Genomic DNA, 144,179 nt, shown 5'->3' with positions numbered 1-144,179 from the left:
TGGTAACTCTCTTTTCAACTTTTTGAGGAACCTCCATACTGTTTTCCAGAGTGGTCGCACCAGCTTGCATTCCCACCAACAGTGTAGAAGGGTTCCCCTTTCTCCGCATCCCTGCCAACATCCATCATTTCCTGACTTGTTAATTTTAACCATTCTGACTGGTGTGAGGTGGTATCTCATTGAGGTTTTGATTTGGATTTCCCTGATGCTGAGCGATATTGAGCACTTTGTCATCTCTCTGTTGGCCATTTGGATGTCTTCTTTGGAAAAACTGTCTGTTCATGTCTTCTGCCCATTTCTTGATTGGATCATTTGTTCTTAGGGTTTTGAGTTTGTTAAGTTCTTTATCGATTTTGGATACTAGCCCTTTATCTGATATGTCATTTGCAAATATCTTCTGCCATTCTGTCGGTTGTCTTTTGGACTTGTTGACTGTTCCTTTTGCTGTGCAAAAGCTTTTTATCTTGATGAAGTCCCAATAGTTCATTTTTGCCCTTGCTTCCCTTGCCTTGGATGATGTTTCTAGGAAGAATTTGCTGCAGCTGAGGTCGAAGAGGTTGCTGTCTGTGTTCTCCTTTAGGATTCTGATGGACTCCTATCTCACATCTAGGTCTTTCAACCATTTGGAGTCTATCTTTGTGTGTGGTGTAAGGAAATGGTCCCGTTTCATTCTTCTGCATGTGGCTGTCCAATTTTCCCCACACCATTTGTTGAAGAGACTCTCTCTTTTCCATTGGACATTCTTTCCTGCTTTGTTGAAGATTAGTTGCCCATAGAGTTGAGGGTCCATTTCTGGGCTCTCTATTCTGTTCCATTGATCTATGTGTCTGTTTTTGTGTGAGTACCATAGTGTCTTGATGATGACAGCTTTGTAATAGAGCTGGAAGTCCAGAATTGTGATGCTGCCAGCTTTGCTTTTCTTTTTCAACATTCCTCTGGCTATTCGGGGTCTTTTCTGATTCCATACAAATTTTAGGATTAGCTGTTCCATTTCTTTGAAAAAAGTGGTTGGTATTTTGATGGGGATTGCATTGAATGTGTAGATTGCTTGAGGTAGCATTGACATCTTCCACCATAATTGTCCTTCCAATCCATGAGCATGGAACATTTTTCCATTTCTTTGTGTCTTCCTCAATTTCTTTCATGAGTATTTTATAGTTTTCTGAGTACCGATTCTTTGCCTCTTAGGTTAGATTTATTCCTAGGTATCTTATGGTTTTGGGTGCCATTGTAAATGGGATCGACTCCTTAATTTCTCTCTCTTCTGTCTTGTTGTTGGTGTATAGGAATGCCACTGATTTCTGTGCATTGATTTTATATCCTGCCACTTTACTGAATTCCTGTATGAGTTCTAGCAGTTTTGGGGTGGAATCTTTTGGGTTTTCCACATACAGTATCATATCATCTGCAAAGAGTGAGAGTTTGACTTCCTCTTTGCCGATTTGGATGCCTTTGATTTCTTTTTGTTGTCTGATTGCTGTGGCTAAGACTTCTAATACTATGTGGAATAGCAGTGGTGAGAGTGGACATCCCTGCCGCATTCCTGACCTCAGGGGGAAAGCTCTCAGTTTTTCCCCATTGAGAATGATATTCGCTGTAGGTTTTTCATAGATGGCTTTTATGATATTGAGATATATACCCTCTATCCCTATACTCTGAAGAGTTTTGATCAAGAAAGGAGGCTGTACTTTGTCAAATGCTTTTTCTGCATCTATTGAGAGGATCATATGATTCTTGTTCATTCTTTTGTTAATGTATTGTATCACGTTGATTGATTTGCGGATGTTGAACCAACCTTGTAACCCAGGGATAACTCCCGCTTGCTCGTGGTGAATAATCCTTTTAATGTACTGTTGGATCCTATTGGCTAGTATTTTGGTGAGAATTTTTGCATCCATGTTCATCAAGGATATTGGTCTGTAATTCTCCTTTTTGATGGGGTCTTTGTCTGGTTTGGGGATCAAGGTAATGGTGGCCTCATAAAACGAGTTTGGAAGTTTTGCTTCCATTTCTATTTTTTGGAACAGTTTCAGAAGAATAGGTATTAATTCTTCTTGAAATGTCTGATAGAATTCCCCTGGGAAGCCGTCTGGCCCTGGGCTTTTGTTTGTTGGGAGATTTTTGATGACTGCTTCAATTTACTTACCAGTTATAGGTCTGTTCAGGTTTTCTATTTCTTCCTGGTTCCATTTTGGTAGTTGATACATCTCTAGGAATGCATCCATTTCTGCCAGATTATCTAATTTGCTGGCATAGAGTTGCTCATAATATGTTCTTATAATTGTTTGTATTTCTTTGGTGCTGGTTGTGATCTCTCTTCTTTCATTCATGATTTTGTTGATTTGGGTCATTTTTCTTTTCTTTTTGATCAGTCTGGCCAGGGGTTTATCAATCTTGTTAATTCTTTCAAAGAACCAGCTCCTAGTTTCATTGATCTGTTCTACTGTTCTTTTGGTTTCTATTTCATTGATTTCTGCTCTGATCTTTATGATTTCTCTTCTCCTGCTGGGTTTAGGCTTTATTTGCTGTTTTTTCTCTAGCTCCTTTAGGTGTAGGGTTAGGTTGTGTATTAGAGACCTTTCTTGTTTCTTGAGAAAGGCTTGTATTGCTCTATACTTTCCTCTCAGGACTGCCTTTGCTGTATCCCAAAGAGTTTGAACAGTTGTGCTTTCATTTTCATTGGTTTCCATGAATTTTTTAAATTCTTCTTTAATTTCCTGGTTGACCCATTCATTCTTTAGTAGGATGCTCTTTAGCCTCCATGTATTTGAGTTCTTTCCGACTTTCCTCTTGTGATTGAGTTCTAGTTTCAAAGCATTGTGGTCTGAAAATATGCAGGGAATAATCCCAATCTTTTAGTACTGGTTGAGACCTGATTTGTGACCGAGGATGTGATCTATTCTGGAGAATGTTCCATGGGCACTAGAGAAGAATGTGTATTCCGTTGCTTTGGGATGGAATGTTCTGAATATGTCTGTGAAGTCCATTTGGTCCAGTGTGTCATTTAAAGTCTTTATTTCCTTGTTGATCTTTTGCTTAGATGATCTGTCCATTTCAGTCAGGGGGGTGTTAAAGTCCCCCACTATTATTGTTTTGTTGTCAATGTGTTTCTTTGCTTTTGTTATTAATTGCCTTATATAATTGGCTGCTCCCATGTTCGGGGCATAGATATTTACAATTGTTAGATCTTCTTGTTGCATAAACCCTTCAGGTATGGTATAGTGTCCTTCCTCATCTCTTATTACAGTCTTTGGCTTAAAATCTAATTTGTCTGATATAAGGATTGCCACCCCAGCTTTCTTTTGGTGTCCATTAGCATGGTAAATGGTTTTCCACCCCCTCACTTTCAATCTGGGGGTGTCTTTGGGTCTAAAATGAGTCTCTTGCAGACAGCATATTGTTGGGTCTTGTTTTTTAATCCAATCTGATAGCCTGTGTCTTTTGATTGGGGCATTGAGCCCATTTACATTCAGGGTAACTATTGAAAGATAGGAATTTAGTGCCATTGTATTGCCTGTAAGGGGACTGTTACTGTATATTGTCTGTGTTCCTTTCTGGTCTATGCTGCTTTTAGGCTCTCTCTTTGCTTAGAGGACCCCTTTCCATATTTCTTGGAGGGCTGGTTTTGTGGTTGCAAATTCCTTTAGTTTTTGTTTGTCCTGGAAGCTTTTTATCTCTCCCCCTATTTTCAATGACAGCCTGCCTGGATATAGTATTCTTGGCTACATATTTTTCTCGTTTAGTGCTCTGAATATAATGCCAGTCCTTTCTGGCCTGCCAGGTCTCTGTGGACAGGTCTGTTGCCAATCTAATGTTTCTACCATTGTACGTTACATATCACTTCTCCCAAGCTGCTTTCAGAATTTTCTTTTTGTCTCTGAGACTCATAAGTTTTACTATTAGATGTCGGGGTGTTGACCTATTTTTATTGATTTTGAGAGGGGTTCTCTGTGCCTCCTGGATTTTGATGCCTGTTTCCTTCCCCAAATTAGGGAAGTTGTCTGCTATAATTTGCTCCAATATACCTTCTGCCCCTCTCTCTCTTTCTTCTTCTTCTGGGATCCCAATTATTCTAATGTTGTTTCATCTTATGGTATCACTTATCTCTCAAGTTCTGCCCTCGTGATCCAGTAGTTGTTTATCTCTCTTTTTCTCATCTTTATTTTCCATCATTTGGTCTTCTGTATCACTGATTCTCTCTTCTGCCTCATTTATCCTAGCAGTTAGTGCCCCCATTTTTGATTGCACCTCATTAATAGCCTTTTTGATTTCGAGTTGGTTAGATTTTAGTTCTTTTATTTCTCCAGAAAGCGTTTCTCTAATAACTTCCATGCTTTTTTCAAGCTCAGCCTGTATCTTTAAAATCATCATTCTGAACTCTAGGTCCAACATCGTGCTAATGTCCTGATGAGTAGGTCCCTGGCAGTCGGTATTATCTCTTGTTCTTTTTGTTGAGGTGATTTTTTTCCACCTTGTCATTTTGTCCAGAGGAGAATAGATGAATGAGAGAACAAAATGCTAGTAGGGTAACAATGTCCCCAGAAAATATACTCTAAACAAATCAGAAAAGACCTGAAAGCGGGGGAGAAGAAAGGGAAAGAAAGAAAAAAGAAAAAGAAAAAGAAAAAAAGAAACAGATAAAAACAAACAAAAACAGAACAAAACAAAAAAAAACAGAATAGGATCAAATATGATCAGGCTGGTGCATAGATCAGTGCCACACACTAGATTGTGGGTGTATTTTGGTCTGTTAGAAGAAAGTGCCTCCCAAAATTTTAAAGAAAGAAAAACTTATATATGTACAAAAATAAGGGTTGACATGATGAAGGGATGGAATATGAATGTAAAGATGAAAATTATAAAAAATTTTATAAAAGGAATTGATAAAATAAGAAGTTGTTTGAAAAAAGAAAGAAGAGGATTAAAAAAAAGAAAAAAGAAAAAGGGAGAGAATGTGATCAGGCAGGAGACTAGAACAAAGCCATACACTAGAGATTTAGAGTATATTTTGATCTGTGAGAAGAAACTGTATCTCAAAATTTTTTTAAAAAATTTTTTTTTTTTTTAGATTTTATTTATTTATTTGACAGAGAGAGAGAGACAGCAAGAGGGGGAACACAAGCCGAGGGAGAAGCAGGCTTCCCGCAGAGCAGGGAGCCTGATGCGGGACTCGATCCCGGGACTCCAGGATCATGACCTGAGCCGAAGGCAGTCGCTTAACCAACTGAGCCACCCAGGCGCCCTGTATCTCAAAATTTTAAAGAGAGAACAACGTGTATATATATATGTTAAAAATAAGGTAACTACTATGAAGTGATAGACTATGACTCTAAAAATGAAAAATAAAAATGTTTTTTAAAAAAGGAATTGATAAGATGTTGGTTGAATAAGAGAAAAAGAAAAATTAAAAAAAAAAAGACAGTTAAAAAAATTAACTTTGAAAGACTAAAGAGTCATGGTAAAAAAGCCATGAATTCTATGTACAGTACTCCCCTAGCTCTGGAGTTCTGCTGTTCTCATTGATCGGTAAACTTGGTCTTGGCTGGCTGTTCTTGTTGATCTTCTCGGGGAGGGGTCTGTTGCCGTGGTTCCCAAATGTCTTTGCCGGAGGCGAAATTGCCCCGCCCTTGCTGGGCCTGGCTAAGCAATCTGCTCGGGTTTGCTCTTGGGACCTTTTGTTCCCTGCAAGCTTTCCGTACAGCTCTGGAGGATGAGAGTGAAAATGGCGGCCTCCCAATCTCTGCCCAGGAGGAGCCGAGAACTCGGGGCCCCGCTCCTCAGTGTGCCCCCAGAGAAAAGCAGTCAATCACTCCCGTCTCCCCGGTCTCTGGCCACACTCTGTGCTCACCTGGCCTGTGACCGAGCGTTTCTATCTCTGGCACCCGACCCCGTGTGGAGTCTCCAAACCCAGCAGATCCCTGCAGTGCACTCCCGTGCCACTCCCCCCGGGGGAGGAAGGGGAGTCTCCCTGGATCTGCCGCTTGTTGGGTCCCTGCTGGAGGAGCAGTGGCCTGAGTGTGCCACGGATCATTGTTTATGGCAACCCCGAGCTGAGAGCCCGCGCCTTGGCTCCGTCTCTGTAGCCGGCTTCCCCGCTCTGATACGCAGGAGCTCTGCCGCACTCAGGCACCCCAGTCTTTCTGTGACCCAGAGGGTCCTGAGAGCACACTGTCCCACGAGGGTTCCACCCCCTGATTAGCCACTGGAGCGACGTCCCTCAGCGGAGCCAACTTCTAAAAGTTCCGATTTTGTGCTCTGGGGCTCTATCACTTGCCAGAAGTTGCTGACGGAGGCCCCCTCCCCTGCCATCTATCCTCTCGAATATCACCTCGGATTCACTTCTCCACACATCCTACCTTCCAGAAAGTGGTCGCTTTTCTGTTCAGAGAGTTGCTGCTGTTCTTTTCTTCGATCTCCTGTTGAGTTCGTAAGTGTTCAGAATGGTCTGATCCTTATCCAGCTGAATTCCTGAGACCAGATGAAATCCAGATCTCCTACTCCTCCACCATCTTGCTCCGCCCCCTCCTACTGTTATGTTCTTAATGGCTGCATTGTTTTCCATATGATGGTCATTCCATAATTTAATCATGCCCTTATTGATGGACTGTTTTGCTGTTTGGATACTACAGATAATGTTGCCATGTACATCCTTGTTGCAATGTGACCATGTGTTAGTATTTCTGAAGGATAGATTACTGGAAGCAGAATTTTTAAGTCAAACAGTATGTCCCTTTTGAAATCTGAGCATTTCTCCTATTTTAATTGCCTTCAAAATGGTTTCACCAAATGATAATCCTATCAGTAGTTGTACATAGCATGTAGAAAACAATATAACTCACTCTCTCCACCAAGTCCATGGGGCTGCTCCATGTTCCAGAAGCCATACTGCTGCTCTAGATTCTCTGGAGATCCTAGGTTGAAGACTGCTATGGCAGGTTGCCACCACCATGAGAACTGACCTTGTAAGTCTCTACTTCCGTAGACACTGTCACGTGTGCTACTCATCTGCAGGGAAGGGCTCACAGAGGAGAACTAGACAGCTGGCTGGTAGAACCACTAAGAACTCATTTCTCTGAGATACTAAATGTCCAACTCTCAGGCCCTACATTTGGACAAGATTGTCCAGGAAAGACAGACATTACCAAGAAAAACATAAGCAGATTCTATAGAGATTGAATGCTGAGGGTCTTGTAACAACAGGTCATGTCTGAATGATCATTATTCCACAACTGTTGAAATTTGTTTATCTTGAAACTTGAAATTGTTTATCTCTGTGCTGCAGAAAAACTCAAAGGAATCCTTCCATATGAGCTTTCATCAGTCGAAAACAAAGGACCACTGAGGGGAACCGTAATGGATCACTTTGGACGCTGTGGAGTTAGGGTCTACCTCCTTGCTCCTTAAATTGTGGTCCACAGGCCAGCAGCATCGATCTCACCAGAGAGTGTGCTAGAAATACAGAATCCTAGACCCACTGAATCGGAATCGCATATTAATAAGATCTCTGGGCAATTCATATGTATGCACATTAATGTCTGAGAAGCACAGCTGGATTCTTGACTTGGACTCTGAAACATACTAGCCATGTGAACTTGACTGAGTTACTTAATCTCTCTGTACTTCAGTTGCATAATCTAGAAGATAGGTAGGTTACAAGAAAACAGTGAGGCAGTGCATGCAAAGAGCTTTGTACAGAGTCTGACAAATAGTAAGCACTCAAAGGGTAACCACATATTATTTTTCCTAATTTTCATCCAGGTTCCACCGTGCAAAAGGGGCTATAATCATTTCCAGGGGTCCCATCTTGCCTGGCTACTGGAGAAACAGTTCAGTTCATAATGATTAAAACTGTTAATAAAAAGAAAAATCCTTTGAGTTCAAGCTCAGGTGTTCTCTGGAGTCATGCTTTCTGAGAACACTCTTCGGGGCATGATCAAGCATCTTGTTTAAATAAATGTGTTTTGCACAGATAGGAGGGACGGGGCTTTGATGCAGCCGCCTATCGGTACCAAGGTTCATCATCCCTCTTGTCCTGGCATTTCCTAATGAAACGAAGTCCCTGATCAATGCCAGGTCCTACTTCTTGAGGCAGAGATTTTAAGGCTCTATCATTCCTGTGACCCAGAAAGAAATGGCATTTAACTGGGCCACAGAGGAATTTAGTGACAGGTGACGAGACCTTGGTGTGGGGGAAGGCTAACGGTGGGCATGCTTGTTCTAAATGGTACAAAATTGACTCTGAGAAGAATGAGATTAAAATGACCAAAAGGGCAGCAACTTCAGGGACAAAACTGAAAGGCCGTAATAATATTTACTGTGTAAATAATTCACCTAGAACAGGAAAAGGCTCAGGCTCTGAGCACAAAGGGACTTTTTCACATCCCATAATATAATTAATTAAGAATTCAGGATACAAGGTAATTAGAGGAACCGTAACCTGGAGGCATGCTGCTGAATTATTCTGATCATTTTTAACAACGAGAAAATTTAATTTTCCCATCATGTGGCATAGATTTTAAATTTGGGTAATGTGAAGAGGAGTGTTCATACCGTGCAGTCAGCAAATTAAACTATTTCTTTTGATTTTGATTTTCCAGCAAAAATCAGGATCACATGATTGAATCTAAATCATGGAAATGATTGTCAGAGCTGGAAGATATTTGAGAGAAGAATGTACAAATTCCAGTTGAGTCTTGCATCTTAACACTAAGCTGCCCATGTTGCTCCTTTTGTAATTAGTGTGTGTGTGTGTGTGTGTGTGTGTGTGTGTGTGTGTGAATCTATTGCATTATTTGATGTTATGTTCTGGGGCAAGGGGGATGAATATATTATTCCTATACATAACGGAGGTGATGTCAAGCTACCAACAAATTACATTCACTTTCTTTGACAGGAAGAGACTGTCAACACTTTTTAGTCACCAATTAGTACTCATAGAGTTAAAAGTGAAGAGCTGAATTTACTTTTTGATGAACCCAGCCTTCATAGAAGATGTGCTGCAATCTACTGCTCTTGAATTATCCATTTTTCACAGTATTTCAGGCATTGCTTATTTAAATATTTCCAAGTGCACTTGTGATGCTTTTTATTAATGCATCAATTATTCAGTGTGCATTTTCAGCTATTACAGTGATTTCCCAAATATCTATTGCCTCATTTTGTACCATAAAATCCCTACTTCAACTGTGTTATCAAGATTTCCAAAAGCCTCACCCAAAGCCTAGTTTTGGTTTCAGAGAGACTGGGTTTGACTCCCCCTCTTGTGGGTTGAATTGTGTTCCCTAAAAAGATATGTTAAGGTCCTAGCCTTGGGGTGCCTGGGTGGCTCAGTCAGTTCAGTGTCCAACTCTTGATTTCGACTCAGGTCATGATCATCGTCCTGGGCTCAAACCCTGCATCAGGCTCTGCACTCAGTGGGGAGTCTGCTTGAGATTCTCTCTCTCCATCTTCCTCTGCCCTTCCCTGCCTGCTCGCTGCCCCCTCTCTAATAGATAAATAAATCTAAACAAAAAAAAAGTCCTAGCCTTGGGAACCTATGAAAGTGACCTTATTTGGAAATAGGGTCATTACAGATATAAGCAAGTTAAAACAAAGTGACGCTGGATTAGGGTGGCCCCTAATCCAAAGTAACTATTGTCCTTATAAGAGGAAGAAGAACACACACACACACACACACACACACACACACACACACGAGGGAGAATGCCATATGAAGGTAGAGACAGATTGAAGGGGTGGGTCTCAGGCCAAGGAACCCCAGGGATTGTTGTAATTATTAGAAACTAGGAGAGAGGGTCAGAACAGATCTTCCCTCAGAAACTCCAGGAGAAACCAACCCTGCTGACACTTGGATTTTGAAAACTGGCTTTAACAAACCGAATCTACTTTACAGAGCTGGGTTGCTGTTGTGCGAGACGCCTCCAACAGGTGCAGATAGTCTAAGTGTTGCTGTGTGCTGCTTCTAGCGTCAGTTCAAGGAGGCCTAGACGTAAGAAGCCCAGTAGAGATAAACAGCCCTGTCCTTCTCTGAAAAAAAGGCTTCATCCATTTTTCCATTTTGACTGACACTTTTTTGACTCACAAGCAACAAAAACAGTACTGAATAAGCTCTAAATAAGAGGGGATAATACTAAATAAGAGGAGACGTCACCATCCTTCTACCACCCTAGTGATTTCTGTTTTTATTTTCCATTTATTTTATTTTCCATTATTACTTTACAGGAATACAGTCATTCATTTGCATAATTTTTCACAGCTGTAATCACAGTATTGACATCATTTTTATATTCTAATCTTATTCTTTCACTCTGTGTATTTAGGTATTTTTCTTGCTTTTATAAGTCATCATATTTAAGTTGGAATGATTTGCTTTCTTTATATTTGAGGGCCATGGATGCGTTCAAGGCAGATGGAGCTTCTTCTAAGCTTGGAGAGCTGATGGGGGAGAAGATGGGAATACTTCACCTGCTGAGGCTGGCATCAAGGAAGACCCCTTCGCCCAGGACATCCCCAGATGGTGGGCCTGTCCACCAGGAGGGGAGGTCTTGTGTTAGAGAATGAAAGGCCTTGAAAGACTTAGAGGCCAGGGCCCGGTCCTTGCTGGTCACAAGGAATGGGTGCTTTCCAAAACGTCACGCCTTGTTCTCCAGAGGCAATCGCTGTCCTATGAGGACTTTCTTGAAGCTGCTTTTGCTGAGAAAGCACAGCACACTCTTAGGTTTTCGGTTTACTGGGGGTGGCAGAAGGAAGTTATGGAGCTCCAAAACACCCCCTAAGTCACCCCTTGGTGTGCCCACCAATCACCTGTGTAGCTTCAGGGGCTGTCTGGAGGAACCACCCCTTTCCTGGGAGTGTCACTAGACCACAAACCCACAGGTTCCTTCTATTAGTCAGGGTTATCCAGAGAAACAGAACCAACAGAATGTGTATATATATATATATATATATATATATATATATATATAGAGAGAGAGAGAGAGAGAGAGAGAGATTTATTTTAAGGAATTGGCTCACGTGGCTGTGGAGGTTTAGTGGATCCAAAGTCTTATGAGGTGGGGGTAGGATAGGCCAGGAGTCTGGAGACTCAGGGAAGAGTTTCTGTTCAAGTCCAAATGCAGTGTGCTGGCAGAATTCCTTCTTGCTCTGGGGAGATCAGTCTTTGTTCTATTAAGGCCTTCAACTGGTTAGATGAGACCCACCCATATTATGGCGGGCAATCTGTTTTACTCCAAGTCCACTGATTTAAATGTTAACCTCATCCAAAAACACCTTCAGAACATAATATTTGAGGAACACGTGGCTGTCTTAGTTGGTAGAGCATGCAACTCTTGATCTCCAGGTTGTGAGTTTGAGCCCCACAGTGGGTGTAGAGATTACTTAAAAATAAAATTTTTTTAAAAAGAAAATAATATTTAACTAAAATAATGTTTGACCAAATATATTTTTATTTTAATGGTAAAAGTAATCTATACATGTTTCAAATCAGAAGACAAAGAAGAAAGCTAAAATCTTTCCTATCCCCAACATACTTCCCAGATATATATTAATATATAATAATAATCCCAAATATAATAATTTGATGCATATCCTTCCAGCCTTTTTCCTATAATGAAATGTAAATGTGTGAAATTTGTAATACACTCTTCTGAAACTTGCCTTTTCCATTTCATGGGAGTCCGTGGTCATCTTCCCATAATCAGCACATTCTTTTAGCAGGTGCATACTATCTTGCTGTATGGAAGCACCCTAATTTACTTAGTAGTCCTCTTATTGATGGATATTTTGCATTATTTGCAGTTTGGGACCGTCACAAACAACAATGCAGTGTATATTGTTGAGCATATCTTAGCAATCCTGTGCAAGCATATTGTACAATAAAGATCTAATAGTGAAAACATTATATCAAAGGATATACCCATTTGAGATATTGCTGGATATTGTCAAATTAATAGATGTTTAAGAAGTGCTCGTTGAGTTGATTTGAAAAGACTCAGTTCTAAAGCAAAGACCAGCAGAGAAGGAAAGGAAAGAGAAAAGGAAGGAGAAAGAAAGAAGAGAGATTAAGAAAGATGGTAGACAATGTTTTGATACCAATTGCATTTGGCTGAGCTGGTGCTGTAGACAATACATTGTATCCATGAGGTAAGCTATGAGAAGACAGGGTTGTTTCATCCTTGATACAACCCAGCTGAGCCTGATAAAAAGAAGATGCCAGATAGATAAATATTTGTTGGATAATGGTACAAAGAAAACCAAGACCCACTGAGTTTAAGGCAAATAAGATATGAAAAGTATATTGCACGTCTTAGGCACTCAGTACATGGTACCTGCTTTTGTAATAGCAGATACTAAATTATGCTGTCACTAAGTATTGGAATAGTGAGTAAACCCAAGTTTGCTGCCTGCGGAGCAAGTGACCTCCCATTGCTTTGTATGGGGTGTCCTTGGCTGACAGACATCATCCGGAAAAAATGGGATTCAGCCTCTGTGCTTGGATTGAAATTCACACAAGGACAGCGTCAAGTACCTGAGAACAGCACATTTTGGAGCAAGCCAGGCAAGGGATCCCAAAAGACTTGAGGGTGGCCTCGGGCTCCATTTTTGTCACCGAGGTTCTGGTTGCTAGCTTTATGTGGCACAGAGGGAAGAACACAAATGTTTTCTTCTGTACAATTTCCTCTTACAATGAACACACCAGTTTTCATCATGGTATTAAAGGAAAGTGGCACAAACGCTGTGTAGGTTCTGCCACCCACCCTGTAGCTGTGGCAATTACACCATTTTGGATAATTGTCTTGTAATTGCTGCTGTGATTTAAAATCTAATGCTATCCTCCAATTGTTCTCATGTCTTTTCATGAATAATGCAATCGTCCCGGGAGCCCTCTGCCGGTTTTTCATTTAGACTGGCCCTGTGTTTGAGTTATGCACCATTGTCTTACATACCATTTTCTCACAAAGCTAATGTGGCAGAGACAATACAGGGAATGATTAGGACTTGGCTTAATGACGGGAAATGGGAATGTGCATAAGGGATGAAGTTTTTCCTCTGAAAATATTTCCAAGCCCCAGGTGGCCTATAGGTAAACAGGAGGAAGGCAGATTTTTCTGGGAGGGTCTGAGTCTACCGCTTTCTCTGAATGACGGACATGCTTGCTCTGTCTGGTGGGGTAAGGTATTTCTTTTCAGAACAGAAGGCAAGCAGATTTTTCTGGGGGGTGACTTCTCTCAGTTGCATTGTGTTGTCATCATCAAATGCAAACAGCTCTGTAAACATGAGCTGGTGCCTCTCCCTACAAGGCCAAAATACCAATTGTTTAAATGAATGGGCAATGACAGCTTGGATTTCTGTTTCTGGAATCTGGGCCTCGGTTTAATAGAACCAGAAGAAATCGATTCTGTGTTCAGACAAACGACAATAGGGTCGTTTTAGAATTTCAGTTTAGCTTCTACCCAGGGACCGGACCATCTCAATCTGGTGGAGTCTCGATCATTTATTTCCATGTCAGTGACATAATGCCTTCACTGCTAGGCCCTCTGAACTCTAGTGAAAGTGGCAGAGTACCCTGGCCACCTAGCAGCAAATGGCAGTATCAGGTCACATCTACCCACTGACAGGTTTTGCATTAGGGCCCAACTTAAGTTTCTGAGTCAGCTCAAAGCCTACATTTCTCATTTAGAAGAAAGGCATTCACACATGCCCATTATGGCCCCCCACTGCCCTCATCACATCAAGGCCTGCCATCTTGGCATTCCCCATCTACACGCCCTCCATACTGTCCTCCTGTCTCCTGCTCCCATCTGGGCCTTTGCCCATGCTTTTCTTTAGAGCTTTGTAGTTCCAAGAAGCGTTTTTGACCCCTCAAGCTCTGTTGTTGCCCCCTTGCATTCTTCCATAGCCTCCTGAGTTAGCCATATCACAGATTTCTCACATGATATTACAGTGTTCTGTCTACTTATCTTCCTTGCTAGACCATGAGATCTGGGTGAGCTGGACTAACTGTTTCATCCAGTTCAACCACGTCTGTCATCAGTGAACATCTGGTAAAAGACAAGAGGAATAAATGAATAGGTGACTCCCTGCCCTCCCGGCCTTAGTAGGTGAGGTAAGCAAGGATTCTGCAGGATCCAGAGTGACCAGCTACAGCCCAGCCTGCTGAGTGGCCGGGCCCAGTGAGCTCCCTGTGTCAGCCCAGAAGCAGCCTCCCTCAAGCACCCACAGACCTCCTAGGAAGTAGGACGGGAGCTGCAGAGCCTCCCCTAATGGGCCTGGGGAGATGGGCTTTCAGACTCCCAGACGGGAAGAGTCTGACAGAGGAACAGACTGAAATCTGGGAGCCAGGGTGCCTCCCGGTGTGTCTAAGACCTTGGGTCAGCTCTGCAGCGGGGGCTGCCGGGAACAGAGACAGGTGTGAGGTGCAGCCGGCTTCCACCTGAGAGGGTGATCTAGGGACAGCGAGGAAACTTCCCCAGCACAGACCTCCCCCTAGAGGGAAAGCTGCTACCAGCAAAGCGAGTCAGGATTTCCCCGGAAGCGGGTGGGGATGCTGAATCTGGCAGCATCATCGCCCAGGAGAGAGTGGGCCCAAGGACTTCACGGCGTGTTCTGATGTGATCTGTGGTCTGTAGGAGAGTTTTAGTCTACACAACGGAATGGGTTGTTTAATATCTGAAGTCCCCTAATTGGGACGATGCCCTCTAAAGGTGGTTATTTAACGTCCGGAAGAGTACTCAGAGGCCCCCACAGGGGCGGAGGTGGTGTGGGTGGGGGGTGGGATGGCCGTCACCAGGAGCCTCGGGCCGGCCTCAACCCTATTTATCTCCAGTTAGCACCAGAGAGTCTGTAGTAAGGGATTTTAGTAAAGATTTTTCGGTGAAATGAGTCGAGCTGACGCCTCATAACATATATGAGCTACTACCTAAGCACTTTCCTGGTTGAACAGGGGAGCCCAGAAGTGTTTACCCTTTGAAGTGGCAGCCAGGGCCTCATGAATCCATCGTACATGGAGTCATTTTCAGGGGATCCTGTCTCCCCCTGGAAGCCTTGCCCACCACCAGACGCTATCATCTTCCTGTGTGCAAGCTGCTTGTCGGAGATTGCAAGAGCAGAGTGCTAAGAATCCACACCGCACAGGGGTCATGCCTGCTCTAGGCCTGCCAACGGAAGTGTGTGGGGGAGAATTCTGCCTGAGGCTTGCCTCACTGTACCCACCTGTCTCAGGGTTGGGCGCGGGGAGACCTAACAAGGGGACGCCTGCCACACCTGCCAACAAAGAACCTCGTCGTTGTGCCTCAGATCCCTTGGCACCATTGTGTTAAGGACTAAAGGAGGGGGCCTAGACCAGCAGGAATACTTCTCAGGTCAAATGCCACAGCTCTTACATACTGATCTGAACTGCGACAGCCAGGCTTAGGTGCAAAACCTCAGCTAATTCTGGCAGCTCTTGGCGGTGCCGCACAGAAATGTTCTCGGAGTTTCTAATGAGACGAGATTCCCTCTCCTACCAGCCACATTTCCTCCCAACCCGGTGAGGAATTACTGAGTAGAGAACACAACACTTGGGAGGGTTAATTATGAGATTTTTAGTTTTCTTTCCAAATTGAATTTTTCAAGGCATTCTTAAGAAACTAGCTTCAGAACCATGATTATTCTTGAGAATGAAGAGTAAATTGGCACTCACAGTCATTCACTGATTTCGACAAACATGTTGATGCTCATTCAATCACTCTTCAACGAATATTTATTGAGTACTTATCAGGGACCCAGACACTGCAAAGTTACAACCTCAGTTCCCTGATCACTTTAAGCAAAGTGGTGGTTGCGATTTATAGAATTCTTAAGAGTTCTGAGGACAATAGGGACTAGTCATTTTGCAAGGTCGCAGGAGGGGGTGGGGAATGACACGCAGGCAGATCTGCATTCTCTCCCCACCACAGCTTCGGAAGATGCCTGCCTCCCCAAGCCAGGCAGGGTGGCCTTTGATGACACTGACAGGCTTGAGGTGCTCCAGAGCTTGGTCCAGGTCCCGTGCTGACAACAGCTAGAACTTGACAGCTTCCCCAGCCTTGCAGACAAGCGAGTTTCTTGATGCCCAATGTGGTGACAGCTCTGATATGCCATCTTGCCATTATTTCTAGGTTTGTGCAGGGTCTGGGGTTTCCCTGGATATTCACACTTGAAAGGAAGCCAACTCAACAGGCATGGACAGGCCATATTATTGATCAGGGAGAAGAGGCCACTGCACCCCTAGTCTAAATCTTGGACATCAAAGTCTCAGGAAAGAGCAGGAAGCGATATTCCCAACCTGGCTTCAGAAAGGACTGAATGGGAAGAAGTAAAACTTTCACTGTTTGCAGATGACACGATATATAGAAAACCCTCAAGACTCCACCAAACTACTGGAACTGATCAATGAATTCAGTAAGGTCACAGGATACAAAATCAGTACATAGAAATCCATTGCATTTCTATACACTAATAATGAAGCAGTATAAAAAGAAATCAGCAATTCCATTTATAACTGCAACAAAAATAAAATACTTCGGAATAAACTTAACCAAGGAGGTAAAACACCTGTACTCCAAGAACTATAAAACATTAATGAAAGAAATTGGATGACACAAACAAATGGAAAGATATTCCATGCTCATGGATTAGAAGAGCAAATGCTGTTAAAATGTCCATACTACCCAAAGCCATCTACAGATTTAATGCAATCCCCAGCATCTTTCACAGAACTAGAACAAAGAAGAACAAAGAATCCTAAAATTTGTATGGAACAAAAGACCTTGAACAGCCAAAGCAATCTTGAAAAAGAACACTGGAGGTATCACAATCCCAGATTTCAAGATACACTACAAAAAAACCAGTCTGGTACTGACACAAAAAGACACATAGAACAGAGCAGAACAGAAAGCCCAGAAATAAACCCATGCTTCTGTGGTCAATTAATCTATGACAAAACAGGCAAGAATATGCAAGAGGAAAAAGAGAGTCTCCTCAACAAATGGTGTTGGGAAAACTGGACAGCAATGGGCAGAAGAATAAAATTGAACCACTTTCTTACACCGTACACAAAAATAAACTCAAAATGGGTTAAAGACCTAAATGTGAGACCTAAAACCATAGAGGAGAGCATCCGCAGTACTTCTCTGACATTGACGGTAGCAACTTCTTTCTAGATATGTCTCCTGAGGCAAGGGAAACAAATGTAAAAATAAGCTATTGAGACTCAAAATAAGCTTCTGCACAACAAAGGAAACAATCAACAAAACTAAAAGACAACCTACAGAATGGGAGAAGATATTTGCAAATGACATATCTGATAAAGAGTTAATATCCAAAATATGTAAAGAGCTTATATAACTCAACACCAAAAAACAAATAATGCAATTAAAAAATGGGCAGAAGACATGAACAGACATTTTTTCAAAGACAACCGGATGGCCAACAGACACATGAAAAGATGCTCAACATCACTCATCAGGGAAATGCAAATCAAAGCCACAATGAGATCACCTCACATCTGACAGAATGGCTAAAATAAAAAACTCAAGAAACAACTGTGGGTCAGGATGGAAGTAGGAACCCTCGTGCACTGTTGGTGGGAATGCAAATTGGTGCAGCCCCTATGGAAAAACAGGATGGACATTTCTCAAAAAAATAAAAAAATAGAACTACCATATGATCCAGTAATTCCAGTACTGGATATTTACCCAAAGAAGATACCTGCACCCCTATGTTTATTGCAGCATTATTTACAATAACCAAACTATGGAAGCAGCCCAGTGTCCATCAATTGATGAATGGATAAAGATGTGGCATATATACATATACACAATGGAATATTATTCAGCCATAAAAAATAATGAAATCTTGCCACATGCAACAACATGGATGGATCTAGAGTTTAATGCTAAGTGAAGTAAGTCCATCAGAGAAGGTAAACACCATATGATTTCACTCATATATGGAATTCAAGAAACAAAACAAACCAAGAGACAAACCAAGAAACAGATTCTAAACTACAGAGAACAAACTATTGGTTACCAGAAGGGAAGGGGGTGAGGGATGGGGGAAATAGCTGAAGGGGATTAATAGTAATTTACTGTGATGACCACTGAGTAATATATACAAGTGTTGAATCACACCGTACACCTAAAATATAGCACGGTATATTAACTATACTGGAATTAAAATAAGACTCCACAGTACTCTCAGGCCTTGACACATTTTAAGTGTAAGACTAATGGTTTTTCCAATAGAGAATTGATTGCAGTCACGCAGTTGACTACTTCCCTCCAGCAGGCAAGGTCCATATACTTGTCCTAGCTCCTCCCAGTAGATGCTTATGGGCAAGGGATTCTGCTTCCATGTAAGGACTCCCCTGATTACTTGAGCCTCTCCCTTCTCTCCACAATAGCATCTTGAAATCCACCCCCACCTCTCACAGAAGCTCTACCATTCCAACTCCTCAGGCCCCAAACCCAGATATCAGCTTTGACTTCTACATCCCTCACATACAGTCTTTAGAAATGCCATGTTTGTAAAGATTTTTGGAACTTCTACAAAATATTCAGAACTTCTCACCACTTAACTACCCCCCTGGTCCAAGTCACCACCTTGCTTGGATTGTTGGAATAGCCTCTACTGCGTTGTGTCTTTCATGGTCTCCTCCCCACCTCTACCATTCTTTTGGCTCACTTTATGCATTTATCACTTGATGTTTGCCTGTATCTCTAACAAAGTTAAGTCCATGGGGTGAGAAGAGCATCCAACATGTGGTTAAGTGCTGGTATGTGATAAATGGACAAGGAACACATCACCAGCAGACCTTGGGGACCTAACTCCCAGTGTATGTTGAATGAGCATATAATTTAGCTTAGGGTCCATGAAGTGTTTTCCTGTTCCACGTAAAAGTTAGGGAACAAAGGCCACAGTTCTATCTGTTCACTCCTCACCCTCCAGGCATATTATTAATCAGACCTAGACTACCATGTTGGGCAACAGCTTGAGCCCAAGCTTCCGAGTGAGCTGCTTGGAGTTACCACCCCACTCTTGGCTGAGTGATCTTGACCTGTACTGTCCTATCAGGGCCTGGGTAATAGAGCACCTAGCAGCACAAGCCACACAGTCATGTTGGGGGATGAACCCACTGGCACTACTGAGATCCTGTCCTACGCCATTGTAGGTGTACTTATCACGTGCCAGAACAGTTCAGCTTCCCCAGAGGAAGGACAGGCCAGAAGTGACTAAAGTTTGAGGGAAATGAGAAAGGATGGGATAGAGCCATGGCTGAGAATGAGGTAGGAGACCCTGAATCATCTTCACAGCCCGGAGCATAGACGCTTTGAAGCCAATGGGCCTTAAATTATAGTTCATTAGCATACCTAGAGGTTCCCTGTTCACCTCTTTGGAAGAAATAAGTAACCAGGACAGTGACGTTAGTTTATTAATCTTATTCAGTAAATACATAAAGTTTTGTTTTTCTAGTGGAAGACTGCTGTAGAAACTGCATGCTTACTTCTTGCTGGCCTTTACTGCTGACTTGGTGACCTTGCCAGCCGTAGGTGACTTCTTATCCACCACCTTAATAACTCCCACGGCCACTGTTTGTCTCATGTCCTGCACGGCAAAGCCGCCTGGAAGAGGGAGAAAGGAGGTTTCTGGCAAGTGGTACAGAAGGAAATGTTCCTTAGCCTGTGCCTCGCCCAAAGGAGCTAATGCTTTCTTCCCGTGACTCAGGAGCCACCCCTGGCTTACCTAGAGATGGGTACTCCGAGGTTTCTACACACCTGGCCTTGCCGGGGACCATCTGCACAAAGGCTGTGTCATCGGACTTCAGGGCCTTGGGGTTGTCCTCTAGCTTCTTGCCTGAGCGCCGGTCCATCTTTTCCCTCAGCTCAGTGAACTTGCAGGCGATGTGAGCTGTGTGGCAGTCCAGTACGGGGCTATAGCCAGCGTGGATCTGCCCAGGGCGATTTAAGACAATCACCTGTGCTAGAAAGCTGGCAGCCTCCATGGGGGAGGGGTCGTTCTTGCTGTCTCCCATCACGAATCCACAGCGAATGTCCTTTATGGACACGTTCTTCACATTGAAGCCCACGTTGTCACCGGGTAGGGCCTCATGATGCATCTCCACAGATTTGACCTCTGTGGTAAAGGCAGAGGTGACCACCATCCTAGGCTTCAGGAAGCCCCTCTCCACACCGCCCACAGGCATGGTGCCAATGCCTGTCGGAGAGAAGTCAGAGTTGTTCCCCCACACCCCCCCCCCAGCCTCCAGAACTGACTTCTCAGAAGGTCCCTTGGTTCTGCATTTAAGGACAAAGGGCCACCTACAGAACCGGTATGAAGCACCGAATGGATCGGGATCTATCTAATAAACGACCTATTGCATAAGTTGGAAATGCTGGGTGCTTTTGCACTTTGAATCCTAGCTCAGAAGCTGTGGATTCCAAGTCAGGATTCGAACCCTGGCCGTCACACACCAGAGCTCCTTCCTAACTTTTCCTCATTCCGGAGTGAACAGTCTCCCCTCCCTTCCCCCCACCCCCAGCCCTGTCACCTCCAATCCTGTACACATTCTGCACAGGGAGCCTCGGGGGCTTGTTGACTGGGCGAGTTGACAGGAGGATGGCGTCCAGACCTTCCAGCAGAATCACCACGGTGGCGTTTCCCTCCTTGCCCTCCACCTTCCAGCCCATGAACCAGGGCATCTGTGGGGATGCAGAGCACAGGTGATTCTGGGGCACGGTTCATGGCATGCCCCGTCCAGGACCCACGGCACCCGCCCACCCAGCCCGCACTCATTGCTGCTGGGCTCCAGCATGTTGTTGCTATGCCAGACTGAGATGGGCACAAACGCCACGTAGGCCGGCTTGTAGCCGATCTTGATGTAGGCGCTCACTTCCTTGGTGATCTCCTGGAAGCGCGTGACGCTGTAGGTGGGCTCGGTGGAGTCCATCTTGTTGACCACCACGATGAGCTGCTTCACGCCCAGCGTGTGGGCCAGCAGCAGGTGCTCGCGGGTCTGCCCGTTCTTGGAGATGCCGGCTTGGAACTCGCCCACGCTGCCCGCCACCAGGAGCATGGCGCAGTTGGCCTACGGGCCGGACGAGCAGCTGGGGCACAGGGCCTCAGACAGGCCCTCCAGCCGGCCAGCACTTGAGGCAGGCCCAGATCCCCTGGTAAAGCTGAGGAGCCCGCCCCAGAAACTTACAAAGACTGCCCATGGGGACTCACGGAGGCCCCACCGCCCAGCCCCACAGGTCCTGCCTCCCAGTGAAACTCTCCTCTAGTCCCACAAATGAGCTTCTAGTCCTTCCTGGAGCCCAGGGAGGCCCCTGGGGGCAGACTGCTTTACCTGGGACGTGCCAGTGATCATGTTCTTGATGAAGTCCCTGTGGCCTGGGGCATCGATGATATAGTATTCGCCAGTCTCAAACTTCTACAGGGAGATGTCGATGGTGATGCCACGCTCTCTCTCTGACTTCAGCTTGTCAAGCACCCAGGCATATTTGAAGGAGCCCTTGCCCACCCGGGGGGGGGGTTAAGGGGTAGAGTGCACAGATGGCAAGTAGACAAATTACAGCCAACTTCAGCGGACTTTGACCTGCAGCGTGCACCTTGCTTTCTGCACTCTGCAACTAGACCTACCCCGAAACGGGCCGGACCCCAACCCCTGCCACTCCCAGCCACAGTGGGTGCCTTACCTCAACTGCCTCCTTCTTGAACTTCAATGGTTCTCTTATTGGTACCCCCACACTTGTAGATGAGGTGCCCGGTGGTGGTAGAATTGCTGGAGTCCACATGGCCGATGACAACAATAGTGATATGGGTCTTCTCTTTGCCCATGGCTGAAGCTTCTCAAGTCACTGCTGGACAGACAGTGGGAGTGGGTGAGGCCAAAGCATTCCAAGCCTGCCTCCTTCCTTTATTTCCCTCCAACACTGCTTGGGTAGAGCACCCCTTTCCACCTCAGTGCCTAGCCCAGAGTCCAGGACATGGCAGGCATAAGCTGACAAGTAACACTGACGCACCTAGGCTCACACACTGGGACTGGTGGGTATTCTGCAAAATGGGGAAAGGGAAGATTTTGATGTGGATATGCTCACTGTCTAAGACCTGGTGGATGTTTCCAAGCAATCCTAGGATTGTTCATCCTTCCTCCTATGTGGGCCTTCCCCAGAACACCAAGTCTCAACCAATCTCTACCCTTCCAATCCCCCCTCCCTCTGGCTCACTTCTAGTGCAAGAGACCCTGACGCTCTGTAGTTTGCAGCCAGTGCCCTTAAAGCCTCACCTTAAAGAAAAAGAGGCAAACTTGATCCAAGGACCAGTGAGAACAACAGCAGCTATTAAGACAGAGAACGTCTTGCCTCTTGCTTTTATAAAGCTAGCTCTGGACCCTCCTTCTGGTTCCCACCAAATCTGGAACCAGAGCTAACTGGTTAGAAAATGCCACTCCTTAACCCCAGGCCCAATTTGGGAGACTTCTATCTTGATTGATCTATCTTGATTGATTGGGTGTTTGGATGAAGAGAGGGTGTGTGAGGCTCACTAACACTTTTTTAAGTAGACTTGCTGGATGTGTGGAGTGGGAGGAGGGAGGGACTGGATATGAGAAAAAAGAAAATATAGAATACATATGCATAGTACCAGACTTTGTGCTGGTGCTCCCTCAAGACTAAGGTGCAGAGTGGTCATGGCCATTCATTCATTCATTCAGCATTTATTGAGGAGTGTATAGCACCCAACACTATGCAGGAGGATGAGGACCCCCAAATTAGGAAACAGTCATGGCCTCTCTTTTGAGAAGTTCTCAGGCCCCTGGAGAGATGGCAATCCCTTCTGGGTCTCCTCCAAGTCAGCAGTCCAGAATCACTTAAAGAGAGAGCTGCTTGGATTGAGTTGAGACTGGCTGTGGCTATTTGGAGGCTTCTCTGCGGCCAAGTATGCCCTCATCCTTCCCCTGGGAAGTCCTTGGCAGAGATCAGTCACACACAGTAAATGCTCACTCCTTTCCGCACCCCCTTGCCTCAGCTCCTGCTTGGGTCCAGGAGGACAGGAGGGCTATGGGGAGTCTGGACTTCCAGGGTTCCTGGTCCCACTGAGGCCCACCTCCCTGAGTACTGCCCACTTCTCATTTTTTAAGTCACCATTTTCCACCTTGGCTCCTAAAGAACCAAGCAACTAGAATGTCAGAGAAGCAAGGTCCCTAGGAAACATCGAAATCTTCCCTTTCCCCATTTTGCAGAAGCATCTAAGGTCTAAAGTGATAAAATTCTTCTTCAAAGATTCAGTAACCCCTTGTTCAGCACTCTCAGTATATTTTCCTCATCCATTCACCTTCTAGAAGAAAAGAAGCAGAGCTATAGAGCCCATTTATCCATTCCACTAACATCTAGGAGTAACCACTGCTTGGCTTTGCCCCGGGAGCTATAGATGCAAACGGGATACCGCCCCTGTCTTTGAGTGTTTGAGGGGCTCACACTCTGGTAAGGGAGACAGACCACAAGAAGCTCTTTCGATGTAAGGATACAGGACTAGGAGTGCCGTCAGTAGGGCTGGCTGGTTTAGGAGAGTCCAGGCATGTGGGGAGGTGAGGACTGCTTCATAGAGGAGAGACTTTATCAGGTTTCAGACAGTGAGCGAGTCGGCCCACGGCAGCGGAGTGGGGGTGGGGAGTAGTAGGGAGGATGACTCCCAAGCAGAGGAATCCACTGAACACAGGCCTATACTCCATTTGCCCAGAGGGCAGGGAATGGATTGGAGAAAATGGTAACTAAAGAGATAAAGAGGGAAAGATCATTATGCAGTAACTCCTCAGCATTTAATTTTCCTAAACTGTAAATCTAATTATGTAATCCCCCTGCTTGAATCTCTTGATTACTCTTTATTGCCCTCAGGGGGAAAATTACCCGTTCATTACATGAGACTGAGACTGGAGGCAGGGGACCCCTTAGGAGGCTAATGCAGGAGTCCTGGAGGGAGGTGGTGGGGCCCTAGCCACGCCAAGCAGTGGATGTGCATTTGATGCAAGTTGAAAGGGGATCAGAAGGGAGGGAGGGAGTCCAGGAGTGCTCCTGGGAGCACTTGCCATCAGGATGGGGAGCACAACTTGGTCAGTGTCTTTTCCCTCCTCCCAGAGTTAGGCTCACACCCTCGAAGCAGCTCCTGGAGGACTGTGCTGTGAGCTCTAGGGAGTCGGAGTCTAGACCCCTTCCTGACGCGGCAGCCCGTGCACAGTTGCGACAGAAGTGATCCCTCCCTACATGAAATTCCCCAGCTTTAACGGGAAACCATAATGACATCTCATTTCAGCCTCCTTGCAGTAGCACAGAGGCAAATTCAGCATATAAGGTAAGTCCACTTCAGAGTCAGGCCTGAGTCTAAATCCTGCCTCCCCGACTCATATGAGCTATGTGAACTAGCTTTTCTGAGCTTCAGTTTCCTTATCTTTAAAGTGGGGAACATACCTACCTCCTGCTTCTTGAGAGAATTACGTGAGATCATCTTGCAGAGTGCCTGGCGCACGGCAAGTGATAAATGATGGGTACCTACTAGCGTCCTGTCTTCCTCTTCCTCTCTTGGGTGGCCAGACTCCTCTGCCTGAGAGGGGAAGCACTCCTATATAGACAAAATGATTTGCCCAAAGTCACAGAATACATTAATGAAGAAACAGGATGATACCTCTCAGTCTCTGGGCTTCCAGGCTTCTGAGCCAGATTGTCTCCTCATTAAGAATTATTGTTACCCTTCTTCCATTTGAACCACTTACATAGTATCTCTGTGGTGTTGGCTGACTCAGAACTGGAGGAATAATTAGAATTAAGAGGTCTTCTGACTGAAATAAGCTGAAGGGTAAGTGTTCCTGATAGAATGACTTTTCCTGCCTCGTGTAATTGGCCATTGCTAGGGGAAATATCCCCCTTATTTACAAATTTGAAGGGACCCGGCAATTCATTATCAGTTTATTGGAAATAGTATTTACAATTCATAAGCACAAAGTCATCAGAGTTTCTGGAATGGGATGGTTACGAATTAGAAATGAATCTATAGTGACCATCATGCAGCCTTCCGATGGGATGAAATAAAATCACTTAGATTGACAAGCGCAATGCAGTGAGGAGGTGCAGATAAATGAAGTTCTATGGTCAAGATGTGCTTGCTGGGCAACTGTGTAAACACAGAGAGAGGTGACTTTGGGGAACACCATGCCGAAAGGGTTAATTCCTAAAGGACTAGAAGATGTCTCCAATTTTGGCATGTGAAGTAAATACTTTATCAAGTAATTTATCTATCTAGATAACTATTAAACAAATCCCCTTGGTCTCTATAGCTAGTGAGCAGATTATAGCTATCAGATTGCCCTACTTTGGGTGCCTGGGTGGTTCAGTCGGTTGAGCGTCTGCCTTCGGCTCTGGTCATGATCCCGGAGTCCTGGGATCAATTCCCATGTCAGGCTTTCTGCTCAATGTGGAGCCTGCTTCTCCCTCTCCCTCTGCCTAATGCTCCCCTTGCTTGTGCTCTCTCTCTCTCTCTCTCTGTGTCAAATAAATAAATAAAATCTTAAAAACAAAAACAAAAAAGATTCCTCTACTTTGTCCAAATTTCTAGACACAGAATGCATTGCAGATGCAGACCAAGTCTGTGCATGGCGCCAGTATATTGACAAACAAATGAAATGAACCAGAGTTAGCAGTGGGGAGCTTTAAAGATAAAAAGTTTAACACCTAATACCGACAAGTCAGAAGAACCACCAGCCGTTTGGTTTTGGTGGGCCATGGAATTAGATCTAATTTGAACAAAATGGATTCACTTCATCATAGATCTATCGTCTGTGTCCCTGGTAGGTATAAAGCCATTCTCTTTGGGGGAAGTTTTGGTGAGATTATGGGTGTCTTCTATGAGGGGTTAGACTGAGGCAGATATGGGGAAGGCTCCTTTTCTGATTCCTTCTACTGACCGGGCTCCTGGTATTCTAATTTATAAAATGGAATTTTCCCAACTTCACAATAGTTTTGATTTAGTTCAGCCGAGTTTTCAAGTGTGTGAACAGGTAGATAAAGCCAACTTGTTCCCAGGGTCTGATCATCTGAACAAAGAGATATCTAGTTTTTAGACCTGCAAAAATAGGAAATCAAATCCTAAGTAGGAAGGAGTTACTTCTTTGCAATGAATATTTATAAAACGCCTTTTCTGTGGTGGCCTTGAAATAGGAGATGGACCTTGATTATCTGCTTCCACTGAGTCAACAGGCTCGGTCCCCACCATACCCGGGAGCTGAAGTCAAAGCCCTAGAGGAAACAAAGCACTCAATGTTGTAGTGACTCTTAATTTGGTGATCTTTCTGCTCAAATAACTCTTGCTCAGGTCTGGAACAAAGGAAGAGGGTCTTTCCTTTATGTCCCAGAGCTTGACAGCTTCAGGGGAACATGGCAATGTGAGAAGTTCTAGCCAAGCCCGAATAAAGTAGAAAGCTTTTCCTGTGAACTATCCAAGCATCATTCATTAAACAAAAATTTCTTGAGCACCTTGCACTCTTGAACCCCCACCCCAGTGCTGTGGATGGGTATTTTTGCCGAACCTTCCTTTTACAGATGGTTCAGAGAAGTAAAACAAATTGTCCAAACCACGTAACTAGTATGTAGATGGGAGTGTGGGGGTGTGGGGGTATGACCTTTAAACCACCATGTGCTCCCTTTTAACAACACCATTCTTACCCCAGCTGGGGCACACTGCCTCTTTAGAAGTCCCCTAGGCATTATTCTAGTACAGCACCTCCATCTTAGATGTGGAAACTGAGGTTCAGGGCAAGGGTAATTCAATCTGATTTGAGACCATAAACATTTATGTGCCAGGCACCGAGCAAGGAGGATCCATGCTTCTAGAAAATCCCCGGCCAGCGAAGGTGATGCCCTCGCACCCCTACTCCGTATGCTCTTGCAGTACAGAGGTCTGTCCGCAGGAAGGGGTAGCACAAGCCTTCAGGGAACCCTGCCTAGTCACTTAACCACAGGTGCCTCAACTGAGCCAGCATCCATCCAACCAAGGAAGCCCCTGGTAATACTTACATGATTATTTTCCTCCTCTGGTGCTCTAGAGTTAACATCTCTTTCTGCCAAGACTGCAGTTAATTTTAGGGCTCCCAATCTCTATTCACATTGGATCACAGGCCAGGTAGGAGTATAAATCCAAAAGTGAGTGGATTTTGAACTTCAGCCCAGAGGCAGGGCAGGGCCCAGGATAAAACTGTCAAGGCTGCCCCTCCTCCAGCCCAGAGAAGCATCTGTCAGGGGACGAACTGGAGCCAAGGAGAGGCTCCTTTCCTTTGCGTTTCAAGCGGAGAGAGAAGGAAGTAGGATGAGGTGAGGATGGTAGTAGGTGGCGGTAAGAAGAGGATGCTAAGGACACAGTTAAAGTTAAATGTCCCAGGGCTTTTCCTTTTGAAAACGGCAAGTGTCTGGAAGTCGGGAGAGGGAAGTCAGCATAGAATTGCCCATTCATTCATTCATTCATTCATCCATTTAGCAATGGGAAAGTACATATTTCCAGTTCTACCTTTTCTCACTGTAAAGCATATGATATGGGGAAAATCAGTTTGTAGATATCCCATATTTTTCTGCACCCTTCCCTCCTTTGATTCTAGAAATTTCAGTTCAGTTTCTGCCTTTCATGTATCCCTGGGTGACTTTCCATACACCACCGATACTCTGAATCACAGGCTCTTCACCTGTAGAACAGGACTGATAACCATTCCTGCCCCGTCCCTCTACCAGTCCTTAGGAGAATCAGATAAGGAGTCGGAAGTGAATCCATGGGCTCCATGAGGGACCCACAGAGCAACTATAATCAAAGGGAGTAGACTGAGAGCTTTGAAATGAACTCTGCTGTGCTGGCAAGAATGGACATTACACCCAGAGCACTGGAGGAGAAAAGTGACTATGTAAGTCGGACCAGGGACTTCCTTTATTTGATGGATGCTCAGGGATCATGACAGACTTAGCCATGGCTGTTTCCAAGACGCCATTCACAGTGATTTGCACAAAGTCCATTCATGAAAGACCAATGAAGTGCTCAGAATGTCTATTCAGTGTCCATACATTGGTTAATATTTAAAGCACCTAGATATATATATATATATCTGAACTTGTTGCTGTTAGCCCATGAACACATGCATGTTTCATGAATACTTCGGTTTGCTTTTGAGATAACTTTTATTTGGTCTATTGAGAGAGAGTAAGATACAAGAAAAAAATTGTAAGGCGAAACACGGTTCACCTTCCTCTGGGATGCTTTTTAAAGGCAAGTACACTGCTCACGCTCACCTCTCCCCCACACACGTACGGACCCTAATCCAGATGTCCCTGCTCCAGGGTTGACAATACATCGGGTGAACAATTTAAAATATTATCCAGAGAAATGTCAGTTTCCACTGCGCAGTGTTTGATGATTTAACTGTTATTTAGCATTTATGGATAACACACATACTTGCAAATTGTTTTACAATCATTTTATAGTTGTTCTGTGAGAGATAATGAAAGCAAAACAAGTTTAAATGAAGCTACTCCAAGGGACAGAGTTGTTGTGCCAATAATGTGCTATATAAATGCAAATTATCAGGATTTGTAGCATAGTGAAAACTGCTTATATCATTTTTCATGGGACCAGCATGTAAATGCTAGAATAGTTCCCTGATTTATAGATCACTTGTCTCCCCAAAAGATAAGCATACCTAGCCTTGTACTGTTTAACAGACCTTCCCAACTCCCAGGGATGAGTAAATCCATTCATTCACTAATCCCTTCAATCAGATCCTGCAACAATGCCTAACTCATGAAAGGTCCTCAATGTTTAACAACCAAATGAATGAATGATGTGGCATTTTAACAAGGCCCATAAATGTTTTGTAGCTTTTATCCAGAGAATGAGGGTAGGGAGGCAGTCATGAAGTAGGAAAGTTCAAGGTCACAACATCTGATGAAGCACTGAAGAAGTCAGAAGACTTGGCAAGGGCTAAGGTTAGGAAGATGAGTTGAGGCTACCATCAGCGCATGGCGAAAAATCTATTTTTCTAACCCTCAGAAAGTGAAACTGGAAGAGAAGAAAGGATGAGAAAATTCACTAGTAATTGGTGAGGTTAATGTTCTGGAGAAGCAACCCCAACTGAGCAATAATCTGTACATCTTAAGTGCCTGAGAAGCCAATAAAAATGTAATCTTGAGAGAATCGTGTCCTCATTAGCATGGAGAGGGCAGCAGGCTCATCAGCTATGTGAAGAGAGCAAACCACTCTTTAGTTCTGCAGGAATCTGGTTTTATAGAGAGAAAACTCATCTTGGAGTTCACCACCTACATTTGGTTGGGGAGCCCATTTTTAGAAGCACACTATTAACCACTCATGGAACCAATGTGCTGAGGAATGTGTTTTGGAAAATACTGGTTTAGAGCATAGAAAAATAGGAAAGAAGAGTGGTCCCACAGTGGTCATATTTCTCATAAGAAACAAATCACTCCCTGCCCATGCTTGCTCTCTCTCTCTCTCTCAAACAAATAAATAAAATCTTACAAAAAAAGAAAGAAAGAAAGAAAAGAAACAAATCAGGCTCCTGTTTATCTTTGGCACTTAATCGCAAGAGATGTCCCCAGGGGGCACCTGGGTGGCTCAGTCATTAAGCGTCTGCCTTCCGCTCAGGTCATGGTCCCAGGGTCCTGGGATGGAGCCCCACATCAGGCTCCCTGCTCGGCGGGAAGCCTGCTTCTCCCTCTCCCACTCCCCCTGCTTGTGTTCCCTCTCTCGCTGTGTCTCTCTCTGTCAAATAAATAAATAAATAAAATCTTTAAAAAAGAGAGATGTCCCCAGACCTTGAATCCCTAGATTTCTGACCACCTATAGCCTATCATTTCTTCTACAGAACATAGTAAGAATACAACTGGAACATTCAAATGACCTCTTTAGTCCTCGGTGATTCTTTCAACAGGATTAAGTCTTTTTATTAAAACTATTGCTGGGGTGCCTGGGTAGCTCAGTGGGTTAAGCCTCTGCCTTCAGCTCAGGTTGTGATCCCAGGGTCCTGGGATTGAGCCTCGCATCAGGCTCCCTGTTCAGCGGGGAGCCTGCTTCTCCCTCTGCCTCTCTCTCTCTCTCTGTCTCTTATGAATATATAAATAAAATCTTTAAAAAAAAAAGCTATTACTGTCATTTTTTCACACCATTAAAACACATTGGGCTGTTGGACTGATGGGGATTATGGCTGGACCGACCTGTGAGTACCACACATCGCTTGGCCTCCTGGAGTTTGGACTGGGAATATAAAAGACTTAATAATTCCCACAGATTGTGATGAGGATTGAACAAAGCAAGAGCCCGACTGTAAACTGCAAAGATCATCACTATAGTCGCCACCCCCAAAGACTTGGCTACCTGCAAAATAGCAAGAGTCACTAAGAGTATGTGTTGACCTTCTGACACAGTTTCAAGCACTTTCCATGTATTGCTTTGTTTCATCCTCACTATAGCCCTATGAGCTGGGTACAGTTATAATAGCCCCATTTCACAGCTGAAGCAACTGAGATACAGAAGTCCCATTGGAATACCAGTATCCTGGTACAGTGCAAGGGCATCTCCTTATCTGGTAGAGGTGGAATTTCCTCTTGGTCTAGAAGAGAACATTGGATATTTTTAATCATAATGGATGGGCCAAGACTCTAAGCAAAAGGAGCTTTAAAATACCCTCTGAGCTTGAAATGAATGTCATCAAGTCAACTTTGGGAACTTTCTCAATAGTCCTCTGCCCTCTATGCTTTTATCAATTTGTGGTACAGAACTGACAAAATTATTCTTTTCTCTTTTCTTTTTTTTTTTAAGATTTTATTTATTTATTTGTCAGAGAGAGAGCACAAGCAGGGGGAGTAGCAGGAGGAGGGAGAAGCAGGCTCCCCACTGAGCAGGGAGCCCAACACGGGACTCGATCCCAGGACCCTGAGATCATGACCTGAGCCAAAGGCAGATGCCTAACTGACTGAGCCACCCAGGCGCCCTGACAAAATGATTTCAATTTCAAGGTCATAACAAAAGAAGGAGAAAATGCCTTGGCAATAAGTGGGAGAAAAAAGGAAGTTTTAAATGAATATGGAAAAATAAAGCAATATTTAAAAAACATAAAGGAAAAGGATGAGGGGGCTTAGCTAGTACTTTACAATGATGGTGGGTAAAGGGTGAGATGCACTTGTGGCTTCCAGATTGCAGGGCAGAATTGTTAGAAGTTAGGAGGCGTCAGTCTGCCTGGGTCAAAACCTCACTCTACTACTTCCTAGCGAAATGACTTTGAACCGGAACCTCATAAGCCTTGGTTGGTACCAGAAAGTTGAAACAATACTGTTATCTACCCCCTTACGTTTACTCTGATGCTTTCATGGAAGAATCCGTAGAATGGTGTCTAGCATATATTAAACTCTCAATAAATGATAGTTTTATTATGCCTCCCTTCTCAACAAATCTGAGAACAAGTCTAGAAAGGTAAGGTGACTGTGCCAAGGAGTAGATCTGTTTCAGTTATGGAAATAGCCACTAGGAGTAGAAACTCAGAGTGCTCGCTGGGGCAGGACAAATGTGACTTCTGAATGACATGAGAGAACGTAGGCAATTTCTTTATGGACTGGAAGTTACTCTTCTGAGAACTTTGTGCTGTTTGCATTTTAGAAGAACTGATGCCAAAGCCTGGATGTTGTTACCTGCTTGGAAGTCACTGGGGATATCCCAAGTTTGCAGTCTGGCTTATTTCTACCACTAGGGTTTGGTTTGGAACCCATCTGTGGAAGCCTGGAAGGGGAGAGTGTCATCCTTTTCAGTTAAGCCAGTTTCCAACCATTTTTGTTTGGTTTGGTTTTAGTGAATATGTTATTTTTCTTTAAAGATCTTATTTATTTATTTGTCTCTCTTATGAGAGAGAGAGAGAGCACAAGCAGGGGGAGCGGCAGGCAGAGGGAGAAGCAGACTCCCCCCTGAGCAGGGAGCCCGATGCGGGGCTCGATCCCAGGACTCTGGGATCATGACCTGAGCCTAAGGCAGACGCTCAACCGACTGAGCCACCCAGGTGCCCCTTAGCAAATGTGTTAAACATTTACCCTGTGTTGGGAACTTTCTCATGACATCATTTCACCCAATCGTCATTACTAGTAAATGGCAATTGTGTTGAGGGGTTAAATGTTTTATCTCATTTTCATATCAACCGTGTGAAATAAGGGTTTGTAAATTTGGAAGTGGAAGATCAGGATGAGAGTGCCAGAGGAAAGGAGAACTGACATTGGCTGAGGATTCAAAAGGTGTTTCCCATTTTTTGCTATTCTGAAATATACTGCAGAGAATAACACTGAAATAAAAAACATTCTGTCATGCAAAAATATTGATCTAAATTGTTGATTAACATTGGCACTGCCTGAAACTAGCCTGTATTCCTCCAGTGGCTTCTGAATGTCCCCTGGGGAGGGTGTATATCATTCTGATACTGAGCCTGACCTCCAAGGCATGGAGCTAAGTGAATGTGGAGGTAAAGCAGGGGAAACAGGCGAGATGAATTTCAAGTGTCTGGCTGAGCAACTGGGTGGGTGGTGCATGGCTAGTGGGGCAAGCCATATCGAGTTTTAAGTGATGGTGAGAAACCAGGTCGAGACAAGGAGAGGGAACTGAGAGACAATGCCTGGGTTGGACCTGTTGGCAGGTAGAAGGCAGTGGAGCCATAGGAGGAGATGGGGGTCCCCTCAGTGATGTCTCACTACAGGGCTCTCTCCTCAGGGAGAAGAGACTAGAATTGGCTGAGCCCTGGAAAATTCCACAATGCCCTGTTGGACTCCATGACTTCTTATCCTTTAACCTCCATCATCCTGGTCCAAGCCACCATCATCTCTGCTCCCCACAAGGCAGTCAGAGTGATCCTTTTAGAACACGTGAGATCAGGGGCACCTGGGTGGCTCAGTCGTTAAGCGTCTGCCTTCGGCTCCCAGGGTCCTGGGATCGAGTCCCACATCGGGCTTCCTGCTCCTCGGGGAGCCTGCTTCTCCCTCTCCCACTCCCCCTGCTTATGTTCCCTCTCTTGCTGTGTCTCTCTCTGTCAAATAAATAAATAAAATCTTAAAAAAAAAAGAAGAAGAACACGTGAGATCATGCCTCTCCTTGGCTCAAACCCCCCCAACAGTCCTGAGCTCACTCAGAGGGAAAGCCGAAGTCCTTGTGGTGGACCACAGGGTCCGTCCTCCCTCCACCCCATTGCCACTCTCACCCGATACTTAACTGCTCACCCTTGTATTCGGCATCAGAGCATTTGCACTGGATGGTCCTTCTGTCTGAAATGCTCTGCTCTCAGATATCGCATGGCTTGCCTCCTCAGATCCATGTCACCTTCTCCGTGAAGCAACTCTAGCTCACATCGTGCGCTCTCCATGTAACTTCCTACTAGACTGTAAGCTCTGTGAGGGCAGAGATTTTTATCTTTTTATTTAGTACTGTGGTTTCCCAGCACCGAAAAGAGTCCCTGGCACATACTTGGTCTTCAGTACAATTTGTTGAATGAAAAAAAATGAAGGAAAAAAATTAAAACTTCAAAGGAAGCTGAGATGTATCAGGCATTTAAGAACAATGATGCCCAGGACAAGACATTTCAAAAGTGAGTGAGTGATCTGCTTCCAGCGAAGCTGAAATAAAGTGAAGACTGAAATGTGATCTTTACATTCCTACATGACCTCAATTTCCTGATCAACATTTTATAACTCTGTTGGGCCTGTGCAGGTATCAGAACAATGATGTGGGCTCTTTATAACATCTCAAGATAACTGAGATATCTGTTTACTTCCAGAGAGAAATTCCATTAGACACAGGGCTTTTGTCTTTTTCCCAACCTCTCTAGGAAACAACAATGCATTATTTTATGAACTGGAAAAAATCAGCCTGAGAATCTTTGCTGTTTACATTTGGGAAGAGTGTGTGGGCATTGGCCTCCATGGGTGGTCCCAGGAATTCGAGGCTTCCAGTGGAGGATACATTGCAGTGAGGTGCACAGCCCCTATTCCCAAGAGACGCTGCTGGAGCACAGTGAAAAAATGACCAGGTCTGGAGTTACAATCTGGGTCCAAATCCTAGATCTGCCACTTGGGAAAGAGAAGTCATGCTGATGGAGGGGACCTTTTCTGAGCCTCTGCTTCCCTAACTAAGGAGGACAATAGTATGGCAAGTCAACTACACACAGATACTTAATGGGATCCTTAATATTCTATGAGTCAGTCACTACTGGGAGCATATCTTATATTAAGTCATCTTATCTTCACAACCCTCTGAGAGGGTTCTATTTTCATCCTTCTTTGACAGTTGAAGAAACTGAGGCACAAAGATATTAAATAACTTGCCCAAGTTCACCCAGCTAGTAAGAGCTGAGCCAGTCTGCCAAACTATGGGGAGAGCCCAAATGTCTATTGACTGATGAATGGATAAAGAAGAGGTGATACATACACACACACACACACACACATGCACACACAATGGAATATTACTCAGTCATCAAAAAGAATGAAATCTTGCCATTTGCAATGACATGGATGGAGCTAGACTGTATTATGCTAAGCAAAATAAGTCAGAGAAAGACAAATACCATATGATCTCACTCATATGTGGAATTTAGGAAACAAAACAGATGAACATATGAGAAGGAAAAAAAATAGAGAGGCTGGGGTAAGCATAAGAGACTCAATGAAAGAGAACAAACTAAGGGTTGCTGGAGGGAGGTGGGTGGGGGATGGGCTAGATGGGTGGTGGGTATTAAGGAGGGTACTTGTTAGCGGGTGCCTGGGTGGCTCAGTTGCTTAAGCATCCAACCCTTGATTTCAGTTCAGGTCATGATCTCAGGGTTGTGAGATCCAGCCCCATGTCAGGCTCTGCTGGGTGTGAAACCTGCTTAAGATTTTCTCTCTCCCTCTCCCTCTGCCCCTCCCCTCACTCACATGCTTGCTCTCTCTCTCTCTCTCTCTCAAATAAATAAATAAATCTTTAAAAAATAAAAGGAGGGCACTTGTTAGGATGAGCACTATGTAAATGATGAATCACTAAATTCTACTCCTAAAACCAATATTATACTATATGTTAACTAACTAGGACTTAAATAAAAATCTGAAAAGAAAAAAAAAAGAGCTGAGTCTCTGAATACAGAACTGGTATGCTCACCCACCCACCGCAGCAGCCTCCAGCCACCAGGGAGATTTACCACATATTGTGGACTGCCCGCCTTATAATCATTATACTTAATTATCCCAATGACCTGCAACATCATTATCACATCTCTCTTTTGCATGAGCCTGCGGATGCTCTCGAAAGTTCAGTCACTTGCATAAGAGCGCAGAGCTGCTCTGTGGCCGAGCTGGGTGGACGCTGAGGTTTATGGCTTCCAAAGCTTGCTCTCTCTTCCTTCCACACCAAAGTGCCCTGTCAAAATAAGGTAGCACAAGGACATGCTTGACAACTTGCAAAACTCTCTACGACAATGACAAGGGTGTTAGCTTTCTCAGAAGTTCTGGCCCTCTTCAGAGCTCGCAGGGTACCATTGCCTTACTGGTCGGAAAACAGTTTCAGAGCAGTGAGTTCATTTGCCAAGGTCACACCGGAAGCAGGAGAGCTGGGATTGGAAGCAGTGAGTCCTGCCCCATGGTGGTGACCATGGTCTCCGTGTCCCTTACACGGGGGACACGTAGGTTCAGGGTACTGGCTAAGGTGCTCTGCATAAAAATGGTGTATCCTTCTACAGTGTTGATTTTATTCAGAGATTTGGGTAATATATCATGTTTATGTTAAACATAGTGATATTAGCACACTGGAATGCAGCATTCACGTAAGTGTTTCTAATAAAACATGAAAACTTCAACAAAACAACTTTGTCTTTGCTACTGCAGCTTAGGACCATCCCCAGGCCCCCAGGGACATAGATTAGCCCTCTCAGCCCAGAGGGGTACTTAGGAAGCTTGAGAAGCTCCTCTGTCCTGCACCAGGATCCGAGGGACAAAATGCAGAGACAGCAAGGGCATTTGTATCTTCCGGTCGTTTTTGTACTGGTGGAGGTGCTGATTGCTTAGATGTGAATACGCTCGGGACCTGAGGTGAGATGCAGAGGTGTCTTATCACTGTATGTTGTGTGTTGTTTTTGCTCCCCGTAGACACTGCTTTGTATAGAGTGTAAGCGGTGACTCCTGGCTTTGGTGAGAGCTTCTTCGTTCCCGCCTCGCAGACCTCACCGCATGTATTTCCCTTCTGTACCACCGGGGGTCACAAGTACCCACAATAATGCTCCATCTCTTTTCAAGAAAGCGGAGACGTTACCTTTTGGCTGGAGCAAGGTCCTTCTGCCTCCTTGTTAGTGGAAGGGGTAAGGGCCCTGCCAGGTCTGGTGGGTGGGGAGGGGGGTGGGGGGGGAGGGGAAGTAGCAAAGAGGCAGAGCTTGAAGCCACAGGGCTGGAGCTTGGGAAACAAAACAGATGAACATGTGAGAAGGAAAAAACGAAAGAGAGAGGGGGAGGCAAACCATAAGAGACTTTGTTCCTCCCTGGGAAACTGCCACCTACCACCTGATGATCACTTGGGAATATTGAAAAAGCACCTGTAGGCCAGTGGAAAGAACTGCACGGAGGACGTTAACCCCATCTCTTTCCCCTGCAGGCTAAATAGCCTCCCTATGTGCTGCTAATGGGCAGCCAGGGTTAAGAACTGGCTTAGGAGGAAGTCATATTTTAGAGGCAAATAGACTTAAAAACATGGAGTAAGAAAGGGTTTAGGAAATCCATGTCTATGGCCAAAGTGTAAGTGACTGAACTGTGGGAAACCTTTATTTTATTGGACCTTCCTCCTTCCCTAGGTTGGGACCTCAGTGTTCTGGGGCTTTGTATGCCCAGTGCCCGGTGTAGCGCCTGGACCCTGGTAGACCCACGGAGAGTGCTAGAAAGAAGTAGGGAGGGAATGGAGGAGGGACAGGAGACAGAAAAGAAGGAAAGTATGTGTAGTAAGACAGTGTTTGTGGAAGATGGCCCCCAGTGAGTTCCATCTTCTACTGTCCATGACTTTGTGTAACTCCCCCACCTTGAGGGTGGGCTAGTCCACACTTTTTCCTCTATGGAAAAAGGGGAGCCTAGGTGGCTCAGTCACTTAAGCCTCCAACTCTTGATTTCAGCTCAGGTCATGATCTCAGGGTTATGAGATCAAGCCCCATGTCGGGCTCCAAGCTCAACATCGAGTCTGCTTGAGATTCTCTCTCTCCCTCTGCCCTTTCCCCCCCCAAAATAAATAAATAAACCTTTAAAAAAATGAATATGGAAAAGTGATGGGGAGTCACTTCCAAGATTAGGTACCAAAAGGCTGTCATGTCTGTCTTGAGTACCGTTTCTTGTTCTCTGACTCTTGCTTTGAGGGAAGCAAGGTGCCAGGTTGTGGTCTGCTCCACAGGGAGGACCCAGCAGCAAGTCTCTGGCCACAGCTGAAGAACTGAGTCTGTTAACAAGCGGGCACGTGAGCTTGGAAGCAGGTCTTCCCACGCCTTCCCACACCTTGCCAGGACCGCAGCCTCAGCCAGCATCTCTGCCGCAGCCTTCTGAGAAACCCCAAGTCGGAGACACCCAGCTTACAACGCTGGACTCCTGCCCCACAGAAACGGTGACATAATCAATGTTTGTTATTGTAAGATGTTGATTTTATGATAAAATCGTTAGGCGGCAACAGGTAGCTAACAGAGGTGTGTGTACCTAAAAAATGAGGTGTGACTGTAACATATTCCTAGAGAAGTAGAAATATAGACAATGCAGAAGCCTGGAAGGATTTGAGAGAAATTATAGATTGCCTTGAGCAGGCTTTTTGTAGAAATCTGGGCTTCGAGGTCGCTGCTCTTAATTACTGTACTTTCCATGCCTCTCAGGAAATGCAGAGATTCTGCACATATGTGAGAATCTTTATGCAAATATTTGTGTTCGTCTTCAACAACTCTGGAGAAGTTAATTGCTTCTTATGTTTTTAAACACATGCATGCTATCATTGTAATTATCTGACAGATACATAAGCTCCTTTTATGTGCCATGCACCATGCCAGGCACTGGCAAGATGTAGGTGAATAAAATCATTTTGCTCTTGAGAACATAGTCTAGTCAAGTGTTTCTGTTTTCGTTTTTGTTTTAAAACAGGGCCCCAGGTTGAGAAGTCCTTGCATCTGAGGGCTACATGGATTCCTTGCACTGATAGCAATGATCATTCCAGAGGCTCTGTGCCCTTTAAGATGTGATAGATTTGAGTCAAGTGCACACACAGAAGCTATTTTCTTAGTAACCATTTTCTCCTTTTAAGAGCCGTAACATAAGGTCAGCATGATCAGCTCCCAGCGATGTGTCAAAGGTGTCTTGTTGGGACAGATTCACTGAAAAGTGTCTGATGGGCTTCTGTGGACCCCATTTGACTCAAGGTCACTTTACTATCCGTGCAAACCCTGCAAGAAAGAGAATCAGGCTGAGAGCCAGAAGTAGGGGGCTAAATCTTGTCTTTGCCTTTGACTGAGTGATGTTGGGCTAATCACTTAGATTTTTTTGTACCTCAGAGAATCAATAATAATGGAGAAACATGCCAACAGAGTTCTTGTGAATATGACGACAATATAGGTGGAAATGCCTTGACAAATGTTTTGTTCCTCACATATGTGTTGATAATCTTGCAATATAATGGAGATCAAATTATAATTTCCCTTCTTTTTTTCCTGGCAACAATTTCCTGTGTTCCAATAACTTTCCCACAAGTATTTCAGAGAAAAGCACAATTAGCCCCCAAAATGTTTTAGATTTAGCATTAACCTTATAAAATTTATAAAAGTAAATGAAATGCCTCTTGCCCGTTTTCCCTTGGAGGACCCAACCAGGGACATCTTCACTTCCTTCACGTGCCACTTTCCTTTCCTCTTTTCCCACCTTCTTTCTGTCTGTCCTCCCTTTCTTCCCCTGAAAAAGAGGGGGGCTAAGATCCATTTGGCCAAGTAAGATAGATAGTTTTTAAGGTTAGCAAGGCAAAAGAGAAAAAGACACTTTCATACTCTGGTGTTGGAACTACAAATTGGTATAGTCTTTTAAGAGGACCACGTGGTTACATTTCAAAATTTTAAAAATATGTCATTTGACCCCATAAAGTCCACTTCCAGGAATTATTTCTACAAGAATTACAAGCATAAATGTGTATTTTATATAGATGGAGATGATCATTATGATGCTGTTTAAAATACGAAAAATCAGAAAGACTATAAATGCCATAGGGTGTTGATTATGGCCCACTGATACCATCAACTGCTAAGTAGCCTTTCAAAAGGATCTGATAGATCTATAGGTATACTGGCGTGGAAAGATCTCTAAGACATTATAAGCAAGAAAACCAATTTACTGATTCATTTTACTCATAGAACAAATATTTACTGAGCACCTGTATTCCAAACTCTGATATCAATGCAAGAAATATGGCAGTGAGCAATTCAGGCAAAATTCCTGCCCTCAGGGGGTTCACATCATAGTTGAAGATTAATGTTTAAAAAAAATGTGACCCCAGGGGCACCTGGGTAGCTCAGTCATGAGCATCTGACTCTTGGTTTCGGCTCAGGTCATGATCTCAGTGTCACGGGATTGAGCCCTGAGTTGGGCTCCGTGCTGGGTGTGCAACCTGCTTAAGATTCTCTCTCTCCCTCTGTCCCTCCCCCTCACACTTTTGCATGCTCTGTCTCTCTCTCTCTCTCTCAAAAATAAAATAAAATAAAATAAAATAAAATAAAATAAAATAAAATAATAAAATAAATAAAATAAAATGTGACCCCATTTAGGTTAGAAAGAACCATATATGGATGTGTGTCTAAATGAGTTGGAAATGACACAAGGGGTATAAAGATGAATCTGACTTCGTCCCGACTCTTGTGGCTTTCAGTGGGTAGGAAGGATGTTCTTAACTCAGAGACAGGGACATGGGGAGAGGATGGGCCCCGCCGGTGTGCCTGAGTCCAGAGAGGTGTGTTGGGACATAAGGTAGAAGTACAGTCAGGCATTACTGGACCGGCAGAAAGAGTACTAGATGATTCTTTTTCTCTTTTACACATGCATTTTACAAACAGAGAATATACAATCATTGATCATATACTATGGTACTATCAACAACCCGAAGAGTTCTGCAACCACATGGCTCCATGAGAATTCAGCAATTATACATTCCTCAGTGCTCATCTCAATAAGAGTGCTCTTAATTCCCTTCACCTGTTTCGCCCACCCCCCCCCTTCTAGTAACTATCTGTTTGTTCTCTATAGATAAGAGTCTATGTTTTGGTTTGTCTCTTTTTTTATCTTTGCTCATTTGTCTTGTTTCTTAAATTCCACATATGAGTGAAATCATATGGTATTTGTCCTTCTCTGACAACTTATTTTGCTTAGCATTATACTCTCTAGATCCATTCATATTTTTGCAAATGGCAAGATCTCCTCCCTTTTTATGGCTGAATAATATTCCATTGTTTCTCTTTCTCTCTCTCTCTTCTTCTTTATCCATTCATCTATTGGTGGACACTTGGGCTGCTTCTATACCTTGGCTATTGTAGATAGTGCTGCAATAAACACAGGGGTGCATATATCTTTCTGAATTAATGCTTTCATATTTTGGGGGTAAGTAGTGCAATTACTGGATTATGTGGTAGTTCTATTTTTAATTTTTTGAGGAACCTCCACACTGCCTTCCACAGTGGCTGCACCAGTTTGCATTCCCACCAACAGTGCATGAGAGTTCCTTTTTCTCCACAGCCTCACCAACACCTGTTGTTTCTTGTGTTTTTGATTTCAGCCATTTTGACAAGTGTGAGGTGATATCTCATTGTGGTTTTGACTTGCATTTCCCTGATGATATGCATCATCTGTTGAGAATCTGTTCATATGTCCATTGGCCATCTGGATGTCTTCTGCCTATTTTTAGATTGCATTATTTGTTTTTTGGGTATTGAGTTGTATAAGTTCTTTATATATTTTGGATACTACCTTTTATCAGCTATGTCATTTGCAAATATATTCTCCCATTTGGGAGGTTGTCTTTTAGTTTTGTTGATTGTTTCCTTTGTTGTGCAGAAGCTTTTTTTTTTTTAAGGTAGTCCCAATAATTTATTTTCACTTTTGTTTCCCTTGTCTCAGGAGACATATCTAGAAAAATGTTGTTATGGTCAATGTCAGAGAAATTACTGCCTGTGTTCCCCTCTAGGATTTTTATGGTCTCAGGTCTCACATTTAGGTCCTTAGTCCATTTTGAGTTTATTTTTGTGTATGGTGTAAGATAATGGTCCAGTTTCATTCTTCTGCATGTTGTTGTCCAGTTTTCCCAACACCATTTGTCGAAGAGACTGTCTTTTCCCATTGCATATTCTTGCCTCCTTTGTGGAAGATTAATTAACCGTATAGGTGTGGGTTTATTTCTGGACTTTCTATTCTGTTCCATTGGTCTATGTGTCTATTTTTTTTGCCAGTACCATACTGTTTTGATTTCTACAGCTTTGTAGCATATCTTGAAATCTGGGATTGTGATTTGTCCAGTTTTTTTCTTCTTTTTCAAGATTGCTCTAGCTATTCAGGGTCTTTTGTGGGGTCCTACAGATTTTAGGATTCTTTGTTTTAGTTCTGTGAAAAGTGGTATTTTGATAGGGATTGCATTAAATTAGATTGCTTCCTTCCCCTTATCTCTTTATTCTGCAGAGCACTGAATGCTTGTTCAAGCTGTCACTTACTAGCTCTTTAATTTCTGGTCTTTGAGTTTCAGTTTCTTCATCTGTAAAATGAAGAGAAAAATTTCTGCCTCAAAGGGCCATAAGGATCAAATCAAAAGACACAGAAGAGAGCTTTGCCATCTATAAAACATTGTGAAAATATAAAATAAGCTTATTACTAATAAGGGGCCAGAATGAGGAACCAAGTTTTCAAGTAAAATTTTCAACATGCTTTAGAAAGAGCTCTCTGGTGGCGTATAAAACATGCTCTAGAGAGGGGAGGCTGGAATAAAGAGACCCAACTGGGTTGTTGTAGGGGCGGAGCTAAGCAGATGAAGGGCATTGGCAGTGGGGATAGACAGAAGGGAACCCCACGTGCGAGGGGGTGTAGAGAAGAAGGCTGCAGTGATGACCCTGAACTTGTAGTCTTAGTGACTGGGAAGAAAGGAAGACATGAACCATGATGAGTAATTTGTTTATGTGTTTATCAGTATTTATTGAGTGCATGTTTTTCCCCAGGCATTGGTCCGGGGGCCTGGAGCACATCCATGAGCCCTACACCTAAGTTCCCTGCTCTCATGTGCATACATTCTGGAGGGGGGTCGTGCATCTTTGCCAGCGGCTATAGGGTGTCCATAGCCCAGTCCAAGGATGAGCTTGAGTTGACATGATCTGAAATGCATACAGTGTGTGTCTGTCTACAGGAAAGAGAATTTATGTCTAGGACAGATCTCTGAAAATGTAAGAATTTTTTTCTTTCGTACTTTTCATTATGGAAAATTTCAAACACGTATAGGTGTAGAAAAACTGTTGTAATGAACTCCCGTGTATTACTCAACTTTAATAATGATCAACTTACAGCCAATTCATCAACACTCACACAATTTCTCTCCCCAATTGCCCTGCCCTCACTTATTTTATTTTATTTTACTTATTTATTTTTAAAAATATTTTATTTGTCAGCGAGAGAGAGAGAGCACAAGCAGGGGGAGTGGCAGGCAGATGGAGAAGCAGGCTCCCCGCTGAGCAAGGAGCCTGATGTAGGACTTGATCCCAGGACCCTGGGATCATGACATGAGCCGAAGGCAGTCACTTAACCAACTGAGCCACCCAAGTACCCCTGCCCTCATTTATTTTAAAGCAATTTTCAGATATTGTATCTTTTCATTAGTATTAAATATTTTAATATGTATCTCTAAAAGATTAAGACTTAAGATACATAACCATTATACCCTTGTTATACCTAGAAAAATGAAGAATAACTGGCAGGTGCATGGTGGGGGTTCAGCAGAAGCTTTATGCTGAGAATATGTCTTCTTTTCAGGTGAGAAGGGGGACCTACTGTAGGCAAGACCCTCAACATCACGTCTGACAAGATCACTCCAAGGTTTGGATTCCAGAAACATTTTTAGGTGTGCCATGGGCATCTGTAACTTTACTGGTTGTACTTTTTCATGCCTGTAGAATGTGGGTCTGGACGATCGATGCAGGAGCCAGCCTGTTCTGCTGACTTGGTTATCTTGTGAACCTAGCACATGGCAGACTCACAAGGTTGGATCCTGAGGAGATGTTTTTGAAGTCAGGGTGGGCCACCTATCTCGGTGCGCTCCCAAAGGTGAGAAAGGGGAGGTCCAGCAGAGGGGTCTGGAAATCTGGTTTTGCTCCTGGCTTCCCCACTGGCTGTCAAGGGCTGGGCAGGCCAACTCATCTCCAGGGACCTCAGTGTAAAATGAGAACATTCCTGTCTCTGCATCTGAGGATGCAATGAGCTATAGACGTGAAAGCCCTTGAAGATGTAACAGTAATACCCCAAATTTACTTAGTGCTAACTTATGAGCCAGGCACTATCTTGCTTCATTTCATCCTCACAACATCTTTGTGATTTCAGCTTTCCTATCCCTATTTTGCACATGAGGGAACTAAGTAACAGGGAGGTTTTGTTTTTTGGGTTTTTTTTAATATTTTATTTATTTGACAGAGAGACAGCAAGGGAGAAAGCACAAGCAGGGGGAGTGGGAGAGGGAGAAGCAGACTCCCTGTGGAGCAGGGAGTCCGATGTGGGGCTCAATCCCAGGACCCTGGGACCATGACCTGAGCCAAAGGCAGTCGCTTAACCGACTGAGCCACCCAGGCACCCCAGTAACAGGGAGGTTAAGCAGCTGGCCCAGGGTCACACATCTAGTAATCTGGCTTCAGAGCTACACTGTGTATCTCAGAGATGTTATTACCAGGAAGACAGTCATGGTCAAGAGCAATCAGACAAACCCCCTTCTTAACTCTCTGGCCTTGGGAAAGTTAACTAACGTCTCTATGCCTGTTTCCTCAACTGTAAAATATGGATCATGAATTTATCAACCTTAAAGGATTGTTTTGAGGTAATGGAGAGGAAGTGGTAACACATTATCTGGATGTGCTCAACAAACAATGGTTATGATTAGATGAAGCCAGGCCAGGGATCATGGGTGCAGAAGGAAAAAGAAAAGGTGTGGTAGAGAGTGCCCGCAAGAGAACCAACCTCGTTTTGCTTCCTCCTAACGGTGAAGGGAGGTCCTGGATGCCAGAGGATTGGAGGCAGGCACAGATGGGCCACAGGCATGGTAGATGAAACAGCATGCAGCGAATCCTCAGTGACTTCAGCAAGTGCTCCTCTACTGCTATGATGTCCCGGGGCCTGGATGAAGAGGCCAGTCTCCTCTGAGGATGGACCATTTTGCACATCTAACCATCCATACCTTCAATGTCAGATCTGAGGCAGTCAACCAACCGATGCATGGGTGGTGACGCTCTGGCTCCTGGCTGATGGTGCAGGTGATGACAGGCCCTTATGGACCAGCTGGCTTTCCATGTTCAATCCACACCTTCCTCAGTGACTCACAGAGCTCGTCCGGGATAGGTGGCTTTGGGGCCAAAGTTACAGACATTCCCATCGGGCATTATTAAGAATGGCTCCTCCAAGCAGAGCAACAGACTCAAATCTACAATAAAGAAGCTTCAGCGTGGATGTGGACATTAGTGTGGGGACCAGGCCAAACTAGGTCCTGGCAAATTAACTTGGCTAGAAAAAAAAATTAGCTCTAGTTAAGCAAACACAAGGAGAACTTAGAATGAATCACTCATGTTCAAAATTCTGCCCTAGGGGCACCTGGGTAACTCTGACGGTTTAGTGTCCAACTCTTGATTTTGGCTCAAGTCATGATCTCAGGGTGGTGAGATCGAGCCCTGCAATGGGCTCTGTGGTGGGCAAGAAGCCTGCTTAAGATTCTCTCTCTCCCTCTCCCTCCACCCCTCCCCCACTCCCTCTCTTAAAAATTTAAATAATTAAATAAATGAAATTCTGCCCTAGGCTAAGGTTATTATTCATTGGCCTTAAAGACAAAAGTGCAACATTATTGACTGAGGCCCTTGTGGACTGATAACAGCCAGTCTCTGGGGAAAAGGCCTGTGCTGATACCAGCATCTCTGCAAGACACTGGGTATTTTTTGGTAATGAATATGCTCCCTGGAGGCAGGAGGCTGGTTACACATCCAATCCAGCTGAGGCTCCAGGACCATATGGTGATACCCTCTACTCTGGGGGACAGGGTTCTTGTTGGCCCCTGGACCTGACTGTTCTGGCCAGAGCCTCCCTTCCCAAATAGCTTGTCTTTGGACTGATTTCCCTATGACGGGGTCCCCTCATCCCTAGGTTTTAGAAACAAGCACTAAGATTCCAAAATAAATTTCCTTCTGTAAAAAACCATCACAACCTTGGTGCAGCTCTTACCCCCGAATCTTTCTGCTTATGATCTGCAGCTTATAATTACGTATCTTTGCTAGGAAAGTATACTGTTCTGGTAAACTGTAAACTATGAACAAAAAACTTCTAATAAAGCAAAAATATTAAACAATTTTAACTGTCTATGTGTATATATATAGGGGAAATATATATACATATTTAGGGGGAAATTATATATATATATATATATTCCCCTAAATAATCTATTCTTGACAGTGTATGATAACAAAAAAAGCACTGAACTAGTGTTCAGCAGATTCTAAGGGAAGGGTCAGCCCCTTGTGCTTGAACATTGAACTGTTAGATTAGATTCATGTCTGAAATAACCAGGGCACCAACTCTCACTCTGAGGTTTCCCCTGAAGGGAATGAAAAAGTCAGAAAAGGTAAAGATCATGCGACCAGCAGTAGAGAAAATTTGAGGCTCTGACCCTGCCCCGCCTTGCGAGGTCACTGGGTCCCCAACTGGTCTCTGCATGCTGGGTAACAGGAGGAAGACTGCCCAGAAGATTGTTTATTTTATACTCTTTTCTTGCACAATATCCATCTTTCCAGACTATTCTTCATGTCAGGAAAAGATTAGGGCAGCTTCCCGATGCTAGGTGGTGGTATATCTTCTAAGTGATCTATGTAAAACCCATCCTTTTCAAAACTGACAGAACCATTCTCTCCCAAGGTTCAACCTGCCCAATGTCATCAAGCCTCCCCATCCTTCTCCTGAGATGGAGAAGAGTCCAGAGGTTTTAATATTCACTGATGCCGTAGCAAGACTGCACCCAGTGTTGGAATCAGCCTCGATCCTAATTTTAGCTCCTAGATCCACTAGCTGGGCAACCTGAGGCAGATTTCTTAACCTCTCTGAGTCTCAGTTCCTTCACGGTGCACAGCGACAGTCTCCATCTCACAGATATGTGAGGGTTAAGTGAGAAATCCATGTCTCATGTGTGGAGCACAGAGTAAACACTCCCTATTAGCTGTGGTGCTATCATTAGCATGTATAGTATTATTAAAAGGGCAAGTGGTTGCTTTAGTCATGTGGCAAACTGATGACCTGCACAAAATTTTGATTACATTCTTTGTATATTTCATATAGAGGGAGTAAGAGCCATTATACATCCAATAAAAGAAATGGATTCTGTTAGACAGCTGGTTTACAGACTCATCTTGGCCACTCATCAGCCACCAACCTTGGCAAGTGACTTATCTCCGAGAGCCTGTTCGTCTCTTTTCCAGCTGGACCAATCATACCTGCCTCCCGTGTCTCACTGAGCTGTTGAAAGGGGACACGAGATGGCCCGTGTAAAGTGGTTTAGAAAAGGTTTCAAGTACTATCCAAATTGAAAGGTATTATTCTTGGTCTGTGGGAAGCTGAGCTTCTGTGAGCATATTTTGATTTGCATTTGGACTTGGGGCCAGGTGTAAGAGCCACCAGTCCTGCTCATTTTTGTAACACTAGAACTTTCCGTAGGTGTTCAATATGTTGATTTATTTTGTTGAGAAACCAGCTGGGAATCTTGAACCTCTCTCCTTTGTCTCTCTCCCCTTCCTCCTCCATAATTTCATTTCACTGTTGGCAGCCACTGTGGGTTTCGCCTATCGTGAGAAGAATCTGCTCCGTTAAGAGGCCATCAGCCTGGAACGCTGAAGCAATCACCACTCTTCTCTACTTGGAGGAGTCAGCATGGGAACTGCTTTCTGCGGCAGACATCCACTCTGCATTGGAAGGGCAGCCTGCAAAGGAGGGCAGAGCACAGATGTCTGACCCTTCAACAGAGTTCACCACGAGGGGATGAGTCCAGAGTCTTCAATTCCTGGCTTTCGGGCCTACCTGGACCAGTTCCTGCCCACTTCTCCAGCCCGGTCTAGCCTCTCAGCCTTGAGTTCACTCCTTCTGGGGATGTCTTCTCAGTTTCTCCAATGTGATACCCTCTCTCTTAAATCAGGGCACCCCCCCAACACCGTCGGTATCCTAGCTCCAACCTCTTCCCCATTGGGATTTTTTCTTTCTAGGGTTGCTTATTTGGTCTTGTTGCTAGTAAGTGGTGTGGATTCTCTTTTGGCTGAGGCTGTATGAGTCCTGGGGACATTTTCACCTTCCCTGGCAACAATACTCCTTCTTTCCTTTCCTTCCCCCTTTTAAGTAGACTACTTTTTAGAGCAGTTTTAAGTTCACAGCGAAATTGAGGGGAAGTACAAAGAGTTCCCACACATTGCCATACGCATGACCTCCCCCATTATCAATATCCGCTCCCTCCCCAGAATGGTACATTTGTTGCAGTTGAACTTACACTGATGCATTATCATCACCCAAAGCCCCTGGTTTACATTGGGGTTCACTCTTGGTGTTGTATGAGTTTGAACAAATGTATAATGACACCAATTCATCACTATGGTATCATATAGAGTTGTTTCACTGCCCTAAACATCCTTTGTGCTCTGCCTATTCATCTCTCTCTCTATCTCCCCTAATCCCTGGCAACCACTGATCTTTTTACTGTCTCCATAATTTTGCCTTTCCAGAATGTTATATAATTGGAATCAATCATATCATATGTAGCCTTTTTAGATTGACTTCTTTCACTTAGGAATATGTAGTTAAGGTTCTTCCATGTCTTTTTGTGGCTTGACGGTGCATTTCTTTTTAGTGAGGAATAATATTCCATTGTCTGGATTACCACAGTTTATTTATCCATTAACCTACTGAAGGATAACTTGGTTGCTTCCAGTTTTTGGAAATTATGAATAAAGCGGCTATAAACATCCATGCGTAGGTTTTAGTATGGAGATAACTTCAACTCCTTTGAGTAAATACCAAAGAGTGTGGTCACCATATCAGATGGCAATAGTATGCTTAGTTTTGTAAGAAACCAGCAAAGTGTCTTCCAAAGCTGCAGTACCCTTCCCCTGCCCTTTTAAGTCACAGCCTAGTCCACTGTGCTAGGACATAATGCTGACTGCTTAGGCGGAGAGCAGCCCACTTGCTCGTGCCCAAAGGTCTGAGATACACTGTTGTGGATGTGTGCATGATCACATCCCAGGGCTGCTTCCTCTGGTTCGTACTCAGTTAAGCAAATGTGTGTCATTGGTGTGCTGAACGGGGGCCATTTGTTTTGCACCCAACTCACCTGCTGTTATGAGGGCCACTGAAAGCCACAGAAGTGCCGCTATATGTTTGTACACGTGTGTATGTAAGAACAGGGAAGGTTATCTCTTCTTTGAGAACAGCCTGTGACATTTTCACACCATCCCACTGTCTCTCCTTCTCCTCATTCCTGCATCTCTCTTACCAACTGGCTGGTCATTCCTCTCTATTCACTGGGATTTGCCCCCGACTCAGTTTCCCTTTTCTCTCACCACCACAAGACCCACGCTTGGGCTTCTCAGGTCCTTGACCTTCTCGTTTCTAATGAACTTCCCCTCGCCCCTCTCCGGCCACCCATTCCCATCATCCCACTCAGAGGCCCCACTTCAACAGAATCTGCAGTCCTAAGAAATCTCAAACAAGTTTCAAACAAGTCACTCTCTCAATATCAAAGCCTATTTGTTCAAATTCACCCACCACAATCCTTTGAATTCAGCCCCTCTGATCCCTTGATCCCATCTGTATCTCATGATCCATCAGCCCCCTCCCGTTTTCTCAGCATGCCTCATTTAATATAGATCCTAGGGTCCATCTTCCCATCATGCCTTGCACTTCCTTCCGTTATTTACTCCTCCCTGGCAAACCCCAATCCTGGCTGAAGATCCTCCTGCCTCGTCAGTGCCTGTCCTGAGCAGATCCAAGTTGCTGACTGACAACCACACCATGAGGCTGACTGGCTTCACTCAGAGCCACGATCTGAAACTGTTCAGGGGTACTTGCTCTCCTGACAAATCTGCCACGGATCCTAATTAGTGTACCTATTTTCTGAAACGACGTTTCATACCTTCTCCTGTCTTCAAATCTCCCACATTCTTTCCCCCAGTCCCAGCTAATGAGGTAGGCTCAAGCTCCTTGAGATCAGAGCAGCCAGAAGGCAGCTCCCTCATTTGCTCACACCAATCTAGAAACACTTTGAATTCGGCTCCCAGCTTCTGCTTCCCTTCTACCATAGGGGTGAAGCCTCTCCTTGCTAACAATAATATTCCTTCCCTGGGCTCAGGATGGGCTCACTTCTCCAGGGGTTTGTTCTCTAACACATCCTTCTCCAGAATCATCACTCCTCTCCACTGCACTCCTCCTTTTGTGTTTGTTTCTTGGGGCCTGGGATAGGAAGGAGGTGGGAGAGTATAATTTACATGAAATACACATATCATATTTACATAAAATAACATGAAATAACACCCCAGAAATGTATTTTGTGCTCTATCCTGGTCCATCCTCACCCCCATAGGCAACCATTGTTCTAATTTTCTATCACCGTAGATTAATTTTTCCTATTTTTTGACTTCATATAAATGAATTGTATAGTATGTACTCTTTTGTGCCTGGCTTCGTTTGTTCAATATAATATTTTTTTAGATTAATCCATGTTGTGTAGATCAGTAGTTTTTATTGCTGAGTGGTATTCCATGTAGGAATATACCACAATTTGTTTACCCTCTCATGGATATTTGGGCTGTTTCCAGGATTGGGCTACTATCAATAAGGCTGTTCTGGACATTCCGGCACAAGTTTTTTTTTTGTGGACATATGTTTCATTTTTATCTCATTTCTGGTTGTAGGATGATATATGTTTAACTCCATAAGAAGCTACCAAACAACTCTATAAAGTGGCTGTACCATTTTGCATTCTCATGAAAGCAATGTATCCAGGCGTTTTACCTCCTCCTCAAATTTAAAATTGTCCGTCATTTTGATTTTAGTGGTTCTAGTGATGTGAAAGGTGCTAGGACAGTGCTTGGCATAAAATTCACCCTCAGAAGAGGTTAGCTGTTGCTGTTATCAGAGCAAGTGCTCAAACCTTTTAAATAAAGGGCATCTAAGTTCCTTCTTTCCAGTAGTCATATTTCACTCTTTTTGTTCAAAAGCCCTCCAAAACCACATTATAATAACCCCCAGTATTGACCACACATCTATTTAAGTATTGTCATATTTAAATAGATGTTCATATATCAATAGATGTCTTGGTTTTATGACGAGGACAAGGCAGAGACATCATCAGTGTCTCCCAGGGTAAACAACAAGTGCTCAATAAATAGGGGTTTGCTTTTCTCCTGCAGCTGCCAGGAGTGTAACCCTCCACCAGACTTTGCCCTGGGATCTGTCCCCATACCCTGGGGACTACTCTCTTTGGAGCTGCGCAGCCCCCATGGGGGCCTCAAACCTTGCCCTTCTGACAACAGGTCTGCAGGTCTCCACGAACAACACCTTCTCCAGTCCGCATATCTGGGTGTCCCTTCCTGGGCACAGCTTCTCTTGGGGGTGGGGGAGGAGGGAATCTGGGAATCTGGGCGTGGAGGTGCGCTCAGGAATTGAGGGCTGAGCTGGGCCAGGCAGTTTTGGGCTCTGGGTCTCAGATGTTCCTGAGCCAGCCCCGCAGGGAGGGAGAGGGAAGGATGCACTCCTTTTGGCAACGCCTGCACCCCAAGTCCTCCTCCCATTCTGATGTTTTTCTCCGCCCCCTGCCCACGCTTAATTACTTCCTCTAGGTCCCTCCCTACTGGTCGGGGCACCCGTGCGGGCGGCAAGAACTCTGGGCACGACAGCGCGCTTCCTGCGGCGACAGGGCTTGGCGCGGTGGCTGGCGCGCGGCGCCGGACGGTCCACGATGCTGGAGAACGGCTCCTTCTCCAACTGCTGCGAGGCGGGCGAGCCGGCTGTGCGCCCGGGCTGGCCGGGGGCGGGTAGCGCGCGGTCCTCCGGGACCGCCCGTCCTCCCTGGGTGGCGCCCGCGCTGTCCGCCGTGCTCATCGTCACCACAGCAGTGGACGTCGTGGGCAACCTCCTAGTCATCCTGTCAGTGCTCAGGAACCGCAAGCTCCGGAACGCGGGTGAGCGCCACGCCCGCTGCTGGGGCTGACCCTTCCCTGGCGTCCGGTCCCGATCCTGACTCCGCGGTCGGTCCCGGGGGCCCCGTTCCGTTTTCTCGAACCTCGTCCCCAAGTTGGGTCCTGTACTCAAAAGTTTGGCAGAGCTGCTGCCTTTCCCCGACGTGCGGCTCTGGCGCCCGCCTCTCGCCGCTGCCCGGGGCGCACTGGGCGCGTCTGTGCCGCGTGAATTGAGCAGAGTTTTTCTGCGCACTTTTTGGCGGGGCGCCCGCTCTGTGGGAACCCACGCGGCTGGAAGCTTCCGTCATCCAAGGCGCTCCAGTTTGTGCGGGTGCAGAGGGTGCCCCTATCCGGCCACAGGAATCTCAGGATCTTTAACACCTCTCTCCCTCCCCCTGCAGTGGGTGCTGAGACAATGAAGCCCCAGGGGGAGTTCTGTGTCGGAAACTTACCTCCAGGTGATCTGAAGACCTATTTCCAACCAAGAGAGTGCAGACGCAGAAATCTGCAGGCTCTGCTTGCAAATGGAACTACATTGCTTTGGGATAACGTGGTCTTTTCTGAAGATAGGGAATTCGTGGGATTAAATGAGGATTAAAATAAGGATTTGGCAAAATAGTGTCGCAATCGGGAAAAGTATTTTTCCCCTTTCTGTGCACTCTCCTTTCAATTTTTCCATTCCTTAGGTCTGCAAGGGAACAAAACCAGAGGGAGGGAGTCTCTGAACTCTGACCCTGAGCGGTCACAGGAGCATGCTGACCATTTCAACGTGGGAGGCTCATGGCCTGTTTGCTAATTTGTAATTTTCTAATTTGGGCGTTAGGGGCAACTCAAATATTAGAGTGAATTACAATGAAAAGACAACAGCAGAAAGCCAGGCTTGTCTTGTCTTTAACCAGGCTTTTCTAAGGAGCCCCAGACCATTCAGAAAGGCCAATTGTAGTAAATGGGCATGTATACTTTGTGTGGCTCTCTGACTCCAGTATATTTATCTACAGAACAAACAAAAAATAAAAATATGAGCTTCTGTTTATAATATGGGAAACAACACTATCAAGTAGAAACAAGCTTTCTAACTCGGTCATTTCAGTAGTGGTGGTTAGTATCATCTGGAATACCTTTTTTAAGATATTGTCAAGTCCTTTGACTAAAAGCTTATATATTAAGGAAGAGCAGGTTACGGCGAGGGGAAAGTTGTAGTTGATATTTTCGATTGAATCGCCCCTTTGCAGCAGCCACAAACACGCATCTACTGCACAGAGGCAGGAAAGAGGCAGGGCTGGGCCCCCCATATTCTGACACCCAGCCTCTTCTCTCCCTGACTAACCGGGTGGGGTAGGCTATGGTTCCCTGGTCAGTAAAATTTGAGCTGCCTGAGGTTGGAGAGGTGGCTGAGTGGGGTGAGTGCAGCTTCCTTTTACCTGAGGCAGGTCAGCAGCTTCTCCCCTCCTTCATCCCAGGAGGGCTGGCCTCTTCTGTGCTCTTAGCGGGCGGCACAGAAACCTTACTGATTTGGGAGCCTGGCCTGGGTGGGTACTGAGCTTTCAATTGCTGGCCCATCCCCTGTTCTATCCTTCCTGCCTCCTGTTGAGTCTGCTACAGCCCAGCACCAGAAACAAATGCTAACACTAGAGCTAAATGACATTAATTCCTGACACATTGGTGGCCGCTCCAGTCATGCAATTTAACCAGCTTTTATTTGACCGCTGGCTTTATTGATAACATTCATGAAAAATCTGTTGACTTCCGTTAAACCTTGGCAGAGTGAGATTTCAAAAGATGCTTAAAAACTGAGAGCCCTCGGAATTTGCACTCATTCCGCTAGGAATCAAGTCGCTCTACGGAGAGTTTAGAGTGACTTTAAGAAACCCTCATCTGAGACCTTTCTGTAATTAAGTCTGGTTCCTTAATTCATCGCTAATAAGGAGATAAGACTGTGGCGAAGGACACATAACCAAGGCACACAGCCCATATTAAGATCACAGACCCTTCTTAGCAGACATCAGTATCCTTCACTTGACTATGACAAATGCATTTCCTCTAGTCATCCATGACAGGGGTGAAACTGATAGCTGGGTGAGTGGTTAGATGAATCGTCCTTTTTCCCAGGACTACCCCCTGTCTGTAGCTTCTGTTGCTGCATGTGTTGGGTTGACTTTTTCAGAGATGGCACTAGAGAAAGAGAGGGAGGGATGGAGGGAAGGTGGGAGCCAGATTCAGGGTATTGACCCAACTTGGAAGGTAAGACCAGGTGTGCGTTTCACTCTTTAATGTGTGCTTCCTGGGGACCTGTCGTATTTAGGGCTCTCCTGACAGCATCTGAGGACATTTCCTGTGCCTGCCATGGCCACGCTTGCCCTGGTCTAGACATAGCCAATAATACTCTCTGTGTTTCTGGTTTTTATCTCTTCCTTTCCCTGCTTTTCTGGAACCTTCCCCCATCAAGTTCTTTCTCTCTCTTCTGTGTTTTCACTGTCTCTTTCCCTTTAGTCCACACATGTACACCCACACACACAGGCACACACACACAAGGGTCTCTGGTGTTAAAAAAAAAAAAATCTTTCCTTGATTTTATGTCTTTTTTTTTTTTTTAAGATTTTATTTACTTGAGAGAGAGAGAGCTCTAGCTAGGGAGCGCAGGGCAGCGGGGTAGAGGGGGAGATGGGAGGGAAAAGCAAACCCCACACTGAGCAAGGAGCCCAACTCGGGCTCGATCAATGGACCCCAAGATCATGATGGGAGCAGAAGGCAGACGCTCAACCGAATGAGCCACCCAGACGCCCGGATTTTATGTCTGTTTATGAGTTCATCACTACTCTCTCCTTCCCTTCACAGCCAGACATCAATTTCCATGCACTGACTACCTCCTTGCTTCCCATTTCCTCTTCAGTGCTCTGGAGACTGGCCTCCAAAATGTCCCTCTGCGCAGTGTGTGAGCCTCAGGCCCACCCCGCCCCCTCGAAAACTTCCATTCCTTTGGCTTACCTAATGCTAGTTTTTGGGTCGCCTTCTTTTCCTCTCCTAGACACCTGACCCCTGGGCGTCATTCCTGGTTCCTTAATTCCCCAAGTTCCCATGATGTTTGCCGTCTGATATTTCTCAATATTCCCCTTTCCTGCCCTCTCTCCTCTCGCTGCCCCATTTTACACGTTCACCATCTCTCTTAAAAAAAAAAAAAAGATTATGTGACAGAGAGAACAAGAAAGAGCACAAGCCAGGGGAGGAGCAGAGGGAGAAGCAGGCTCCCCACTGAGCAAGGAGCAGAGGCGGGACTCGATCCCAGGACCCGGGGATCACGACCTGAGCCAAAGGCAGCCGCTTAACAACTGAGCCACCCAGGGTCCCATCTCTGGGACAAACTCTGTCCGGAGTGTCCAGACGGCTTTCCCTGCTCCCTCCTCCAGCGGCTGATGCCATCCCATCCGTGGCTGCCCTCTGTGTGTACAGCATGGGACTCAGAGCACTGCTCACACAGCCCTGCCCCGGCGCACCCGCCCAGCACCACAGCTTCGTCTCCCTCCTCTCATCCTGCTTGTGAGCTGCTGCCACTGCCCAAGATGAGGAGCTCCCTGCCTCTTTTCTGCCAGTGAACCTCCTCCAGACCCCTTCCTCAACGTCCCTCTGAGGTGGTGATGTCGCTTAGTAATGGCAAGCAGAGCGTGGGGACCGTCTCCCGCCTCCGGCTTCCCCGTGCCCTCCCCAGCAGCACCCGCCTCACCGGGCTTGTCCATTTCCCTCTCTGCCCACCGCACCGCGAGTCTGCTGAGACCCGAAGCTTTGATTCCCTTTCGGTCCACAGAGCCGAGTACATAGTAAGAAATAAACACCGGTCTGTGGAGACAAACTGAAAACCGACAAGACACCAGGAGAGCCGTGGGACCGAAGGAATGAATCGTGCGTCACGAGGTGGGGCGGACTCAGCTACAGCACTCAGCACTGCTCATGCGACCAGTAGAGTCCTCACGGAACTGAAATCCCACGGCATACCTCACTCTTGGCCTTGCACAGAGGTGTGCCTGTTCCTGTTGCTCCCGTGGGGCTAGCGGTCTCCAGCTCTGCCTGGCCTCCCCCAGATTGTGCCTCCCTGCCGCCTTAGGGAGTTTGCCCCCTGCTGGTCTGGTCTGAGATTGCTTTTCGTTTGGGCTGCCTGTAGAATGTGAGCCTCCCGCCCTTACCTTCGCCATCCAGAGAGCTGGCCACACAGAAGAGAGCTGAGAGAAACATGTCCTTACTGAAAGGCCGAGGTAATCTCCGTTAGCAGAGGGGAAAGCCCAAAGAGTATCAGGTATTCCTGGCCCTTGGGCACAGTGCCCGATTTCCCAGGCTGTCGGGGAGGTGTTGTGAGTGAGTGGATGCGAAGCCATACCTCGGACAGTTGGGTGATATGTAAAGAGAAAGGATATGAAATACCTGACATTGGGATTGCCCAGAAAAACGTGGAGGATTTGGTTGCTGAACACACAGGTCCTCGTCCAGAGTCTGCCCTGTTCTCTGGGCAACCCAGTGATGCTCGGTCTGCACCATCTTTTGCCCGGAAGCAGCGACTACATTGCAGGCTTCCTGATGGGAATTTTCAGCCCAGCAGGTGTTTTGCATCCCCAGTCAGATTGGAGCAGAGCCCACCTTCTCCCCCGACTAGCTGATTGAGGGTGTAAATGATGAATGAATAGACTCTTTCCGGATAAAGGCTCTTGGAAGGCTTGGAGGAAATACTTAATAGACCCACAGTCCCTGTGCTCCAGGCGTTGTAGGGTAAGGTGGAACTCACGTCGTTCGGGTTTTCATGGAGACGCCATTTGGTGACCGGTGTCTTTTGACCCGCTCAGCTGGCCGGGTTTGTAGTGCTTGTTATCAGCTGAAGACCAAACTGGGCTAACTTAGACTCCCTCCCTGACGTGGCTTGAGCTCTCCAACTTCAGGTTTCTGCACTGAATACTTTCTTATCTCTTCACCAAGCAAAGATGAACACATTTTAAATCCCATAATTATGTCTTTAGCTGAACAATCAGAAAAGCTCATAATCCTCTTCAGTTTCTCCCCTGTAGCTCTCAGTAGCCCAGGGGTATGAAGACTTTCGTGTTTGACTGCCTTTTTTTCCTCCAGAAATTGGGGTCTGTATTTAGCATAATATATCACAAAACTCTGAAGATACCATTGCCACAATTAGGTCTTACGATTTAAAATACTTCTTATTGAAAGAGTAGAATTTAGGGAGTTGAGAAGTAGAGTCCCCAGTACTCAGGGAGTTTCCACCCTAGAGGCAACATCCTACCTTCTTCAGGGTCCGCCCTGCACTCTGACTTCTCCTATCTTATCTCCCAGGGATTGTAGTCCAATGTTCGGATTCTCTTTCTTGTTCTTTCGACACAACTAATAAAAGCAGCAGTAATAAATAATAGCTAATATTACTGTGTGCTTATTACGTGCCGGATAAAATCTCTCCCATTTAGAAGAAAGAGAAAAGAAAAAAGACTCTGTGCACCACCCCACCCCCCACCAAAGGGATATCCCTTTGCAAGTACCACTCCATTTCTTTCCTTCTCTTGAAGCCAAAGCCGACTGGGAGAGCAACCTACAGTACAAAAGTTTATCCTCCAACACTGGGCAGAACCATGCCCTTGCTAATATCACTCCTGACCTTCTAACTGCCAGGTTTAATGGGCACGCTTTCCTGTTCTTTCTCGCTTTGGGGGTGACTAAGAAACTCTACACCCTTGCCCAAACTCTACACCCTTGCCCTTGACATTTCTTTTTCCTGATTTCCTCCTGTTTCTCTTCTTTCTCTGTTATGGCCATAGGCAATTCACATAATCTGTCAGTTTCTTGAAATGGAAATCACGGGATCAACCCTAAAGGATTCTTGTGAGAAACAATTCAGTCAATTTATGTAAAGGCACATTATAAACTTTAAAGTGCTATACCAATTGTGGTTTTGTTGTTAGTGCTAAGTGTAATTGAAGTAATAAAATGCTACGGTAAGAGTCTCCAAATGATCTCTGGTGATGATTATGGAAAGATATTTTGTAATAGGCAGTTAGTTTAAAAAAAAAAATAGATCATTATGCTCTTAAATACGTTCTCTTCTTTTAAGTGGTTGAAATACCCCCATCCTGTTTTTGTTTACACGATTAGCTTGCTTTGCAGGCCTTTTTGTTTTTAATTAAAGCAGAGTTACATTTCAACTCGGCTCTTATATGATTCATCTGCACTCTCTAAGATTTTCACAAATAATGTGATTTTAGTGGAAAACAATCTCTGCCTTCAAGGAATTTGGGAATCAAATTAGGAGCTTACTTTAATATAAAAGTGCCTTGTTTTTAGTGTTTGTAAGGAAATCAAGTTCTTAACAAATAATCTGCCTACTGATTTCCAGTGCTTATCTCCAGAAAGTAACTGATAAAAATATTTCACTTTCATTTGGAGATTACTAGTATTTCTTATGCCCTTCCTTTCCCATACGAATCCCTTTTGAGAAAAACAGCATTCTAAGAAGGACGCAGGAGGGTGGCAAGGGTCTTTGTGATGTTGTCCTGCCCCTTGGTGAACTTTCCTGCCTGGCCAGCCCCATCACCAGGCCCTCTTAGCTCTTCCCCACTGTTCCCTTGTCCTGGCCTCTCTCCTGGCTCTCAGCACACTGAAGGGCTAGCTAGCTGCTGATTCTCTTGTCTTTTGACCCAACAGCCTTGTTGGCGTCTCACCAGTGGGGGCCATGTCTTTGACCCATCCCTGTGCCCTGCCCAGACAAGGTAGGCACTCAGTATGTTTGAAAAGGTAAAGGATGGAAGAAGACCCCAAGGCACAGGAAGTTTACCCCTGTTAGAAATGATAGCTTATCTGTTGAATTCCCGATTTTAACCTTCGCCACATCTTATTTTTATTTGTTTAATTGACTCCTCTGAGACCAGGAGCTTTGTAAGGGGAGGGGGGTATGCCTCTTGCTCACCATGTTTCCTTCGGCCTTGGCAAACAAAGGCAGATCTAGTCCCTAGTAGATACTCAGAAATATTTGTTGAAGAAATGACTCCTTAACTATTTCTACACTGGCTTTTAGCTCAGTGACCAAGGACAATTTAAATTCAACAGACTCTTTTTCTGGGCCTGCTGGGTGGGCACAGGGAGGAGGGGCAAGGGTGGCTTGAACTTCTGGAATTCTCCTATCTGATGAAGACTAGATCACTCAAGGCTTGTTGGCTCCCCCCCCCCCCCCCCAGGGTTACCAGATCCTTCTCAAGAAATAGATTTCCTGGAAAAAAAGGAAAGAGGAAGCAAGGAGGGAGTGGATTGTGGAAGGATGTGCTTTGTGTAGGAATGTTAAAAGGGAATTACGTATTAGTGAACAAAGGCCTTTTGTTGAAGGCTGTCTCCACTAATACACCCTGTCTGGTGGAGGCAGATGGAAATAAGTCATGCCAGGATGTATGACATGAATATTCATTAGACGCCTGTGCATAGTGGGATGAGCAGTGCTGTGCGCATCCTGATGGGTTTCTCACCTGTCTGGGGAAGAAATGGATAGAGAACTAGACCTCCCTTGACTACCATCCAGACAGGACCTGGCTTCTTACAGATGGGAGACAAAACAAGAATTTTATTTGCCTAATTTGGATTGGTGTCAAGAAATCTGGGAGACAGTACGATGTCTGGGCAGACGAACCTACAGCAGGAACTGGTTGATTTCAGCCTTCTAGAAACAACCTGAGAAATAGGGGAGGGTAATTGAATCACTCTCTACGTGGAGTTGAATGTGTTCTTCCCACTATTTACAAGCTGCTTGCCAGCCTCTGGGGCATTATCAGGAGATGAGCCACATTAACACACAGAGCTGGACTGGCTTTCGGGGGAAACAGCTGGCTGATCTAGCACTCACTCCCAGCAGCCCTTGACTTTCTCCGCACGCGCTTGCCAGTGCCAACAGCTTGTTTGCTGCTCAACCAGGAGGCCAGAGGGCCCTGCAGGGACCAATATTCCTGTATCAGAAAGAAGTGATTTTCTTCCCAGAAACAACCAAGTGGAATGCGTGTAAAGAAAAGGAAGGAGGGCCCCCAAAGAACAGGAGGGAACCAATTAAGGAACAGTCATGGGGAAAGAAGTTTCAGGAACTTGCCCAACTTCAAAGTGGCAGAACTGAGATTATCCGGGTCATCCCACCTTCAAGCACCACTTCCAAATGTCAAAAAGACACTTAACAATTCTGGGAAGAGGCAAGGGCTCCTGATCCAGCTGAGAACAAGAACTCTGAGAGAGGAAATGCCCCCCATCTTGAGACCGGGTGAGGTCTGCGTAGGAGAGTCAGAGACTGACATCCACCAGTGGAGGTAACAAACAAGACTGGGAATTCAATGGAAAAGCGGGAGACCCCCTCCGTACCTTGCATAGGTCCTCAGATGTGCGTTTCTTGCCTGGCTGTACCCAACAGAAAGAATGTGAGGGGGCTTTACCCCACTCAGTAAATAGATCTCAAACATAGTTGAAGGGGAAGGAATTCAACATTTTAACCTGAAGCCAGACTCCTTCACACCCCATCTCTATATGAATGTCTTGAGAGACAGGAGAGCTCACCACTTTGTAAGCACTTTAATTGTCCAAACCAAGGCTGCCTGGGGGGTCTTCCACGTTCCCACCCCCACATGGAGTGCATCTTGTGGAATCTTCTTTGAGGTGTGGTGAATGAATGTGTGCGCGAACAGGGGAGGGCTGGAAGCAGCCCTTTCTCTGCCTTGTGGGTTTATAACTGTAATCGTGGAGTCTACCTCACCTGAAGGCCTGACTCGGGGGGACCCCCAGCAGGGTGGCTTTGAGCCTCCCTTTTTGTCTACCCGCTTGAAGCCAGACCGCAGCCTGGCCTCTCCAATTGCTGCGTCTTTTGGACCCTTTCCATCTGCCTGATGCTGTGACCCCGAAGTGGTCACATCAGCCAATGCAGTATGCAGAGCACATGCCTGGTGGTGGTGGAGCCAACGTCCTTAGCTCCCCGAGAAGTCCCTCCTGCAAATCATTCCACCTGCCCTCTGGGTCCAGCCACTGTAGGGCTGGCAGCTCGTACTTCACCATGCGGCAAGAGGCCAGAAGACTTGAAAGACGATGGCTGGTGCCTACTGCATGCCTGGGGGCCTCTGCTGGCTAGAAAGGATAGCAGCTCTTGGGCATGTAGTAGGCACTCAAAGCATACCCTTGGTGACTGGAACAAGCAGCATCAGGGATGGAGCTTCTCATGCTCTGAGCTCTATTTTGGCCACACTTTTGGATTCTTGGTGCCTTCTTCATGAGTCAGTGTTTTAGAATCCAAATGCTTTAGAAATAGAAATACTGGATTTCTAAATTTGGCTTTAGTCCCAGCTCTTCCCTAGGATTCTGGCCCAGAACATGCCGGAAGCATATTAATCAATGGATGTTGCGGTTTCCATAGGCTCTCCCTCTGGCTCCTGAGGCACTTTCGGGCTAGAGAACACTCCATTCAGAGGAGGGAGGCAGTTCAGAAAGCTGGAGAAGGTGTAAGGCAACACAGGAGGCTGTGAGGCCTCACAGGACCAGACTCTCTGCCAACGTGGCAGCCTGGCTATGAGTGTAGGCCCCAGATGAGGGAGGCCGGGGAATGCCAGAACACATGGTTCCTACTCCCAAACCTTTCTTCCATCCCACTTGCAAAATGCAATTCACATTTAGAAAACTGAAGTAAAGACACTTAGAAAGTAGCCTGTTGGGGTGCCTGGGTAGCTTGGATGGTTAAGCGTCTGCCTTCAGCTCAGGTCATGAGCCCAGGGTCCTGGGATAGAGTCCCACGTCAGGCTCCCTGCTTAGTGGGGAGCCTGCTTCTCCCTCTCCCTCTGCTGCTCTCCCTGATTGTGCTCTCTTGCTCTCTTTGTCAAATAAATAAATAAGATCTTTTAAAAAAGAAAAAAAAAGTAGCGTGTTGACCAGTGTGGGAGAAGGTGCAAAAAGAGACTGTCAGAGAGATTTGTAGGAAGGTGGGAGTATGGGCGGGGAGGGGTTCTAGTGAAGCCACTTTCCTGATTTTCAAATGCTTCTCCCTTAGAATAATTGCCGGAGTGTGAGTGATGCAAAGCTCCTGAGCATCTGTGTTTATGGTGAAAATAGTTATCATTCGTGAGCACCCACGATGCCCCCAGGACTTTGTCCCATTATTTGATCCTCACAGCTGTAGTATAAAGTATGAGGCATTATTCCCATTCCACAAATGAGAAAAATGAGGCTTGGAGTGTTGGAGTGCCTGGGTAACTTGCCTGAGCCACACAGTGAGCAGCAGTCTGAGCCTTGAACTCCGCGTCTCGAAAAGCCACTAGGTCTCCAACCCCAATGCTGACAGTAACGTGGTTCCTTTTACATGACTGGATAAAGGTAACTGGATAAAGGGTAGAATATTCTACAGGCTAGGAATTGAGGGGTCTCCTGTTGACTCTTGCCCCCTCTTTCCTGCTCCAGGCAATTTGTTCTTGGTGAGTCTGGCATCGGCTGACCTGGCGGCGGCCTTGTACCCGTACCCACTAATCCTCGCAGCCATCTTCCATGACGGCTGGGCCCTGGCCGAGGCGCACTGCAAGGCCAGTGCCTTCGTGATGGGCCTGAGTGTCATTGGCTCCATCTTCAACATCACTGCCATTGCCATTAACTGCTGCTGCTATGTCTGCCACAGCATGGTCTACCACCAGATCTGCCAGCCCTGGCACATGCCCTTCTACATCTGCCTTGTCTCGCTCCTCACTGTGGGGGCCTTGGTGCCCAACTTTTTCATGGGGTCCCTGGAGTATGACCCGCGTGTCTACTCCTGCACCTTCATCCAGGTGGCCAGCACCCAGTACACAATGGCAGTGGTGGTCATTCATTTCTTCCTCCCCATCACTGTCATGTCCTTCTGTTACCTGCGCATCTGGGCACTGGTGCTTCAGGCCTGCAGGAGGGCCAGGTCAGACACCAAGCTGCGCCCGAAGCCCAGCGACATCTGGAGCTTTCTGACCATGTTCGTGGTGTTTGTGATCTTTGCTATCTGCTGGGCCCCACTGAACGGCATTGGCCTCGCTGTGGCCATCGACCCAGAAGAAATACCTCCCCAGGTCCCGGAGGGGCTCTTTGTGGCTAGCTACTTCCTGGCTTATTTCAACAGCTGCCTTAATGCCCTAGTCTATGGGCTCCTGAACCAGAACTTCCGCAGGGAATACAAAAAGATAGTCTCAGTCCTCTGGAACCCTCGGTACTGTGTTCAGAATGCTTCCAAGGGCAGCCAAGCTCCACCTGTGGGGAATGCCCAGCACCCTGTCCAGTTAGACACTCTCTAGCCTGGGTCACTGGCAGAGCACCAGATTCATGAAACGGTAGGAGGAGATCTGCTCCAAGGGTGAGATCGGGCAGCCCGTTGGACTACGCTGTCCTCTTGACGTGACAGCCCACAGTTTGTGGAACTTCATCGGGTGGACAAGAAGCTCGTCAGCACCATGGGTTCAGGCTGTTCAGGCGAGGCCTACAGGTGAGCACAGCCCCGGCCCTGGCAGACTCTCACGGTGCGCTGGGGGGCTTGGTGCATACTCAGCCAAGGAAGCAACAGAATGAGGACAGGCTTGGGGCAGAAGAAGTCAATGACTTCCTATGAGCTGCTCTCTCCTCCTGCTTGGGCCTCCTTGCTGCTTTTTCTCTCTTCCCCAAAGGGCAGCCAGAATGGATAGCTTGTTGTTGGCAAGTGTGAAAGAATGAGCTCTGTGGTGCTGGGAGCTAAGTAGCTCTGCGGGGGCCACAGGAGGCTGGTATGGTGTGGAGGGCACGTGTTCTCTACTCTCCCTACACCAGCATACACACGCACACACATGCACGTGTGCACACCTCAGGTATCTGGAGCATGAAGTCGGCCTGGCTCCTCCACCATGTTCAAGCTGTGTGACTTGGGGCAGGCCCCTGACTTCTGTCTCCCTCGGTTGACTCACCTTACAATGGAGATCATGCCAGTGCTGCCTCCCAGGGTTGTTGTGAGGATTCACTGGGATGATAAACTGCAGAGCCTCTGAGGACAGTGCCGGACCCATGGCCAGCCCCCAGTAATCACTAACTGTGTTATTATTCCTACTACACAGAATGAAAGATAATCTTGAAGGAGAGAAGGGGTGACTCACAAAGACAGGAAGTGGAGGGAAGCGAGTGGGAAGGTGTGTATGGAGGTGGGGGAAGGGCACATATACCTACACGCTTTGTATGTGCATTCACCTCAGGTCTTCATTCAACCCCAAGAGATTTAGCTTCCTTCTTCAGCTCCACAAACATGACTGACTAGTCTGTAACCAGGTCCAGCAGGAGAAACAAAAGGCGTGTTGCCTGCCCTCTTGGAGGTCATAGTCTGTTAATGAATAGTATCGGCTGATGCTCATTGGGTGTTTGCTTTGTACCACGCACTGTGGTAAATGCTTGATAAGCATTATCTCATGTAATCCTTACAAAACTCTTTGAAAAGGGATCTTTATCTATATTTGTAGTAAGAAACTAAAACTCAAAGAAGTGAAATGATTTCCTGAGTTCACGGAGCCCAAGTCTGTCCAACGGCAGCACCCCATTTCTGCCTCACAACCCACACCCTGGAATGTGTGGCAGGAACAAAATGGGGTAGAGTGAGTACCCCAAGTACACAGGGTGCCTGGGGGTTTCCAAAAAGAGAGAAAAGTTACCCCAGCCAGCCGGCCCAGAATACTGACCTCTTAGCGTTATTCTGGATGCTCTCCCTCCCCTTGTCATTTGAGGAGTTAGGTTGGGTGCTGTGCCTAGTCACCTGGTCACGTGGGAGCTTGTTAAACATGCAAGTGCTCTTGGGCTCCACCGAGAACATTTTGAGTGTGGAGATCCGGGGAAGGGCCTGGGAGTCTGATTCTGACCCTGGAGGTCCTTTACCAAACTGTTAGGAATGCAGGGGTTCCAGCCCTGGTTGCCTGCTTATTGGGATCCCGTTGCTGGGTGTGGAGAGTCCCATCCAGGGAGGCCTCCCAGGTCAGACCTCAATCTGAGAGGGAAAGACAAGAGACATAAGGCTTCTCCCTGAGCTTCAGCCACTTTTCTTGGCTCTGCGCAGAGCCTGAGCTCGTCAGGTCAGGCATGTGTTTGCTTTCTGTTCTCTCTGCCTCCTCTCCCCAGACACCAACAATAGGGATTTGCCTTTCATTCTTGACTCAGAAGCAACGGGGTGTCCCCCACTGCTCCCCTTATTTCTATCTGTTAACTCTGAACTGAATGCATGGTAAAGGCTCAGTAAATATGGATTGAAGAAACAAAAGCTCCCTTCAGTGTGCTGGACCCACAGATGTTACCTGATTTGCCAATTCTGACAATTCGCTAACTGGGACATTTTCTTGTTTCCATAGGTTTTGGTGATGATCCAGGAAGCAACAGAATGAAAGGTCATAGGGAGAACTCTAGACATTAGGCCATGTACATACTCATATGGAGTGGCCTCAAGCTACAGGCCTTGATTTTAAATAAAGACACTTTTGTTGCAATATTGCAGGAACTCTATCCATCCTCTACCTCCCCCCTCTATATCTATTAAAGAACTTGAATTTGTAATGAAAAATCTTCCCACAAAGATAACTTCCCACAACGATAACCACATAATTTAACTTATGAATTTTATCAAACATTTAAGAAAGAAATAATACTGACTTTACACACACTCAGAAAATAGAGGAAGAAAAAACAATTCTCAACATATTTCGTGGAATCAGCATAACCCCTCCTTAGAGCATTGCAATGTCATTTAAATGAAAGAAAAATTACACATAAAAAAAAGAACAATTATGTTCCTCACAAACAAAGATTCAAAAATTTGTAATGATATGTGAGCAAATTGATTCCAAAAATATACAAAAAGGATTCTGCATCATGACCAAGGTGGGGGAGGGGGTTCCCTGGGAATATAAGGTTAATTTGACATTTGAAAATTTGATCAGTGTTATTGATTGATTGATTGGTTGATTGATTTAGAGAGCATGAGCTGGGGCGGGGGGTGCACAGAGAGAAGGAGAGAATCCTAAGCAGGCTCTGTGCTAAGCATGGGGTTTGATCTCACAACCCTGAGATTATGACCGGAGCCGAAATCAGGAGTCAGATGCTTAACCAACTGAACCACCCAGGTGCCCCTGTAATTTAAAATTTTAACAGAATAAGAGAGAAAAATTACTTCAATATTTGCAAAATCATTTTACACCATTCAACCTTCATTCATGATAAAAAAAATGTGGGGGGAAACTAGAAATAGGAGGAAATTTCCTCAATCTGGTAAAGAGTATCTTTGAAAAACCTCCAAATGATAGCATGTTTAATGGTGAAATCATGGATGTTTTTTTTTCCTTGAGATGAAAAAAAAGATGTTTGCTCTCACCGTTTCTTTCAATATTTTACTGGAAGTCCTAGCATTATAATAAGAAAAAGAAACAGAAGGATGCCTAGAGCAGGTTGCCAGTGAAGTGCATGAGATCTCACGGGGCGCCTGGGGGGCTCGGTCGTTAAGCGTCTGCCTTGGCTCGGGTGGTGGTCCCAGGGTCCTGGGATCGAGCCCCGCACCGGGCTCCCTGCTCTGCGGGAAGCCTGCTTCTCCCTCTCCCACTCCCCCTGCTTGTGTTCCCTCTCTCGCTGTGTCTCTCTCTGTCAAATAAATAAATAAAACCTTTAAAAAAAAAAAGTGCATGAGATCTCAGCTCAGTTGCCTGGGCTTGGGCGGGGGTTGAAGGTCTTCCACTGGACTCTTTATGAGAAGACCCATTATGAAAGAGAGTCCATTTCCTGAAGTCTAGCTTCCTAAAGGGCTGAAGAGGGTGTTGGATTTTTATTTGTAAGTTATCTCTACACTCAACATGGGGCTTGGACTCACAAACTGGAGGTCAAGAGTTGCATGCTAGACAAGCACTCCAAGAATACTTACATGTCCTAAAAGAAATTTTTTTTGAGTACAGTTGACACACAACATTACATTAGTTTCAGATGTGCAATATAATGATTCAACTCATCTCTACACCTTATGCTGGGTTCACCACAAGTGTAGTTACCATCTGTCATCATACACCACTATTGCAGTATCAGTGCTTGTATTTCTTGATCCTAAGTTTTGCCAGAAAGTGAAGCAATTGAAATTGTAAGTGATGAGAGAATGTGTTATAACCTATGATCTCTTAGGCTAATACAATAAACAAATCATCTCTTAAAAGTAAAATAAGATAATATAGTTTCAGAGAGGTAATTAATGCTACTTACTTGAAAAATGTATATGTCTTTCACTCTATTGTAATCAATGCTCTTGCTGTCTCTTTTATAAAAATAAGTCTCCAATAAAATAATTGTTGAAAAAAAAAGAAAAAGAAACAAAGGACACATACTGTAAAAAAAAAAAAGTAAAACTCTCTTTATTCTCAGATTATATGATTCTGTATGTAGAAAACCTTATAAAATCTTAAAAAACAACAACAACAAAGCTACCAGAATTAGTAAGTGAATTTAGTAAGGTCACAGGATGCAGGGTAAATTTTAAAAATCTATAGTTTTTCTGTAACACTAGTAATAATAAATTTAAAATAAAATTTAAAAACAATACTAATACCACAAAAATAACCAAATATAGGATTAATCAACCAAAAGATGTACAAAGCCTCTCTACTGAACATTACAAAAGATGGAAGAGAGAAATTAAAGAAGACCAAAATCAATGAAGAGAAATACCATGTCATGGTTTAGAAAAATATTATTAAAATACCTATTTTCCTAAATTCATCTATGGAGTCAATGGAATGTCAATCAAAATTCTAGAAAGATTTTTTGAAGATACTGGCTATCTGTTTATAAAACATATATGAATGCAGATGATATGGAATAACCAAAATAATCTTGAAAATGAACTAAGTTGGAGAACTAACAAGATCTATTTCAAGATGTATTATAAAGCTACATTAATAGAGGCAGTGTGGTTTTGGCATAAGGATAAGCAAATAAATCAATAGAACAGACTAGAATCAAGAAATAAACCCATACATATACGGTCAATTGATTTTTTAACCAAACCACCACCAAGTCAGTTCAATAGGAAAGTAGACTAGTTTGGGGCATCTGGGTGGCTCACTTGGCTAAGTGTCCAGCTCTTTGGTTTGGCTTGTGTCATGATCTCAGGGCTGTGAGATTGAGCCCCGTGTCAGGCTCCACACTCAGCAGGAGGTCTGCTTGAGATTCTCTCCCTCTCCCTCTGCCCCTCCCCTGCTCTCTCTTTCTCTCTCTCTAAAATAAGTAAATAAATAAGTCCTTAAAAAATAATTTAGGAAAGTAGACTTGTTTTAACAAATGGTGCTGGAAAAACTGGATATCAAAAGGAGGGGAAAACCCTCTTCAATCCCTCCCTTACTCCACACTCAAAAATAAATCAAAATAGATTATAGCCTTAAATATAAAAGACATAATGATAAATATTCTAGAAGACTGCACAAGAGAATGTCTTCATGCCCTTGTAGTAAGTTAAGATTTCTTAGCTGAATAAAAACTAACCATAGTCTTCATCATGGTACATCAGACCTTATCAAAATTAAAATTTTCTGTTCATCAAAAGATACTGTTAAAAAAATAGATTGGGGGGGCGCCTGGGTGGCTTAGTCATTAAGCATCTGCCTTTGGCTCAGGTCATGATCCCAGGGTCCTGGGATCAAGCCCCGCATCAGGCTCCCTGCTCCACGGGAAGCCTGCTTCTCCCTCTCCCACTCCCCCTGCTTGTGTTCCCTCTCTCGCTGTGTCTCTCTCTGTCAAATAAATAAATAAAATCTTAAAAAAAATAGATTGGGAATTATATCCACAATACATATATCTAACAGAGGAGTTGTATCCAGAATACATAAAGAACACATACAATTCAACAAGAAAAAATGAACAACTCAATAAAAAACGACAAAAGAAAATAATGAATCTTGACTTAAACTTCATTACTTACATAAAAATTAAGTCATTTGATCACAGATTTAAATATATAATGTAAAACTATTTTTAGGAAAAAATAGGAACTATTTGAGATGTAGGGCTAAGTAAAGAGTTCTTAGACTTGACAATAAGAGCACAATCCATAAAAGAAAAAATGGGTTAATTGGACCTCATCAAAGTGAAAAAGTTTCGCTCTGTAACAGACCCTGCTAAGAGGACAAAAAGACAAGCTATGGACTGGGAGAAAATATCTGTAAATCACACATCTGACAAAGAACTACTATCTAGAACATATATAAAGAATTTTCCAAACTCAACAACAAAAGCCTAAACATTTCCATTAAAACATAGGGGGAAAAAAACACCCAGAAATTTCACTGAGGAGGATATACAGATGGAAAATAAGCACATGAAAAAATGTTCAACATCATTAACCATTAGAGAAATTCAACTAAAGCCACAATTATATATCACCACATACCTATCAGAATAGTTAAAATAAAAAATGGTTAACACCTAATGTCGGTGAATGTGCAGAGAAACTGCATTGCTAGTGGGAATGTAAAATGATACCACCACTCTGGGAAACAGTTTATAGTTCCTTATAAGCTAGCCATACAATGACCATATGACCTGGCAAAAAACCTGTACACGAATGATCATCCATTCAGCTTTGTTCAGAATAGTGAAAAACCATAAACAACCCAGATATCTTTCAGTTAGTAAATGGTTAATCAAACTGTGGTACATCCACGTCATGGATGCCACTTAACAAAAAAAAAAAAAGGAACAAACTATAGATACAAGCAAAAAATTTTTTTAAAAAGATTTTATTTATTTATTTGTCAGAGATAGAGTGTACACGCAAGCACAAATGGGGGAGCAGCAGGCAGAGGGAGAAGCAGGCTCCCCGCTGAGTGGGAGCCCGATGCGGGACTCAATCCCAGGACCCTGATATCATGACCTGAGCCCAAGGCAGAGGCTTAACTGACTGAGCCACCCAGGCATCCCTAGAAGCAACAATCTGAATGAATCTCTAGGGAATTATGCTGAGTGAAAAAAAAAAACAAACCCAAAGGTTATATTCTGTATGATTCCATTTCTGCAATATTTTTTAAATGACAAATTTTATAAATGGAGACTAATTCATGGTTGCAGAGTTTAGGGATGGCTGGATATGGTTATGAGGGATCCTCATGATGATGGAACTATTCTGGGTCTTGACTGTGACACTGGATACAGGAACCCATGTGTGTTATAAAATCATGTATAGCTAATACATACACACAAATGAATATGATGGGAGGACTGTAGCCATGTTGGTAGCTGGCTGTGATATTGTACTATATTTTTACAAGATGTTACCGTGGGGTGCACTAGGTAAAAGTTACATGTGGCGTCTGTATTCTTTCTTACTACTGCATGTGAATCCACAATTATCTCAAAATAAAAAGTTTACCTAAAAAACGAGCAAAAGATTTGGCCACTTTGCAAAAGAAGATACATGAATGGCTTATAAAAACAAGAAAAAATGTTCAGTATCATTAATCATCATGGAACTGTCAATTTAAACCATAATCACATCAAATTTTATACTTTTAAGAGTGGCTAAAATCAAAAAGCCTAAAAGTATCTAATGTCGACAAGGAAGTAGAGTTCCTGAAACTCTCATACACTGCAAGATGGAGAGTAAAATTAAATTTTGGAGAACAATTTGACAATTTCTTGTAATTGTACATTAATACACATAGCTTTTATTTTTTATCATAATTGGTCTTATGACTCAGCTATTCTCCTCCTTGGTATTCATGCAAATAAATGAAAACATATGTCTGTACAAAGACTTGCACACAAATGTTTATAGCAGCTTTATTTACAATTACCAAAAACTTAACAACTCAAATGCTCATTAATGGAAGAATGAATGAGCAAGTGACAGGTTTTGTATTTTTCTAAATGGTCCCCTAAGAAGGTACGTGTTTATTCTAATAAGATCCCATGGTTCCAAACAATTTGGGAGTTGCTTTCGGAAACTATAGCACTTTTTTTTTTTTTTTTTTGGTGTGCATTTTCTAAGGTATACATTTCTGTCTTTTGGTGATAGATTTAAATTTTGGAAGTGTGAAAAATCATTCAAAGAGAAACTGGGTGTATCTGTTTGTTAAAAGAAGAGGTGTAATTTTCAATCCTTGCTGCACATTAACATCACCTGAGAAGTTAGAAACTAAGTTGTGAATGCCCAGCCATGCTTACTTAATTGCTTTGCGGTGAGATAGTCATTGGCTTTGTTTTGTTTTGTTTTTTAAATACTTAATCTTTTTTTTTAAAGATTTTATTTATTTATTTGAGAAAGAGATAACACGAATGGAGGTAGGGGAGAGGCAGAGGGAGAAGCACACTCTCTGCTGAGTGGGGAGCCAGATGCAGGGCTCGATCCCAGGACCCCAAGATCATGACCTGAGCCGAAGGCAAACGCTTAACTGACTGAGCCACCAGGCGCCCCTGGTTTGGGTTTTAAAGCTCCCCAGTAGATCTGAACTGCAGACAGAGTTGAAAACTAAGGCTGGAATTGAGGTTGATTTTCTTGTGCAATTTATAGACTGACTTCTAAGGTAGATCCCAAGAAAGGAATTTCCACACATCCCTGGGACCACAGGGTTGAAGGAACCAGTGTCCGGTGTCTCAAGAGGACTATTGTGAAGAATAATGTACATTTGAATGTCTGCATTTTAGAGCATTTCCTGACAAATGTTTGCCTATTTATTTATAGACACAGCAGAGGGCCAATGTAAATGTAAAGGATCTACTTGACTGGCCTAATTTCCTTAGCAAGTAAGTTCAAGTGGTTAAATATAAAATTTTCAAAAATGCATTTCTGTTTTTCTAAGGTAGGCTAAGTAATAACAATTCTTTGTTTTTCTGGTTTGGGGCAATGAAAAAGACTATAACTAATAATACAGTTCTCTATTTCTTCTCTTTGGGAAATCTCATGGTGACAAGTTGTAATCTGAAATCTGAAAAATGTTCTGAAATGTACCCATAGAGCATCAGTGTAATTTCTTTTATAGTAGTAAGGTATAAGCTTGGAGATCGACAAGCCATTTGAAATGCTCTTGGATGAGGCCGAACTGTGAGTGATGTCTGACCCCAACCTGAAATGAGGTCAACAGAGAGCCTGGCTAAATGAAGGAGTCTGCCCTTGACCTACTTTGGGTGGCCAGTGTGCACAGCCAAACAACAGGCCAGGCCAGAGGGAGGGATGGTGGCATTGATTTGCCACATAACAAGTCAGCTGCACTCAGCGATTCTTTCTGCCTTACCTGGGCTTGGAGAAGGACATGCAGATGGGGGTCACATGTGGTCCCTTCCCTCTGAGCAGCTCACCATCCTGGGGGAGGGACTTCAAAGCCAGGAGAAAACTCTTCTTTTCTAGGCTTTCCTGCTAGACCCGGGATAATTTTGCTCTCTACCACAGAAGGTCAGTGATGGTGAAGGAGAGGAGGGGAGGACCACAGAGGTAGCTACAAAGTCAATTACCAGTGCTTGAGTACCCACACCCTCGCAGGACAGATCCCATGGGAGGGCTTTAAGCCACTCATCACCTTTATTATTTCCACGGGGTAGGTGTTATAATGGCCATTTTATGGATGAAGAAACAGAAGCTCGAGCAACTTGCTTCAGTGTCTACATGGATCCCTCCCTAACTGAGTTCACAGTGGAGAATCTGGGATTCTCTCCAAGCCTCAGTTTCCCCATCTATGAAACAGAACAACTACATCTGCCCGATACCGCAGGAGCTGGTGTTAAGACCACACTAATTAGACATGCATCCGTTATGAGGTAGCAGGTGACTCCTGAGAAGAAAGTCTGTGTCATGGGAAGCCCCATTGTGTAAACGTCTCATAATATACCTATTTGTTTGACAAGCACATAGTGATACTAGTATCCATTTAGATCGTCTCCAAGCGAGCATTTTTTTCCCTCAAAATATTTTTGACTTTGCTTTATTATCCAATCAGAGCATCTCTAAGGGAACCCTTTCTTCCCCAGAACCCCTAATCAGGGAGTAATTTCTCTTCAATAGCACAATACCACATTTTTCTAATTGCATATGGAATTTTAAAAAACAGAACCTTCTTAATGTTTGCCCAAACTGCAATTTCCAAATCAAGTCCTGTATCTCCCTCACCCCACAGAAGGAGCCTGCACACTGCTGTTGATGAATGCATTCTAAGGAAGGCTTTACTTCAGCAGGGAAATCCATCTTGATCTGGGCCATGAAAACTCCCGTGTTTCTTTGGCTATTTGTCTTGCTTAGTATGGATTGCAAATCACATCATTTTCTTCTTCATCCTACAAAGAGAAATTATAGCCCCCTCCTATCCTGGGCTGGTGTGACCCACTAGGAATGGAGAAAGCCACTCAGCATACACAGCCAACATCACTCCTAGGAAAAAAGCCCCACCTGGGCCAGGAGAAGAAAGCAAGCCAGATGTACTTGCTGGCTGCAGAGGTGCCCCTCTGGGCAAGGCTTTCTGGGAGCAGCGTTGAGTCTTACCACCTTGCAAAACATGTGCTCTTTCTCCTTAGCTGCAATGGCGGGTTTAGGTAGGATGACCCAATGCTTTTGGAAATGAAAGAAGGAACCGTTCATGATTGCGCAAAGATTATGTCCAAATCAGGCTCTCCAAAGTGAAGTGGGCCTGTGCTTTCCCTAGGGTTAGGGAAAATCCACTGATGCAAGGGAAAGCAGCAAGAAAACTTTGAGATGCAAGATCTGTCAGAACCAGAAACAGTACACTTAGCTTCTGTGCAAATGAAGTTAAATGCTTGCAAGAAAAATGGAAGAATTTAACCCATTAATGGCTTAAACGGAAATACGTCTCTAAATGCCTCACCAGCGCCACGTGCACAAGGCTTGCTGGGAACATTCAATGTCGTCATGTTTGTTGAGCGCTTTGCTGAGCCTGACTTTGCTGAACACCAGATAAGGTGTTCATCACTGGGGCCAAAGGTGGTGGTGGCGGTGGCGGAAGAGAGAGGAACCGTCTCAGTAGTGTGTTGGTAGTGGTTAGCGGTCTGATAGCGATATTGCTGAGCTGGGGGAGAAGAGCTGTGAATTGAGGGCCTCTCCAAGGCGCCATAGCCGGTCAACACGAGCAAGCTGGTCCCCCGAGGAAGGCACAGGAAGAAGAGGTTGGGGGCAAGTTGCTATGGAGTGAGGTGGAGGTGCCACGGGACCCTCTACAGTTTGGGGTTGCCAATGTAGCTTCCCAAAGGCAGCAGGGCACTCGCTGGCAGGGAGAACTTAGCCTCATTGTCTAAATTCACATACTCCCGGGCTCCCTATCTGTGACATGCAGAGGGTAATAGCCACCTATACTGGTCCCAGGGGGCACTGAATGACTGCACCTGGTCAAGTGGCTGGCAAAAAGTCCTTGCTCAGCAAAGTAGTTGTCGCACCCCTAGAATTTCATATATACTGAGGGAGAAACTGAGGTAGACAAGATCAAAAGCAAATTCATGCGCTTCACAACCTTTCTTGAAACCAGGTTGTTGTTGTTTTAAATACGTTGAGACCACATGGCTTAGAAAGCCACTTTTAAAGAAAACAAAATCTGGGACGTCTGGGTGGCTCAGTCAGTTAAGCATCTGCCTTCGGCTCAGGGCATGATCTCGGGGTCCTGGGATCCAGTCCCATGTTGGGCTCCCTGCTGAGCAGGGAGTCTGCTTCTCCCTCTCCCTCTGGCCCTCCCCTGCTCCCATCCCCCTGCAGTGTGTGCACGCTCTCTCTCTCAAATAAATAAAAAAAGAAAGAAAGAAAACAAAATCTAAAGTCCACTAAACCCTAAGCGTCTTGCTCTGATTTCTATTTTAGACTCTTTCACAGACTTTGATAGAGTGTGCCTTTGTAAATTACGCCCTTCCCCTTAACTTGGAGGCCAGGCCCTGTCTACAGTGTCCTCCAGCTCTGAGGCTTCACCGAGTCTGAAGGCCAGGCGTCAGACCTCAGGGTGAGATCCGAAGGCATGACAGGTGCCTGTGGACACATAGGGCAGTGCAGGAGCTGGGGAGGGTCAGGACCTAGCAGAGGTTACTTACTGGAATTCAATAGCTGTGTTAAGCTGGTGGGCAGGGGGTGATATGGCCCAAGTTATATGTTGACACAATTAATCTGGGTGTTCTAGTAGGACATGTGGAAGAGAAAGCCCGGAGAGCAAGGGACCATTTGAAAGACTTCAATTCCAGGAAAAGCACAGAGAAAACTCTACTTGGGGTTGTAGCAGTGTAAATCGAGAGCAAGTGGTCAAAGCTAGCAACATGGCAGGGATCAAATCTACAGATTTCAAATAGGTTATAACTAGTTCATTCTGCCACCCGGAAGTTATGTTATCATGCCTTGGAACAACCCACCTTCAGGCTTCAGGTCCCATTACCTTCCACCCGGTCCCAAAGCGCCAACAAAGGAACTGACATCCCTGCCTCCTCTTGGCTCACCTGTGAAGCACAGAGCTGAGTCCACCACACAAATTGTGAATTGAGGGCCTCTCCAAGGGGGAGATTTCCACACAAATCCTTAGACACTGATCAACTGATTGGTTTAAGACAAAGAGTGTGTTTATCCAGGCGAACAGCTCTGCTATGGAAGGAGAGATTTTGCTCATCTGGGCAAACGGCTTCTTACTAGCCAAGTTTACTTCTCAAGAACTGTTCATTCTAAACCACTATGTCACAAAACGTATTACCCAAAATTAGTTATCCATCATAAAAGACTACCTTAAATTACTTAAAACCAGACCCCCACACCTTGCAAATACCCTCCCTGACCCCTCATCTGAGATAGTACCAAGACTCAGGAGGAATTCTCCCTTCCTGCAGCCAGCCTGATAACCAACTTGGGCCAAGAGGCTTTTTGGGGACCTTCTGCAGAGCTGACAAGCATCAAGCCAAACCCACCAACTGAGGTCCACAGTCACATACAAGTCCTCCTGTTTTGCCGGCACTGCCTGCTTGAGCCCTGCTGTTCTCGGAGACCATGGTCATGCATGGTCATATCTGTTGCCCTCGAGCTGAGACCGCTCCCTTCTCTGACCACCTGCCCCCCGACCCCCACATGCTCTTGGTGTTACTTACTTTCTTTTGCCTCAGACTAGAGCTGTATTACATATTTGTTTTTTTGCTGCTTGTAGTACCCTCTATATTTCAGGTAAAGATGCCAATACTGTGCCTTGCACGTGACTGGGACACACCAAGCTCATTCTAAAAGTGTTTTTACAGATTTCCAAAACATTTAAGGAGAACAAGTCAAAAGAAATGCAAAATATGAACTTTTTTCCCTTAAGGCAAAATTCTAAAAGCAAGATCTCAGGTATAATTTAGAGTTGTGTTTGGCTTTGCAAAATAAGCTCCTTCTAGTTTTTTTCAGAGTGCTTGATGGTTATTTTTTGGTCCCTTTTGTATGGCCCACACACATCTGTGCATATGAGTATACACACACACGCGCGCGCACACACACACACACACACACACACACATCAAAGCATGTGAGCTTAGGTGTACTGGAACTGTCCTTCCTTGTTGGTACAGCTGTCTTCTTTCTCTCTTTTGTCTTCTGTATCTTCGGTTTGGTGTTTTGAGACATTTATCTACTTCTTTCCCTTATCCTAGAATCTACTAAAAACGTGCCCCAGGAGCTGTGCTGGGTGCTCTGTGCACATGGTGGAGATCCTGTCTGGGTGGAGCGCAGGTTTGGACATGCTGCTGGGGGAGCGCGGAGGACAGAACATCACCAGTATCCAGGCGGATTCCTTATTTTGCACAGACACTCTGTTTCTAAATAGGGTTTAGGCATAAACAGACAAAGATTGATGGATTGTTTCATGATGGAAGCGAGATAGCATCAGGGGATGATGGACCTTGAAAGAAAAACCATCAAAAGTGAGTACAATGAGTCAGACACCATGGTACAGACTCAGCAAGAATGCCTGAGAGCCGGGGACATGGAGGACAAGAGCCAACACCAGATCTTGGCCTCATGGCGGCAGCAGGCTATGCTCGTCTTAAGACTTGAGCAAGATAAATAAGCACAAACAAACATTCCCAGAGCTCTCTTACCTGGTATTTCACTCTGTTGTCACAGTTCCCCTCCTCCTCCTCCACACTATCACTATAACAACAACATCCTAGGACAAGGGACAGAGCCATCTTCGGGAAAGACAGAAGAACCAGATGGACCCAATGACTCCCCAGTTCATTTTAGCCTGGAATTCCCAGTCTCAGTCTATTTCTGTGAGCTTCTGTATCTTGAGATAGATGACACCTGCCCGTGGACCACTGAGAACTTTCCAGCAGGATCTGGGCTTTCTTCTATGTCTTACAACCAGATCAGGGGTGTTTCTTTGATCCTCTCCAAATATTAATTGATCAACTCGATACTAAATGAATATACAATATAAATTTGGATAAAGACAAAGATGAAAATTTCTAAGAGAATAGGAAATGCACATGTTCTTTTTCAGCCCATAAGGAAATGCAGAGGGACAGTGGGTTGTGTCCTGGGAGAAATAGGGACGAACTCTTTCTAAGCATCTTGGCTTCCAGACCTCTGCTGTGTAAGTGGGAAACACTCCCTACCCCCTATCTGATTGATTGGAGTTCCTTACTTGAAGAATACTGTTTACCTCACCAGTTACCCCATACCACAGTTAGAGCCATCGCTTGGAACTGGTTAGACCTAAAATCATGTTTTAGTCCTCAAAAGGATAGATGGCCTCTCTCAAAATTTTAGTCAGGAAGAAGATTAAGTTGGATGGACTTTAAAATGTAGCCCAAGATTAAGTCTCCCTTATTTTAATAACTCAGAAAAATCTTTCTTGGAATTTATTTGTAAGCCACTTTTATTGCCCAACTTTCTGTTTAGTGTACATACTCTGTTGGCTGGTTTCTCCCATTATCAATAAAAATGTCTTAATAGGCTATCAGAGTATGTATGGATTATTTTGCCTTTTTAATTAATGAATCATTATTAAGGTGGCTTGAAGGGAAAACAACGTGGCTATTTAACCCATTACATGATGTGTAAACAACTCTCTATCTACAGATACATGTATAGATATACCGTATACATAGATACATCACTTCATACATAGGTCTATCACTGTATCATCTATCTATCTAACTATCTATCCATCTATCTATCTATCATCTCACAATTGCCCGGATGTTGCGATGATCTCTCGAATGTCTCCATGGTTCTAATCTCACTCTCGTTTAATCTATTGTCCATACTTCAACCAAAGTGATTTTTTCAAAATGTAAAAATGGTACTTTCATCATCCTGTGAAAATAATTCTTGTGTCTCTTTACATTGTTGAGGTTCAAAAGCCCTTCATGATTTTTGTCTTTGCTTTTCTCTCCAGCAGCATCATCCGCTGCTCCAGCCCACTCTTCCTCTCTCCTCCAGCCCCTGGGAGCCCTCGCCATTACTTCAGGGCTCCAGTGGCCTGTCCCTGTGTCCACGCTGGCTCTGCTGGATCCCCTGGCCTGCCTTCGGCCACCAGGTGAGCTCATGTTCACCCTTTAGGACCCAGCTATGTCCCCTTTCCCCTCCCCTGGGCTCATCCACTCTCACTTCGGGTCACCACTCTATCTTGTATTTACCTTCATCATACCTTTTAAACCAACACTTATTTATATTTCTGTGTCCCCTAATGAGGCTGTAAATTGTTTGGGGGCAGGGTCTATGTCTAGTTTTGTCTCTCCTGTGCTTAATACAGTATACATGGTATATAGTAAATGTGCAATATATGTAAACTGAATGAATAAATGAATGGAACTCTTGAGGATCTTTTTTTTATGTTATGTTAATCACCATACATTACATCATTAGTTTTTGATGTACTGTTCCATGACTCATTGTTTGCATATAACACCCAGTGCTCCATGCAGAACGTGCCCTCTTTAACACCCATCACCAGGCTAACCCATTCTCCCACCCCCCTCCCCTCTAGAACCCTCAGTTTGTTTTTCAGAGTCCATCACATCTCATGGTTCATCTACCCCTCCGATTTACCCCCTTCATTCTTCCCCTCCTGCTATCTTCTTTGTCTTTTTTTTTTTTAACATATAATGTATTATTTGTTTCAGAGGTACAGATCTGTGATTCAACAGTCTTGCACAATTCACAGCGCTCACCATAGCACATACCCTCCCCAATGTCTATCACCCAGCCACCCCATCCCTCCCACCCCCAACCACTCCAGCAACCCTCAGTTTGTTTCCTGAGATTAAGAATTCTTCATATCAGTGAGGTCATATGATACATGTCTTGAGGATCTTTTGATAGACTCTAGGGCATCTGGACAATAAATCTTTTAAATCGTCCTCAAATTTTAGATTCACAAAACTTATTTTCTTGATGCTCTACTGAAGTTAATATAGATCCCAAAGGACTAGTGTTAAGGAAAACCACTTTCAAACCCTCTTTTAAAAATTTTTGCAGAGTACTAAACTTGTATTCATTAGTATGATATAAATATAAATGAAGGGCAACCTTAATATCTCTTAATACAGCATGAACCATTTAATCTTGGGTTCACGTAAAGCACACTGTAGTAATATGTAAGTAGATCCATGGACCAGAAACAAGTACAAAGACAGAGTCATATATATTTAGAATTTAGAATACAAAATCTGTTATTACAAATCAGTACGGAAACAGTGTATTTAGTAAATTGTACTTGGATAGCGATCTCTTCATTCTGGAAGAAGTAAAGTAAGATCCCTTACTCACACTATATACAAATATGAATTATAGCACAAAACATACAACAAAACTATGAGGTCTAGAGGAAATAAAGAACATTTTTATAATTTGGGGCAGGAACAGCTTTTCTAAAGAATGGTATGAAATCCAGGAGCCTCAAATGAAGATTAATAGATTTAACTACGTAAAGATTTAAAGCCACTACTTGGCAAAATATATTCTGAATAAAGTTTTAAAAAGTGAACAACAGATTAGCAGAAAATCTTTGTAATATCTTAAAAAGTAATAATATCCAAATTATGGTTTATAAAAAAACTTACAATATAAAAATGTAAAAATAAAGGTCAAATAGACATAATGCACAGAAGAAGAAATAGAAATAACTGTTAAACATTTGAAAAAATATTCACCCCAAAATTTTAAAAAATGCCAATGTGATATCATTTTTCACCCACTAGATTGGTGAACTGATAAAAGATAGAAAGTATTCAATATTGGGGAGGGTATGAACATTGCCATTCACTATTGTAGAAATGCAGGGTTTTTTTTTTTTTAAAGATTTAATTTATTTATTTTACACACACACACAAACACACACAGAACAAGCAGGGGGAGCAGCAGAGATAGAGGGATAAGCAGGCTCCCCGCTGAGCAGGGAGCCTGATGCGGGACTCGATCCCAAGACCCTGGGATCATGACCTAAGCCGAAGGCAGACTCTTAATCAATTGAGCCACCCAGGAGCCCCGAAATGCAAGTTTTTATAAAATGTTTGTAAAATAATTTTTTTAGTGCTTATCAAAATTTTAAACGTGTATACCTAACAATTTAACTTGTGGAAATATCTGTACCATTTGACATAATAATATATAACACCTCCTTATTTGTAGTGCTGAAAAATTGGATTCAGTTTAAATATATCAACAGAATCATGGTTACATAGAAAGCAGTACATAGAAATTATGGGATACTAGTGTTCATGGATTGTTACACAGGTTTAAGTGAGAAACAACAGATTGAAGATCCCGCCATATTATATCTTCTATGTATGTATGTTCATCTATTTATATTCTGTATATACATAATACAAGGTCTGCAGATACTTTTACCTAATTTTTACCTTTGGGGAAACGGACGGACTGTTATTGTAGGGAGAGACCCTCCATGTTTTACTTTATCTACCCCTTTATTGTTTTTTGTTTTCAAATTGAACATGTCTTATTTGGGGGAATAACAGTTAAAGATAAAAAATTTTTGTAAGAGTACCACTAGCTAGGACTCTTGTCATCTATCACAGTATCACTGAACAAAGATGGCTTAACCTCAGCAAAAGAAGATGAACAGAACAGGGTCTGGATGAACTCTGAGGCTATTGGTGCTAAGGAGGGGCAGAGAGAGGCAGACATTGTTACACTAAGATTGGGAAGAAGTACACCCAACACCTAGAACCAGGTGTTCAGGGACAATGGTGAGAGATACAGGTCAAGGCTAACAGCCAGTGTCGACGGTCTCAGAGATTTAGAGGATATCCTCTCCCCAGGTGGCAAATTAGGAAAGGAAACTGGAATGTGGCTGGCAGCAGAAATCAGAGGCCTAGCCAAAAGCCTGGAGTACAGGGGGTGGGCCTCAGACCCTAACGTGGAACCATGGCAGATTGCAAGAGCGAAGGAGAACCTTGCGAGTACACATCAACCTGAGTCAGGTGGGGTGACAAAGCCAAAGCTATGGACCCATAAAAAAAAAGTAAAGAGAAAGGCAGACTCCAGTATTAGAACATTGGTAAGCTATCCGTTCACATAAAACATGACCACTCGGCCACACGTTCTGAACTCCAGGTGAGAAGACTGTGGAGAAGGCAAACGGGCCGGTGTTGGTGCCATTCCAAGTAACAGAAAGTGCTGTGGACCCTGGCCCCTTAGCTGGCCCTCCAAAGCTGTACAATCAGAATGTGTTGGTATAGATTGGGGATCAAAAACAGGACTCCACAACACAATCAGAAGAAATATTAGAACTAGTGCTGACTCAAACGGAAGATTTCTAGAATTTCTGATAAATACTCCTCAGAAGAAGCTTCTTATTTTGAGGGTCATTAGGCATTGAGAGACTGGTCACACATCTCCACGTTAGGTCTAAGCCCATCAATCTTGATGGTTGTCTCTCCTGAACTTTCCGGAAGCCAGTATCTACCTGTAATTGATGGAGTAGCAAGCAAAAGAGACACAAGTGCTGTTTTAGATTTATGACCTCTTTTTTCACTCAAGGTAAGAACTCCAGAATTCAGAATACTATATTCTTATCTGATGCACGGGACTAGATTAAATGTTGAACTACATGATAAATGAAGCTGAATTAATTAATGTCAGTCCTCATATAAATTGCTTATGATGAGAAACAATGAAATTAAGGAAAGTAGATGTGATACATCATCATTCCTCTTCATTTAATCCAGCTGAAAGGTGGGCCAGAGGAAGACACATTGCATAAATGAGAAAAATGGGCAGAGTTGGTAATACATTTACATTCATTTCCTTTTCAGAGTTGTCAGGAGTTGTTTTCATGAACCTAAAATTCATATTTAGTGTACAAACAAGCTCCACAATTTCATTTAAAAGCAATCTGGCTTGTTCTATCTGGCAGTAATATAACCCTTTATTTTAGCAACACAAATTTGCATGGAAGATCAGAGGAAGTTTTCAATGGCTGAGATATTAAAGCTTTAACACCTTTCTAGTCAAGTCCTGGATGGAATGAGCTCCCTTGAAGCTTGGCACATGACAACAGTTGATTTGGTATTTTTCCATCTTGGCTCACGGGCATGCTGAAGTCAAAGCCAAACCATCCCTAGGAAGTACAGAGTCCGGTCTGATGATCAAGTCCACAGTTTTTTCCTAGTCACCATCTCCCTGTTCTCTGTGAGGAATGGGTGTTCGTGGCAAAGCAGAGAAGCGTCCTGACTTAGAGAGATTTCAGAATGCAGGGCATCACCCAAGTGTGTCAGAGAGGAGAAGTTCCTTCAGACTGCAAAAATCTAGTTTGCTAATTTTGTTACCAATGGATATGCAACTGAAATATTTTTCGAATTCATTAAACAAGTACATAGCTGCCAAGCTTAGTAGGTGTTGAGGACACCAAGGTGAGCAAGTCAAGATTCTGGTCCTGGAGAGATTCATGGTCAGGGAGATAGACACTTAAACAGAATGTGGAAGGTACAGTAACAGATCAAGAACAAAGTGCTGTGGGAGTGTTTCGCAAGCTTGTGGGAACTGTAGATGTCCCCCCAGAAACAACGCCTTGAGGCAGTGCTCAGATTAGATAGAAGGTCACTGATCAGAGGGAGAAGGGTGAGTGAGGTGCGGAAATGCAAAGGAAACGAGTAGAGGCCTGGAATGCATAGTCTGATTCTTTGCCTATCAGATTGTCAACGATTAAAAGATGTACAAGATACTGTGTGGGTAACAGTGTTAGAGTGCTGGTTGGAGTGGAGGCTGGTCCAAGCCCTGTTGAGGACAACTGGGCAGATGGATCCTCATGATCACAAATGCACCTGTGTGTAACCTAGCAATTCCTCTTTTAGGAAGTTGTCCTAGAGATATACTCATCCTCGGGCAAATTGTAGTATGTCAATCATTGTAGCTTCGTTTGCGCTAGCCAACTATTAGAAAGAGTTGAAGTGTGTGTCACAGGGGACCAGGCAAATAGACTTCAGCAGAGTCTCACAATGCAACACTGTGGTAGCAGGAAAGAACGAGAAGGCTCTTGATCTCCAACATGTATTACTAAGGAAAAGCACAAGCTACAGAGCAGCAGGTATGGAAGACTACTATAAATAAAGTGGACAACGTAGACTAAAAAATAAATATAAACGTTCAGTAATGTATGCAAAAAAATGTCTCTGAAAAAGCACAAGAAAGTTACACATGGGTTGCCTCAGCACAGAGAAACTGGGAGGTGGGTTCCTTCTTTTTTTTTTTACTTTCTGTTGTGAGAACCATTAAAATCTACCGTCTCAGCGAATTTCATGTGTGTAAAACAGGACTGGTAATTAGAGTCACATTTTCTATATGTTAGATCTGCAGAACTTAGTCACTGTGCATAACTGAAACTCTGTACTCTACAGCCAACACGTCCCCATTCTCTCCTTAAACGCTGGCAACCACCAGTTCTACTCTATTTCTATGAGTTTGATGATTTTATCTTCCACAGAAAAGTGAGATCATGCAGTATTTGTATCTGTATCTAGCTTATTTCACCTAGCTTTAGAATCCCACCCAATACTCCCTGGCTGCCTGTGGGACAGTGCTTGGCCCATATCCGGCCACAGTGGGCTCCCCATAAATCCCTCTCCCTCCCACCCTCCTTCTCCTTTCCTCTTTCTACTCTGTCCTGGCTTAGCTGGATAAATAGGGTGTTCACTGAGGCAGGCTTGAAGAGGGGGGCATTTACCTCCATGGTGCCCAGTGCTTTTCCAAGCCCTTTTGCTATATTAGAAAAGGCAGTTAAAAAATGAGACCCATTGTTTTAATTATTTGTTCACCAGGGGACACATTACCACAGTTTCATGCATCTCAGAGGGAGGGCTCATGAATCAATATGGCAGAGAGAAAACAAAGTGAAGATGGAATTGAATGTGAGAGGCTCTACAGAAATGCACTCAGATTAGCTCAGGCAATTCCATTTAGCACCGCCCTCACCATCAGCAAAGTATCATTCCTCCGGACTTCACTTCCTTCCTAGAATGACTAAGTGGATGAGCAAGGCTCAAGTTGTCATGCAAGCAGTTTATCAACATGGTAAGAAAGAGAAAAGTTTGGTTTAGAATATAACATGCTTTCTAAGGAACCAAGGAGACTGGAGATTTTGACTGTCAGGAGGCTTGTGGCAACAAAACCTGAAGACAACAGGACCAGAAGCCCCCAAGGCCACCCCGAGAGGTGACTGGGAGGGCAGGAGATTCCCAGGGACTTACACATTTATTTTGACAGAAAGTAGTATTTTGGTTTCTACATTTTTATAAATTAGAAAGTGCCCCTCTACTCTTTTGGCTTTCTTTCCTTTTTGGTTTGTTCTTTCATTTATCCAACACCTATTTGTTAAATGCCTATTATTTGTTCCACGTTGTGTAAGGCAATCAGAACGCATAGAAGAATAAGACAGTTTCTGTCCTCAATGAGTTCATCCTTTTGCATGCCCTTTCCCTCCTCCCTATTGAATTTGCGTTCTGCAGTTCAGAATGTCTATCAGTATTAACATCAAATGTGCATACACATGCAGACACACACACACACACACACACACATAGCTGTTGTCGCTAAAAGACTGGTAGTGTAAAACTGCAATAAAACCTTCCGTTTCTCTCTGGAGAAATCATCCCAGGCCACTATTATCATCCCAGTGGTAATAGTGAATCCAAAACTTGGTATGCGAACCAGACTACCTGAACTAAGTGGCCAAACTTAGCATGATCAATAACAGACCAAACTGACAAGAAGTACCTCTTGGCATAATCCAATGGAAAATATGCATTATCTGCATCTAGTTAGTAGGAAACAATCAGATGAACCTGGAACCTGGGCATCCTACAAGACAACTGACCTGGACTTTTAAAAAAATGTCAATGGTAAGTATGGTATATATCTTCCAAGATGGCTCCACAATGATCTTAGCCTTCTGGTACTCACACCCTTGTATAATAGTGCCTTCCCACATTGACTAGGGTTTTGCAGAATAAACTGTGTATGGCTTCTGAGGCTAGGTCATAAAGGACATTGTGGCTTCTGCCTTGCACCTTCCTGGATCAGTTGCTCTGGAAGAAGCTAATCATCATGACCTGAGAAGGACACATGCGTAAATATTCCTGTGGAGAGGTCTGTTGGTGAGGAACTCTCCTGCCAGCAGCTAGAACCATCTGGTCAGCCATTTGGGTAAGCCACCTTGGAAGTGATCCCCCAGCCTCAAACAAGCCCTCAGGTAACTGAATTCTCAGGTGAACTATTGACTACATCATGACAGACCCCAAATCAGAACTGCACAACTGAGCCTTTCTCAAATTCCCAACCCACAGCAACTACAGGCTAATAAATGTTTAGAGTTGTTTTCAACCACTAAGTTTTGTGGTTATGCAGCAATTTATTATTTGATTAGACAGCAATAGATGGCTAATACAACATGAAAGAAAATAAAAGGCAAAAGGATGATTCTAGATTAAAGGAGAACTAAAGGAACATGACAACCAAGGGTAAGGTATTGCTTTTCATTGAATCCTGGAAGTGGGGGCACCGCTAACAAGATATTTATTTGGAAGATGGTTGGGGAAATTTGGATAACATTTTTGAATCAATGTTAAAGTTTTTGGGTGTGATAATGGCATTGTGGTTAAGGGGGTTAATGACTTTGTTCTTAGGAGATGTAAGCTGGAGTAGTTTGGCGAAATGTCATGATGTTTGTACTATTTAATATTTTTCAACATAAATTTATGGAAAGAGATAAAGCAAATGTGATGAAATGAATTTTGGTGGTTAGGTGTTTATTGTTTTATTCCTTTGATTTTTTTTTATATATTTGAATATTTTTCTAAAATAAAAATTTGGGAGGAAATGGGCATGCAACTTGAGCCAGCAATTACCTTCCAAGGATTTATCCTAAGTCTGACAGAACCCAGGTCTGGGTTCAACTGGCCTCTAGTAACCAGAGATAAGCACAAAGATGTAACTACAAAAAAAAAAATTAAGATTTATTTATTTATTTTGGAGAGAAAGAGAGCACAGTGGGGAGGGACAGAGGGAGAGGGAGAGTCTTAAGCAGACTCTGTGCTGAGTGTGGAGCCAGATGTAGGGCTCAGTCTTGGACCCTGAGATCATGGCCTGAGCTGAAACCAAGAGTTGGATGCTTAACCAACTGCACCACCCAAGCGCCCCATTTTTTTTTAAGAGCTACAAGAATTTTTATTATCCTTTTTTATAGTAGTCAAAATGTAATTTTTACATGGATATTTTTGTGCTATTCTTTATATTTTTAGATCTATTTTAAACATGCCCCCCAAATTATAGAATTCAATTGTCAACTAACTAAATATTCAACCAATAGTTACATCAATACTATGGAATACTATTTCACCATCAAAAATTATGTTGGAAATGAATACTATCAGTATTTTTTTAAAAACCTAGCCAAGTGAATAAAAAGCACATAATAAATCAGCAGGAGTAGACCGATCTTATTTTTAGAAAACGTGTGTAGAAAAATATGTGGAAGGATAATTCCACAAGAAATTCCACCATGGGAATATTATGCAGCCATCAAAAGGAATGAGATCTTGCCATTTGCAACGACATGGATGGAACTGGAGGGTGTTATGCTGAGTGAAATAAGTCAATCAGAGAAAGACATGTATCACATGACCTCACTGATATGAGGCATTCTTAATCTCAGGAAACAAACTGAGTGTTACTGGAGTGGTTGGGGGTGGGAGGGATGGGGTGGCTGGGTGATAGACATTGGGGAGGGTATGTGCTACGGTGAGCGCTGTGAATTGTGCAAGACTGTTGAATCACAGATCTGTACTTCTGAAACAAATAACGCAACATATTTTAAGAAAAAAGAAAAAGAAGAAGATAACAGGAGAGGAAGAAAAGGGGAGTATGTCAGAGGGGGAGACGAACCATGAGAGATGATGGACTCTGAAAAACAAACTGAGGGTTCTAGAGGGGAGGGGGGAGGGGGATGGGTTAGCCTGGTGATGGGTATTGAGGAGGGCACGTTCTGCATGGAGCACTGGGTGTTATGAACAAACAATGAATCATGGAACACTGCACCAAAAACTAATGATGTAATATATGGTGATTAACATAACAATAAAAAATTAAAAAAAAAAAAGAAATTCCACCATGGGGCTATTTCTGGGTCATTGAATAGTAGATATTTTTTCCTTCTTTTTACTTGTCTGCATTTCCTAATTTTCTTCAATGAATATGCACTGACTTTGTTTTTGGTGAAAAAGGTGGTTTATTAAAACATGGCGACAGGACCCTGGGCAGAAAGAGCTACACTGGGGTTGTGAGGAACAATTGATCATATACTATGGGGTTGGGAGAGGTAAGGAGAGGTTTTCAAAAGAACTTTCATATGCTAAAGAGGACCTACAAGATACCGGAGGCCTTACCATTGTCAAGTTAAAGCTGTTTTTCCCTCTAGCAAAGCAATAACGTTAAGACAGTTGGGAGCTTCCTGGAGGATTATCATACATACCCCACCCAGGACTGGGGAGTGTGGGGGAGGCTGCAGTGTGTCAGCTTATGCTTTGTCTTCAGCTAGCCTTTAGCTCCCTCATCATTTCCCCCCTGAACAATTTTAACCCTTAAATCCTTAAGGTTGTTGAAGGTGGAAGGTTTAATCTTCTGTAATGTATTCGTGCGGAATAGGGATATAGAGATGTCCCTACCTATGGGTCAATATTGGTCAGTTGGGGAACATATAGGGGAGTTATGAAGGCAGAGGCAGCTGAGTCCAACACAGACAACATATATGAACCTTCTAGAGTAGAAAGGATCATCCATCAGCTGGAAGTTATGTCATCGAAGGAGTCTTGGTATCAGTCAGGGAGACACAGGAAAAGACAACAAAATAAGGTTAATAAGAGAAAAAGAAAAGGGCACCTGGGTGGCTTAGTCGGTTAAGCATCTGCCTTGGGCTCAGGTCCTGAGGGGTTGAGCCCCCCCTGGGGCTCCCTGCTCAGTGGGGAGTCTGCTTCTCTCTCTGCCTTCCCCTGCTAGTGTTCCCTCTCTCTCTCTCTCAAATAAATAAAATCTAAAAAAAAAAAAAAGCCTGATAAAAACGCCCATTGATAGTTGACCATAATTTTCCTCTAGTCCAGGAATTTTAACCAATCATTAAAGGAAAGAGAGGGGTTGTTTAAAGTGCCAATTTGAAGATTTATGTCAGGTAGAAACCCAGAAATATTTGGGGGTAATCTGGAATGTATACACAGCATTCTGTTTTTATGCTAGCGCAAGGTTGTTGTTCTGAAAAGATGGAGGTGCTGTTTCATTTTGGTGTCCTATACTTGTATGCAAACTGGTTGCTACCCTCACAACCTCGTTCATGTCCAGGTTGACCTCGTTCATGTCCAGGACATGAAGTGTAGACATAAAGTGAACCTTGGTGCTGTAAAAAAGAAAAGTCCAGTTTCCCCAACAAATTAACCTACAGGTGAGTCCTAACCAACCTTAATGAGTAGAATTTCTTCTGCATAGTTAAGCTGGAGAGTCCAATCCAAAGGTGACCCTTCAGTCCTTCCTGTGCCCTTGCCCCAGACACTGTGGGGTCTCAATGGTCCCCTTTTGGGAGTCCCTAGCAGAGTTCCTATGTTTCACTACTTTCACTCCTTCCGCAGCTACTCCCGGAAGGACCTCATGCCGGTGTCTGCTCTCCTGGACCACCACGATTCCTGGCTCTCGCGGGCAAGAGGCTCCTTCTGGTTTTGCCCACTGCCTTTGTAGTGCCATTGGCCTTCACCACTGCCACTGTCCTCTCCCGAAGATTACAGGGCCCTCTTTCCCCCTTTCTCAGAAAGGAAAAAAATCACTGTCCCTAAGGCTCATCCTCAGACCTCAGTCACATCAGCTATTTCTGAGCTGCGTAGCCCAGGAGCTAAGGCAAGAAGGACTCTGAGTCACAGACTCCAGTCCTCATGCTGAGATACATCCACAGCAGGTGGGAAGAAAACATGGAAGCTTCTCACACTGTCCCTCACTGTGCCCATTCTGTGGGGAACTTGCCTTTTATTTTTTTTTTAAAGATTTTATTTACTTATTTGAGAGAGACAGAGCACAAGCAGGGGGAGTGAGAGAGGAAGAAGCAGACTCCCCACTGAGCAGGGAGCCTGATGCAGGGCTCGATCCCAGGACCCTGAGATCATCAGACAGTTAACTGACTGAGCCACCCAGGTGCCCAGAAACTTGTCTTTCAATTCTAAATTGTGGCCCACTTTCTAGCCCCTGAAGGCACATGCAGATTCCTTGGAGCTAACCTCCTTGACCTCACGTGTGTAGTTCAGGCCAAGTGGCTTTAGGGTTGTCAAAATGCCTTCACATCCACTTCCACATTTGATCATCATGTCTACCGTGAGGTCAGGTACTCCCATTTGAGAGAGGAGGCTCTGGGCTCAGCAAGTGACCACGACGGGCCCCTGCGCCCATGAGGCTGCTGGTATAGGAGGTGCACGGGTTTTCCAGATGGATCTGGGTATGAATCCTGATTTTGCCATTTATTCAGCACTGGGCATGGAGTAAGTTATTTAATTTTCTGAGTTTCATAGGCTGTGAAATGAAGATAAAAGTATTTAGCTAATTGGGTTTGGTGAAGATCAGCAGAAAAGACTAGATGCTCCGCAGATTTTCGTTTTCACCCGTCAATTTAGAGGACTTGTGGCCACACTCTGCTGTTTCTCTTAACAGAAATATCCGAGCCCCTTCCAGCCCGGGGAATAACACTCTCATTTTTGACGAGCTATGTTGATGACAGAACAGTTCCTGGCTGGGAAATGCAGGCACAGTTTGAACTCCTATGAAGGGCTCCTCAGTTCTGGCAGGAGCATATGCAGCTGCGGCTTGCTCACAGCCGAAGTCACCTGGAATCCGGGGGCCCAGCTGTGTGGACCATAAGTTAGCCGAGCTGCCAAGCTGTGGGATGTCAAGAGCAGGGGCAAGGCTGAATTTGAAGGCGGCAGGGCAGAGGCTTGTCATCCATCAGACAGCAGTTGAAGACAAGCGGGGATCCAACAGGTTCTCTGTGTGGCTCAGGACCCGGAATACTGTTCACCCCACCATTACATGACTGTGCATTTGCATAGATTATTTCCCCGAGGGAGTTCAGAGAGACCACCCGCTCTGCCCGTGGGGGTCCTGGGAGGTGTGCGAAGAGGCCCTCACGTGGTGCTGGCTGTGGGATGGGCAGGGGCTGGGAGGGCCTGGCAAGTGGACAGATCCCCCAAGGTTTGCCCCCTCCCCCTTCCTGGGTGGGAAAGGGGTGGGAGGCTGCTGGCTGGGCCTGCAATGACCCAGGTCTGTCTTCAACTGGCCTATGGAACAGCATGCGGAATGGAGAGGCAACCACTAGATGCAACCTTCTGTGGGCTTCGGGCTCAGAGCCTCGGTAGCAGTCTGGGCCTAAGCCATAAATCAGATGAGAATGGGTGAGGGGTTAAAAAGCAAGCAGGTGGGGAATTTCAGAGAACCAGCATGCTGTAGCACAGTGGATGGAGGGAAGAGGAACTCGGAGACTTGGAGCCAGAATTCAGGTATGAGCAGTAACTTTTTTAAGGGATGTCTGTGGCCTCTGGCAAGACTGAGCCATGACCAGCTGAGGAACCAAAAAGAGAGAGCGTTATTTATTTTTATGTTTCCAACGTGGTGCCTGATACATGGTGGCTACTCACCAAATTCTGTTGAGTGAATGGATTAGTCTAGTGAGCCAAAGAATCAACTTGATGTTTCTCCTGAGAACTGGTGGGAAGTTCTTATCCCTCCTAGCCACTACAGGCATAAAGAAAGACATTCAAGAGATTATTTTTATTCTTTTCTTTATGCATTGGGGGCTGTTGTTAATCTTCCCAGGTACAAGAAGAATCTAAAATATCTCTAGTTCTCAGGAAGAATAAGTTCTACTTCTTTAAAGGGGGCCAGAATTTTCCTCAGATATGCTCAAAGCAGTCAAGAGACAGATTTAAGAAAAATGGAATACTTCCTATTTGTTGGCTGGGGGCGGGGGTCTGTAACTTACTGGGTAGGATCGTGGGCTCAACCACTGGAACGTTGCCATGTAGTGACTACTAGAGCATTAAAACCACCAGCTCATGTTGTTGGGGACAGTGCAAGATCACAAATGACACACGGGAGTGGGGGTTGCTTTTGCCTAAAATCTCCCAGTTTCCTCATAGGATCTGTTTTGGCTAAAAGGTGTGTGCAACATGAACCGTCAGAGTCTGGTGCAGACAGGTTTGTAGAGAGAGCTATTCCCACAGCTTCTCCTCCCTGGACTCTTGCAATTTATTTTAGTTCATTTATTCTTTATTTGTTCAAACCAAATTCAAAATTATAAAATAAAACCATCTAGTGTTATTTTATTAGATCCGATTCATCTCCAGCCTGCCAAATCTTTTCTGATCCTAATTATGCAATAAAATAGTCAACATTTACTGAGTGTCTACTCCTTGCCAGGTACTTTGTGGATCGCCTTTAATTTCATAACAAACTCAAAGGTAAGTATTATTTACATCTTAATTTTATAGGCTATGAAACTAAGGCTCATCAACGGCTCACCCAAGATGACATACTAGAGGTAGAGTTTGACACAAGTATATTTCACTCCCAGCCCATCCTTGTCCAGATTATAATACACTGCATTAGCCACTTTGATGAGGATACCTTTGAGGTCTCCATTCAAGCCACTAATGGAGATACTGAGCCTGGGGCCAGGGCCTGGGACTGAGCATAAGCCCTGCTATTCGGAAGCTTCCTCTGGGTCACGTTCTTGGCCTAGCAGCAGTCTGAACCTCCCTGGTACTTGGCTCTTCCTACAGATTTCTCCATGTTGAGTAGAAAGGTGTCATGGCATTTCATGTAGGGTCTTGCCCAAACAGAGGTACCTCTAACCCTTACCCTCCTTATCTATTGGTTCAACCTAACTCCTCTGTTAAAGAAGGGCGTTAGATTTGTCCACCATGTCTTGTTACTTAAAGAAAAACCATGCTGAAACTTATCATCAGGTTTTCTCTTCCAAGTATATATTTCCTGCCTCCCTCTCTCTTCCTTGTCTTGTTTTATTAAGGATTTGAGGTGTCTTATAGGGAAAACCTACAACATAATGGTAAGGCACAAATAAGCACTATTCAGCAGGACCGAGGAGTTTTAAATCAGAATAGGAAAACCGACCAGGGGAAGAAAATAAAATCCAACTATGCAGACTGCAAAGGTTTTCACAGTTGATAAGGTTGAGCCCAAAGCTGTTTGAGACATGACAAAGTTCTTATCACAATGGGGAAAAAAGTTCATGTTGGGTACTCAGGAGGAAAAAAGCCTTGTTTTAGTATTCAGTTTTATAAGAAAATATTCACATCCTGTTTTGTTAAGAGTACTAAAAGCAAATATGCTCACCTTCAACACTTTCCCAGAATCTTGCTTGGAATTCACCTCATACTTGTCGGAGGCCTGCATAATCCACTTTCTTCCTCTGCATAAAAAGTGGAATTAATTCATCTGGTTTCTAGTACTTTCAACAACTTTTACAAGTCTGCAAAGATGCCTCAGGTGCTACTTAAAATCACAGAGGAAATTTCTAGAAGAAAAAAAGACACTGACTCTTCTTACTGAAAAGGATTATATGCATGGGCTATGATGTAGGAAAGACGTTAGGGTTTGAAGCCGATGGCCAAGAAAGAATTCTTGAGACATCTTTTGTGCAAAAAGGTGATTTTATTAAAGCACAGGAACTGGACCCGTGGGCAGAAAGAGTTGCACCACGGTCATGAGGAGTGGCTCATTATATACTTTCAAGTTGGGAGGGGTTTAGGGATAACGTTAAGTCTCTCCAAGGAATTTTGGAAGCAAGGTTTCCAGGACCTTGAAAGGGTTAGCTGTTGTTGGGAAAAGGTCATTTATTTTTGGGGGGGGAGGGGGAAGGTCATTTATTACCGTCTAATAAAACCTTAGTCATGAGAACCTTCAGTTGTATATCAGTGGGCCATATGCTTGGCAGATAATTGCCAACATGTATCTTGGGGGATTTAGAGATAAAAGAAGTTTCTAAAGGAATTTTTATACATTAAAGTAAACTTACATTATCCTGGGCGGGGGGACGGGGGGTTCAGGCTAGGTGGGCCTTTTGCCCTTAGCAAGGTGTTGACATCGACATCCAAGCAGTTGAGTCCCTAGAGGAATGTCACTCTGCCTGTTTCAAAGACCTGTCAATGGACTGTAGGTAATAAGGAAATTTAATAATTTTTCTTCTGCCTTTGTTTCCCATATCAGGCTATGCATCCGTTCTACAAATCTGAGCACCTACTATATGTGGAATTAAATGATAAGCCTAGACTTTGAATCAGTCCTTAAAAATATTAAAGGAAATTATGTTACCATGATATTTTATAGAGAAAATAATTTATTGCTTAAATTGAAAACATTGCAAGCCCTGCTCTTCTTTCAGTTGTGAAACGTAACACAGCCCAAGAAGTGCATAAAGCATACATGCATGAGTGAGTTATAATTATAAGGCAAATATCCATGTAACTGCCACTCTAGTCAAGAAAAAAATCTTGTCAACACTCTAGAAGCTCTCCTCGTGCCCATTCTCCATCACAAACTTCTCCACCCAAGGAGTTAACTACTACATTAAATTGTGTAAATAATTGTTTACTTTTATCATTTTATGACCAATGCATATAACCCAAATACCATTATTTAGTTTTGCCTATTTTGAATCTACTATGAAAGCATCATACTGTGTGTTGTCTTTTATGCCATGATCATCCATGTATCCTGGTTTACATGTGTGCATATTTTACTAGAGAATACAGCTAGGAGCGGAGCTGTGGAGTCTTAGGTTTATGTGCATCTTCAAACTCACTGAATAGTATCCAGTTGTTTTCAGAGTGGTGGTGCCAATTTATACTCCCTGCCCTGGCCACCGTTTGGTAGTGTAAGATACTAATTCTGCCAATCAGGAGGATATGCAATGTTACCTCCTTAATTTGCATTGCCCTAAAGACTAATATGTTGAAGGATAAGCATTTATTCTGCATTTGGATCTTCTCTTTTGCAAAGTACCTATTGAGGATTTTTATCTCGTCTTCTATTGGGTTGTTGTTTATCTAGTCTTATTGATTTGTAGGAGTTTACCATATATTCTGCATTCTAGTGTGTTATTGGTTTTATGTGACACAAATATCTTTTTCCTCTCTGTGGCTTGCCTTTTTAATCTCTTTACGGTGTTTTGTTGTTGTTATTTTGTGGGGTTTTTGTCTGTTTCTCTTTGTTGTTTTCTGGGTTTTTTTTTTTTTAAGTTCTTCATTTAATGTGGTCCAATTTATCAAACTTTTCCTTTATTATTACTTTTATCATCTCTTGAAAGAATCATCCTATATTCTTTAGAATCTTGCCTTCCCCACGGAATTGACTTTGTGTATGGTATAATGTAGGATTTTTATCCATATACAATATCTTGTTGTCTGAGCACCATTTACTCTAAAGACTGACCTTGCTCCATGAATCCGCAGTACCTTTTCTGCAGCTGTTTCTCTGCCCATATATTAGTAGATTTGTTTCAGAGCTCTCTACTCTGTTTTACTGATCTATTTATCTCTCCCTGCACTAAACCACATTTTCTTAACTACTGTAGCTTTGAAGTGAGCCTTGATTTCTGGCAGACCAAATTCTCTACACTATTCTTAACCATTTGGGGCTCTTAGCAATTTCCATAAAAATCTTAGAATCATTTTGTTGAATCCTACAAAAATCTTGTTAGGACTTTAGAATTACAAAAATGTCTAGGTAAGTTTGTGGAAGAATTTACTATGTAACAATACCGAGTCTTTGCATGTATGATTTTTCAATTTATTTAGGTTTGTTTTCATTTCTTTCAGTAACATTCATTCTTTTCTCTGTAAATTATTGAACACAGTTTATTTGTTATTGTTTATTTTTTCCAAGATACTTCATATTTCTGAAGGAGGAAAACCCAGAAAATTCTGCTCCACGGTGTCCTTTGCCCCTGGGACTGGCACAAGTGACCCAGGCCACCCACCAGATTCACTTACATGAGATTTTAATTTAGAAGTGAACAACTTGAGCTTTTTCTCCCCCTCCAGTTTCCCCCTCCCCTCAGGGCCATTCGGGCTGCACCGTGCTTGCTCAGAGCTCCCGGCTCCTGCTAAAATAGTACCGCCTTTTCTCTCTCCAGCCATCGCCATGATCATCTACAGGGACCTCCTCAGCCAGGATGAGATGTTCTCCGACATCTACAAGATCCAGGAGATGGTGGACGGGCTGTGCCTGGAGGTGGAGAGGGAAGATGGTCAGTAGAACAGAGGATAACACTGATGACTCACTTCAGCTCCCGCTGAAGGCCAGGAAGGCGAAGGTACCAAAAGCAGTCATCACTGGTGTTGATATTTTCAAAAACCATCACTTGCAGGAAACCAGCTTCACAAAAGAAGCTTACAAGAAATACATCAAAGATTACATGAAAGCAATCAAAGGCAAACTTGAAGAACAGAGGCCAGAAAGACTAAAACCTTTTATGACAGGGGCTGCAGAACACATCAAGCACATCCTTGCTAATTTCAAACACTACCAGTTCTTCATTGGTGAAAACATGAATCCAGATGGCAGGGTTGTCCTGCTGGACTCCCGCGAGGATGGTGTGGCCCCATAGGTGATTTTCTTTAAGGATGGTTTCGAAATGGAAAAATGTTGATGAATTTGGCTATGACTTTGGATGTATCACCTGTTGTCAGAACCGGTTGCTGCTCTTCATCCACACGACACCAGGACTTAGACAGATGGGACTGATGTCCTCTTGAGCACTTCATTTTGGAGTGGAGGCATTGTTTTAAAGAAAAAACATGTCATGTAGATTGTCTAAAATAAAATGCCTCTTAGTTTAACACATATTTAAATCCATCCTGCATAGTGTCCTGGAGAAGCTAGAGCCTGGTTGGAGATTACTGCCAGGAAGCAGAAGCCTGCCTACAGATAACTTCTAGGGTGAAAACTTCTGTGGAACTGGAATATAAAAAAACAAGAACCACGTCTTCATTCTGAGTTCAACTAAAGGGAAAGACCATGCTCATAGCTGGGCCAACATTTGAAGTGGATTCCTCATACAATTCATCACCTACAAATGGAAGTAGTTAACTCTGGAAGAGATTACCAAAAGAATAAAAAGAGACTAATACAGTTGCGGGGTGGGGGCGGGGAAGGAAGTGAACAACTTGAGGCAAGGGGCCCCATGTGGGAAATGACTGGCTGGTGGGGGCTGGGGCAGAATCACTGAGCGTCAGAGGGTGGCAGGTGGTCGAGTTTCAGAGCAGAACTGTCATCAGTGGGATGGTAGTGGTTGAATTCCTTTCTCCCTCAGGGCAGTCTGCTGCTTGTTTCTAGAAACCTAGCATCAGCATGAGCCCTCCCACCGCCCCCCCCCAGTCTCTGCAGTCAGTTCTGTTGTTTGCACCTAACACCCTGATTCTATGGTAAATTGAATATTTTTTAAAATGTCATTTTCTAAAGTTTTCTTGCTAACATGTAGAAATGTAGCTCACTCTTCTATATTGATTTTTTTTTAATTTGGCAACCTTTCTAAATTCTTTCATCAATGTCAGTAGATTTCATTGAGATTTTTAATAAATATATTATCTTCAAATAACAACCATTTTATTTCTTTCCAATCTTTATACTCTCTTTCCTCTCTCCTACCTTCTCTTCTTCCTTTTCCTCTTCTTCCTTTCTCTTTCCCTTCCCCTCCCTTCTCTCTTTTTTCTTTAAATATTGTGTAGAATTTGCACCTGGAATCATCTAGGCTTGAGTTTTTTGTGTGGGAAATTTTTGCTACCTGATTCAATTTGTTAAATTATTTTCACTTCACCCAAATGTCTTACTTCTTGTCGGTTTGATAAATTGCATTTCTCTAGAAATTTGTCTATTTCAGGGTGCCTGGGTGGCTCAGTTGGTTAAGCAACTGCCTTCGGCTCAGGTCATGATCCTGGAGTCCCAGGATCGAGTCCCGCATCAGGCTCCCTGCTCAGCAGAGAGTCTGCTTCTCCCTCTGACCTTCTTCCCTCTCGTGCTCTCTATCTCTCATTCTCTCTCTCAATAAATAAATAAAAATCTTAAAAAAAAGAAATTTGTCTATTTCATATAAAATTTACTGTCCTAAAATTATTCATAGTATTTTCTTATTATATTTTAATATCTGCAGCATCTGTAGTAATATCTCTTTCTATTACTATTATTTGTTATTTGTACCTTCTTTCTTTTTTAAATTGAGATATAATTGACATACAACATTATATTAGTTTAGGTGTACAACATAATGATTAATATTTGTGTATATTGTGAAATGATCACCACAATTAATTTAGTTAATACCCACTATCACACAGTCACAAATTTTTTTCTTGTGATGAGAACTTGTGATAAGATCTACTTTCTTAGTAAGTTTCAAATATACAACACAGTATTAAAAAATTTTATTGAATTAAGCTGCTCACATTTTAGTATGTGGACTCACACTGTGACTTCCAGATGGCAGATGATATAATGATACACTGGGTGGGACAGATGCAGGGGAGGGGGGCAGCACCAAGCAACAGATTTTGGAGACAGCTTAATGAACATGTGTGAGACATTGGAGCTGGTCGACAACAGACGGACCTGTCTGGAGCTCAGGTGAGAGTTCCCAGCTGGGGAGGCTAGATCTGGAGTTGTCATTATTCTAAAGGTCATTAAAGCTGTTGGTGAATGGGAAGGCCCACAAAGCAGGTTTCTCTTCCCTCTAGATACAGAGCTGATGGGCAGAGTCCTAGTGTGGTGTCCTGGACCTTTAATTCTGAGAGTGTTATCTATTCTGAAAAATGCTTTTTGCTGCCCTATGAGCTGTACTAGAAGGTACATATCTCCTTTGGAAATATGGAGTGCCTCTTCCCTTTCATTACCAGCGTCTGAGCACTCAGGGGACCTGTGGCCTCTGACTCACATCACAGCTAGTAAGTCCTAATGAGGACGGCTGTCTTCAAACACCAGGAGATGCAAGAAACCAGCACTTAGCTGTGAGGCCTGGTGGAGAGAGGGAATCAGGCCGGGAGCTGGACAAACTTCTGAAGATATTCTTCCTCCCATTGGGGTCAGGGGAGTGGGGCAGTTCTGCCTTTAAGCAGTTGGAATGAGTGACATTGTCAGGGAAACACATTTTTTCTGGCTGATGCAAGGTTAACTGCAAATGGATTTATACCATACTGTTAGTACTGAAGTATTTTAAAATAAATTACCATATAGAAAACATACTGGATTTTTTCAAAGTATAACATGTTCACAAAGTGAAACTCAAAAGTTCTCACCTCAGACCTTTGATGATTCTGGCCACAGCTGTCAATGCAAGCATGTACCTCCCTGTTCCCACAGCACTAAAAGATTAAAATGTTCCAAAAAACAAAGAATGAGACAACCCAACAAAACATTCCATCAGCATACACATCATTTTAGACATGGTTTTGGAATCTATAGATCTTGACATAGAAATCCACCAATTCCATCAGCAGGATTAATCCATCATTAACTCCATCAACAGTATTAATCATTACCAAGAGTCTCATTTCTGCTACCCTAAGTACTGTTTTTCTCAACTTTGGGGGGGAAGGAGTAGTAATTTTTATTAATATGTTTTGTCAACAGTATGTAGGGGTAACTTGTCAACGTGTGAGCATAGAGAGCATCCTTTAGAAAGAGAGATATGCCTCTCAATTTTTTAAAAGATTTATTTATTTATTTATTTATTTATTTATTTATTTATTGGGGGGAGGGTAAGAGAGACAGAGGGAGAGGGAGAGAGAGAATCTAAAGCAGACTGCACTGAGCACAGAGCCTGATGCAGGGTTTGATTTCATAACCCTGAGATCATGACCTGAGCCAAAATCAAGAAATGGATGCCCAACCAGCTGAGTTACCCAGGTGTCCCTGTGTCTCTCAACTTATGTTTCATTTTTGCCTTCATGGGGCAAACTTGAGCCCAATCCTTTTCTCTCCACTTTAGAGGCAGCGTGCCTACCTTGTAATCCCACCACATCAGCCCAATTAATTCCTGAATCTCACCAGCCAGCAATCTGAAGCAAACTTTTTTTAAAGATTTTATTTATTTATTTATTTATTTATTTATTTTTATTATTTTTTAAGATTTTAGTTTATTTACTTATCAGAGAAGAGAGAGAGCACAAGCAGGAGGCGTGGCAAGCAGAGGGAGAAGCAGGCTCCCCACTAAGCAAAGAGCCCGATGTGGGACTCGGTCCCAGGACACTGGGATCATGACCTGAGCTGAAGGCAGATGCTTAACCAACTAAGCCACCTAGGTGCCCATGAAGCAAACATTTGGGAAGGAATATGGGACCGTTCTTATATGTTTGAATAATGCATGGTGGGAAATGGTGGGAAATGGTGGGAGGTTGGTTTGTTATACTTTTTCACCCATCTGATTATACCTACCACACAAGGTACATGAAAATATTTTATTTTTGAGGGTCAGTAGGAAAATTTGTTTAAAATCCGTTATGTATACTTTTTTTTAAGAAACCATGTTTTTTGACATATATTCCTGTTGTCGGTGTAATAGGGGTGGTTAACGTTTGAATATAACTTATGAGAAGCTGTAATAAAGATGGGAAAGATTACCAATACCGCCTCTAACCCTCCTTGAGGTGCCACATTTTTGTAGCCTGTTACGAGTTTGAAATTGTGACACAGGCATGTGTTATTGGAAATTTTAATGTTACAAATATGTATATATAACATATGTATGTATATAATGTATGTATGTAGATTGTAAAATCGGTGTACTATGGCTGAAAGTAAAACAAGAAACAACCAAAAAAAAAAAACCCCCAGACACTGTACTATTAGCATAGCATGGCTATCATCCATCTTGAAGGAAGTGCTTAGATGCTTACAACAACAGAACTGAAGTTAGAAACACAGATTATTAAGAATATGGCATGGGTGCCTGGGTGGCTCAGTCAGTTAAGCATCTGCTTTTGGCTCAAGTCATGATCCCGGGCTCCCAGGATGGAGGCTGCATTAGGCTCCTTGCTCAGCAGGGAGTCTGCTTCTCCCTCTGTGCCTCCCCCCTCTAGTGCTCTCTCTCTCTCTCACTCTCACTCTCTCTCTCTCTCAAATAAATAAATAACATCTTCAAAAAAAAAAGAATATGGCAGTGTCTGGGAAGTGTTTGTCCAAGAGTCCCGAGGATTTGGTTGGGGCACAGCTGCTAACTATTTTATTTTATTTTTTGATCCCCTAGAGCCCTGAGCTCCCAGAACAAAGAGGGTGTCTCTGAATCACACAGATCTTCCTCAGACAGATACAGCCTGTAGCAGCACCAGCTGCCCTAGGGCTGGCCAGCCTTCCTAAGGTACTCTGGGGACCTGCTCTGTGCAGAGAAAGTACAGGGACCCGAGAACACGTTGGGAGTCCAAAGCAGCCAAGAGTAATGATGGGGAGCCTTAAAAGATTTTTGTTCTTAAAGAAACAGAGAATTCCTATGTGACATTTTCATAGTGTTAAATATACTCACGAATTCCTTTCTCCAAACTGGACACTATTTTTTACAGAGCCCGTTGGGAATTTACAGACTCGTCAGGAGAACAGAGCCTGGAAGTTTAGACCCACCGCCAACTGTTAAGAGAGGTTCAATAGCCACCGTCCTCATGTAAGCCAGAATGCTATGAGTCTCCTTGTTGCAGACTAACATGACCTCTTTGGTTTTAGATTGTGAAGATATCGTGATGGTGGTAAAAAGCAAGAGGGAAAGGGTGCAGAGAAATTTTCAGTCTGTTCTTTGTCCTCAAATGATCAGTACCTGGTGATTTTCATCACTTGGAGGCTCACATGTACTTTTGGTGCCGCTCTTAACGCAACTCCCACAGAAAAGGAAGATACTGCCTGGGTCCCAGCAGGGGCATGTCACAAGGTCCGGGGGGTCTTCCTTCCAGAGAGTGACACAGCAGAGAGGTGGAGAGTTATTTGATGAACATTTGGATGTGGCTCCCACGTGACCATGGTGAATGGGAACACTTCATTTCTGGGGGTGTCAGCAATGCCCCAAATTGTTTTGATACATTTATACTCTGATGATTATAACAGAATGACAAATATGGGGACATTTCTGGATTGACTCAGATCTGTTGCCAATGCTGTATAATTCGGTGAAGCGTCCAACTCTCGGTTTTGGCTCAGTTTGTGACCCCAGGGTGGTGAGATCTGGCTCCACATCAAGCCCCATGTTGGGGTCTGCACTCAGCGTGGTGTCTGCTTGAGATTCTCTCTCCCTCTCCTTTTGCCCCTCGCGCTCATGCTCTCTAAATAAATAAATAAATATTTTAAAAAATTTTTTTAAAAGAATAAACATCAACGTGATGGTAAACATATTCTTCTAGCAGCTGCCCATCATTACAGCATGAGGAGTGACTTAGCCTGCTCCCCTCCCTGAGCTCTTTCAGAAAGGCACATTGAAAGACAATACCCCACAGATTAGCTTTCAAGAAAAGACACAGAGTGGTCAGTTACTCTGATGTGTTTCCTTAAAGAAATATGAATGTTAGGCTTTGCTGTGGAATCATGGAAGGTTGTTTTGAAGGGTAAGTATCTATCTGTTTTAGACCCTCAAAATACTTAGAATGTACACAAGAACCCAAGCTACATGTTTCATATTAAATTAGGCAGCACACGTGTTCAAAATCAAGAAAGAACTTGGGGACCGATTTTAATAATACTTAAACAAATTTATCACTGCTGATTTTCAAGACTACTTATCACCCACAACTCAAGGCTTAGGGTCAGTACATTACCGCAGATGGCCTCCTGCTGAAAAAGCCTCCGAGCTCGGGGCTTCCCGAGAATATGGGACAAGTCTCCCATTCTAAGAAAATGTTTCAGAAGCAGAAAGATACAGGTCCATGATAGCTCTGAAATAGTAGTGCTCAAGCAGACGTTGTCAGCTGACAGAGCAGAATTTTTGCAGTGAAATGAAGAGAATACATTGTTTGATCCATGGACAGAGTTACGGCATCTCTGTAAGAACACACAGCTTCGGAAGAGGGCTGATATTATGTGTTGTAAAGACAACTCTGACAACTTGCATATATCTTTTCAAATACAGACGCAGTGAGCACGACCCTCTCGGGAGGCACCTTGTCATCTCTCTCTCTGTTCCACCTGGCTTCTGTGTGTGCCGCAGAGCCATTTCCACTGTTAAGCCATACACACCGAGGGGTGCCTGGGTGGCTCACTCGTTAGGCGTCTGCCTTCGGCTCAGGTCATGATCCCAGAGTCCTGGGATCGAGCTGCGCATCGGGCTCTCTGCTCAGTGGGAAGCTTGCTTCTCCCTCTCCCACTCCTCCACCTGCTTGTGTTCCCTCTCTTGCTGTCTCTCTCTCTGTCAAACAAATAAATAAAATCTCAAAAAAAAAAAAAAGAAAAAAGATATATACACTGACTCTGAGACCCCTGGATGGCCAACCCTGCCGGAAGCATCATTCCGTGATGATCAAGCGCAGAGGTTTGGGTGCTCTAGTAGGACACTTTGACGTGTCCCTCTGCTGCAGTGGGAGCTGCGATCACAGGAGCCCAGGTGACCCGTGAATATAATGGATATTCTCTTGCATGCCTGCTTCACCGGCTTCAGGGGTGAGCACAGTGCTGTGGTTGGAGGAACCTGTGGGATGACTTACACCAGGACGGTGGTCAATAATTACATTCTCTAGCGGGGTTCCCTTCAGCATGGGCCTTCTGGAGCAGCATGACTTCTGGAGCCCAAGGATTCCTCTTTGGGGAGTGAGGTCAGGAGGTTGAATGAATGCTACCTGCAGACACCACAGTTTGAAGCCTGGAGAGATCGTGTCCATTCCAACAGCACTCATTTATATTACTTATAGGAAGAAGGTGAAATACACACAGGGATTAATTATGATCATTGTGCAGATACTGAAAAACATAGTTTGATCTGAAAAAGGTGAAACTGTTTTCACTCTCATGGATATGCTTTCCTGCCCTGCTCTTGGGGAGGGGGAGGGGTGGAAGGCTAACATGTGTGCTCTACCTCTCTATGTATATAAAGCCATAGAAGGTTCTTGGGGTACTGTAGGATACTGTCGGAGAAAGTGCAGTGCTGGAAGGGACAGATAAAGCTCCTGAAATTTGTGAAGTTTGGCATTTTAAAGGCATTCCCACTTTGTGGGAATGAGCTTTGTGATGATTACGTGCACCACCTCCTTCACCAGCAGGAGGCACTAGCGTTCCAGCTGGGCTGAGATTATCAGACGGTAGATATAACATATTGAGGACTGTTGCTTTATTTTTTTTTATTTTTTTTAAAGATTTTATTTATTTATTTGACAGAGAGAGAGCACAAGTAGGCAGAACAGCAGGGAGAGGGAGAGGAAGAAGCATGCTCTCCGCTGAGCAGGGAGCCTGACGTGGGGGTCAATCCCAGGACCCTGGGATCATGACCTGAGCCGAAGGCAGGCGCTTAACCGCCTGAGCCACCCAGGCGCCCCAAGGACTGTCGCTTTAGAGAGTATTTGCGTTGAACCCCCAGCATATTAATAAGACTGCTGCTGGAGGGGCAGATTTGAACCACAGTCCCAGCCCTCCAATATCACTTAAGTGAGAAGTCTGGGAGCTCGCCACGATCAGTTTTCACCTCCTTAGGGGATGTCCTCTTGAAAATTCAGAGGTGTCTGAAGGATGCTAAACCCCCCACACGGACGAGAGCAAACATCTTCAGGGCCTGCTGTCCTGGGGCATGAATTCCAGAGCAGGCATCTTTGGCAGGTGTGGCCCTGAGACCTTCGGCATCTTAGAGGAGGACCCGTCTCCAGGTAATAACTCAGGAGAACACCGTAGGGAATTGCCGCCTGGGCGTCACACTCCAGGATGATTTCTGCAGGCCCCGAGTGTTACAACTCGAAGACATGACAGTGCCAGAGACAGTGGCATCACACAGGGCCTTGGGAAGAGCAGCAAAGTTGATTTTGACAGGTGAAAGGACCCCAGGTTTAATTATTGCCAAAGGGGAAAATGAGCCCTCAAGTTTGCTGTGCAGCACGAGGCCATCATTTGCACTGACGACTGTGCGGGATGAGGGGAAAAGGTGGAAAAGAAACGGCAAAGTGGCCCCATGCGTGTGATCATTGATGACTTCAAAGCCTGTCTTTGTGGCTGCTAAGTCCTTTGATAGGCAGTGATACACTAGCTAGGCCCTTTAAATCTGGGAAAAGCTCTGTGTGTGTGAGAGAGAAAACTACTGGAATGGAGAGTCAAGGTGTTATCAGAAGTATCTTAAAACTTGCTTGGAGCTGGCTGTCTTTATACAGTAAGTGGCCCACTCTTTCCCACTCATCTGATCTATGGAGGCCTTCCCTTAATATTAAAGGAAGAGAGGCAGGGGCTCTGGGAGCAGGTTGGTAGGACAATAGTGAAGGTCAGAAAAAGGTCTCACCAAATATGTCATGCTAGCTATTGTCATGGTCCTTAAACTTACTCCGAATGTATTCTGACCAGGGCAAGAAAAATTACACTGTCAATGTAATCATAAGATACAAAGTTCTATCATCTGCCTAAGATGAATTACAGATACCTAAAGAAGCCAGATAGATGTACTCCATCCATATGTGTTTCCTTCTGGAAGCTTCCACGGTACTGCCTAGTTGTCTCTGCAGAGGCCTCTGGGTGAAGTAGATGCAATTGAGTCTCCTCGACATATGGATTGCTTAACAAAGTCCCACTGAAAGCGGGAGTGTCTGCACCCACTTGGCTGCTTCTGAGCATCTCAAGGAAGTGCTCGGTCGGGAAACCTGCACGGAGGGTAATCCTGTAGCAATCTGTGGCCACACACATCCACACTGTGCAGCCTTGGCCATGTCCAGTGGCATGCTATGAGATCCGAACTTATTGACGTTTACTGACGTGGGCTTCCCCCAAACAAAGCAAAACCACAAATAATCCAGTTCCCATCATCTTGGGGATTGCCCTGGATACCCTGAAGGAGAAAATACTTCTATCAACCCAAACCAGATCTGCATTTTATTTTTTTAAAGATTTCATTTACTTATTTGATAGAGAGAGCAAAGCAGGGGGAGGGGCAGATGCAGAGGGAGAAGCAGATTCCCCGCTGAGCAGGAAGCCCCATGTGGGACTCGATCCTAGGACCTCGGGATCATGACCTGAGCCGAACGCAGACACTTAACCAACTGAGCCACCCAGGCGCCCCCAAGATCAACATTTTAAACAAAGGCAGATGCTGACCAAAATTATAATAAATAAGATTCTTTATATGTCAGCATGTTCTGTTATTTCTCTGGTTCTGAGAATTCTGACCGGTTGTGAGTGGACTATAACAAGAAGTTGTATCCAAACTGTCATCATATGGAACAAATGAAGAATATACCTCTATTTCCTCTTCAGAGGAAAACCTTGTGGTTATTTTTGCCTACCGTCTAGACATGCGCTGGTCCATGCCGTAACCCCTCAGCACATGGGGCCACTGGGTCCTTGAAATGTGGCTGGTCCAAAGTGAGATGAGATAGAAGTGCAAAATGCACATGAGATTTCAAAAATACAGCTTTTTAAAAGTATAAAATACCCCACTAATGAATTTTTATATTTATAATATGCTTAACTACTATTTTTGGTATATTTATTAATTAAACCATATCATTACACCTAATCGCCTGTTTCTTTTTGCTTTTTAAGAATTTTTTTCCCTTCTTTTTGCTTTTAAAATATGACTCTCAGCAAACTTTAAATTTCATCTATTACTTGCATTTGTATCTCATATTAAATTTTCCTGCACAGCACCAGTGAAGAAATTTCATCCTGCTCTGATAAAACAGCCAGGGGAAACTCTCAAACCTCATCTGCTCTAGCAGCGTGGTCAAAAAGAGGAGATGCTTCAGCTAGTCCTTTCCAGGGGCCAGAGGACCTCCTGCCCAGCTGGGCATGGTAGAAGAACCACACTGGGACAGCATGCGCAGAAACGTCGGACAATGGGAACTAAGGCTGCAGAGAAACCCCCATGCTCTTGCTGAATTAGATGCAGTACCATAAGCAACGTGAGCAAAGTAAGCCGTGAGGTAGGGGGGTGGAGGGGGTTCTGGGAGTGCATCGGGGACGTCATTACTGACCTGGATTGCTTTGCCATGCAACCTGGCACAGGCAGGCACCTGCCCAAGGTGCAGACATTTCCATCATGGTTTTATCATCTGACACATTCCATCGTTTATCCTGAGGAAACACGGAGGCATGGAGGAGATGTGCAGCTTCCCAAATACGCTCGTCTGATGAATCTGGAGAATTAAAAATGATTCTGATGTGGAAAGAGTACAACTGCTAATATAAGAAAAGCCTGCATTTTATCAGAGGAAGGAGAGAATTTTTATTCAACCTGGTTTTCTTTTTTCTTAAAACAAAGTGAAATACACTTAGTTTATTAACATGGGGGAATGCATGAGCTTGAGAAGAGGGTGAAAAATCACCCGTATGGAAACACAAACAAAATGCCACGAGTCAGTTTATGACTGATGGATTGTAATCTCCTTTATTACCGTGGTTGATGGAACTCCTCTCTGGAGATCCGTATCCGTAGAGAGCGGAAGATTGGCAGTCGTAGTCTACTCTTGCACCAAAACCACTTGTTTGATTTATAAATAAATAACCATCCTGCTATCTAGACAGAGGAAGATGGAATATATTTTTACATTTTGGATAAGAGATAATTCCTGCCAATGTTAGTATGAGAAATCAACATTTTTGGGGTGTCTGGGTGGCTCAGTTGTTAAGCGTCTGCCTTCAGCTCAGGTCATGGTCCCAGGGTCCTGAGATCGAGCCCCACATTGGGCTCCCTGTTACGCAGGAAGCCTGCTTCTCCCTCTCCCACTCCCCCTGCTTGTGTTCCCTCTCTCGCTATGTCTCTGTCAAGTGAATAAATAAAACCTTCAAAAAAAATTTTTTAAGAACAACTGTGATATGGCCACATGTTACAGATTGTGAAATATTCCTATTCTGAAATGTTAACGGTATTTTACTTGAACATAGATTATGAAATCTTTTGGGAAGCTATTATTTAGGCAAGCATCTAAAGAAGTTAAAAAAAACAAATTTACCAGTTGTTTTATAGAAATGAGCGTGCAGGTGCCAAAATTGGAAATAATTTTAATATAAAAAACCAATTAATCATAACACATCAGGTAAAAAAAAATCCATAAACACTAATGACCCTCAAAAAAGGAGGGAGGGGTAAAATAAAACTCTCCTTACAGATATGTTAATGAATATGAAAGGAGCAATGGAATTAGAATCAGTAGTTTCCAGCTTTCATTATAATAACTGGCTCAGGCAAGCATCAGCAACGGTTGCGAAAATTAATAGGTGAAATTTGGTTGGGGAACAGGATATTTGCATGGTGCGGAAGTATCAGCCCACAGATTCCTCGCTAATGTAAAGATGAAAACATGCCTTTGTAATGAAGGAATCTGCCCCCCTTCATCAAATGATAAAGCTTACATCATCAATCATGGGATGCCATGACATCCCAGTCATGCAACATGAAAGTATAAAATATGAAGAATACAATACCGTCTATGACCTATTCTGGCCAAAAATGTTTATATCCAATCAAGCTTAGAACTATACTCTCCAATACTCACCACATGTGGCTGATGAACAATTGAGATAAGGCTAATCTGAATTCAGATGTGCAGTAAATGTAAAATACTGGATTTTGAAGACTTTATATGAGATAAGAGTATAAACTATCTCATATTGGGGCACCTGGGTTGCTTAGTTGGTTAAGCATCTGCCTTCGGCTCAGGTCATGATCTCAGGGTCCTAGGATGGAGTTCTGCATTGGGGCTCCCTGCTCAGCGGGGAGTCTGCTTCTCCCTCTACCCTTCCCCCTGCTCATGATCGCTCTCTCTCTCTCACTCTCTCTCCCAAATAAGTAAATAAAATCTTTTAAAAAATAAATAAAGGGGGCACCTGGGTGGCTCAGTTGGTTAAGCAACTGCCTTCGGCTCAGGTCATGATCCTGGAGTCCCGGGATCGAGTCCCGCATCGGGCTCCCTGCTCAGCAGGGAGTCTGCTTCTCCCTCTGACCCTCCCCCCTCTCATGCTCTCTCTCTCTATCTCATTCTCTCTCTCAAATAAATAAATAAAATCTTTAAAAAACATTTAAAAAAATAAAAAATAAATAAAGTATCTCATATTGATTACATGTTAAAATGATAACATTTTGAATACACCAGGTTAAATGAAACATGTTATTAAAATTAATTTCCCCTGTTTTATTTTGCTTTTTAAAGGAGTAGCCTTAAACTTTGTACTGTTGTACCAAATTTCAATACTTCAAGAGTCTTACCAACTTAAAAATTGGCATTCACGTCACTCTCAACAGACCTGGGCATAGATGATTCCTGGAATTAAGTGACAGCTCAGTAAAGGTCCCTTAAGGGTGGTAACTGTTGCTTTGGCTGATAGGTCAGGCTCACATTTAATTAAGAGATGGAGTTATTGATCAGGCCCACAGAACCTCTTCCATTAAAATCTTCCTGATTTTATAAGACAGGAAGAACAGATCCATATTGCAATAAACATTTATCATTGCCAGTTACATACAGTTCAAGAGGGGAGCGTCAGATCTCCCTGGAGGTCGTACTTTCCAGATACTTTCCTCGATGCACGTATGTGTGCACTCTCTCCAAGAGGTCCCTCTGACTTGGTTCATTTGTTGAGCTGTAATGCATTTAAAAACTATCATCACTATTTGTGATGTGTGTGCATGTGTGTGCAAAACATCCTGAAAAAAATCCATGGCACGACGGTGTGGTCCTCCATGGCAATTCTCTATAGCTTACTGTCACTTTCTTCTTTTGCTGATGCATTGTTTGTTTGAGGTGTTTTGTTTTTTTTTTCCTTTAATAAGGTTTCCTTTCACATTCTGTAGAAGTCCCTCCTCTTTTGATCAATTTCTTGATGGAACACAGTCTTTTAGCATTCCTCAGTCCCCCACTCATACCCATAATTTCTAACTGTCCTCATGTGAGGCCTAAAAATAACATGCCTTTCAAAAGAGATACAGCTTTTCAAAATAAGCCTCAGAAGTTTCTTCCCCATCTTTGCCCCAGTCACCCCTGAGGTTCCATGAAGTTGTATTCATTCGGAACCAACATGAGTCCTCTCTCTCTCACCTTGCTACAGTTTCAATTCCCATCCTCGTTTTAGAAAACCATCTGTTTCTCTGAAATATTCCCATCTCTCAGGAGTCACAGGGTCATCTTCACAATGAGAATGAGAAAATGACACTTTGTCTCTTCCGCATTGACATGGGGCTCCTAGCCAGTGCAGTGAGGCAAGGGAATATATACACAGTGTAAAGATCATGAAGGAAGAGGAAAGCTTTCATTATCATGGATGAAATAATTCTTCATAAAAATCCAAAATAAATATATAATTAGACATGTTATCAAAATTAACTAGGGATTTTAGCATAGTCACTGAACACAGGAGAGTATATAAAATTAATGGTTTTCTGACTGGACATGAATGATTGGAATAAATGATTGGAAAATGAATGATTGGAAAATGAAAATACCATTTATAATAGCATGGAAACCCACCGAATAATTAGGAATAAATCTAATGAAAGATATGCAATACCACTGGACTGAAAACTATTGACCAATAATGAAAGAAATTTCTATATCTAACTCAGTGGAGAGATTCCCTCAAAAAGGGGAGTAAGGATAAGATAAGGTCTTCTTTACAGATATAAAGTTAATGAATGTAGAAAAAATAATGGAATTGAGGCGCCTGGGTGACTCAGTTGATTAAGCATCTGACTCTTGATTTCAGTTCAGGTCATGATCTTAGGGCTCTGTGCTAGGCATGGAGCCTGCTTAAGATTCTCTCTCTCTCTTTCACTCTCCCTCTGCCCCTACCCCCCCACTCTCTCTTTCTACCGCTCTAAAAAAAGAAATGGAATTAGAGCCAGTAATTTCCAGCCTCCATTATGATAATTCATATAGGCAAGCATCGACAGTGGTTGTTAAAATCAGTAGGTGAACTTTGGTTGGGGAACAGGATATTTGCATGGTGCCAAAGTATCAGCAGTGGGAGTATTCAATATTGTTAAGATGTTAATTACCTTCAAATTGATCTATAGATTCAGTACAACCTCATCAAAATCTCAGCAGGTATTTTATTGAAAATTTAAAAGTTGATTCTGAAGTATTTACGGAGGGGCGCCTGGCTGGCTCGGTAGAGTATGCAACTCTTGATCTCGGGGTCCTGAGTTCAAGCCCCACATTGGTTGCGGAGGCTATTTAAAAAAATAAAGTATTTATGGAAATGCAGAGATTGAGAATTGCGAAGAATTCTTTGGAAGAAAAAAAAGAACAAAGAAACCTAAAGGACTTGCCTACCAACTTCCAAAGCTCATTATAAAGCCATCAGAACACAGTATGTACTGGTGCAAGGACAGACAAACAGACAAATAGAATAGAAGAGAGAGTTCAGAAAAATAATTATCCTTATATAGTCACTTTATAATAAAGATACTACAGCAATTGAGGATAAAAGTATGGTCCTTGAAATAAATGTTCCTGGATCTCTGATCTATTCTTTACACTGTACACAAACATTAATTTCATATGGTTCATAGTCCTAAATTCTAAAGGTAAAACAATAAAAATTTTAGAAGAAAATAATTTCATGACCTTGGGGTAGACAAAAATTTCTTAAATAATCCATAAGAGTACTAACCATAGAAGAAAAGATTTATTAATGGAACATCATTAAAATTAGGAACTTCTGTTTCTTAAAAAACCCTATTAAAGTGAAAAGGCATGATGAGGGATAGAAGCAGAAAAGTGTTCACCTTTAGCCCAGAAGGCTGATCTATAGCCTGCATAGTTTCCAGAAGGATCAAATAGGGGCTGGTTGCTACATTCTTAAAGGGTCTCATGGCAGCCTGTACATCTCACCCATAGTTAATATCAAGCTAAATGATAAGCACCAGAAACATCTTGAGAAAGTAATTTTATGAGTAGAAATTCAAAGGCATTTATGAGCCACTATTCCCTACATGTCCCCTCCCCCTTGAGCACTGAGTATATAACCTTCAGCCTCACACAGCAAGAAGTGCATCTCCTGCCCACAGGTCCTGTGCCCGTGCTACTTAAATAAACTTACTCAGTTGCACCGTAAAACATCTCAAGAATTCTTTCTTGACTGTCACACTTAATGGTCCTGCAATAGGCAAGCCATTTACTTGGATCGTGATACCCAACCAAAGGCTTATATTCAGAATACATAAAGAACTTCTACAAGTCAATAAGGAAAAAACACACACCTCCACATAAAAAAATGAGCAACGACTTCAGCTCTTCACAGAACGGGTATCCAAATGGCCCATAAACACAAAAAGAGACTCAGCTTCATGACTTTTTAGAGAAATGCATCATAATGAGATACAACTACACATCCACCACAATAACTAAAACTAAAATCAAACAAACAAAAAAACCCAAAACAAAAAACCTGAGAATTTCAGTTGTTGATGAAGATGTAGAGCAACAAGAACATTCATATTTCCCCAAACTGGAAACAATACAAATGTCCATCATCAGGAAAAAGGGTAATTGTGTATATTCATTGTATGGAATACCACATAGTGAGGAAAAAACAAAGAGGGACTACACACACAAGTTGGCTGAATCTCACAAACACTATGTTGAATGAAACAAGCCAAACAAAAAAGAACACACAATAAGATTCCATTTGTATGAAGATCAAGAACAGATGAAATTAATAAAAGCTTATAGCAGTCAGAACAATGGTACTGCTTGCAAGAGTGGGAGCACTGACTAGGAAAAGAACAATGGAATTTTATAGAGTGCTGAAGATGTTTTATATCTTGATCTAGATGGTGGTTACATGGGCATTTATACATGGAATAATTTAATAAGCTACACACTTAAGATTAGCACATTTTACTGTATTATTTGTACCTGTGATACAAAATAGTTTTTTTAAAAAGCAATAAAAATCTACATAGTGCAGTTGGTGCCTACTAAAGGAAGTTTTTGCAAATGTAGAAACGTTTTAAAGATTGCCTTCATTTTGCCGTAATTCTCCAGAAACACAATTCTCCTCAGTCAGAACAAGCTCATTCGTTTTTAAAGCAATCTTGAGCCTCACGGCAATCTAACTGGGGTGTTTCCCGAAGAGAAGGAGATTGGAGATTGTTTACACAAACACCTTCTGTCTTAAAGATGTTGTTTCATTGTGGCCTCAAAGCTATGTCAAATACCACCTGTAGCCTTCTGGCATTTTCCCTTTACTTCTTGCTAGCAGAACCTCAATTTCATTTACTGTCTACTACTTCTCAACCTGACTTCTGGGAAGAGGATTCCATTAATGGCTCCAAGGTACATCCTGATCCTGCGAATTATGACAATTTCCATTCCCTTGGCAGGGTCCCGTGTAGGGGTGAGCATGTGACCCAGTTTGGGTCCTGATGTGGATGAGGTCGATGAAAGGTCTCTGGGCCCTTTGTGACCTTAAAGTTTGTGTCATGCCTCCTGTTCTACCTCCAGACTTCTGCTAAAGTGACTGAGGGTCTTTTGTTACTTGCAGCCAAAGATGCCCTAGCAGACTCCGAGACCTATCTGCCCTTCAAGATTAGTCACTCTAGATGTTCGTCATTAGATTCCAGCCAAACTAGCCATTCGAAGTGCCTAGAACTTATTTTTAATTCTCTCTTTCACCTCAGGACTTTTGCATGTGCTTTGGCCTTTGCTTGGACTATTCTCCACCCTCCCTTTTACTACTCAGGACCTACTCATCCTTCAGATATCAGCTCAAGCGTCATCTCCTCAGAGAAAGATCCCTGCTTCCTCAGACTAGGTCAGGCTCCCTGTTGTCCTCTTCCCTCCCACCCTGTATCATACCCCCTATCACTGGTCTAAATTTTGAGACTGGAGATTTCATTTCAAAAACATATGAGCCTTGTTCAGACTGTAGTTGTGCATATAAAAGACTGTGTCCTATGGGTGAACCATGAGGTATCCAGCAACATACTCTTTTCATATTCCACCTGTTTCCTCACCCTAAAATTGCTCCAAGTATTACTCAAGGGCTGTAATAAGTTTGGTCAGAGGCCTCACAGACACTAAGCCAATTACCTCGAGTGCACTTGATACCATTACAGGAATCACGATGTGGTGAAGTGTGTGTTTTGACTGTGGGCCAACATGACTTCTTTATGGCCTTGGGTCCTTCTGTCAAGATTCCCCAGACTTGTGCATCTTCCTGGCACCTCACGCCAGACCTCTGTCCAAAGGACGGCTGAGGCACCACTTGGTGGGATTAGCAACCTGAGCGTCGTTTGCTGATTACAGGCCATAGGCCAATGGATGGAACTGGCACTTTGACAAAGTCTTGAGGCTGGACCCCAGGAGGGGCTCGTCTATACAGCTAGGAGGACAGCCCTGCGAGTCCCCCCCAAAACAGGCAGTACAGCATTTTTCTATCTTTTCAGTTTGCTACATGACTTCCTCCATTCTGTAACTGTCACCTCTGTTCTACTTCAGCTACCTCCTCTCAGGCCACAGCTCCATTTTCTTCTGAAATTGTCCCTCTCTATTATCTCAAACTGCATATCCTTCCTAATTAAACACAAACTTCTGCCCTGCCCATACTCTTGCTCTCTTCCTCACTCACAACACTTGGAGGCCTCCCAGGGAACTGGGTCTGCCTTTCCCCTCAACTGGCAGCTCCCCTCGGACAGTACAGACTTCTCCTTCCCCTCTGTTCCTGCAGGTATGTGGATCATTATGTGGACTGCTGATGTCTGACTTGTTGATTGAAAGACTCATTTGCTGATTGAAAAGAATATAAAAATACATATAAATCCACACATGTAGATGGTGGTGATGGTTGCAGGATGATATGAATGTACATACCACCACGCAACTGTACACTTAAAAATGGTTAAGAGAGTAAATTTTATGTTATGTGTATTTTGCAACAATAAAAAAATTGAAAAAAAAAGAATCACATGTTACAGAAGTACATAATAGACAGGAAGGGAGAACATGTTTACAAATTATGTTTGTTTTTAAGATGCTTTTGATGACAAGTAAATAAAACCAAACTTCGGATGGCCTTAAAAAATAAATAAAAACTGCATCAAAAATGTAAATGCACATTCAGTTCTTTCTTAAAATGGTCACACCAGTTTCGTGGGCAGTTTCGCACCATGGCTTCCGGGTGGCTGGGTTGTCCTCCCCGTGGAACGGAATACAGAGGCTCGGAGGGCTGGATTCGGAAGCCCAAGGAGCACTGGCGAGTCCACCCACTGAGCAGGAATTTCATTCTGTGAGCAGATGAAGATGAAAAAGGAACCTGTGAGGAAACCTGCTCTCCAGGTCAGCCAGCCTTCAGCCTTCGGAGTGTCGGGAGAGGCTGTGGGTCAGGAGCAGTGTCAGAGTATGTATTCTGGGCTTGTCCTTGGAGAAAAAGACTGTATGAGCAAATTATATTCATTTCCTTGTTGGTGCCCAAAGTCGGTGGCTCAGTCCTTTTTAGAAGAAAGGAAATGCTGTGTTTACAAATGCGGAAAGTGTTCTTGCCTCTGGAATCCCAGAGGCTATTATTAAAATGATAAATTCCTAGCCTGGTAAAGTAAAATGACACTCTGGGTCAGGATAAGGGATGTCTTTTCTGAATAATGCATTACACAAACTTGTTCACTTCCGACTCTGGGACCAAGACTGTCTTTTTCTTCCTGGGTTTAAGCATTGTCTGTTCTCTGGGGAAGTCTTTGCCCTACAATCGGGAAGATACTTTTAGTTCAATACTTTCTTGGGTCCTGTGGTTCCCTTGAGCAATTGGCCTTTGTGCCAAGAACTCCCCAGGAGCCTGAACAGGCAAGGGGACAAGGAGACCCAAGGTCAGTCCCCACCCTGCACGCGACCTGGCCTTAATGTTGCTCTCTACCCCTCTCGGGGCTTGCTTGCTATGCTGCAGAATGGGAGCAATGATCCTTACTGGGTCTGCCTCACAGGCTGTCCGTGGCGGGGGGACAGGGTGGTGAGTGTGGAATGCAGACGAAAGGTACTCCAGTATTCCTACAACACCAGCTCACTGCCCAGGGGATGATATGAATACCTAGGAGCTGCTTTGTATGGAACCAAGATACAGTGTTCTCAGCTCCTTTGGGGCTTTAAAAAAATGGCTCCAGGCCCCCTTCTGCTGCCATCGGGCCCAATTAAACCCCTGCAAGGGCAACCATGGTAGGCCATGACTGTGTGACAGACGCTGGGGGGATACATGGTTCTTGCACTCAAGGAGCACAGTGTTCCACTGAGGAACGAAGATACACGTATGTGAAAGTTCATAGCAGGTGGAACCTGGTTGATGTCTTTGCCTGGTGTATTAGTTTGCTAGGGCTGCTGTGACTAAGTACCACAGACAGGGGGATTTAAACAAGAGAAAGTTACTTTCTCACCACTCATTTTATGACCTTGTTTTAACTGAATCATGTCTTTAAAGACCCTGCCTCCAAATACAGTCATGTTCTGGAGTACTGGAGGTGGGGACTTCAACATAAAAATTCTAGAGGGAGAAGGGTTGACATGATTCATCTTATAACTCCTGGCTTCTAAATGTTATAGAATCTATAATGAAATGGTCTAATTGCATCTCTTCTTTGGATGTCTAACAGTCATCTGCACCTAATTTATCCAAAACTGAGCCTCAGCCCCTCTGCCCCACCTCCCGATTTCTGCTCATCCGTTTCACTTCCCTGTAAATGGTACCACTCACCCCTAGTCACTGTCCTCTTGGTGGAACTGATTACACCTGAAATTGAGTTTTTATTTTCTTATGTGCTTTTTGCCTAAATCCCTGAACTAGAATGTCTGACGCACAGTAGGCACTCAACACACGCTTGCTTGAATGAATGGTCAAAATAGTTCTATAGCTACTACCTGCACAGAGAGGAGGTTTCTGTAGGCTAGGGAAGTAACGGTGGGGTCTGTGCAGGGGTGTGCCGGCTGGAGCTGGCTTAAACCAGCCCACAGTAGACAGTTGTCTAATTTTCAGTTGTTAAATGCAGCCATTATTAAAAATTAAGCTAAAGAAAGTTACAGCTCAACTATACTGAAAATAAAGGTAATAAATACAGGACTTATTTCACTTTCTTTTACTATTATCTATGCTCTTGAGGTTGCCTAATTTTATTGTATCTGATGATAGGAATAATTTATAGCTATGTGCTACTACTTGTCTCTTCCTACTCTTCATTCAGTGACATCACACTGATAGACTGAAATTGGCCATAGTGAGAATATTTACTCTATGGAAATCAGTAAAGGTCACAGATCAGTTTGCCTGCTTGCTTGTGTGTGTGTTCCTGGGAAGCTGGTTGTGAAATATTTACCAGCACACTACAGCTTCCTTGTGATAGGTGTCTCTGAAAGATAGTGAAGATCCGTATACACAGGATATACAGGGATTTGAGGGGGACTCTATGTAGTAGCTCGAGCATAAGCAAAGATCCTAAAGAAGCAATGGTATTCATGTTTGGAGTGTGTGTGCGTGCATGTGCGTGTGTGTGCATGTGTGTGTGTGTGTGTTGGTAGGAATTGAGGGAAGATGAGGAATGGAACCACCCTGGCAGGGCCTACAATACTAGACTCAGGGGTCTGGATCTGGATTCTACAAGCAATGAAACACCACCAAGAAATTTTTGATAGGCATGTGATGTGATAAAGCAAATAGTAAATGTGGAGGGAATAGCCAAAGAATGGGGTGAAAGGGGGTACTTTTAGTAAAGAAAACACTATTCATATCTCCTGTGCTTTACCAAGTCTGTAAAGAATCTACACAATCATTCAGAAAGTATGAGCTGGAGGTTCTCACCAGGGAGGAGAATTATTCTTTCAGCTAAAACCTCTCCAGATCTTTGTGAATGGAATGAAGTCAAACTAAGGCTGCATTTCAGCTATAGATTGAGACCTCTTTCTCCATGAATAGAGAAAACTCGTGGAAAACCAGAGCCAAAAGGTGGAGTGATCAGTTTGATAAAAAGTTCAATGTGATTAACTGGTTCCACAAGGGAAAAGTCACCATGACTTCTACTACCTGCTAATATACCTCCTCCACTGACCTGAAGAGGTGAGCAGTTGTAGTTTTCAGTATGTTTACTGGGGGAAGGGAGGTGTGTGTGTTTCTTTCCACAGTTGAAGCTCATTAGCAGCAGCTGGAAGTAAGTAGGGGGCTAATTAAAACAGAGTAATGAGGTAACCAAACACAAATGGTATGGTACTCATTGTTATCCATTCAATGGTGCCCTTTGTGTCTCATCTGTGATCAGGGAGGAGCATTTACTCTAAATACAAAGGGGTTCTACCATTTTTATTATAAAAACATCACAATTATGCACCCAGGAAGAAAGTGTTGAAAGAAGAAGGTAAACTTGCTGCCTCTTCCTGTCCATAAAGTGAATAAATCTGAAAATGGGAGTGGTATTTGGGCCCTAATGGCCAATCTTCCCTTTTTGATATGAGCACAGGTGTATATGGAAAGATAACAAACAAGTTAAATGGAAATGGGAGAACACAAAGACCTTGAAAATGACCTGAGTGTATTTGTGAAAGGAAAAAGAAAACATAAAGCTTTAAAAAGCAACATGAATGCTTTTGTCCAGAAGGACATGTCCAGTCTCAGAATAAAGAGAAAACAAGGAAACTTTTCTTCATTATTTTTCACCTGAGCCCATTTGGTAATATCAATATTGCCTGGTAAAAAGTGATTATATTGCAAATATTGCTTTTCTGAAAATGATGAGAGTAGCAGAGAAAATTACCCCATTATTTCAAATTTCAAAACAAGTGTTCACATATACACTTCTATAAAAACCTACCTGACAATTTGATGGTGGTGATGAACAGGATGTCCCTACTGAAATTTCCAAGGAAATGTATAGAAAATGACCTAAATACAGAAACCCACCTGTTGTAAGACTCCTTCAAAACCAGGGAACACATTACAAACAGGGAAGTCTAAGTGATGGAAATACCAACTAATAATCTCACATGAATTTAGCAGAATATGCCCAATAATTAATCTAACCACAGGGTGTTTTGAGTCTCGAACATTTTAAGAACTGCATATATTGTCTTGACAAGCAGAGAAATCCCTGGTGAATGGTTAGTTTGATCTACCTAACCTAATTCATATGATCTGATAGATTAGAAAGATCGTCATATTCTCTCCACTCTCAGTCTCTCGGCCACAGGCAGACATTGTGACTCATCACACTCCCTACCTCTTGTTCGGCCCCCATTGTCTTCCCCTTGGCTGTCAGTAAAAGCTTTGTCACATCTCAGTCTGGTCATCATGACACAACTCTTTGGTTCCTTCCCATTCTTTGTCAATGGTCAGCCAGTAGGCACACAAGGCTCTCTCTTGTTTGGCCCCTCTCCCAGATTATCTTCTGATGTCTGCACTCCTGTATCTTTGGCCCAGCCAGAGCTAAACTACAGCAAGGTGCAGTTTTTGAAAGAACTTTGTTCTTTCATGCTTTTGCATACCTAATACTCTGTTCAGAAATGTTTCTCCCTTGCTTTGTCCCCTGTAAACTCCTACTCGTGCTGTAAGACTCAGCTCAAGTAACATCTCTTTAAGCTTTTCCTTGTTTTACCCTCTCTCTGGTCTGAATCCTCAAACACCTAATTCTTTCCTTGTTTTGTCTGTCTTTACCCCAAGACTATCAGAGACTTGAGACCTTTGAACATTCAACAAATATTTATTGAGTCCCCATCATCAGCCAGGAATTACTCTAGGTACTAAGGATACAGTCGTGAACAAATAAATCCCTGTCCTCATGGAGTCCCCATTTTAGCTGGGAAAGCCTGGTTAAAACAAACAGACAAACAAGCAAACAAACAACTGTATAATGTTTCCTAACATTAGTAAAAAAGATCTGGGAATTTTAGATTCTGAAAAGAAGCAAGATAAAACTTTCAAAATTTGCACCCTGAATGAATCCGAGGACACCTTTTCTCATGACTTTGTTTTCATTGCAAGGAAACCACAGGCAAAGAGATGTGTATGGAATAGTTCAAGGAAAGTCACATGGTTTATTGGGAGCAGAGCTGGATCCTCATCCCCATTCCTGACTCCTGGTTGAGTGTTGCCTCAATTCTTCTAAAACATGACAACTCTAGGGCAATTCATTTATGGTATAACCTTGACTGTGATCAAGATCTTTTCTTTTTTTTTTTTTTTCAGAAAAATTGACATATAACACTGTGTGTGTTTAAGACATACAACATGTTGATTTGGTACTCATGTGTTACAAAATGATGACCACTGTGGCAGTAGCTAACACGTTTATCATGTCATATTATTAACATTTCTTTTTTGTGGTGACAACATTGCTTATCTACTCTTTTAGGAACTTTCAAGTATATGATACAGGATTATGAACTACAAGGAGCATGCTCTACATGAGTTCAACAGAACTTATTCATCATAGAGCTGGAAGTTCATATTTTTTGACCAAAATCTCCCTATTCCCCCCACTCCCCAGGCTTTGATGACCACCATTCTAATCTCTATTTCTGTGAGTTCAGCTTTTTTAGATTCTACATATAATTCATATCATGGTATTTGTCTTTGTCTGTCTGACTTGTTTCAGTTAGCATAAGGCCCTTAACTTCTATCCATGTTGTTGCAAATGGCAGGATTACCTTCTTTCTTGTGGCTGAATAGTATTCTATTGTATATATCATATATATATACAATATACACTATATATATATATATATATACACATATATATATATATATATACATATTGCCTCCTCTTTATCCATTCATCCATTGATGGACACTTAGGTTGTTTCCATATCTTGGCTATTGTGAATAACACTGCCCTGAACATGGGGGTGCAGATAAAATCAACTCAAAGTGGATTAAAGACTTGAACAGAAGACCTGACACAATAAAACTCCTAGAATAAAACATAGAGAACAATCTCTTTGACATTGGACTTGGCAATGATTTTTTGGATGTGACACAAAAAGCAAAGGCAATGAAAGCAAAAATAGACAAGTGAGACTAAACCTATTTAATACTGACTGTGTAAGGTTACTTGCATGAGTTCAAGTATGGAGTCCAAAGCCCAGCTGATTTGCCAAGCTGTGGTTTAAGTAGAATGATTGGCTTCCTGTTAAGGTCAATGCTCTAGAAGGTCACCTAGTTTCTGGAGGAGAAACGAATCTAGAAGGTAGCACTCTGAAAGGTAGCTGCATCTTCTGTGTAGTTCATCAGCCTCATCATCTGAGTTTTTTCTGACTGCAATGTAGGTTGTATGAAACGCTGAGTGACATGACAGATAAGTCTGGGCTATATCCTGTAAGGACATCTTCTTCCTCATAATCATGACAGGAGGTTGTGTGAGATTTCTGTTAGAAAAGCAACCTGAATGGAGACTCATACTTGGCATTCTCTCCGAGTCACTGATTTACACCATCTCTGTGAGGGTTTGGATGTGCACCTTAGTAATAAAGGTAGTGAAGAAGACAAGGTCCTGGGGTGCCTGGCTGGGTCAGTCGGTGGAGTGTGTGACTCTTGATCTCAAGATTGTGAGTTTGAGCCCTCCACTGGGTTGTAGAGATTACTTTAAAAAAATAAAATAAAATCTTTTAAAGAAGAAGAAGAAGACGACAAGGTCTCACTGTCAAGCATTTTCTTATGTGATTCCTCTGCTTGGAATGCCCTCCTTCCTCTACTCATTGAGCTAAATTTATTCATCCTTCCAGGGTGTCTTTCTCCACAGTGTGCTCATACTGCTCTGGTCTTCGCTGAGCATTCCTCCCTCTGAATTACTGTTCCTTCATAGTTCTTGGAACATAGCTTTTTTTTTTTTTTTTTTTATTAAAACAGGGTTTCTTAACCTCAGCACTGTTCACTATTTGGGCTACATACTTCTTTGTTGTCCTGTGCAGTATAGGATAGCCAGCAGCGTTCTTGGCTTCTCTCCACTAGATGCCCGAGCACTGCTTCCAAGTCATGACAATCAAAAATATTTCCAGGCATTGCTGAATGTCCCTTGGGAAACAAAATCACCCTGGATCAAGAAGCACTGATTTAAACTCTCGTACATCGGGGCACCTGGTTGGCTCTGTCAATAGAGTGTGCGACTCTATTGACACAGAATTCTGAGTTTGAGGCCTGTGTCGTGTGTGGAGACTCCTTAAAATAAAATCTTTAAAAATAACTAAAGAAAATAAAATAAACACTCATTCATAGCAATAGCAGCAATAGTGCATTGGGAGTTTATGTACTAGGTACTTTGCCAAGCACTTTCCATAGATGATCACTCTTGATCCTCAGATAGGGAATACCAGATAAAGAATACTAGCCCCATTTTATGTATGGGAACATTGAAGCTAACTTGCCAAGGTCACAGAGCTAAAAAGTGGTGGAGCAGGGATGCAAAAGCCGCCATTCTGACTTTAGGGCAGTTACTTATAATCTCCATTCTACGCAGCCTGGTCTCCCTGCCTGCCAGTGTGCCCTTAGCCACGTGTCTTCTTGTCCCTGGCAGGGGCAGTTTTTTCCAGAAGCAGCAGCTTTTCCAACACTCCCAGAGCCACCTTATTGTACCACCTCAGCTTCTAGCACCAGTCGGCCAGTTCCCACTCCTCCGAGGTGTGGGCCTCAGATCCATGGGGTCCCTCTGCTACACTCAGACATGCCAGGATCAGCTGAGCGGTGTTCCCTCCTCAGAGATCAAAGTCACGGTTTTGCAGGAGCTCTTCCTCAAGCTTCCAAATTTTAAGCATCCCAACTTCTTCCCTTTGTTCCCCCCTACCAAGGTAATAGCTGCTTCCTGTATTTGCTACCTCTGGGATACCTTATGGTTCTCTTTCTGACTTTTTAGTAGCCTAGTTAACAATTTTTGATGCCTAGGGATGCCCAGGTGGCTAAGTTGGTTAAGCATCTGTCTCTGGCTCAGGTCATGTTCCCAGGGCCCTGGGATCGAGTCCTGCGTCGGGCAAGTAGCCTACTTCTCCCTCTGCCTCTCTCTCTCTAACAAATAAATAAATAAATAAATAAATAAATAAAATCTTTAAAAAAAAACAATTCTTGATGCCTAACCAGCAATCCTTTATATAAAATTCTATTATAAGATGTAACTGGTGCAGTTTCTGTGTCTTGACTAGACCCTGATCAATACAGATGCTCCCAGTACTTAACAAAGTTCATCGCTAAATACCCCCAGAGGAAAATGCAGAACAGAGCATATTTATTCTACATAACTCAGATGATTATCACATGCATTCAGAGCTTTGAAAGTGCCTCCTGGAACTGTAACATTTATCAAGAATGTTAACATATCTGACTTTTTTGTGTATGGTGAAATCATGGATGGAAATAAAATAGAGACTATGGTACAAGCAAAGATGGAAATGATTTATCATCTAATTTTATCCCACTTTTCATGTGGGGTCTTTGGAGATGCAGGCAACAGGCAAACACAGCACACTGAGGAGGGCAGCTGAATTTGTATGAAATGAACTTAAAAAAAAAAGGAAAGGTACATTAAGTATAGCAATAAATAACTGGCAGGAAATTAAATTGAGTTCCTTGGGGGAACTCTGGATCAGCACACTGGGGAATTTCTTTAAGAAAAGAAATCAATGGAGAAAAGTCTAGGATGATAAATCCCACCAGTCCATTTTGATTAACAAATGCTTTCTTCCCCCAGTGATAGGATGTGAACATTAATGAGTTTTAGTCATGGAAAGAGCACACTTCACACTTATATCCCCAGCGTGGCAGTTTTAATATCTTTTCCAGGTACTGGCCTGTGCCCCCCAAAGTTCCGAGGGCTTCAATCACACAGTTTTTTGTAATAATTCCCATCTTGATTCAAAAGGCTAAACTTATGCCCCAAACATCCTAAATTTTCTTGAGCCATTTTTATGTTAGCCTCTCTCAAGTGTTTCTAGAAGCTCCCTGTAGGACTAAGAATCCTGTATAGGAGGACCCGGCTTCCTGAGGGGTGACCCCAGCCCCTCTGACCTGAGTTTCAGGGTCCCGGCAGCCCACAGAGATTGCCTTCCCATCAGGGGCCCTTTGCAGCTTCAATGACTACTCAGATGCCCACAGAGACCCTGTTTCTTTGAAAAAGGATAGCTTCTCGGTGGATTAGGCAAGATTTTCCCCCACATCTTCTCAATATTCCCACAATATTTCTTCTTTTCCTTTAGAGCATGCCATTCACTAGGTTTCAATGTTTACAACTTGACAGTTCTCTGGGGTTCTATACTAAGGTACAAAGTCTGTGGAAATCTGTGCTTACTTGAAATTTCTGCAGTGATTCTAGTAAGATTTATTAAATAAACGGATAAAAATCATGGTCTAGAGGAAAGGGCCTGGGGTTCTTTTACTAATACTATTACCAGTTAGTTCTGGAAACTTCAGTGAGCTACCTAATCTGCCTCAATTAACTCCGTTGTAAAGTCGGAGAAATATCTTAAAAGTCCTGCCCTCCTTCCTTGGAGAAATGGCTGACTCTAAGCCTAGAGCAGGAAATAAGATGAGCTTGTAATGTTTTGTAGTATCAGAAAATAAAAAAGTACTCAAAACAAACCAACCAACCAGCAAACAACTGCATTGTTGGGATATGTGAAAGGGACATAGGAGCCAACCGGAAGAAGTCCCAATGAATTTGAGCAACAAAATAAAGTAGTATTGGATTATAAGCCCAAAGTATAACATAAATATCCATGAGTCCATAATGATACAAATGAATGATTGAATAAATAAAGAAGGGAGAAGAGACTAATCTTCCTTGAATAAGAATTCCAAACAAAACTTCTTTTTCTTTATTTTATTTTATTTTATTTTATTTTATTTTATTTTATTTTATTTTAGAGAGGAGGGATAAGACTAGTTGGGTAAGTTGTGTTCCTGTTACATGCAAGCAGATGTATCAGCAAAAATGAGAATATGGTTCTGGCCATATAAAATGAATTGGTCAATTCAGTTCAGCCCACAAAAGCCCCATCAACTAAATGGACAAAACAAATTTGTTGTGTGAACACTTCATTGAGCAGCTATACACACCTTTTTATTTCAGTCTTTGGGCATGTTGTGTGGAGTTGGTTGTGAGTGGGCACCCAGGGATTGTATTTGACCTTCCAGGATTGATGAGTGGATGACAGGGTCCAGCCCAGAGCACCGTGCAATCATCAGTGGCTTCTGTTTCTTCCATTCTTCAATTCTAACAGCTTTGCAATGATCTTTTCTTTCTGAAATAAGGCTCCCTTTTTGTCCTGGCTTCCAAGAAATTTAGAACAAACTTTTATGCTTATTACAGTAACAATGCTATTTCCTGAGAATTGGTAATAGTTTTTTTCCTATATCATTAATTTTTTTCCTATTCTCATTTTATTATTCTTTTTGAAAGTCCTCTACTATGAGCTACTTTAAAATCCTTTGAAGAAATAGGTGGAGTATAACCACATTTTTTTCATACAGAGTTTGGTTATGATTATACAATAATTTGAGGTGGCTGCAGTCCTTTTTGAGGGGCTGCTTCAAAATAATAGGAACTGTTCTTATTACTCTGTGAAACTTCCTTTTTAAGCCATCTGTTTTTTCACGTTTGTCATTCAGGAGATAGCATCGCAAACTTCCCCAGAAGTGATGAGCTGAGATGGTGGGGTGGCTCCCTGCAGAGTTGAGCTCCGAGATTTTTATGTGATTTTTCTTGAGAACAAGTCTATACTAACATCAATAAATGACATTTATTTTCCCAACTCAGAAATGAATCAAACACATTGCTATTTTTGATGATCAAACTGTCAAATACTGTTTCAAATATCTTTCAGCCTTCTTCTGTTTTTTTTATTCCCTGTTTTATATTTGAAAATAAGCTTATGAAAATTCAAGCTTTGAAAATCTCTAAGGACCTTGTCATAGCCATAAAAAAAAAAAAAAAGCTTTAAAGCTCATAGTTAGAAAGGTAGAGAAATAGAAGGACACATTTGCCAAAAAAAACCACTGGCTGCTAATACAGAATCATCTTTGTGTTCCTTCTCATAGAAGGTCAATAGTTTGGTTTCCAGAGAAGTATAATGATTATGAGAGTTATTGTTTTCTCATTGCCAGCCATGTGCTAAGAACTTTGCAAACACTTATCTCATTTAATCCTTATAGCAAGTCCATAAAGTGTAAGAGAGTAAAATCAGGCCTCTTTTTGAGGAAGGAAAATGTGCAATCTCAAATAGCAATGTTCTTTTATGAAAGGAATCAGCTTTAAATGAAGGAAAACTAGGGGTACTCGGCTGGCTCAGTTGGTTTAGCATCTGCCTTTAGCCTGGGTCATGATCCCCGGGTCCTGGGATCGAGCCCCACGTTGGGTTCCCTGCTCAGTGGGGAGTCTGCTTCTCTCTCCCCCTGCTTGTGCTATCTCTCAAATAAATAAAATCTTTATACAAACAAATAAATAAATAAAGGAAAACTATAGAGGAAAATAATTCCTGAGAGTACATAGCTCATACAGATTCTGTCAGTGCTCTAACGGTCTTACTGAGTGCAGACAAGCAGCTGAATCAAAGCTGGAGATCTAGAACCTATTTGCTGATCCCAAGTAGGACTGAACTGGCTACACCATTCCTTCTATCAATGGGACATTTGACCCTCATGCTTTCCTCCTGGTCAACGCAAAGCTTGAAATGGTTTTATTAAAAAATCTGCCCTTATCCATGTTTGACTAGATGTCAAGAATTGTAGAACACTAAAAAAAAAAAAAAAAAGAATTGTAGAACACTTTTTAATCATTGTAGGAAGTCATTAATAAGTTGTATATATTATCAATCCCTTTAGATGTAACTGAACTTAAACTGAATTTATTGGGCTTTCTTTTCTCTCTCTCTGTCTCTGTCTCTCTACTTCTCCCTTCCCTTTCCTGCCTAAAGCTGAACTAAACTGAGGGTTCTAGATGGGAGGGTTTTAGAGGGGAGGGTGTGATGGGTATTAAAGAGCGCACGTACTGCATGGAGCACTGGGTGTTACACGCAAACAATGAATCATGGAACACTACATCAAAAGCTAATGATGTAATGTATGGTGATTAATATAACATAATAAAATTAAAAAAAACATAAGGAACTCAAAATAATCTTGGTATTTTAGATAACAGCCATTTGATTATCTCTGCTCTGGAAATCTGCAAAAATCTAAGGCAGCACAAAATTTTGTTTCTTCTTAAACAGAGTTAAAATTACACAATCGAAGAAACCAAGATGCGGAGAAAAATTTTGACAAAGTCACATAGTAGGTGAGATTTGCAGTTTAAACCCAGGTCAGCCTGACTTGAAAACCTATGTTTCAGGACAAAAAAGCAAAGCCTATATTTTACAGAATTTATCATCTTGTAAAATGGGATGATAACAGTAAATCACAGGGGCACCTGGGTGGCTCAGTTGGTTAAGCATCTGCCTTTGGCTCAGGTCATGATCCCAGGGTCCTGGGATCGAGCCCCACATTGGGCTCCTTGCTCTGCGGGGAGCTCGCTCCTCCCTCTCCTCCCCGCTTGTACTTTCTCACTGTCTCTCCTTCTCTCTCTCTCATATAAACAATAAAAAAATAAAAAATAATTAAAAATCTAAAAAATAACAATAAGTAACAATGCTGAGAGCTAATACTTATTATAATTAGACCTGTTTTAATGATCTAAATATATTAATATTAATAAATATATTAATTCATTGAATTCTCACACCAACCCCATGAGGTAGGTGCTATTATTACCCCCATTATACAGATAAAGTGGCTAATGCACAAAGCTGAGATTCAATACCTTGCCCAAGGTCATGGAGCAAGGGGTAAACTGGAGATAGTGTAGATTTAGAGCCCAGACTCTAACTGCAGTGTTATGTAACTTACAACAATTCATTTCTACCAGTAATAACCAGCTGGAAAATGTTATTAACAGTAACATAGCTATTGGTTAGAGGAATTAATCCAAGAAAGAATTAAAAGATAACTTTGGAGAAAAGTTCTTGAAGATAATTCTGTTTTTTAAAAACCTTAAAAATGACTAAAATGAGAAACAGTTCACGTTCATGGATGCTACCTCACAGGGTTATTATTAAGATTGAATGACTTAGTGGCGCCTGGGTGGCTCAGTGTCTGCCTTTGACTCAGGTCATGATCCCAGGGTCCTGGGATCTAACCCCTGATCACGCTCCTTGCTCAGCAGGGAGCCTGCTTCTCCCTCTCCCTCTGTCATTCCCCATGCTTGTTCTCTCTCTATGTGTATCAAATAAATAAATAAAATCCTTAAAAAAAAAAAGATTGAATGAGTTAATATGTGTGAAGCCTTTATAGCAGCTCCAGACATAGGAAGTACTCAATAATATTAGCTATCATAATTTTTGGGAATCAGACTCGCCACTTAGTATGATCTTGGATGAGGTCAAATGATTCTCTCCGAACTTTAATTTCCTCATCCACACATGGATCAATATCCAATGTCTTAGCCCTGCAATGAGAATTAGATGAGCTAATGGGTCAAACCAAACTTGCCCAGTGCCTGGTACCTGGCAGGGACTCCACTAAGGTTGATCATCTTCCTTCTCTGGGGAAAATACAGGGTCTTATTTTTCTTCTGAATCTGCTTCTCCAGTATTCCTTGGACTCAGATTTCAGGCATCAATAGTTTCTCCTTTATTTGTGTATTACTTTCCCAGGGCTGCCACAGCAAGGTGTCACAGACTGCATGACTTATACCGGGCATCCCTTGTCTCACGGTTCCAGAGGCAGGAAGTCTGTATTCAAGGCATTGGCAGGTTGGTATCTTCGGAGAGCTCGGAGGGAAGTCTGGTGCAAGCCACTCTCCTAGGCTCAGGCATTCCTTGCTTGCGGATGTCCTTTTTATAAGGACAGTCATATTGGATTAGTACCCATCCTAATAATCCCATTCTAATTTGATTACCTCCCCGAAGGCCCTATTTCCAAATAAGGTCACATTCTGAGGTCCCAGAAGTTAAGACTTCAGCATCTTTGAGGGGGGGCGAGTGGGGAATGTACAACTCAACCCATAACAATTTGATAGGTTTTGTTTTGCATGGTTTTAATTTGAGAAACTGATGTCAAGTTGCCAGTTTTTGTTTTGATTTTTGCCAAGCCAAGCCTTAAATAAAAAATAACAGTTGTCCATTAATTCCATCATTTTATTTAAAACATATTTGATGCTTAAAAATTGTCTTGCTCTGAGTGGCATCAGTTTCAGCAATATGCTTTACAGAAGGCATCCCAGGATGGAAGCGAAGAAGGCAGAGCTGTATGGGTTCTGGGCCACTGTCTTCACTAAGACCGGATAGGCACTGCATTTCTTCATTGCACATACAGGGTGGGAGTTCTGGGAAAGATTGAAAGATTTTGTTAGAAAATCTGGATGTTTGCTACTAAAACAGCAACAGCAAAACATCCCTTGACCGCCACTGGCCACTGCTCTAGGATACTTGCAAGAAACTCACTAAATCCGTCTTGAGTAATTTTGACATGGGAAACAAAGGCAGAAGGAAATGTAGATAAAATTAAATATCCTTATAACCTGCAGCCCATTGACAAATACTTGAGGCAGGCAGAGTAGAACTTTCCTCCAGGGAACTCCCAACTGTCTAAAGTTAATGCTTTGCTAGAGGGAAAAACGACCTTGGCTTGACGTTATAGCAAGGCCTCTGGGATCCTGGGAGTGTTCTTTAGCATATGAAAGTCCTTTTGGAACTTCCTTTATCTTTAATTCCTTCAAAGCCAAGGTATATAGTCACTTGCTCTTCACAATCCTGGGGCGGCAGGCAGCATGGGAAGCAGCCGCTCTTTCTGCCCACAGGTTCTGTCCCTGTGCTTTAATAAAACCACCTTTTTGCACCAAAGACGTCTCAAGAATTGTTAGGCATCAGCTCTGGACCCCAACAATACTACTCCAAAATCTACATCAATTTGTCCTATGTGTCTCCTTATATTATGCTGTTCATGTATTAGTAAGTGCTATAAACTGAAGGTTAGTGTCTCCCCCAGATTCTTATGTTAAAGCCCTAATCCCTAGTGTGATGGTATTTGGAGATGGGGCCTTTGGGAGGCCATCGGGTCCTGTAGGTGGAGGCCTCTTGAATGGAATTAGTTCGCTGAAAAGAAGAGACACCAGAGAGGTGAAATCTCTCCCCCCTGTGAAGACACAGCGAGAAGACATCTGCTCTGCAAACCAGGAAGAGAGCTCTGACCAGGAACCAAGCCTGCTGTTACCTTCATCTTGTACTCCAGAGCCTTCAGAAGAGTGAGAAATAAATACTTGTTGTTTAAGCCCGCAGTCTCTGGTATTTTGTTAAAATAGCCTGAACTAAGACAGTAATCCCAAAGCAGAGTTCTCCTGTAGCATCCTTGCTAATGCACTTGGCATGTCCACACACACTGCCTGGCGCGTTTCTCCCATCCTTGCCAATTTCTCATTCTAGTTAATCTCTTGGGAGAGCCGTAAGAGGCCTGAGTTACGGGCCACCTCTAAATCAGGGAACAAGGATTTAGTGGTTGAATTTTCTATACCAGGGAAAACAGTCATCCTTTACGAACTTCTCTATCTCTCTCTTTCTCAGTACTTTGTATTGACCTTTTAAACATATTTTATTATGGGGGCACCTTGGTGGCTCAGTGGTTAAGCATCTGCCTTGGCTTCAGGTCACAATCTCAGAGGTCCTGAGATCGAGCCCCACAGCAGGCTCCCCCTGCTCCTCCCCTTGCTCATGCTTTCTCGAGCACTTTCTCTCTCTCAAATAAAGAAATAAAATCTTTTTAAAAATTTTATTATGTTTAATTCCAATATAGTTAACAAATCCTGTTATGTTAGTTTCAGGAGTACACTATAGTGATTCAATACTTCCATACATCACCCTGTGCACTCCTTAATCCCCTTCATCAATTTCACTCAACCTCCTACCTACCTCCCCTCTGGTAACCATCAGCTTGTTCTCTATAGTTAAGAGTCTGTTTCTTGATTTGTCTATTTTTTTCCTCTTTGTTCATTTGTTTTGTTTCTTAAATTCCACATGAATGACATCCGATGATAATTGTCTTTTTCTGACTGACTTGTTTCGATTAGCATGATACACTCTAGTTCCATCCATGTTGTTCCAAATGGCAAGATTTCATTCTTTTTTAGGGCTCAATAGTTTGGTTATTGTAAACAATGCTGCTATAAAGGGGTTCATGTATCTCTTTGAATTAGTGTTTTTTATTTTTCAAGTAAATACCCAGTAGTATGATTGCTGGATCATAGCATAGTCCTACATTTAATTTTCTCAGGACCCTCCATACTGTTTTCCACGGTGACTGCTCCACTTTGCATTTCCACCAACAACGCATGAGAGTTCCTTTTTCTCCACATCTTTGCCAACACCTGTTGTTTCTTGTGTTTTTGAAATTAGCCATTCTCACTAGTGTGAGGTGATATCTCATTGCAGTTTTGATTTGTATCTCCCTGATGATGAGTGATGTTGAGCATCTTTTTATGTGCTAATGGCCATCTGTATGTTTTCTCTGGAGAAATATCTGTTCATGTCTTCTGTCCAATTTTAAACTGGATTATTTGTTTTTGGTATTGAGTTGTGTAAATTCTTTATATATCTTGGACACTAACCCTTTATCAGATACGTCATTTATAAATACCTTCTTCCATTCAGTAAGTTGTCTTTTAGTTTTGTTGACTGTTTCCTTTGCTGTGCCAAAGCTTTTTATTTTAGTGTAATCCCAATAGTTTAATTTTGCTTTTGTTTCCCTCATCTCAGGAGACATATCTAGAAAAATGTTGCTATGGCCAATGTCAGAGAAATTACTGCCTGTGTTCTCTTCTAGGATTTTTATGGTTTCAGGACTCAAATTTAGGTCTTTAATCCATTCTGAGTTTATTTTTGTGTATGGTGAAAGCAAGTGGTCCAGTTTCATTCTTTTGCATATAGCTGTCCAGTGTTCTCAACACCATTTGTTAAAGAAACCATCTTTTTTCCATTGCATTGTCTTACCTCTTTTGTCAAAGATTAATTGACCATGTAATCATGGGTTTGTTTCTGGGCATTGATCTATGTGTCTATTTTTGTGCCAAAACCATACTCTTTTGTTTACTACAGCTTTGTAGTATTACTTGAAATCTGGATACCTCCAGCTTTGTTTCTCTTCTTCAAGATTGTTTTGGCTATTTGGGGTCTTTTGTGGTTCCATACAAATTTTAGGATTATTTGTCCCAGTTCTATGAAAAATGCTATTGGTATTTGATAGAGATTCCTTTAAATCTGTAGATTGGTTTGGGTAGTAAAGACATTTTAATAATAATTGTTCTTCCAATTCATGAGCATGGAATATCTCTTCATTGTTGGTGTTGTCTTTAATTTTTTTCATCAGTGTTTTGTAGTTTTCAGAGTATAGATCTTTCACCTAATTGGTTAAGTTTATTCCTAGGTATTTTATTATTTTTGGTGCACTTGTAAATCAGATTGCTTTCTTAATTTCTCTTCTGTTGCTTCATTATTAGTGTGTTGAAATGCAAGATTTCTGTACATTGATTTTGTATCCTGTGACCTTACTGGATTCATTGATCAGTTCTAGTAGTTTTTTGGTGGAGTCTTTAGGGTCTTCTATATATAATATGTCATCTGCAAATAAGTGAAATTTTACTTTCTTTTTTTTTCCTTACCAATTTGGATGGTTTTGTTTCTTTTTCTTTTTGGATTGCTGTGGCTAGGACTTTCAGTACTATGTTGAATAAAAGTGGTGAGAGTGGGCATTCCTGTCTCCTATCTGACCTTAGAGGAAAAAGCTCTCAGTTTTTCACCACTGAGTATGATGTTAGCTGTGGGTTTTTCATATATGGCCTTTATTACATTGAAGTATGTTTATGTTCCCTCTAAACCCACTTTGTGGAGGGTTTTTATCATGAATGGATGTTATATTGTTTTGAATGCTTATTCTTCATCTATTGAGATAATCATACAGTTTTTATCATTTCTCTTGTTGATATTATGTATCACATTGATTGATTTATGAATATTGAACCACCCCTGCATCTAGGTAATGAATCCCACTTGATCATGGTGTATGATTTTTTAATGTATTGTTGGATTCAGTTTGCTAACATTTTGTTGAAGAGCTTTGCATCTATGTTCATCAAAGATATTAGCCTGTAGCTCTCTCTGTCTCTCTCTCTCTTTTAGTGTCTTTATCTGGTTTTGGTATCAGGGTAATGCAGGCTTCATAAACTGAATTTGGAAGCTTTCCTTCCTCTTATATGTTTTGGAACAGTTTGAGAAGAATAGGTATGAACTCTTTTTGAAATATTTGATAGCATTCACCTATGAAGCCATCTGGTCCTAAACTTTAGTTTGTTGGGAATTTTTGGATTACTGATTTAGTTTCATTGCTGGTAATTGGTCTGTTCAAATTTTCTCTTTCTTTCTGATTTAATTTTGGGAGGTTAGATGTTTCTAGAATTTTCTCCATTTCTTCTAGTTTGTCCAATTTGTTGGCATATCATTTTTCATGATATTGTCTTATAATCCTTTGTCTTTCTGTGGTGTTGGTTGTTATTTCTCCTCTTTCATTTCTGATTTTATTTATTTGAGTCCACCTTCTTTTTTTTTAATGTGCCTGGCTAAAGTTTTATCAATTTTATTGATCTTTTCAAAGAACCAACTCCTGGTTTCATTGATCTGTTCTATTGTTTTTTTTAATTTTCTATATAATTTATTTTTGCTCTAATCTTTATTATTTCCTTCCTTCTGCTGGGTTTGGGTTTTGTTTGTTCTTTTTCTACTTCCTTTAGGTGTAAGGTTAGGTTGTTTATTTAAGATTTTTCTTGCTTCTTGAGGTAAGGCTGTATTGCTATAAACTTTACTCTTAGAACAGCTTTTGCTGCATTCCAAAGACTTTGAACCATTGTGTTTTCATTCTCATTTGTCTCCATGTATTTTTTGATTTTCCTCTTGATTTCTTGGTTGACTCACTCATTGTTTAATAGTATGTTATTTAAACTCCATGTATTTGTGCTCTTTCCAGATTTGTGTATCTGTGTGTGTTGTTGATTTCTAGTCTCATAGCTCTGTGGTCAGAAAAGATGCATGGTTATGACTTTGATCTTTTTTAATTTGTTAAGACTGGTTTTATGGTCTAATATGTGATCTATTCAGGAGAATGTTGCATATGCACATAATAAAAATGTGTATTTTGCTTTTTTAGGATGGAATGTTCTGAATATGTCTGTTAAATCCATCTGGTCCAATATGTCATTCAAAGGTACCGTTTCCTTGTTAATTTTCTGTTTGAATGATCTGTCCATTGATGTAAGTGGGATGTTCCAGTCCCCTACTATTATTGTATTATTATTGATTGCATCAATCAATTATTTGTTATTAACTGCTTTATGTATTTTGTTTGTTATTAACTGCTTTAAGTATTTGGGTGCTCCCATGTTGGGTACATAAATATTTATAATTGTTATATCTTCTTGTTGGATTGTCCCTTGAATGATTATATAGTGTCCTTCTTTGCCTCTTCTTACAGTCTTTATTTTAAAGTCTATTTTGTCTGGTATAATCATTGTTACCCTGGCTTTCTTTTCACATCCATTTGTGTGATAAATGTTTCTCCATCCCCTCACTTTCAATCTGCATGCATCTTTGGGTCTGAAATGAGTCTTGTCTCTTATAGGCAACATATAGATGGGTCTTGTTTTTTTAATCCATTCCATCACCCTATGTCTTTTGATTGGAGCATGTAGTCCATTTACATTCAAAGTAATTATTGATAAGTATGCATTTATTGCCATTTTATTACTTCTTTTATGGTCATTTTTGTAATTATTCTCCATTTCTTTCTTCTCTTGCTCTCTTCTATCATGAGTAGCTGGCTTTCCTCAGTGATATACTTGGATTCCTTTCTCATTATTCTTTGCACATCTCTTACTGGTTTTTGCTTTGTGGTTACAATTCAGTTTTCATATAATATCTTCTGTATATTGCAGTGTGTATGAAGCTGATGGTCACTTAAATTTGAACCCATTCTTTACCTCTCCCCTCCCCATGTTTTAGGTATATGGTGTTGTACTTTATATCCTTTTATTTTGTGAATCCCTAGACTGATTTTTGCAGATATATGTATTTGCTTTTTTTTTTTTTTTTTACTGTTTTTGTGCTTCCCACTTTCCTTACTCTTGCTTGGGCCCTTTCCTTTCCACTCAAAGAGTCTGCTTTAACATTTCTTGTAGGGCTGGCTTAGTGGTCATGAATTCTTTTACCTTTTGTTTGCCTGGGAAACTATTTAGTTCTCCTTCTATTCTGAATGATAGCCTTGCTGGATAGAGTATTCTTGGCTGAAGACTTTTTCCTTTCAGCACTTTGAATTTATCATGCCGCTCCCTACTTGCCGGCAAAGTATCTGCTGAAAAATCCACTTGTAGCTTTATGGGGTTTCCTTTGTATCTGGCTGCATTCTTTTCTTTTGCTGCTTTTAAAATTCTCTATTACTACTTTTTGCCATCTTAATTACTATGTGTCTTGCTGTGGACCTCCTTGGTTGATTTTGTTGGGGGATCTCTGTGCCCCCTGGATCTGGATTTCTGTTTCCTTCCCCAGATTTGGGAAGTTTACTGCTATTACTTCTGCTATATTTCAGTGGATTCACCCTCTAATACTCTCTTGGCCAGAGCACATAGAGGGCAGCACCACAGGCCTAGCAGTGTGCAAGCATCTCCTATAGTGGCCAGTACCACTCCAAAGTGACTCCTGTCTTGAAGAAAGATAACCACACACACATCAGTCAGATGGAGACCCCATCAGTGGGCTGGAGGCAGAAAACTGGTCTCACTACAGGCCCTGCCCAACAATGAAAGCTTCTCAGGGGATAACACAGGGAAAGTACTCTGTGGTCTGGGGCTACTTTATCTTTGGCAAACGCCTGATCTGACTCAACTCAAGCCCAAGGCAGACCCAACACTGCCCACTAACACCATAGAGACCCAACACTGCCCACAACCGGCAAAGAGAACTATAGCAAATGACTGAAGGAAAATGTAGCTCAACCACAAAGCAGGGCATATGCATCAAAAATAGGAGACACCCCTGAAGTGCCAGATTCTAGTGAACAGGGGACTCTGCATGGCAGGGCACTATAGGACTTCTTCATAAAGCTAATACTTTCAAGTGCAGGAGATGTAGTTGTCTTTCTGAACACAGAGAAACAGACACAGAGAGTTAGACAACATGAAGGGACAGAGGAATATGTCCCAAATGAAAGAATAGGACCAAATCATAGCAAGAGATTGAAGCAAAATGGAGATAAGTCACATTCCTGATAGAAAATTTAAAATAATGATCATAAAGAAACTCCCTGGACTTAAGGAAAATGTGGAGGACTTCAGTGGGACCCTTAACAATGAGATAAAAAAGAACCAATCAGAGATGAAGAACACAATAAATGAAATTAAAAATACACTAGATGGAACAAATAGTAGACTAGACAAAACAGAAGAACAAATCAGTGACCTGGAGGGCAGAGTAATGGAAAGTAATCCAGCTGAGCTGGTGAGAGAAAAAAAATTATGCAAAATGAGAATATACTTTGAGAGCTCAGTGTCACTATCAAACATAACAACATTTGCAATATAGGGATCCCAGAAGGAGAAGAGAAAGAAAAGGGGGCAGAGAATTTATTTGAAGCATGGGGGGTGGGGCCTCAGGGCAGTGGTGCTAGCAAGCTTTGAACACTGCTGTTCCTCTGTAGGAGGGGCTCTTAAGCACTGGGACTGAGGTAGGCTACACAGAGGTGTGGATCAGTGAAAGCACAGTGTGGGGGGCAGGGTGGTAATGCTAGCAAGTTAGGTAGTGAGTCCTGCAAGTGTCTGTGTGTTTATGCTGGGGGGTGTGGGAGGGAAACAGTGCGTGCCAGATCCTTCCTTCCTGAAGGAGTTCCCCAGTGATTTCTTTCCCTCCAGGACATGCTCTGCTCCTAGAATAGTAAACAACTCATCCACCCATATGTCCCAGGCACTTTTCAAACTGCTGCTTTGATGCTGTACCTTTATGGGCTATTTGTGGTGCTGTCTGTTTAAGGGTGGGGACTCAGTTTTCTCCAGCCCACCAGCTCTCCCAGAGCTGAGCTGCTGATTTTTTAAAAATTCCAGGTTTTAAGTCCCCCTAGTTGTAAGAACTCAGAAAATCCGGTTTTCAAAGACAGATGTTATAGAGATTCATCTTCCTTGTAAAACCCAGCATGGGGCTTACTTCTCTCCTCTCTCCATGCCCACAGTGTCCCTCCCTCCTTGGGACAGTCCCACCAGTCCCTATAGCTCCCAACCACATCTCTGCCCTCCCCGCCCTCTTCAGTGTGTCCTCTTCTCTACATTTAGCTGGGGATTTTATTCTACCAGCCTCCAGGTAATTTTCTGGGTTATTTACACTAATGTGAGTGTTATCTAGTTTATTCACAGGAGGAAGTGAGCTTAGGGTCCTCCTACTCTGCCGTCTTCCCCAGAAGTGACACACTAACAATTTCCCATACTTTTTTCTGAACTTTGAAACTTTCTAGCAAAATGTATCCCCAAGTGGCCAGGTCACTTGACTCTCATTTCAGGTTGACAGTTTCATAAACAAGCATTGTTTAGATCATTTGCCTTCAAAAATAAATGATTACTCTTTTCTCCCCACTTATTTTTTTTGTCTTTCTGCTGTTAACTATTATTCATTCATGCTCCATTTGAGTTTTCTTCACCCAGAGAAAACATCAGCTACTTGATGCCTTGGGGAAGCTGGCTTAAGAGATCTATTTACTGTTCTTTGATATTAGTGAACTTGCTAACTATACAGTAGAAATGTTGTATTTTAATAGTTTATGTAGCATTTAATTAGGAGATGAAATGGAATGGAATGTGGTTTATGAGACTCATTAAACTTGCTCTAGAGGGTCTAGTTGGTCTTCTGATGTGTATTTTCATCTCATAATACATGTCTTTTTTTTTTTTTTTAAAGATTTTATTTATTCATTCATGAGAGACAGAGGGATAGAGAGAGAGAGAAGCAGAGGGAGAAGCAGGCTCCCAAGGAGCAGGGAGCCCGATGCGGGACTCAATCCCAGGACCCTGGGATCATGACCTGAGCCGAAGGCAGACGCTTAACCATCTGAGCCACCCAGGCGCCCAATACATGTCTTTTTAATGAACTGTAGTCCCAGAAGATGTTTGCCAAACTATTTTTTTTTCCAAATCCAAATACCTAATGAAACAGCATTTCATTAAATGAATATACTGTTGAATCAAATTCCAGCTTCAAAAGTGACAGATTTCATGTGATAGAAATGCTAGGCTTTGTGATAAAGTAAAATTTGTGTCTGGGTTAGGTCTGAAATTTACATCTAAATCCCAGTTTCAGTGCATATTGATTTGATCTTGGGGAATTCATTTAGACTCTGAGTCACAGTTATTTTTCATATAAAATGACTATAACAGTACTCATCTTACACAGCTGATGTAAACATTACATTATACACAAAATAAATGAAACAATTCTTAGGACTATGTCAAAATTAAAAACTTTTGTTTTATAAACAATACTGTCAAGAAAGCAAGAAACAACACACAGAATGGGGAAAAAAATATTTGCAAATCATACATATAATAAGGGACATGTACCCAGGATATATAAAGAACCCTTTCAACTCAAGAAATGAAAATATGCATCCACAAAAACTTGCACAAGCGGTTCCACAGCAGCATTATTTATAAAAGCCAGAAAGTGAAAACAAGCAAATGTCATTCAACTGATGAAAAGATACACAAAATGTGGCACATCCAGATAACAGAATATTATTCAACCACAAAAAGGAATGAAGTACTGACCCATGCTATGACATGAATGAAACTTGGAAACATAATGGTAAGTGAAAGGAGCCAGACACAAAAGACCACATATTGTAAGATTTTGTTTACATGAAATGTCAGGAAAAGGCAAGAAGAAAAAAAAAGAAGAAAGAAAGAGAAAAGTCCATTACTGGTAGCCAAGCTTGGTGGCGGAGGGGAATATGAAAAAGAATGGGGAGCAACTGCTCAAAAGGGTGGGGTTTCTTTATGTAGGGACCAAAATGTTCTAAAATTAGATGGTCATTAGGGTTATGCAACCCTGTGAATATACTAAAATCATTGAATTATATCCTTTAAGTAGAGGAGTTTTATGGCATGTGAATTATATCTTAATAAGGCTATTTAAAAAGAATAAAATTAAATAGCATTTTTAAAGACCCTACAGATTGTAAAGCGCATAAAAGGCATGAGGCATATTTCAGTTCCTTTCCCCTGGGCTGTCATAAACCATGCTGGTTTTGTTGATCTGGAGTACTTTTTTTCTATTTCATTAATTTCCATTCTCATCATGATTTCTTTTCTTTTATTTCTTTTGTTTTAATTTGCAGTTCTTTCCCCAACTTTTTTAGATTAATCCTGAGCTCATTGATTTTCAACTTTTCTTCATTTCAAATATATGCATTTAAGAAACATTTTTCTTTAAGCATTGCTTTAGCTATATAGTCCCATGCTTCAATATGTACTATTTTTATTATGCAGTTCAAAATATTCCTTATTTACCATTTGACATCCTAAATGTTTGGAGATATGTTTATTTCTTTCAGAACATAAAATAATTTTCTACTTGTATTTTGTTATTGATTTTTAGCTTGATTGCATTGTGGTCAGAAAATACAGTATATATCTTTCAATTCTGATGTGTATGTGTGTGTGGTGGTGGGGTTCCCTCTACAACACCAAGCAATTCTCTGGACACCAGCTGGGTGTCTTACAATTCAACTCCATTCTGACACTAGCTACCTGGAGATAGCATCAGGTTATACAAGTTAAGGGTTCAGTCCTACAAGCCCAGGTTGTTAGCCATATTTCTGACCAACGGCTATAAATCAGAGCTTCCCCAAACCTCCTCCTTGGGCTCGATTAATTTGCTAGAATGAGAAGCTTACAGAACTCAGACAAAGTTTTTACTTATTAGATCACCAGTTTATTATAAAGGATATAACTTAGGAATAGCCAGATGAAAAGATGCATAGAGTATGGTTTAGGGGATGGGTATACAACCACTCTCCCCAAATCTCCACGTGTTCACCAACCCAGAAGCTCTCTGAACCCTGTCTTTTTGGGCTTTTTATGGAGGATTTTTTATATGAGCATGATGATTAAATCATAGACCACTGGTGGATGAACTCAATCTCCAGTCTCTCTCCCCCCTCCCAGAAGTCAGGGGTAAGATTGAAAGTCATAATCCTCTAATCCTATGGTTCGCTCCACTGGCAAACAGCCCCCATCCTTAGGTACTTTCCAAAAGTCACCTCGATAACATAACAAAAGACACCTTTTATCATTCTCAACACTTAGGAAATTCTCAGGGTTGTGGAAGCAGGGTTCCTAGGAACTGTGGAGAAAGAATTGCTGTATGATTTTCACTCTAAAGTTTGTTGCAACTTGCTATACTACCCATTAGAAGGTCTCTCTGCCGCTGTCATGTGCAACATTCTAGATAGGTCCATTAAGTCATTTATCATGTTCAAATCTTTGATAGCCTTAATAATTAGTGTCTGTTCTACCTGTTACTGAAAGAAGTATTCTAAATCTTCCATTATAATTAATTTACCAGTTTCTGCTGTAGTTCTATCAGTGTTTGTTTTATGTATTTTGGAGGCCATGTTATTTCATCCATACAAATTTAGAATTGCTATATTTTGGTGAATTGAACCTTCCATCATCATGAAAGGTCTCTCATCTCTAGTCATGTTTGCAGCCTTAAAATCAGTTTTGTCTGATATTAGTATAGTCACATCTTTTTTCTGTTTTTTGTTTGTTTTTTACATTCAACCTTCTGCATGCACATATTAAGTTATGCCACTGGTAAGCAGCATGTGTTTGAATTTTTTCTTTAATGTCTGAATTTTTTGCCTTTAGTAGAGGTTAGGCTACTTACATTAAATGTACTTCCTGATATATTCAAATTTTTATCTATCCATATATATTTAATATACACACATATGCATGTATTTTCTATTTGTCCTTCTATTCAATGTTCCTTCATTTTTCCCTTTTTCCTTTTTTTGAATTCATTATTTTTTATAATTCTTTCATTTTCCTATGTTCATTTAGAAGTAATATACTCTTACTCGTCTTTCAGAAACTATACTATGAATCCTTAAATTTTCAGAATCAAATGTTAATTAATAGTAATCTTCTTCCCCAATAAAGCAAGGAGCTTAAAATAATTTAACTTTATTTATCCTCTCCCAAGTTCTGTGCTTTTGCTGGTATATATGCTATTGTATGTTTAAATTGTTTCTGTCCATCTATCCTCCTTTCTCCTCCTTCCCCTTTCTCTTCCCTTCCCTCCCTTTTAGGCTTCCTCTCCACTCCCATGGATATATATCATAATATATTACTATTATTATTACTTTATACAAACAATATTCATTTAGATTTAATGATATATTTGCCTTTTCCCATTGCTCATTTTTATTCCAGTATTTGTAAACTTCTTTCAGGGATGATATTCTTTTTGCCTTTAGAGTCTGCTGGTGATTTGTTCTTTCCATTTTGTTTATCTGAAATGCCTTTATTTTGCTTTCATCCTTGAAGGAAATTTGTGTTAGGTATAGAATGCTAGACTGACAGCTTTTCTTTCTGCCAATTCCCTATTTTGACTTTCAGTGTTTTTTTTGAGAAGTCAACACTCAGTCTTAGGCCTGCCAATTCTCTGCTTCCACAGCTCCCTATTGCCTTCAGGAGATGACTTTTGAATTTTATCTTCATTTCCTAGTTCTGGATGGGGCTGCTGGTCTATTGCTAGTTATTTCATCCCACCCAAACGTAGATGTCCTTTTTATTTTTTTTTAAGATTTATTTATTTATTTGAGAGAGAGAGAGAGTGAGGGGTGGGGGCGGTAGAGGGAGAGGGAGAAAGAGAATCTCAAGCAGACTCCCTTCTGAGCATGGAGCCCTACTCGGGGCTTGATCCCACAACCCTGAGATGGGACCTGGGCCAAAACTAAGAGTTGGACTCTTAACCAAACAAGCCACCCAGGTGACCCAAAGGTCCTTTTTAAATGGTTATGTCACTTTTTGTAGTTCCCAGCTCTTGGCTGAAACTTTTGAACTTGTCTTTTATCTTTGTGAACATAGTAAGCATAATTTAACATTTGCATCAACTCTAGTGCCTGGAATCACTGCCTGTCTCTATTGTCTACTGTTAAGTTGGTGTTTGTTCTCATCATGCGGTCTTGAATGTCTGGTTAGCATTGATGATGTGCCAGGCATAGTATTTGAAAAAAAATTTAAGTAATATTTTACAGCCTAGACTCATGTTATCTTCCTCCAGAGAAGAATTTTGTTTGCTTCTGTCAGGTGTCAGGTGACATTAGTATTCAGGATCATCTTAATCCAACTCCATAGATTAATATATCTTTGTCATCCAGTTGGTTTGGATTTGGTGTTCAACCCCTGCAAGGGTTGGTTTACCTCTTTCTGATTCTTATACCTGTGGAATTTTCCTAAATGGATTCAGAACTTGACACAAATTCCTTCCAGTGAAATAATAAGATATAAAACCAAAGAACTATCCCTGCCATGTAGAAAATACAGTTCTCACCAGAAAATAAGGTTGACATGAAGTCCACAATACAGTAAATATTAAGAATAGCTAATACTTACACAATGCTTACTACACACTTGTCTGTTTAAAGCACTATGTACATCAACTCACTAATTCTACCACAACCTTGAGACAAAGACAGCAAGTCCTGTTGTTGTTTGAGTCCCTGGCTCTGGATGTTTCCAGTGCCTCGCCAGATCCCTGCCCTTCCTGTGAAAGTCAGAGAGATTGAAAGGCAAGTTTCCTCATCTTGCAGCCTTGTGTTTGCTCAGATGTTATAAGCTGCCTCAGGAGTGACCTCCTCATGTCCCTGTTCCAGCTCTGGTCTTACAACTGCGGAGTCTATCTTTTTTTGTAAGTAAAGGCATTGCTTGCCAATTTCTGCATTTCTATCTGTCAAACTAGCTGCTACTGACTGGCAGAAACGAGAGCACACAGAGAATTTGTTGGTTTTTTTGTTTGTTTGTTTTGAATAAACAGTCCTGTCTTATACAATGCCCCTAGAAAGGCATTTTATAATTCACATTTTTATTGCACATACAACATTATATGAACCACAAATGAAATTATAAAGAAAAGAAATCCCCCTTGATCCCATTACCTTAACAGTTTTTGCATCTTCTTTGTAATTCCTATAAGCAGTTTTTAAAACATGGTAGCCATCATCCATAGACACATTAACTGCACTTAACAATGAACTAGTATTTCTCAAGTTACTGATCAGAAGCTCCCCCAAAAAAGTGGTGGGTACTTATCAGAGAGCCATGAGAATTGTTGCTTCTAAAGGGTGGATTAACAAAGGGGGAAAATGAAGCCATCAAGGGAACCAAAAATCACCAAGTCTCCACCTTCGGTTAAGAGCCTGACTTACTGCACCTGGTATAACTAGCTTTATTTGCCACTCCATTTCATATTTTATTTTGGAACAAAGCAGGATGTAAATAATAACCTTCTCTGTTTTTAATCAATAAGATAATCATTCCCACTTAGAAATTTATATTCAGATTACACGATTCACACTTGTTCTGAATGGGAAAGCTGGTATTTGAGGGCTGGACCGAAAGACCAAAAAGGTGCTGGTTAATCATTATCACTTCCTTGGCCCCCAGAGTGGATTCCTTCAGAGTGCCCCCAGAGAGCGCTGTGAGACTTAGCAAAGAAACATAGAGATCACCCAGTCTAACTTGGATTTCAGGGAAATAAGAAGTTAGTTTTTAGTATAAGTATGTCCCCAAATATTGCATGACAACCTTATCCCCATAGCCCATATTGAAAAGATGGGCCAAAGTGGCCACATTTGTGCCAGGAGACTCCACTGAGGCCACACATACTTGTTCTCTTGCTTTCTATAACAAACTAGCTAGCTAGCTAACTAACTAACGGCGTGGAAAGTGTGGGCAAAGGGTGTTGGGCATCGGAGCTGGGATCAGAAGCAGCACCGTGGTTCACCAAACCATCTATAAGCTGAAACCATCTACAAGCTGAATTTATGGGAGGGTAGAAAACACTGTTTGCGGAGAGGGGCTGAAGTGCAGAGCAAACTCAGGTAAGAGGTCGTGAGGTCACAGACAGCAAGCTGGAGAGGGCAGCTGTCCAGCAACTTCCAGACCCCACAAGGTACAGCCGTGCTTGTTACATTAGCATCCAGAGGATTCCTCCTTATTTACGCAAACTTGAGAGAGTTCCCGCTCCTTGTAGGCCAAGTCCTGACTAAGCCTCCTCCCTGCATGGTGGGACTTCAAGGCTGGCAGCATGGTTCAGCTTTCTGGCTGGGTCTGAAAGGTGGGAGCCTCCACAGGTTTGTGATGGTGCGCAGCGGGCACTGTGTGCATGTGGGCGCCACGGGGTGTACCCCATCTGCTTCCTTCCTGTTCACCCTTCTAGAAACTTAAAGTTCAGGGGACTCAGATATGCAGACCAGATTCTTCAGACAGACAGAAGAGGACCAAGGAAACACAAAGTCTCAAGGAACTTTCTGGAATATGCTGAGAAGTAGACGCAGAGAAGTCATTTATCAATTTACTTCTATTGGTTCAATCATACCCACACACAGTCACACATGCACACATATCCACCTGCACACATGCATACACAACTCACACACAAGTGAAATGTACACATGCACACTGGCACACACACACAGACACAAACACAGGGGCACGTGCCGGCACATGCCCCAACCATTCTTTCCTTTTCTTTTCTTCACGTTTATTAACATCCCTCCTCTGCAGCAACTCCTCATGTATTAGTAAAGGACAATGAGGAAGCCCAGAAGTCATGACAGAGTGAAGTCCTTCTCAGGGAACCCAAGTGACCCAAAGCAGAAAGGTGGGTACCAGGTGGAGGAGCCCCGAGCTTCTTGAAAAAATACCTTCCCCAAGGTCAGGTCACGGCTTCTTCT

The 144,179-nt window shown here is 42.8% G+C and overlaps 1 protein-coding gene and 2 pseudogenes across 1 annotated transcript; 2 read left to right on the top strand and 1 right to left on the bottom strand.

Moving 5' to 3' along the window:
- Nucleotides 1–19,518: 19,518 nt before the first annotated feature.
- LOC112840392 (elongation factor 1-alpha, oocyte form-like) lies at nucleotides 19,519–21,855 on the bottom strand (annotated as a pseudogene).
- A 29,442-nt stretch (nucleotides 21,856–51,297) lies between these two features.
- On the top strand, nucleotides 51,298–88,706 carry MTNR1B (melatonin receptor 1B). Its single transcript, XM_025893960.2, has 5 exons — nucleotides 51,298–51,520; nucleotides 61,958–62,792; nucleotides 62,916–62,996; nucleotides 77,869–78,009; nucleotides 88,601–88,706. Exons 1-5 carry the CDS (start codon nucleotides 51,298–51,300, stop codon nucleotides 88,704–88,706), a joined length of 1,386 nt encoding a protein of 461 aa, XP_025749745.2.
- Nucleotides 88,707–95,168: 6,462 nt separating this feature from the next.
- On the top strand, nucleotides 95,169–95,676 carry LOC112840451 (translationally-controlled tumor protein-like; annotated as a pseudogene).
- The last annotated feature ends 48,503 nt before the right edge of the window (nucleotides 95,677–144,179 follow it).

Source organism: Callorhinus ursinus, unplaced genomic scaffold (genome assembly GCF_003265705.2).
Source record: "Callorhinus ursinus isolate GAN/ISIS: 27379988/994484 unplaced genomic scaffold, GSC_fseal_2.0 scaffold76, whole genome shotgun sequence".
NCBI classification, from domain to species: Eukaryota; Metazoa; Chordata; class Mammalia; order Carnivora; family Otariidae; genus Callorhinus; species Callorhinus ursinus.
The sequence above is the reverse complement of the archived record's forward strand: the minus strand, read 5'-3'. Positions and strand labels throughout refer to the sequence as shown.

Excerpts from the sequence above, each read along its gene's own strand:
- MTNR1B (XM_025893960.2), top strand. The coding sequence starts at position 51,298 with ATGCTGGAGAACGGCTCCTTCTCCAACTGCTGCGAGGCGGGCGAGCCG. Across the intron at positions 62,793-62,915 it reads AATGCCCAGCACCCTGTCCA|CCCACAGTTTGTGGAACTTC; the intron begins GTTAGACACTCT and ends TTGACGTGACAG. Across the intron at positions 62,997-77,868 it reads TGTTCAGGCGAGGCCTACAG|CAGCATCATCCGCTGCTCCA; the intron begins GTGAGCACAGCC and ends TTTTCTCTCCAG.